The following is a 144179-nucleotide window of genomic DNA, read 5'->3' on the forward strand; positions in this document are numbered from 1 at the left end:
GGAAACACATCCAGCCATTCGAAATGAACGGCCGCCGATTGAATGAGTGCCCACCGGTGGCGTTTTTGCAGCAATGCAGCTACCATTGGAAATACATCCAGTCATTCGAAATGAACGCCCGCTGATTTAGTGAGTGCCCTCCGGTGGCGTTTTTGGGGCAATGCATCTACCATTGGAAATATGTCGAGCCGTTGGAAATGAGCGGCTGACGATTTAATTAGTGCCCTTCGGTTGCGTTTTTTTTGGCAATGCAGCTACCATTGGAAATACACACAGCCGTTCGAAATGAACCGCCGCCGATTTAATGAGTGCCCTCCCGGGCCGTTCTTGCGGCAATGCAGCTGGAAATGAACAGGAGCCGATTTAATGTGTGGCTCCAGTGGCGTTTTTTTAGCAATGCCGCTACCATTGGAAATACAATGAGCCGTTCGAAATGAACAACCACCGATTAAATGAGTGCCCTCGTGTGGCGTTTTTGCGGCAATGCAGCTACCATTGATAATACATCCAGCTGTTGGGAATGAACGGCCGCCGATTTAATGAGTTCCCTCCGGTGGCTTTTTTGGGGCAATGCAGCTACCATTGAAAATACATTGAGACGTTTTGAAATGAACGGCTGCCGATTTAACAAGTGCCCTCCGGTTTCTTTTTTGGGGCAATGCAGCTACCATTGAAAATACATTGAGACGTTTTGAAATGAACGCCCGCCGATTTAGTGAGTTCCCTCCGGTGGTGTTTTTGCGGCAATGCAGCTACCATTGGAAATACATCCAGCCATTCGAAATGAACGGCTGCTGATTTAATAAGTGCCCTCCGGTTTCTTTTTTGCGGCAATGCAGCTACCATTGGAATAAAATCGAGCCGTTGGAAATGAACGGCTGCTGATTTAAAAAGTGCCCTTTGGTGGCGTTTTTACGGCAATGTAGCTACCATTGGAAATACATCCAGCAGTTGGAAATGAACGGCCGCCGATTTAATGTGAGCCCCCCCGGAGGCTTTTTGCTGCAATGCAGCTACCATTGGAAATACATCGAGCCGTTGGAAATGAACGGCCGCCGATTTAATGAGTGCCCTCCGGTGGCGTTTTTGCGGTAATGACGCTACCTTCGGAAATACGTCCAGCCGTTCGAAATGAACAGCCGCCGATTAAATGAGTTCCCTCCGGTGGCGTTTTTGCAGCAATGCAGCTAACATTGGAAATACATCCAGTCATCCGAAATGGACGGCCGCCGATTAAATGAGTGCCCTCCGTTGGCGTTTTTGCAGCAATGCAGCTACCATTGGAAATACATCCAGTCATCTGAAATGAACGGCCGCCGATTTAATGAGTGCCCTTCCGGTGGCGTTTTTGGAACAATGCAGCTACCATTGGAAATACATCCAGCCGTTGGAAATGAACGGCAGCCGATTTAATGAGTGTCTCCGGTAGCGTTTTTGCAGCAATGCAGCTACCATTGGAAATACATCCAGCCGTTCGAAATGAACGGCTGCCAATTTAATGAGTGCCCTCCAGTGGCAATCTTGCGGCAATGCAGCTGAAAATGAACGGCCGCCGATTTAATGAGTTCCTTCTGGTGGCATTTTTGGGGCAATGCAGCTACCATTGAAAATACATTGAGACGTTGGAAATGAACGCCCGCCGATTTAGTGAGTTACCTCAGGTGGCGTTTTTGCGGCAATGCAGCTACCATTGGAAATACAATGAGCTGTTCGAAATGAACGGCCGCCGATTAAAAGAGTGCCCTCAGGTGGCATTTTTGCGGCAATGCAGCTACCATTGGAAATACATCCAGCCGTTCGAAATGAACGGCGCCGATTTATTTAGTTCTCTCCGGTGGCGTTTTTGCAGCAATGCAGCTACCATTGGAAATACATCCAGCCGTTCGAAATGAACGGCTGCCAATTTAATGAGTGCCCTCCAGTGGCAATTTTGCGGCAATGCAGCTGAAAATGAACGGCAGCCGATTTAATGCGTTTCTCTGGTGGCGTTTTTGCAGCAATGCGGCTACCATTGGAAATACAATGAGCTGTTCGAAATGAACGGCCGCCGATTAAAAGAGTGCCCTCAGGTGGCATTTTTGTGGCAATGCAGCTACCATTGGAAATACATCCAGCCGTTCGAAATGAACGGCGCCGATTTATTTAGTTCTCTCCGGTGGCGTTTTTGCGGAAATGCAGCTACCATTGGAAATACATGCAGCCGTTCAAAATGAACTGCCGCCGATTTAATGAGTGCCCTCCGGTGGCGTTCTTGCGGCAATTCAGCTGGAAATGAACGGCAGCCGATTTAATGCGTGTCCCCGGTGGCGTTTTTGCGGCAATGCAGCTACCAATGGAAATATATCCAGCCGTTCGAAATGAACGGCCGCCGATTTAATGAGTTCCTTCTGGTGGCATTTTTGGGGCAATGCAGCTACCATTGAAAATACATTGAGACGTTGGAAATGAACGCCCGCCGATTTAGTGAGTTACCCCAGGTGGCGTTTTTGCGGCAATGCAGCTACAATTGGAAATACATTGAGCCGTTGGAAAAGAACTCCCGCTAGTTTAGTGAGTTCCCTTCGGTGGTGTTTTTGCGGCAATGCAGCTACCATTTGAAATTCATCCAGCCATTCGAAATGAACGGCCGCCGATTTAATAAGAGCCCTCCGGTGGCCTTTTTGCGGCAATGCAGCTACCATTGGAAATACATCGAGCAGTTGTAAATGAACGGCCGCCGATTGAATGAGTGCCCTCCGGTGGCGTTTTTGGGGCAATGCAGCTACCAATGGAAATACATCCAGTCGTTGGAAATGAACGGCAGCCGATTTAATGAGTGTCCCCGGTGGCGTTTTTGCACCAATGCAGCTACCATTGGAAATACATCCAGCCGTTCGAAAAGAACGGCCGCCAATTTATTGAGTGCCCTGCAGTGGTGTTTTTGGGGCAATGCAGCTACCATTGGAAATACGTCGAGCCGATTGAAATGAACGGCCGCCGATTTAATAAGTGCCCTCCGGTGGCGTTTTTGCGGCAATGCAGCTACCATTGGAAATACATCGAGCAGTTGGAAATGAACGGCCGCCGATTGAATGAGTTCCCTCCGGTGGCTTTTTTGGGGCAATGCAGCTACCATTGAAAATACATTGAGACGTTTTGAAATGAACGGCTGCCGATTTAACAAGTGCCCTCCGGTTTCTTTTTTGGGGCAATGCAGCTACCATTGGAAATACGTCGAGCCGATTGAAATGAACGGCCGCCGATTTAATAAGTGCCCTCCGGTGGCGTTTTTGCGGCAATGCAGCTACCATTGGAAATACATCGAGCAGTTGGAAATGAACGGCCGCCGATTGAATGAGTTCCCTCCGGTGGCTTTTTTGGGGCAATGCAGCTACCATTGAAAATACATTGAGACGTTTTGAAATGAACGGCTGCCGATTTAACAAGTGCCCTCCGGTTTCTTTTTTGGGGCAATGCAGCTACCATTGAAAATACATTGAGACGTTTTGAAATGAACGCCCGCCGATTTAGTGAGTTCCCTCCGGTGGTGTTTTTGCGGCAATGCAGCTACCATTGGAAATACATCCAGCCATTCGAAATGAACGGCTGCCAATTTAATGAGTGCCCTCCAGTGGCAATCTTGCGGCAATGCAGCTGAAAATGAACGGCAGCCGATTTAATGCGTTTCTCCGGTGGCGTTTTTGCAGCAATGCGGCTACCATTGGAAATACAATGAGCTGTTCGAAATGAACGGCCGCCGATTAAAAGAGTGCCCTCAGGTGGCATTTTTGCGGCAATGCAGCTACCATTGGAAATACATCCAGCCGTTCGAAATGAACGGCGCCGATTTATTTAGTTCTCTCCGGTGGCGTTTTTGCAGCAATGCAGCTACCATTGGAAATACATCCAGCCGTTCGAAATGAACGGCTGCCAATTTAATGAGTGCCCTCCAGTGGCAATCTTGCGGCAATGCAGCTGAAAATGAACGGCAGCCGATTTAATGCGTTTCTCCGGTGGCGTTTTTGCAGCAATGCGGCTACCATTGGAAATACAATGAGCTGTTCGAAATGAACGGCCGCCGATTAAAAGAGTGCCCTCAGGTGGCATTTTTGCGGCAATGCAGCTACCATTGGAAATACATCCAGCCGTTCGAAATGAACGGCGCCGATTTATTTAGTTCTCTCCGGTGGCGTTTTTGCGGAAATGCAGCTACCATTGGAAATACATGCAGCCGTTCAAAATGAACTGCCGCCGATTTAATGAGTGCCCTCCGGTGGCGTTCTTGCGGCAATTCAGCTGGAAATGAACGGCAGCCGATTTAATGCGTGTCCCCGGTGGCGTTTTTGCGGCATCGCAGCTACCAATGGAAATATATCCAGCCGTTCGAAATGAACGGCCGCCGATTTAGTGAGTTCCCTCAGGTGGCGTTTTTGCGGCAATGCAGCTACAATTGGAAATACATTGAGCCGTTGGAAAAGAACTCCCGCTAGTTTAGTGAGTTCCCTTCGGTGGTGTTTTTGCGGCAATGCAGCTACCATTTGAAATTCATCCAGCCATTCGAAATGAACAGCCGCCGATTTAATAAGAGCCCTCCGGTGGCGTTTTTGCGGCAATGCAGCTACCATTGGAAATACATCGAGCAGTTGTAAATGAACGGCCGCCGATTGAATGAGTGCCCTCCGGTGGCGTTTTTGGGGCAATGCAGCTACCAATGGAAATACATCCAGTCGTTGGAAATGAACGGCAGCCGATTTAATGAGTGTCCCCGGTGGCGTTTTTGCACCAATGCAGCTACCATTGGAAATACATCCAGCCGTTCGAAAAGAACGGCCGCCAATTTATTGAGTGCCCTGCAGTGGTGTTTTTGGGGCAATGCAGCTACCATTGGAAATACGTCGAGCCGATTGAAATGAACGGCCGCCGATTTAATAAGTGCCCTCCGGTGGCGTTTTTGCGGCAATGCAGCTACCATTGGAAATACATCGAGCAGTTGGAAATGAACGGCCGCCGATTGAATGAGTGCCCTCCGGTGGCGTTTTTGCAGCAATGCAGTTACCATTGGAAATCCATCCAGTCGTCCGAAATGAACGCCCGCCGATTTAGTGAGTGCCCTCCGGTGGCGTTTTTGCGGCAATGAAGCTACCATTGGAAATACAATGAGCCGTTGCAAATGAACGGCTGCCGATTTAATGAGTGCCTTCTGGTGACGTTTTTGGGCAATGCAGCTACCATTGGAAATCCACCAGCCGTTGGAAATTAACGGCAGCCGATTTAATGAGTGTCTCTGGTGGCGTTTTTGCAGCAATGCAGCTACCATTGGAAATACATCCAGCCGTTGGAAATGAACGGCCGCCGATTTAATGAGTTCCCTTCGGTGGCGTTTTTGGGGCAATGCAGCTACCATTGAAAATACATTGAGACGTTGGAAATGAACGCCCGCCGATTTAGTGAGTTCCCTCCGGTGGCGTTTTTGCGGCAATGCAGCTACCAATGGAAATACATCCAGCCGTTCGAAATGAACGCCTGCCAATTTAGTGAGTTCCGTCCGGTGGCGTTTTTGCGGCAATGCAGCTACCATTGGAAATGCATCCAGCCGTTCGAAATGAACGGCCGCCGGTTTAATAAGTGCCCTCCGGTTTTGTTTTTGCGGCAATGCAGCTACCATTGGAATTACTTTGAGCCGTTGGAAATGAACGGCTGCCGATTTAATGAGTGCCCTCGGGTGGCGTTTTTGCGGCAATGCAGCTACCTTTGGAAATACATCCAGTCATCCGAAATGGACGGCCGCCGATTAAATGAGTTCCCTCAGGTGGCGTTTTTGCGGCAATGCAGCTACCATTGGAAATACATCGAGCAGTTGGAAATGAACGGCCGCCGATTGAATGAGTGCCCTCAGGTGGCGTTTTTGGGGCAATGCAGCTACCAACTGAAATACATCCAGTCGTTGGAAATGAACGGCAGCCGATTAATGAGTGTCTCCGGTGGCGTTTTTGCAGCAATGCAGCTACCATTGGATATACATCCAGCCGTTCGAAAAGAACGGCCGCCAATTTATTGAGTGCCCTCCAGTGGCGTTTTTGGGGCAATGCAGCTACCATTGAAATACGTCAAGCCGATTGAAATGAACGGCCGCCAATTTAATAAGTGCCCTCCGGTGGTGTTTTTGCGGCAATGCAGCTACCATTGGAAATACATCGAGCAGTTGGAAATGAACGGTCGCCGAATGAATGAGTGCCCTCCGGTGGCGTTTTTGCAGCAATGCAGTTACCATTGGAAATACATCCAGTCGTCCGAAATGAATGCCCGCCGATTTAGTGAGTGCCCTCCGGTGGCGTTTTTGCGGCAATGCAGCTACCATTGGAAATACAATGAGCCGTTGCAAATGAACGGCTGCCGATTTAATGAGTGCCCTCTGGTGACGTTTTTGGGGCAATGCAGCTACCATTGGAAATACATCCAGCCGTTGGAAATTAACGGCAGCCGATTTAATGAGTTCCCTCCGGTGGTGTTTTTGGAGCAATGCAGCTACTATTGAAAATACATTGAGACGTTGGAAATGAACGCCCGCCGATTGAATGAGTGCCCTCCGGTTTTGTTTTAGCGGCAATGCAGCTACCATTTGTAGCTGACCAATGGAGATACATCCAGCCATTCAAAATGAACGCCCGCCGATTGAATGAGTTCCCTCCGGTGGCGTTTTTGCGGCAATGCAGCTAACTTTGGAACTACATCCAACCTTTCGAAATGAACGGCCGCCGATTAAATGAGTGCCCTCCGGTGGCGTTTTTGCGGCAATGCAGCTACCATTGGAATTAAACGAGACGTTGGAAATGAACGGCCGCCGATTTAATGAGTTCCCTCCGGTGGCGTTTTTGGGGCAATGCAGCTAACATTGAAAATACATTGAGAAGTTGGAAATGAACGGCCGCCGATTTAATGAGTGCCCTCCGGTGGTGTTTTTGCAGCAATGCAGCTACCATTGGAAATACATCCAGTCATCCAAAATGGACGTCCGCCGATTAAATGAGTGCCCTCAGGTGGCGTTTTTTCGGCAATGCAGATACCATTGGAAATACATCCAGTCATCTGAAATGAACGGCTGCCGATTTAATGAGTGCCCCCCGGTGGCGTTTTTGGGGCAATGCAACTACCATTGGAAATACATCGAGCTGTTGGAAATGAACATCTGCCGATTTAATGACTGCCCTCCGGTGGTGTTTTTGGGGCAATACAGCTACCATTGGAAATACATCCAGCCGTCGGAAATGAACGGCAGCCGATTTAATGAGTATCTCCGGTGGTGTTTTTGCAGCAATGCAGCTACCATTGGAAATACATCCAGCTGTTCGAAAAGAACGGCCGCCAATTTATTGAGTGCACTCCAGTGGCGTTTTTGGGGCAATGCAGCTACCATTGGAAATACGTCGAGCCGATTGAAATGAACGGCCGACGGTTAATTAGTGCCCTTCGGTCGCCTTTTTTCGGCAATGCAGCTACCATTGGAAATACACACAGCCGTTCGAAATGAACGGCTGCCAATTTAATGAGTGCCCTCCAGTGGCAATCTTGCGGCAATGCAGCTGAAAATGAACGGCAGCCGATTTAATGCGTTTCTCCGGTGGCGTTTTTGCAGCAATGCGGCTACCATTGGAAATACAATGAGCTGTTCGAAATGAACGGCCGCCGATTAAAAGAGTGCCCTCAGGTGGCATTTTTGCGGCAATGCAGCTACCATTGGAAATACATCCAGCCGTTCGAAATGAACGGCGCCGATTTATTTAGTTCTCTCCGGTGGCGTTTTTGCGGAAATGCAGCTACCATTGGAAATACATGCAGCCGTTCGAAATGAACCGCCGCCGATTTAATGAGTGCCCTCCGGTGGCGTTCTTGCGGCAATTCAGCTGGAAATGAACGGCAGCCGATTTAATGCGTGTCCCCGGTGGCGTTTTTGCGGCAATGCAGCTACCAATGGAAATATATCCAGCCGTTCGAAATGAACGGCCGCCGATTTAATGAGTTCCTTCTGGTGGCATTTTTGGGGCAATGCAGCTACCATTGAAAATACATTGAGACGTTGGAAATGAACGCCCGCCGATTTAGTGAGTTCCCTCAGGTGGCGTTTTTGCGGCAATGCAGCTACAATTGGAAATACATTGAGCCGTTGGAAAAGAACGCCCGCTAGTTTAGTGAGTTCCCTTCGGTGGCGTTTTTGCGGCAATGCAGCTACCATTTGAAATTCATCCAGCCATTCGAAATGAACGGCCGCCGATTTAATAAGAGCCCTCCGGTGGCGTTTTTGCGGCAATGCAGCTACCATTGGAAATACATCGAGCAGTTGGAAATGAACGGCCGCCGATTGAATGAGTGCCCTCCGGTGGCGTTTTTGGGGCAATGCAGCTACCAATGGAAATACATCCAGTCGTTGGAAATGAACGGCAGCCGATTTAATGAGTGTCTCCGGTGGCGTTTTTGCACCAATGCAGCTACCATTGGAAATACATCCAGCCGTTCGAAAAGAACGGCCGCCAATTTGTTGAGTGCCCTGCAGTGGCGTTTTTGGGGCAATGCAGCTACCATTGGAAATACGTCGAGCCGATTGAAATGAACGGCAGCCGATTTAATAAGTGCCCTCCGGTGGCGTTTTTGCGGCAATGCAGCTACCATTGGAAATACATCGAGCAGTTGGAAATGAACGGCCGCCGATTGAATGAGTGCCCTCCGGTGGCGTTTTTGCAGCAATGCAGTTACCATTGGAAATCCATCCAGTCGTCCGAAATGAACGCCCGCCGATTTAGTGAGTGCCCTCCGGTGGTGTTTTTGCGGCAATGAAGCTACCATTGGAAATACAATGAGCCGTTGCAAATGAACGGCTGCCGATTTAATGAGTGCCCTCTGGTGACGTTTTTGGGGCAATGCAGCTACCATTGGAAATGGATTCTCAGTTTCGCCGAGAGTCTCACCTTTTAATGCCTTTGGATCAATCTTGGCAGGGTATTCATCCCGTAATGCTCTCCACACCACTGCACGGTAGGCGTTAAATTCCGTTCCATCCGCCATCACATCGATCATCCATCCATTGTTGCTGTGACGCAAAATATTCTGCATCGTTGAAGCACCTACACATTGTGCCAATACTGACTTGACATTGCCGATGGCTAACAGCTTGCCAATAGTCTCTTCTTCAAACCGTCAAATCCACTTTCCAGCACCTTCATGTATGTCTGGCAATCGGGAAATAAGACCCGTAAGGTCGAGCGTCTGCCAAGGGATGTACTGACCTTTGTTTCCTTGATCAGAATTGGAAACTGACCAGGGTCTGTATACCTCTCTGGCGGCCGGATATTAGGCCTATACCTTAGGTCGTAATTTCCAGTCGCAATCGTTGACGGTCCAGGTCTTTCACCGTCCCCTCTTTCCTCAGCTCTTGCGTGAAGACTGTCTATTTCTTCTTCCAATTCTCTGATGGTCGCTTGGACCGTACACTGTTGTTCTTGTTCCATGTTCCGGCTTGTTTGACGGACACCTCCGGCTCCCATGTCGACCCAAAACGATTTACCTGACTTTCCCTTAACCGTCTCATTTCTTTCTGCATAGCAGTCGAGCGGTTCCCTGCATTCCACTGTGTCGAACTTTCTCTCCGTGCTACAATGTTTGGGATAGGAGGATGTTGTGGACTTGTTGGTGCGTTGCCCAGGTTTCTTGTTGGCAATCTCATCTCGTCTCCTTCTTCTTCATCATACTTGAAATCCCCATTTATTTTCATTGTTCCGACCAAAGTTGGATACAACCCAGCTGATCCATTTGTCTTTTCAGCACTCAATGATTTATCTTTTAGTCGAATCAGTCCTTCCCTAATTTTCTCTCTGTAATGCACACCTTCAGTCTTAAACAGCTTCAAAATCTCCTTTTCTGTGTTCCTCTTCTCTTGTCGTTTCTTGTTATTTTTGCCAGATTTGTAGTCCATAATCCTGACTTCCATGACATCACAAGAGTATGTATCGAACGTACCACCTTTCGGCCATGCAGGTTGAAGATCCTTCGTCCTCTTCTCCCACTTTTGTGACACCTTTTCAATCTGCTTGGCCTTGTCCGGATGACGCAATCCCAAAAGCTTCACTGGCACAAGAATGTTCATAATTTTTCAATTAATGTTACTGACCTTGCTTTTGCAAACTCAGGCTGATTCGGTTGAGTGTTGCTGATTTTCCCAAACGGGGTGGGCTGAGTAGGCTCAGAATGGTGGGGGCCCTCTCTTCTGCTCGCACGTCCGCTTCTGCTCAGACACAAACAGTTCATTCCAGCTCAACCCCTTTCATGAATATTCATCTTCGGGCGGACCCAGCTCCTCCCACTTGAGTGGCCCTTGTCGCACAGGAGTCTTTATCCTCAAAGCGCCGCAATGTTCCACGGAAACAGATCTCAAATTCACAAGCCACATGCAGACGAAGCGCTTGATGAACCGTTCACCCTAATTTATTTCCCAGTATCGTAAGTTTCTCATATCTATCTCATACACCAATCGCACAGTACTTTTACATCCTGTTTTCACTCACTAATAAACCCACTCTGCGCTTTTAAGTTCCTCTATCATGACTACGTCCTCGCGGGCGAGGAAAAGTAATCACTCCACTTTACATTTATTTTCCAAGACCCCCTCCGTAACTTAAACAACTCAAACATAAAGTTACATAAAGTAAAGGAGAGAAAGACGGACAGGGGTGGGGGCGGGGGTGAGCATGGGGGTGAGCGTAGCTGCAATACACAGACAAGCAAGACACTCAACCGCACATACCAGACCGTAAAATGTAAAAGAACACACCTGTTAGCGCAAGCCTGACTCATGTCCACACACATTCTTTGTATCGCTTGTTCTATGCGATTATATCTTATTAATACAACATCTGATTAACTGCTCATTTTTCTAACGTCGGTATAACCTATCAGATTGTAGAAAATGGCGAGGTTCCATGCACCACACTTTTTCTTAAGTGCAAGGTTACATGTCCGACTCCCAATCATCAATCGACTAGGGAAACACATAAAACATGCCCCGTATTAACCATATATAGATCGTCCACTCTCGAACTGTCACTTCAGCAAATGACGACGTCTTATCACCGCTTTTACACAGAACTCAAGACAATTATAAATATACAAATACCGACGCCGCTGCACCTTTTATCCAGGTAAATTATTCTTTTTTCTTTTTCAAGCAGCCATGTCCCACAACAAGCAGGATTCTCTGAGCACAGAATTCCTGTCGGACAAAAATCTCAACTCAGTCTATATATCTCATCCGTCCGAACTTGGGCCTGACTATAGACGGAAAATCCACGTGCACGACTTTTCAAAATTTAGCTCCCACGTCACAGGCTCCTGCCCTCCAACTAACCTCGACAAGCAAACCGAAATAAGGAGAGAAAAAACTTTCCTTACCTCAATTGCTCATTCGAGACAGTTCCACTGAAAAGTTTCCTCCCTTTTCTTTTTTATTTAATTAGTGCCAATTCACGTTGGGGGCCATTGAAATGTTAGGGAAATTGCAGGTTCGATAATCGAGAGAAAAGTCTTCTCATATGTGGATAAGGAAAATGGACAGAAGCCAGCTTCGTAGGAGGGAGATACAACTTTATTGATGCGTCAATAAAGGTCTCAGAGAGCTCGGGACATGACAATGTTTTTAAAGCTTCAATTGAGTACACCCCAAAAGGCGGTCCGGTATCACGTATCCAGTTAGGAATTTTGTTTTTCTCGTTCGTCTCCCTACAAGGAGATGGCTCCTCCAAACAACCTGAGGTCAGTTTTTACAGAGACTCCCGTTCCTTGCACTCTATCTTCAAGGAAACTTATTGTCTGCCAAGAATTTCCCGAACTGATGTCAACACGACCTTTTCTCACAACTGTAAGCAAGTCTTTCTAAATTTCTAAATTTATGCAAATCTATTCTACAAATGCAAGTGTATTTACCACAACAGCAGCAATGCAGCTACCATTGGAAATATATCCAGTCATCCGAAATGGACGGCCGCCGATTTAATGAGTGCCCTCCGGTGGCATTTTTGCGGCAATGTAGCTACCATTGGAAATACATCCAGTCATCTGAAATGGACGGCCGCCGATTTAATGAGTGCCCTCCGGTGGCGTTATTGTGACAATGCAGCTACCATTGCAAATACAATGAGCCGTTGGAAATGAACGGCTGCCGATTTAATGAGAACCCTCCGGTTGCGTTTATGGGGGAATGCAACTACCATTGGAAATACATCGAGCTGTTGGAAATGAACATCTGCCGATTTAATGACTGCCTTCCGGTGGCGTTTTTGGGGCAATGCAGCTACCATTGGAAATACATGCAGCCATTCGAAACGAATTGCCGCCGATTTAATGAGTGCCCTCCGGTGGCGTTATTGCGGCAATTTAGCTGGAAATGAACGGCAGCCGATTTAATGCGTTTCTCCGGTGGCATTTTTTCAGCAATGCGGCTACCATTGGAAATACAATGAGCCCTTCGAAATGAACGGCCGCCGATTAAATGAGTGCCCTCGGGTGGTGTTTTTGCGGCAATGCAGCTACCAATGGAAATAAAACCAGCCGTTCAAAATGAACGGCCGCCGATTTAATGAGTTTCCTCCGGTGGCGTTTTTGGGGCAATGCAGCTACAATTGGAAATACAATGAGCCGTTGGAAATGAACAGCCACCGATTTAATGAGTTCCCTCCGGTGGTGTTTTTGGGGCAATGCAACTACCATTGGAAATACTTCGTGCCGTTGGAAATGAACAGCCGCCGAATAAATGAGTGTCCTCGGTGGCGTTTTTGCGGCAATGCAGCTACCATTGAAAATACATCCAGCCGTTTGAAATGAACAGCCACCGATTTAATGAGAGCCCTCCGGTGGCGTTGTTGCGGTAATGCATTTACCATTGGAAATACATTGATTCGTTGGAAATGAATGGTCGCCGATTTAGTGAGTTCCCTCCGTTGGCGTTTTTGCGGCAATGCAGCAACCATTGGAAATACATCCAGCCGTTCGAATAAACGGCCACCGATTTAATGAGTGCCCTCCGGTGGCGTTTTTGCGGCAATGCAGCTACCATTGAAAAAAATTGATTCGTTCGAAATGAACTGCTGCCGATTTGATGAGTGCCCTCCTGTGGCGTTTTTGCGGCAATGCAGCTACAATACATCCAGCCGTTGGAAATGAACAGTAGCAGATTTAATGAGTGCCCTCCGGTGGCGTTTTTGGGGCAATGCAGCTACCATTGAAAATACATCCAGCCGTTTGAAATGAACAGCCACCGATTTAATGAGAGCCCTCCGGTGGCGTTGTTGCGGTAATGCATTTACCATTGGAAATACATTGATTCGTTGGAAATGAATGGTCGCCGATTTAGTGAGTTCCCTCCGTTGGCGTTTTTGCGGCAATGCAGCAACCATTGGAAATACATCCAGCCGTTCGAATAGAACGGCCACCGATTTAATGAGTGCCCTCCGGTGGCGTTTTTGCGGCAATGCAGCTACCATTGAAAAAAATTGATTCGTTCGAAATGAACTGCTGCCGATTTGATGAGTGCCCTCCTGTGGCGTTTTTGCGGCAATGCAGCTACAATACATCCAGCCGTTGGAAATGAACAGTAGCAGATTTAATGAGTGCCCTCCGGTGGCGTTTTTGGGGCAATGCAGCTACCAATGGAAATACTTCAAGCCTTTGGAAATAAATGGTCGCCGATTAAATGAGTGCCCTCGGTGGCGTTTTTGTGGCAATGCAGCTACCATTAAAAATACATCCAGCTGTTTGAAATGAACGCCCCCTGATTTAATGAGTGCCCTCCGGTGAAGTTTTTGCGGCAATGCAGCTACCATTGGACATACATCCAGCAGATTTAATGAGCGGCCGCCGATTTAATGAGTTTACTCCGTTGGCGTTTTGGGGGCAATGCAGCTACCATTGAAAATACATTGAGCCGTTAGAAATTAACGGCTGCCAATTTAATGAGTGTCCTCCGGTGGCGTTTTTGCGGCGATGCAGCTACCATTGGAAATACATCCAGCCGTTGGAAATGAACGGCCGCCGATTTAATGAGTGCTCTCCGGGGGCGTTTTTTGGACAATGCAGCTACCATTGGAAATACATCCAGCCGTTGGAAATGAAAGGCAGCCGTTTTAATCAGAGCCCCCAGGTGGCGTTTTTGCGGGAATGCAGCTACCATTGGAAATACATTGAGCTGTTGGAAATGAACGCCGGCCGATTTAATCAGTGCCCTCCGGTGGCGTTTTTGCGGCAATGCAGCTACTTTTGGAAATTCATCCAGCCGTTGTAATGAATGGCCGCCGATTTAATGAGTGCCCTCCGCTGGCGTTTTTGGGGCGACGCAGCTACCATTGAAAATAAATTGATTAGTTGGAAATGAACAGCCGCCGATTTAGTTAGTTCCCTCCGGTGGCGTTTTTGAGGCAATGCAGCTACCATTGGAAATACATCCAGCCATTCAAAATGAACGCCCGCCGATTTAATGTGGTGTGGTTCTGTAGGTGTGTAAAAACTCAGTGAACAAGGCTTTCAGTGGTTTACCTTCGATGTTGGCTGTTTGTAGACAGTCCTTGAAGACTCTGTTGAAACGCTCAATTTCACTGTTGGCCTGTGGGTAGTACACAGAGCTGCGACGGTGTGTGATGTTCCTGTCACTAAGGAATGCTTCAAACTCGGCTGACACGAACTGAGGGCCATTGTCAGTAACAATTTCCTGTGGTTTAGCTTCCCTGCAGAACACAATCGTAAGAAAAGTCATAACAGAGGCAGAAGTAACATTTGAGCAGAGGGCAATCTCAGGCCATCGGCTGTAATAGTCAATGAAGGTGATGGCGAAGCGGCAATCAGCAGGCGCAGAGTGAATAGGACCAACAATGTCCACAGCAACCTTTTCCCAGGCAGCAGTTGGGGTAGGCACAGGCTGTGATGGGGTTGCATAATGAACTGCAGCCAAGCCTTGGTGGTTGCGGTTTTGTCATGCTGCAAGCAGGTGGTGCATGATTTGATGGCGAGTTCAACGTGAGAATCCATTCCAGGCCACCAGTACAAGTCTTTCAGTCTTTGTTTTGTGCGGACGATCCCTTGGTGTGTAGCATGAGCAAGTTGGATATTTTTTTCCTGTAGCTGTTGTGGTATCACAACACGATGAGTGCCACGCACAATGACACTGTTCTGCAAGGCAAGCTTATTTCGCACACGGGAGTATGGCACGATGAGGGGGTCAAGGCTTTTTGCAGTACAAGGCCATCCCTTCTGCATGTAGTGTCACACCTTCTGTAGCACTGGACATTCCTCACACGCACTGGAGAGCTCATCAGCAGTGACTGCAGCAAAGTCAGGAGACACAGCAGCCACCATCTCCAACTCCATCTCCTTGTGGTCGTCTGTGATGGGAAGAGGCAAACGTGACAAGCAATCTGCTTTTGTATTCGTTTCCAGTTTCGTCAGCTCCTCCGACACCTTGTCACGCTCGGCATATGGGAGTCGGAGCAACGCCTAAAACATTTGTAGTGTTGACAGTGTGACTCATCTCCGATGCGGCAGGTGTTGCAATCTGCCCATCTTGTATGTGAAGGCGAAGTGCAGTGAACAGGTCCATTCCCAGTAGTGGAGTACCGTGAGCAACTATGTAGAAATCAGTATGTGCACTCTGGTTGCAGTATGTAGCAGTAATTTGAAGACAGCCCAACACTGGAATTGGCTTCTTCATGTAGGTCACCAGACGTACAGTAGGCTTTGAGAGAGGCACGTGCATGAATGAATGTCTGTAAATTCTCTCTGGCAGAATTGAGACTGCTGAACCAGTGTCCACAAGCAGGTCAGTAGTAATGGACTGTTCATCATTCGCATGGAAAGCAACTGTACACGTAAGGCGCTTTGGGACTGCAGCTGTAGGGGCTACATGACACACAATAAGGTCTGGGACAGTAACTTCTCTCACTGATCGAGTAGGAATTGCGCTGCGGCACACTTTACTAAAATGTCCAATTCTTTCACATTGGTTGCATTTTGCATTTTTAGCAGGGCATTTGGGATCATTTGCTAGATGAGAGTTGGAGCCACAACAGTAGCAGGTTTTGTGTTGATTCCTTTTATCCCTCGAGCGCTGTGTATGCGTTTTGCACGAGATTCACAGGGGCGTCGGGCACGTGCACAGGAGCAATAGCATTAGCTTCTGTCACAGCGGATTCGATTTGTGTAGCAATAGTGATCGCTTTGTCAAGTTCTAAGTCAGTTTCCAACAGCAAGCGTTCTCTGATCCTCGAAGAGGACATCTTCTCAATGGTTTGATCCCTAATCATATCATCAGCAAACGTGCCAAAGTCACAGTTAGCAATTAATTCCCTCAATGCGGCAATGAACTGAGCAGTGGTCTTGCCCGGTCTCTGAGCACGCCGACGGAACTTGCTAGCTCAGCCACGACATTCATCTTCGGTACAAAGAAAGTTTTTAGCACATCACAGGCGGATCTGTAAGAAGTGCCAGTGTCGGGACGGGAAAGAAAAATTCTCTGCCCTTCTGTGCCTAAACAGTGCAGCAGTAGTGCGCATTTTCGTTTGTCCGGCATGTCGTTTGCAGTCAATGCTAGCAGGTAATTTTCGAAAATCTGAATCCACGTGGTATACAACATCGTAGGCTCACCCAGGGTTTCAAGCAAAGCAGGGGGTTGTGAGATTCCGATCCAAGGCATCCTCGTCGCCAATATGTTGTGTATGTAGTAGGGTTGTAGTAGGATTCAGAGACAGGCACGGACGGTACATTCATAGAGTGTTTACTTAACTTCTTCCTCGGTAGTTCTCAAGCACAAGTACAAGGCTGCACATTAGTATACAGCGACACCGCAGGAAGGGGAGTGTATTACACGACACCACAGTATTGAGTCTCCAAACTATCCCAGGAGCTAATAAAGCAGGGAAAAACGTTTACAAATGGTGACGACATGAAGAGCCATTCAAGTCATGTTTATTTGTACAACCCTTTATCACAAGGAGTCTCAAAGGGCTGTATAGACCAAAAAAATGCAGATTTCTTTTTAAATTCGAAAATTGTCTGAAAAATTGCAATTAAGTTTTTTTTCCAAAATCGTACAGCCCTTGCCCATTCATTCATTTGGAATTGAAATAAAACTGTTTTTATAAAAACAAAGACAAAAATAATATGCAAAGATCTGTAAAACACTTTGACTTTAGTCAGTTCCAAGTAGAGGATCAGTTTCTTTGTTGTAATTGATGTGAACACTTTAGGCAATTAGACATGGTACTCCAATTTAAACATTTAATAAAAGACTTGGAGGACATCATAATTAAGTCAAGTCAAGTCAAGTCATTTTTATTTGTACAGCCCTTAATCACAAAGAGTCTCAAAGGGCTTCACAGGTTATTACACATAAGCAGTTTAGGTTATTCATATGCTATAGAGTAGAAGTGAGTTTTAAGCTTAGATTTAAACATTTCCACTGAGGTTGCAGATCGGATCTCAGGGGAAGAGCATTCCACAACACCGGTGCCCGGATGGAGAACGCTCTCGAACCAGCGGAACACTTCTTGGCTCTTGGGATCACCAGAAGACCGGCGCTCTCAGAATGAAGGCTTCGGGCCGGAACATAGGGGGAAATCAGATCTGAAAGATATGAGGGCGAAAGTCCATGTATGATTTTGTATAATAAAAAGAGAACCTTGAAATCACATCTTAGGCTAACAGAGAGCCAATGCAGGTTAGCCAAAATCGGCATGATGTGGTCAAACTTTTTGGTCCTAGTTAAAATCCTCGCTGCAGCATTTTGTACCAGCTGAAGACTCTTGATTCAGGACTTCGGGAGACCGGAGAGTAGTGCATTATAGTAATCGAGACAGGGGTAACCAACGCGTGAATTATAATCCCCGCATCCGACTGAGACAGTATAGGACGAATTTTAGCAATGCTACGAAGATGGAAGAAAGCGGTTCTAGTGATTTTCTTCACATGTGTTTGAAAGGACAGATCGGGGTCAAATATGACACCTAATTTTGTAAGTGCGTCACTCTGTGTGATGTGACATTTGTCAATGTTCACAGCAGTTTTAGAGAATAAGTCGCGGCATTTAGATGGACCAATAACTAACATTTCGGTCTTTTCAGAGTTAAGACGCAAGAAATTGAGTGACATCCACTCTTTTATCTCAGTACGGCAGGCCTCCAAATTTGCACAGTTTAGTGTGGCAGATTCCTCCATCGGGAGATATAGTTGAGTGTCATCTGTGTAGCAATGGAAACTGATATTATACTTGTGAATGATACTACCTAATGGAAGCATGTAAATTTGAGACTGGGAGGTCGCTGGTTCGCGCCTCGACCGAGACATACCTAATTGGTATAATGGCGGCGCCCTCTGGCTGCGGCTGCATCGACTAGCTACAACGGGTCAGATGTATCGACATTTCGTTCTGTGTACATTGTTACAAAAAATGACAATACAAAGGAAATTATTATTATTATTATTATTATTATTATTAAATGCTGAAGAGAAGGGGGCCAAGCACTGAACCCTGCGGAACACCACCGGTAACACTAAAGGGCTCAGATGTCATTTCGCCATATTTAACACAGTGCGTCCTATCTGAGAGGTAGGATCTAAACCATAAGAGGACATTTCCTTAGAGACCAATCCATTTTTCCAACCGTTCTAGTAAGATATTATGGTCCACTGTGTCAAAAGCAGCACTAAGGTCCAGCAGCAGCAAAAGTGATGAAGCGCCAGAGTCCATTGCCCGTAGGAGATCATTGGTTGCCTTAATCAGAGCTGACTCAGTAGAGTGGTTTGCCCTGAATCCTGATTGCATTGATTCAAAAAGATTGTTCTCGGATATGAAATCATTCAGCTGCTGTGCCACTACTTTTTCAAGTACTTTAGAAGGAAACGGTAGGTTTGACACAGGTCTATAATTACATAAGCTTTCTGGATCAAGATTGGGTCGTTTCAGTGTAGGTTTAACAACGGCGGACTTAAAAGCTGCTGGAACTACACCTGAGGAGAGTGATATGTTTATAATATTTAGGACTGAAGGTGCAAGGACGCCAAAAAGACCTTTAAAAAGTGAACCTGGAAGCGGGTCGAACTGGCAAGTCGTCGGTTTGGCCGTATTCACTATCTGTTTAAGATTATTGAGTGACAGTTCACTAAAACGGGACAAATTCCCTGGACAGCCACCATGTCGTGCATCTATAGATTTCAGCGCTTTAGTATGTGTTGTATTAATGCTGTCTTTAGCAATTTCTTCCTGTATGCATTGAATCTTCTTGGTAAAGAAGACCATTAAGTCATGGGCTGAATGGGCGGAGCTATCTGGGATAGCCTGTTGCCTTGTAATAATAATAATAATAATGCATTATATTTAAAAGCGCCTTTCAAGCCACCCAGGGACACTGTACAGACAATGAGAAAATTGTTAGCGAAATATTAAATAAAAACAAGACATAAAATCAAAAAAAAACATAGGAAATGGAGACGATATGTGTTGTAGGCAGTCCTGAACAGGTGTGTTTTTAGACGGGACTTAAAAGTGGAGAGAGGTGTGCAGTTTTGGAGGTCCGTAGGTGGATTGTTCCAAAGCTTTGGAGCAGCGCGACTGAAGGCTCTGGCTCCCATGGTGCTCAGGTGGGCAGGGGGCACTGACAGTCGGAGGGAGGACGAGGATCTGAGAGAGCGAGTGGGGACGTGCTCCGGGAGAAGGTCAGACAGGTAAGGAGGGGCCAGGTTGTGAATGGCCATATATGTATATAGGATCAGTTTGTAGCTGATGCGATGTTGAACAGGAAGCCAGTGTAGCTGTTGGAGAACGGGGGTGATGTGCTGCTGGGAAGATGTTTTTGTGATGATGCGAGCAGAGGCGTTTTGAACCAGCTGAATTTTATGGAAGGACTTTTGAGGAAGGCCGAAGAGGAGATCATTGCAGTAGTCAAGGCGGGATGTGACAAGACTGTGGACGAGCAGGGGTGCGGGGGGTGAGAGAAGGGCGGAGTCTGGTAATATTGCGGAGGTGGAAATAAGCAGTGCGGGTGATGCTGGTGATTTGTGAGTGGAAGGTAAGCATGCTATCCAGGATGACACCCAGACTCTTGACCTGGGGGAGGGCGACACTAAGGAGCTGTCGATGTTGAGAGAGAAATTGTTTACTTTGGATAAAGTGCATTTGGTGCCAAGAAGGAGGATTTCTGTTTTATTGGCATTTAATTTAAGAAAGTTTGTTGAGAACCATGTTTTGAGTTTGGAAAGGCAAGAGGTGAGGGAGGGAGGTGAGAGTATGGAGTTTGGTTTGCAGGAAAGGTAGAGTTGGGTGTCATCAGCAAAGCAGTGAAAGTGAATATTACATTTGCGGAGGATAAGACCAAGAGGCAAGAGGTAGACGATGAAGAGAAGAGGACCTAAGACAGGGTACACCTGTGGTGACTAGGGAGGGCTTTGAGGTGAAGGATTTCAGCTGGACAAACTGAGTGTGGCCAGTGAGGTAGGAGTGGAACCAACTGAGTGGAGTATGGGTGAGACCAATGGAGGAGAGTCTATTGAGGAGGATAGGGTGAGAGATTGTGTCTAAGGCGGCGCTCAAGTCTAGGAGGATGAGGATGGAGACTAAACCGTAGTCAGATGCTATGAGGAAATCATTTACAATACGGATTAGGGCAGTCTCTGTGCTGTGGCGGGGCGGAAACCAGACTGAAAGGGCTCATAGAGAGAGTGGAGGGACAGGTGCGAGTGGAGTTGAGCAGCAACAGTTTTTTCAAGGATTTTCGAAATAAATGGAAGGTTGGAAATGGGGCGGAGGTTGTCAAAGTTGTTGGGGTCAGCACCATGTTTTTTCAGTGTTCGGGTAACAGCAGCGGTTTTTAAAAGTCATGGGACAATACCAGAAGAGAGTGAGGAGTGGAAAATGGCAGATATGAGAGGAAGCATGGAAGGGCGGCAGGATTTAACAAGGAATGAAGGGAGGGGATCGAGCTGGCAAGTGGTGGGCTTGGATTTGAGTATGCGGTTGTATAATTCAGCAGTCGTGGTTGGAGCAAAACTGGAGAAGAAGTGACAAGGAGAAGGGAATTCAGATGGGGAGGGAGCAGACAGGATTTGATGGAGTTGGTGATGAATCTTAAGGATTTTTTGATTGAAGTACTCCATTATGGAGTTGCAGGTTGTTGTGGAGTACAGGTGGAGGGGGAGAGAATTTGGTGGCTGGAGGATTTTGTTCATGACAGAGAAGAGAGTTCTTGAATTTCCTTTGTTGGAAAGGATGAGGCCGGAGTAGTAACTGGATTTGGTTTGTGCAATTTGGTCCTTGTATTAGCAATATGGGTAATGTACATGTCCTTATGGATGGTGAGGCCGGTTTTCTTATAGAGTCGCTCAAGTTGGCGTTTTTTTGATTTCATTGACCAAAGAGAGGGTGTAAATTAGGGGGAGATGTGGAGAATGAGGCAGTCCTGGTCTTCAGGGGGGCAAGAGAATTAAGAATATTTGTGAGGCAGGCATTGTAGTGAGCGGTGAGGTCATCCGGGTTTGAAAGAGCGTCTGGGGGCGGGGAGCGGTCAATAATGGAGCAGAGGGTGTCAATGTTGATATTTTTGGTATTACGAAAAGAAATGAGACGGGAGGTTTTGACAGTAGATAGACAGAGTACGATGTTAAAAGTGAGGAGGACATGATCGGATTCAGGAAAAACCTCAGCAGTGGGCTTGGAGGGGGAGAGGCCAGAGCAGCAAACCAAGTCCAATGTGTGGCCTTTAATGTGGGTGGGGAGGTCAATAAGACTGTGTATCCCGAGGCTCTCCAGGCAGGATGTGAAGTCTCTGGTGAGTGGCAGGTTGGGGTTGTCCATGTGAATATTGAAATCTCCCAATAAAATTAAATTTGGCGAGAGAGTGGATAAGTGTGTAATTAAGCTGGAGAAATCATTGATAAAATCACTGTGTGGCTTCGGGGGGGCGATAAATTGTAGCAATGATGGTTGGCGAGGGTCCAGGGAGCTCAAACACCAGGCATTCAAAAGAGCTTGATGCAGGGACAGAGACAGGCAAGACGGTGGATTACCGCGAGGCCTCCTCCACGGCCACTGCCACGGGAACGGCAGATGTAAACAAAGTCGGGAGGAGTGGAGTCATTCAGAGCAGCTAAGTCGTTTGTTTGTTGCCAGGTTTCTGTTAAAATGACGAAGTCAAGTTTGCGTTCGGCGAGGACGTCGTGGATGAGGTGGCCCTTGTTCCTGAGTGAGCGGATGTTCAGTAATCCAAAGTTGACGGCGGATGTGTCATGTTTGACAGCGGCAGTGCTGTTAGCTGACCTAGCCAGGCGGGCTAATGCATGACAGTTAGCGTTGCGGCCGCAGTTTGTGGGAGGGCGTCGAGATGTGGACCAGGTCGAGTTGATTGAGCCAGGGTTTTTATACTCGACGTGTCTGCGCGACCCGCGGTGAATGTAGCGGCATCGAGGCAGGCGAGCAATGTCAGGAAGATGGTGCAGCTGGTGGCGGAGGCTCCAGTGCAATCCACCGGATCCGGAGAAGATCCGCGACAGAATAGTGGCGCAATCCTGTCGCTGGATGATGGCAGAACGTCAGGAGTATCAGGAATAATCCAAAGGCGGCAAGGTTTTGGCACGCCATGACGAAGGAGAGAGGCCGGTGCGGTGACAGCTGGTAAGTTTAAGCTACCGGCGTTAGCCCGTGGACTAAGTTATGATTGGGGTTTGATTGGTCAGGTGAGACAATGGTTCAGGTTACATCAACCGCAGTACCCACAGTCCAAAATAGAAGGGCAAGAGAAAGATCAGAAAGAATATCTGAGCTTCGAAAAGTTTGGAAAAGTTTGGAGTGAGAAGCGGCGACATACACGCCAGCGTCCTCAGCGTAAGCGATGTTACAGTGTCGAAAAGGACTTTGGAATTGTTCTTTTGTGACGCAATCACCTTCGAAAGGTCGGCTTATTTTGCAGAGGCAAGGGCCGCTTTACACTTCAACAAACTGTCACACCAGGTTTGATAGAAAACCTCAAGCTCGGTAGCGCGCCTTTTTCTTTCAGATTTCCTGCATTCTTGTTTAAGGGATCTAGTTTCATCATTAAACCAAGGCGTGCGTCTTTTGGGTCGTGATTTAAGCCTTATGGGGGCTACTGAATCCAGGACACTAGCCAGGGTAGCATTAAACTCATTCATGAGTGAGTCGATAGAGCCTTTGTATAGAAGAAAGGACGCAACTGCTCCTGGAAGAAGATCAGAGAGTTCAGAAAATGTGCCACTGCTTATATTGCGTCCACTAAATCCTTCAGCTTTTTTAGTACTACATTTAGCTAGCACCTTGAATGTAACTAAATAATGATCCAAGATAACTGTAGTACACGTTGACACCGTCATAATTATAATTTTGTCTGCATAGGTTACTAGTTCAGACAAAAGTTTAGCGAATTCGTCCAACAAAGCTGTGTATGGCCCTGGTGTGTGATAAATAGTTACTACATAAATTGACAATAGAGAGGACCGCATAACAAGAGCCTCGAACGCCTTGTAATTATTGGAGTTACGAGGAGTAAATTTGAGCAATTTTTCAGAAATTAGCGCGACACCGCCACCATTCTTCAACGTGCGTGCTACATGGCTACTCACGTAGTCTTGGGGAGAAGCGTGATTTAGCCGTAAAAACTCAGCGAGCAAATTGTCTGTCCCTGTGTGCCCTGCGACTGGCTGGCAACCAGTTCAGGGTGTCCCCTGCCCACTGCCCGAAGATGGCTGGGATGGGCTCCAGCACCCCCGCGACCCTCCTGAGGATAAGTAGTGCAGATCATGGATGGATGGATAGTCTAGAGAAAATAGTTTTAAATGATATTATTCAATTCAGAATTTCTCTTTCCTCCATAACACTGGTGCTCTTGTTTGTTTACTTTGTTCATCGATTTGATTTTATTGATTTGTAAATAAACCATAGTTGATAGAATCGAACCAAAAACATTATGTATTTTTGTTACGCAATTTCCTTTTGGAGTGATCCATGTCATCTGTGATTATAAAATTTAGGTGAGGTTACTAACATTGGCTAAATGATAAAGGAGAATACCAAAAAACAAAGCTAACATTTGTAAATTGACATTCTTTTACTGAGACCAGAAAATCTCAAATAAGCTGAGTTTAACATCCCTTCTGTAAATCAAGAAAATGGGAGATTATTTAGATAGATAGATAGATAGATAGATAGATAGATAGATAGATAGATAGATAGATAGATAGATAGATAGATAGATAGATAGATAGATAGATAGATAGATAGATAGATAGATAGATAGATAGATAGATAGATAGATAGATAGATAGATAGATAGATAGATAGATAGATAGATAGATAGATAGATAGATAGATAGATAGATAGATAGATAGATAGATAGATAGATAGATAGATAGATAGATAGATAGATAGATAGATAGATAGATAGATAGATAGATAGATAGATAGATAGATAGATAGATAGATAGATAGATACTTTATTCATCCCCGCAGGGAAATTCATATGTATGGTTGGTTACTCTGGGTGCCATTCAGTAATTCGTTTTAATTGTGTGCCGGGAAGATTTCTTTGGAATAGTTTACTTGTATTCATTCAGGCTTGGGCCATTTGGATGGCTTTGTAGTTTGTATAGATGTTTGTAGATTTTTTTCATGTTAATCTCTGGGGACTTCAATCACGTGACTCTTGATACAACACTGTCCTCTTTTGTCCAGTATGTGGACTGCAAAACCAGGGGAAATAGGACTATTGACCTGCTGTATGCAAACATTAAGGACGCATACAGTGCTACGCCACTGCCTGCCCTTGGGAAAGGAGACCACAGACTCAATCTGCTTAAACTTCATTACAAACCAAAAGTGAGGAGGCTACCAACAACTACATGTTCATTCAGGAAATGGTCTACTGAGGCAGAGCAGGCTCCGAGAGACTGCTTTGGACGTACAGACTGGGATGTCCTGTTAGGGTCCAGCAGTGGGGACATTGAGGAGGTGGCAAACTGCACTACTGACTACATTAACTTCTGTATGGACAATGATGTTCATGTAAAAACTATACGCTGCTATGCCAACAACAAGCCCTGGATCACGAGCGACATCAAGTGCCTTACGAACCAAAAAAAGAGCCTTTAAAGATGGTGATCAGCAGGAGCTAAAACGAGTACAGAGGGAGCTCAGAGTCCAGCTCCGGGAAGCGAAGGAGCAGTACAGGAGGAAGTTGGAGAAAAAGCTGCAGAACAACAGCATGAAGGAGGTTTGGAAAGGGATGAAAACCATTACCGGCTGCAGCACCAAGCAGGGTGTGGCCGTGGACGTAGATGTGGGGAGAGTCAACCAGTTAAACAACTTTTTCAACAGGTTTGACCACCCCAACTTGTCTTCACCCCAGAGTACTGCAGCTGTCCCTCCCCCTCTGGACACCAGCATGGAGGAAGACATCCCCCCATTCAAGATAACTGCAGCCCAGGTGTGTGGAGAGCTGAGGAGGCTGCGAACCAGCAAGGCAGCTGGTCCAGATGGAGTATCCCCCCCGACTGCTGAAGGCCTGTGTTTGTTGGAGCTGGGAGACCCTCGACAGCGCATCTTCAACCTGAGCCTGTGGAAAACATCCTGCATTATCCCAGTCCCAAAGAAATCAAGACCTGAGGAACTCAACGACTTCAGGCCGGTCGCCCTGACATCACATGTGATGAAAACCATGGAGCGGTTGCTGCTGCAATACAGTTACTTGTATTTTTGTTAAATTGATACTTTTTTGGTTTGACTCTCTTGGATTTTGTTCTGAAACGGTTGTAATAGTAATACTTCTTTGTATGTTTTTTTTTGTTATTTATAAGTTTGTAATGTAGCCATTATAAAAAAGAAACACTTTTAGTGCTTAAACCTTTGTGCTGTGTTCATCAAAATTGTAAATTAAATCAAGGGGGAAGGGTTTAATTATTCATTGATCATGACATATCTAAGCAAAATGTATCGATCGGTATAGCTCTATATGACCTTGTTTTAACTTGGATCAGATCAATACTAATGTTTTCATTGTTGTGCTTCCAGTGAAAAGCCAGAAGAGCTCGTACAAATCAACAATAAACAATGCAAGGTTTATTATTATTATTATATTTTATTTTAAGAAGCATACAATTATGTAAATATCAGTAAAACACATGATCAACTGTGTTATATTTTTATGATCTAGTCTGCGTTTTCTGCCATAAATCTACAATTCATTCCTTCCTGTTAGTATTTTCCTTTAATTTCCTTTTAACCTACCCCCAGAATAAGGACAGACCAATGCCATGTAATCGAAGTGGACAAAATGACTCTTAAAGCCGGCTCTGAGAAATTACGGAAGGGAGCTGGCTTCCCACCGATCAACAGCTGGCTCTCTCCGAGATGCCTTTTTTTCTCTTATAAATGGTCAATATACGCGTTTTGAGGAATTATGTGTTGTTGACTTTAAATTTGTTGACCATAAAACAAGGTTGATCGTTTTTTATTTTACCTTTTTTTGTAGATGTATAAATATTTTAACTATTTGCTGTGCTTTTCTGTTTTTATGTAATTTTATAAAAATGTAATTTTTGTCCTTTTGTCCTTTTTTGTTGTTGTCTTATTTTGCTTGTTTTTTTCCCATTCTCCCAAACAACCTAAATATTAGTTCAACACCTGAAAAATCAGGCTCTTTTTATTTAGCCAAGTCGGAAAAATGGTTCTCCAGAAATAGCCGAAATTGCGATCTCTCCAAGTAAACTCCGGTCAAAGACGTCACTGCGGGTTGTTATATTTGTTTAGTAAATTTCAAATTATTTGACATACATCTTATTCTTAAAGTAACTAAAATAGTTACTTTCCCTAAAGACTAGTTTCTTTTACTATACAGTATTTCGTCACTTACCTTAGTCAGTATTGAGTTAATATGAAAAATTCCTGTTTTAAAGTGATGTGCCAAACAGAATTTCCTCAACACAATTATGTATTTATATTTTTTGTATGGCCATATTTTTGTCATATTTTTTAAACATAGACCATGAAGATGCAATTGTTAACGAGTCACTGACATTTATTCTGTCCGCCCAGTGTCTATTACCATCCTATCTTACTCAATACACTATATTCCGGCTTCCCCGAGGGCATAGTATGCCATCTGCTGTGACACATGTATGTTCTCGCACACTCACACACACATGCACAGTTTTTGTTTTTCTATTCTTGTTAATAAATTACATTGACAATGCATTTCTTACCAACTTTCTCTGACCTTAGATATTAAAATGTATTGCATCAAGAAAATTAGAGCATCCGCTATATAATAATTTGCATTGCTGCTCATGGTGGTATGGGCGGATTTAGAACGAGCATGTCGTAAGTTGGTTGTTAGTTGTATTTATTTCGAGTTTGTTAAACGTGCTAAAATTAAGCGGCTATTCAGGACAAGGAAAAAGATGAGCTGCAAGTGCAATGAAATATGTCAATGAAAAGAACAATACAGGCAGGCTTCACAGGTGATACTCACGCCACAACCACAACCCTCTGTGCGCCCACAATATGTGCATCGAATTTTAAGAAATCCCCCCACAGGATGGCCAAGCTTGAATGGAGGTTGGATGGGCACTAATATAATAAAACAGTGCTCCTCAATTCTTTTCTGTGACGCCCCCGGAAGAATAAATCCTCCTACGCCCACTCAAAATTCTCTTTCTTTTCATTTTTCTTTCAAGTGCTCACTTAATATTGATGGGGACAAAACAAAGTTTGTTAAATATTAGTGGTAACATGTCAAAATCTACGCATTTTAGCACATTTTTGCTGAAAAAAACCTGAGGCTCTTATCAGCTTAATTGGGTTGTGACGTTTTTAGTTGACAGCTTGATTCATTTGGCTTTGTGTTGTCCCCTACCAACATTTTTAACATAGGGCGATAAGCTGCGTGCTTTCTATGTGGTCGCAATGAAGTACTATGTTCTCTTCAACGAACATCTCCATCTTAGCTTTCGGGAGGCGGTTTTAGCGATCTTCCAGATTGTCTTGTTCGTAAGTAAGGCAGCGTCTGTATACATGTTTCTGTATTCTGAAGTTTTTTCCAGGTCAAACATCAACACCTGGTGTTGTTAATATTATGTATTCTGTTCTATAAATACAATAGAACTCATTGTCTATTTGATAGTTTCTCTATGTGTGCAAGTGATGACTTGTTTCCAAAAGATTGCAAGCTCCAATTTTTTTTTTTAGCACATTCATATCACGGTTGGGGAAACCCAGCCCACGGGCCACATGTGGTCCGACAGGCTTTTTCATCGGGTCTGCTAAACAAAAATTGTTCAAATATTATGAAAATGTTTACAATGAGTAAAGTAGTTTTAACAAAAAGGTTATTTATAGTGCCAGCTTTTTAAACTGTTTTCCTTTGTGTTTATTACAAAAATAATAAAAAAAAATCCTACAGAATTACTACAATAGTGAATAAAGTATCTATCTATCTATCTATCTATCTATCTATCTACAAAACTAAATATAGAATGTAGTCCTTGAAAAACGTGACTTATTGCTTTCTTTGTGGAAAGAAGGAAATACCAGTAAAACACAAACTAAACACTACTATGAAAACACTTCAAAAATACTTATGCAGAATTACCACTACAGTAATACTAATACTGAAAAGTAACGACAGAAATACAACAAATATACTTCTATAGAAATATTTCGACACAAAAACTTCCAAAATACAACTACATTGATACATAAATTCTACAGATAGAATACAAACATATTATGATGGAGATGCTATAGAAATACTATTCCATGAATCATGAATATTACAACAGAAAAACAACAAAAATACTACTACGCGTATGCTACAAATACTACTGTAATACCCCAAAAATCTGACTGCTAAACAATGTTCCCTCTAATTTTCCACGGGTCTGAGCGTTCACACAAAGTCTTTGAGCAACGCTTGAAACAACAGTGAGCAACAGCAATCCCAAGTGTGGCAACTAAATCATTATCAAACATGTCCAAAACTTGACATCAAGTTACATTTTGCTGATTTTCCGGCGATGCAAAATTATTTTTCACTTTTGAATGAATTGACTAATGTACTATTGCAAAGGTTGTAGGGCCTACAAACGTCATTTATTTTAACAATTCTTTCACAAGATTTCCATTTCTTTTTTTTCCTGGTATCTTTTGTCGCTTAATGCTAACATTTTTGGGGGGCTTATTTAGTCAGTTGCACGATACAGAACTGTATTTGATCACATTTTGTAGTGAAAGTACAATGCTGGCAACAAGATTGACTTGATAGAATTGGAAATTATTTGAATGCAACACAAACTTTATTTTATTTGTACCTGTTTTTTTCTCCTTTTTTAAATTCCTCTAAAAAAAATCTCATTGTGTTTTTTTCCCCTAACTGTTACTTTTTCTTGCTTTTTTTGTTCACTATTACCTTTTTCCCTTTATTTGTTTATTTCTTTTTTTCTGGCTTTTGTTCTGAATTTTTCCTGCTCTTTTTTTCCCCTCTCCTTTTGTTTCTTCTCAGGTTTTCACTACTTTTTCATTTTGGTATTTTTTTTTTTTTGCTCTTTTTCCCCCTCTTTGTCATTTTTTGCATAATTTTTACATATTATTTGGTCATGTAGGGATTAAATAAGCAAAAACAACCTAAAGAGCCGTTTCGGACACAAAAGAGCCGGTCCTTTTTAGTGAGCCGAGCTGAAGAAGCCGGTTCTCAAAAAACTCTACTGACTTTGCTCAACTTTGACATTGACTTCAAAATACCGCATTTAGAACGCAGCGTCCAGGCAACCCGTGTATTTTTACCTGCTTGCACCGTAACTTTGACTTAATTTTCTTCTTTATTAGCAATTTTGAGCCGTGGCCGAAGATTTTCTTGAGCACAGAAAAGCTCTGGGTAGTGCGCAATTGCGCACACACGCAGCTTAGAGGGAACATTGCTGCTAAATAGTACAAAAATACTAAAAAAAAACATACAACTAAACTGATACTACAAACCTAAATATTAAACATATTGCTCAAAATAGGGACCAAATTTTTCTTTTCATTCTTTAATCATGAATGTTTCAAAACTAATTTGATGTAACTTATCGATTTAAAAACAAATATAAATAAATATACTGTAGATGTTTGTATGTATATGCATTTATCAATAAAAATGTTTGTATCTGTCAACAGGATGGGCGCCTTGGCCACGTTTTTTTGACCCCATGTGGCCTCCAACTCAAAATAGTTGCCTACCACTAATATGTACCACTGTTTACACAAATTCTTATGAAAATTGTTGAACTACAAGCATTCCAGTGAATTGGCAAAAAGGCGAAGACGTGGCAGATGTCTGTTCAGTCACTAAACAGAGCAGATGCTGAAGCTTTATTGCCCCTGGCATTCTGCACACTTGTGAGCGTACACAGAAGAAAGAAGCAGAAGCATTGTGTACTTGCCATTTCTAATTGTGATCATCAGTGTGCATGTGTGTGTTCTATGCGTATGCTCGTGGCTGTAACTCTATATTCTCACTTTTTTAAAGTATTATTTAAAAAATCATATTTAAATGTCAGGGTTTTACAGGTGCCTGAAATATGTGAAAATGCTTGAATTGTTGCATTGTTATTATATTGTATTTTCAAGGTCAGGAAAATGCTTGAATTTTAGTTTTGTGTCAGTTCTGTTTTTTGAATGTACACATTAGTTTGTGTGTAACACTTAGCTAGCGTCAGGCTAAGCTAGCGCTACGCTATGCCAACATTAAGCTAATATTGAGATTTTTTGTGTAGCCTATCGTCTTTGTCAGATTGGAAAGGGGCTACTTTGTCAAGTCAAGTCAAGTCAAGTCATTTTTATTTGTATAGCCCTTAATCACAATTAGTCTCTAAGGGCTTCACAAGTTATTACATATAAGATTAGGTTACTCGTATGCTATAGAGTAGAAGTGAGTTTTAAGCCTAGATTTAAACATTTCCACCGAGGTTGCAGATCGGATCTCAGGGGGAAGAGTGTTCCACAACACCGGTGCCCGGATGGAGAACGCTCTCGAACCAGCGGAACACTTCTTGGCTCTTGGGATCACCAGGAGACCGGCGCTCTCGGAACGAAGGCTTCGGGCCGGGACATAGGGGGAGATCAGATCTGAAAGATATGAGGGGGAAAGTCCATGTATGATTTTGTATAGTAGTAGGAGAACCTTAAAATCGCATCTTAGGCTAACAGGGAGCCAATGCAGGTTAGCCAAAATTGGGGTGATGTGATCGTACTTTTTTGTCCTTGTTAAAAGCCTTGCTGCAGCATTTTGTACCAGCTGAAGACTCTTGAGTCTGGTCATCGGAAGACCGGAAAGTAGTGCATTACAGTAGTCGAGACGGGAGGTAACAAACGCATGAATTATGATTTCCGCATCCGACTGAGAAAGTATAGGACGAATTTTAGCAATGTTACGGAGATGGAAGAAAGCGGTTCTAGTAATTTTCTTCACATGTGTTTGAAAGGACAGATCAGGGTCGAAAATGACACCTAAATTTTTAAGTGAGTCACTCTGTGTGATGTGGCAATTGTCCAAGTTCACTGCGGTTTTATTGAATAAGTCACGGGACTTAGAAGGACCAATAACTAACATTTCAGTCTTTTCAGGGTTAAGACGCAGGAAATTGAGTGACATCCACTCTTTTATCTCAGTGAGGCAGGCCTCCAAAGTTCCACAGTTTAGTGTGGCAGATTCCTCCATCGGGAGATAGAGTTGAGTGTCATCTGCGTAGCAATGGAAACTGATATTATACTTACGAATAATATCACCTAGTGGAAGCATATAAATGCTGAAGAGAAGGGGGCCAAGCACTGAACCCTGCGGAACACCACAAGTAACACTAAATGGCTCAGATGTCAATTCGCCATATTTAACGCAGTGTGTCCTATCTGAGAGGTAGGATCTGAACCATAATAGGACGCTTCCTGAGAGACCAATCCATTTTTCCAACCGTTCTAGCAAGATAATATGGTCCACTGTGTCAAATGCAGCACTAAGGTCCAGCAGCAGCAAAAGTGATGATGTGCCCGAGTCCATTGCCCGTAGGAGATCATTGGTTACCTTAATCAGAGCTGTCTCAGTAGAGTGGTTAGCCCTGAATCCTGATTGCATTGATTCAAAGAGATTGTTCTCGGACATGAAATCATTCAGCTGCTGTGCCACTACTTTTTCAAGTATTTTAGAAAGAAACGGTAGGTTTGACACAGGTCTATAATTACATAAGTTTTCTGGATCTAGGTTGGGTCGTTTCAGTGTGGGTTTAATGACAGCGGACTTAAAAGCAGCTGGAACTACACCTGAGGCGAGTGATATGTTTAAAATATTTAGAACTGAAGGTGCAAGAACGCCAAAGAGACCTTTGATAAGTGAACCTGGAAGTGGGTCGAACTGGCAAGTCGTCGGTTTGGCCGTATTCACCATCTGTTTAAGATTTTCGAGTGACAGTTCACTAAAACGGGACAAAATACCTAGACAGCCACCATGTCGTGCATCTAGAGATTTGAGTGCTTTAGTATGTGTTGAATTAATACTGTCTTTGGCAATTTCTTCCTGTATGCTTTGGATTTTCTTAGTAAAGAAGACCATTATGTCGTGGGCAGAATGGGTGGAGCTATCTGGGATAGTCTGTTGCCTTGTTAGCGATGCTACAGTGTCGAAAAGGACCTTGGGATTGTGACGCAATCACTTTCGAAAGGTAGGCTGATATTGCAGAGGCCAGGGCCGCTTTATACTTCAACAAACTATCACACCAGATTTGATGGAAAACTTCAAGCTTGGTAGCGCGCCATTTTCTTTCAGATTTCCTGCATTCTCGTTTAAGGGATCTAGTTTCATCATTAAACCAAGGTGTGCGTCTTTGTGTTTTTTTTAATATGTTTACTACTTGCAAGGGCGCAGGGCTGCTAAGCAGCGATGACTTAATGGCAACGCTAAGCTAATGTTAAGATACTGCTGAGGTATTCTGAGAAGAAAATTGTTCTGATAAGTATAGAAAACATGTATGTTATTTTTTATTTATTCAATTGTCTGTAAATAAGCACGGTGGCGCAATGGTTAGCGCTTGTGCGGCACAGTTCATGTCATGGGAACCTGTCGTGGGTTCAAATCCAGCTCCAGACTTCCTGTGCGGAGTTTGTATGTTCTCCCCGTGCTGTCGTGGGTTTCCTCCGGGCACTCCGGTTTCCTCCCACGTTCCAAAAACATGCATTTCAGGTGAATTGGCCGGTCCAAATTGTCCCTAGGTGTGAATGAGCGAATGAGTTGTCTGTCCCTGTGTGCCCTGCGATTGGCTGGCAACCAGTTCAGGGTGTTCCCTGCCCACTGCCCGGAGATGGCTGGGATGGGCTCCAGCCCCCCCGCGACCCTAATGAGGATAAGCGGTACGGCTGATGAGATGAGATGAGAATTGTCTGTAAATATGGTTACATTTTGTGTAGTGTTAGTTTGTGTTATTTTTGTGTTTGATGTACATATAGTCAGATTGGGAGGATTCTCCTGCTACTGGTATCCATGTAAACCAATATAATCTGTTTCATGTAGGGGAGCAAACCCCAACCCAAAAAACAGTTTGGAGGGGAATAGGTGCGGCCAGGCTGTACTTGCGCAAGACACACTACATGATGGATAACAATTAACTCACTCTTGATACCGGCTCGGTATTCAAGATTCAAAGTGTTTTTTGTATCATGCACAGTAAAGAACTACGATTCCTTGCACAATAAAATTCTTACTTTGCTGTCCACACAGTTGCCAGCGTAATAAAACTAATAAACTATGTCCATGTATACAGTAAATACTATTAGGAATATTAAAAAGATAAAATTACAACATTAACTCAAGTTGAGTTAAGGCAATAAGACAAAAATAAGATAAAACACAGTTGAAAGTGACTGTAGTGCAAGAATAGTCCAAGTATGGTCCAGTTTAAACTGTCTGTAGTGTAATAAAGTGTCCGTAGTCTGTAGTGTGGTGAACATGTCTGCGGTGTATTGTTCGATCAGCAGCCGTTTAAAAGTCTGATGGCAGAAGGGTGAAAGGAGTTTGTTAGACGGGTTGTCCTGCATTTAACACTCCTGTACCTCTGTCCCGAGAGTAAAAGCCAAACAGTTCTTGTTGTGGGGCTGAGAACCCATCCCTGCGGTGTTCCTATGCTGGTGGTGATGCTGGCTGATGTCCTATTTCCAATTCTGACAGACTAGAGCAGGGGTGGCTAACCCGGTTGTTAGAGCTATATATTATATAAACTCTTTGTTGGCAGAATTATTCAGATTAAATCACTCATTGAGTTTTAAAATCTCCCTCGCGAAGAAGCCAGCACTGCCGAGCTCCCATCTTGCTTAAATCTCTCGACAGAACTGAACTACCTCCGGTCAGGTGGTGTGGTTTATTTTAATTGACACATAAACAGGAAAAGGAAAACACATGAGCGCGACTTCACAATAAAAGGATATAAGATTGAAAAACGTATAAAAGATGAAATTAGACTGATGTTTGAAACGTGACTATATGTGTGTGTGAGAGAGACTTTTTTTATATTTAGGAATATAAAAACAGGTTAATTTCATTGTATTGAATTCTGAGAAATGCACATATCTCAAAACAGCCAACTTTACCGGTCCTGGTGAGCCGCACGTCCTGCATGTTTTGGAGGTTTCTCTTCTCCAACACAGGTGACGCCAATTTTCAGCTTGTTAGCAGGCTTTGTGAGAGCTTGATAATGATCCAGGTGATTGGAATGACCTGTATTGGAGCAGAGAAACCTCCAAAACAGGCAGGACATGCGTCTCTTTAGGACCGGGTTAGCCACCCCTGCTCTAGTCTGTGCTCCCGCTTGTCTAAGGTTGCATACGTATGTTTAAGACTTGTACTAGTAACCTGTATTGTTTTGGAACTAAAAAATAAAAGTTTAATAACAAAATATGCTCTATAACATTACAAAGCAGGTTGAATGATAAAGCATAGTACTGAAAAACACATTAGGCGTTAACATTCTGTGGTCTTTGAGACTTCTGTCATTAAGGGCTATACAAAGAAAAACAAGACTTGACTAAAAAATGTATAAAGTTAATTTAACTGACTTTTGGAAGAGTTAGGCGACTTCCTCCTCCGTGGTAAATAGTGGACGAAAAAAAAGAGATCCAAACATTTTCTCAACCGCAATCAAGCTTTCTTAGTCCACTTTCATTTCAAAAGAAACGGCTCGCCTATTCTTTACTATTTAAACCAACCATATTAATTGGATGCACAAGATATTAAACAATAAAAATGTCAAAGTTCTTAGCGTGCTATAGATACAGTGCAGTGTTTTACATTACACACGACCTAGGAAGTAGAAGCCGGATTTCTTCGGGGTGGATGCTCGGTGACCTCTCACGGTGCCACGCGGCAGAAAGAAGCACTGCAGCTCTGTCCTCTATTCGGAAAAAGGTGCACACAATATAAAATCTAATTTACGGATATTTTTCGCAGGCAGAAATTTTGGGGGGAAGTTTTTCAACCCAATGCGGCCCCTGACTCCGAATAGCTGCCCAGCCCCGGTTCTACAATGTCCCACACATCCAGTTTGGTGGTTTAATTTGCTGTTTGTGACTGGGAGAGAGAGTGTAATGGGTGCTTTGTCACCGGGAGCTAGCCATGACATTTACAGGCCTTGTCTCAAGCCTTTCTATTCTTTCCTCCGGTGTCCCTCCAATCTCTGTCCTCCTCTTGTAATTGGGATGACTGTCATGGCCATAACCTCACCCATCTCCAATTGCCTTGTTGAATCCTGATAGAATGGCACCTTGGCCCTAATACCAAGAAGGCCATCAACCATATGATCTGATGCATCCCCACTTGCTTTGAGGTGATCACAAAGGTTACAGCTTTAATTGCCAACTTGCCTGTTGAGCCCAAATGAAGGCCCGATCAGACATCCTACCACAGTCCCACTGCTCACTCGTGCATGGGGTTTGTATGGGTGCTTGAAATCCTTGAAAATGTTTGAATTTTATTCTTGTGTTTTAAGTTCAGGAAAATGCTTTTGGGTGAAGTGCTTGAAATTGCTTTAAATTGTTGCCATTGCCATATTTTTGGACTGTCTGATTTTATAGACCACGCAAAAAATGATTAAAAATAAAAAGTGCGTGAAAATGATGACATCACTCCTGCTATGGTGGCTTGTCATTATGCGTTGTCATGTCACCGCCCCCTATTGGTCACACCCAGGAGAAAAGTTCTATTTAGAAAAGCCATAATGAACTCAATTATAGAGTCCTTTTTGCGTTTGTAAACAAGTGTGATGTAGCCAAGCTACGCATGCATTATTAAAGCAGAAGGGAATTATTCATGTCAGTTTATTGAAGCCCATTGACACAAAAAGATTGTAGATCATAGATTAGAACAGCTCAAAATAGCACAAAGTATGTGCTAACAGCAAGATAGCGATTTTATTTTAGTCAGTGAAAAAAGAGAAACTAAAACATATTATGATCTGCACTGGATTCCTTTCTTTGAAGGTACCAGAAAAATTGAAAACCTGGCCTTAAATGCCTAAAAAGTGTTCGAATTTGGCCATGAGAATGTGTATGAACCCTGGTTTTAACATCAAGGCAATCTCAATGTTGATTAAAAAAACTTGATAAATGATTGGGAAAAACCCAAGCAAAGTGAATCGTTTTGTTGGGGGGGGTTTCTCTCTCTCTCTCTCAGTATATATATGGATATATTTCTATATATATATATATGTGTATATATATATATATATATATATATATATATATATATATATATATATATATATATATATATATATATATATATATATATATATATATATATATATATATATATATACATATATATATGTATATATATATATATATGTATGTATGTATCTATATGTATGTATATGTATGTATATATATATATATATATAATCTCCAGCCGCCCCCTTTTTTTTCTCTCCATCAATAATTCTCTGTTAATTAATTGTGTGTGTGCTATTTCAATCAGTCTGGTTCATTGATTCCATTTTCTTAGGATTAGTTATTCATTTCAGAACTCAAAGAACTCCAGTAATTACATAATTTAATTTGATCAGTGTAGGAAACCCTAACATCCTTCAGAGAAAAAAGACTAATGGTGGAGCACCAGCAACACTTAGAGGCAAATTGGTTTACTGATTGCAATAATGAATAATTCGTTTCAATCCTAACAATTTTCTAAATTAAAGCTAGAAAAATCCCTTCATGTTCATTCATCATCCGTTAATTCATTCATTCATTCATTCATTCATTCATTCATTCATTCATTCATTAATTCATGTATTTGTTCATTGGTGCTTTCATGCATTCATTGAATGTCGTACATTTTCCAACTTCCTTACTTTTTTCTTTTTTTAAATGGAAATGCTTTTTTTAACACTTATATCACAACCGAATTTTGCAGAGGCACAGCCTTTGTAAAGCAATACCTCATGACTATGTTTTCATGTTGCGCGTGTTTATGTTGTACGTGCGTGTCTGTGCGCCTTTTTATGCAAGCATGCATGCGTGTGATAAAATCGCATTCGGGCAGCAGGCCAGGTGTCAGGCATTTAGGCTTATGTCAGTCACATATCACAGTTAGACAGTTATTAATTAGGATCAGATTACTGTATTAGAAGAAAATGTCACTACACATGTGGACAGACAGAAACAGACACAGGGAACCTTTAAACACTTTGATGTACTCAGTTGATTATATGGCCAGTGAATTAAAAAAAGGTCAAGATGTTCCAACTTTTTCAGTGTTGGGCTCTTTTGCACTTTAAATTCTGACTAAAATAATTTCAATTAGAATGTGCGGGGGTGGGCAAACGTCGGTCTGGGGGTCACATGCTGGCGCTTAAGGATTTTGATTGCTGGTATTGTGTTTAAGGGCTATACAAATAAATTGGACTTGACTTGACTTGAAAATATTGACCCAAATATGTTCCCAAAATCAGATGTAAGAGATTTAAGTGATAATTCTAATTTGTTAGTTAGAATTCCGAGCTTAAAAAGAGAATTCTGTCTTCTTTATCAGAATTCACACACTAAGTGAGAGTCCTGACTTCAAATTTTTAATGTAGAAGTCAGCATTATGCCAGCACGGTAACGCAGTGGTTAGCGCAGTTCTGAGGTCATGAGATCGAACCTCCTGTCTGGAGTTTGCATGTTCTCCCTGTGCTTGCGTGGGTTTCCTCTGGGCACTACGGTTTCCTCCCACATTCCAAAAACATGCATGCTAGGTTAATTGGTTGGTCTGAATTGTCCCTGGGTGTGAATGAGCGAGCAAATTGTCTGTCCCCGTGTGCCCTGCGGCTGGCTGGCAAGCAGTTCAGGGTGTCCCCTGCCCACTGCCCGAAAATAGCTGGGATGGGCTCTAGCACCCCCGCGACCCTACTGAGGATAAGCGGTGCAGATAATGGATGGATGGAAGCCAGCATTATCACATTAAAGTAAGAAAACTGGAAAAATTGCAGAGATGCAGTAGCAGTAGCATTGACGAAGCACAAGAATCTATGGTTGTCTAAGTAGAGTGATTTGCTCTGAATGCTGGCTGGACAGATTCAAAGAGATTATTTTCAGACATAAAGTGGTTCAGCTGCTCTTCAACAACCTTTTCAACAAATAATTACATAAGCTTCTGGGTCAAGGTTAGGTCACTTAAGCATAGGTTTAATGACGGCAGACATGAAGGCTAATGGAACAATATGGATATATTGATAATATTTAGATCTGAAGGTCCTAAGATTCCAAACAGATCTTTCACCTGCAAAGCCAGAAACGGGTCGAGCAGGCAAGTAGTTTTTTTTGCCCTAATTTCCATGTGTGTAAGACTACCAAGGTACAAATCACTAAAACTGTAAAACATTTCTGAACAGCCACCTAAACGGACGTGACCCAAAACCTCTGCACCTTTAAGGGAGGACGAGGTTGCGTGGTGATTATCTAAATTTTCATTCCGGATGAGTTGAATTTTTAGATTAAAAATACCGTAAAGTCATAAGCAGAACACTGTATGTAGAACTATTAGGGTTAAGATGCTGTTTAGTATGTGTTACCATTGTATCAAACAACAATTTCTGATTATTTTAATGTACAACATTAATCTTAGAGAAAAAGGATGCTTTAGCTTAGGCAAGAGCTACTTTATATTTCAGCAAGCTGTCACACCAGGCCCAATATACGAAGGGAAGGTCGCAGTTGCCACAGGTAATAGTTCCATTAAAGCTCATGCCGATGCAGGCCATATATTGTGGCTACTAAAACCTACATTTTCCTCAACACATAAAACAGCACCTCACAGACTTACCAAGGTAGTGATCAGCGATAGCATTGGTATACGATAAGACTAAAACATTTGAGGCTACCACGCCCCGAGTCAAGGTCTAGAATATTCCCATCTTTATGGGTGGGCCCATCAACTATTTCAGGGATGTCAAACTCAATTGCACAAGGGGCCAAATCTCAAAACACACTTAAGGTCGCGGGCCAACCAGGATAAACATTTATTGAACACACTTAAACAGAATGTTTTTGGAACATAAATGTGAATAAAAACAGAGAGGAATATTAAATTTAAACCTTTAATCACTTATACAGTATTTATTATTTTGCTGTAAATAAAAATATCTTGTTAAATTATACAACTTAGAACTTAACTTAAACAACTGAACATTAAAATAACATTCAAATTCCTTGGCTCCTATGTCAATGAATATATTTTAAAAAAAAACGTAAAAATACCAAAATATTTTGCTCTCCTTAATATATCTCCTGTCAAAAGTAGAAATATGAAAATGCTACACAAATTATTTTGTAAAAACGTCACTACATTCTCAGACCAAGGAGCCTGATGTGCTTACCTTTTGTGCAGATGGCGAAGGGCGAGAGATGGGAGGGAGTGCTTGCACTTTTTGCATAGCTCCTCCCACTCACCCAATCAAATAACTTTAAGTTCTCTTCCGGTGTTTTGGCGTATTTACAATTTGTTCCGTGGATTCATCAAAAATTATCTAAACACTGAACACAGATTTTATAGTGAGCTTTTATTTAAAGTATTCTTTAGCGTTGCACAGCCAAAACGAGTTTTTTTTGTGTGACCCCTTGACTGTAAATTGTAGCGAAAACGTGCCCTATATATTCTGAAAAGTACTGCTTTATATTTCAGCCTTGGTATGGCTTTGAGTGTATCTTAACAGAATCCATGGCTCAAGTTTTGAACGAGATGGAGAAAATTTGCATGCAATTAAATTTGTCACTGAGTCATGGGTACTCGTAGAAAGAGCCATATCTGGCTCGCGAGCCATGGGTTCCCTGGTATATAGTATAGTATACGTCATATATGAAGGAATAGGTACAGTGACTAAAACGTCAGAATGTGCTGTCCGGGATGAGACGGTGTTGTTCATATTGACGGGCCATCAATAATAATAATGTAAAATGGTCTTGCGGGCCAGATATGATTACACGGCGGGCCACATCTGGCCCGCGGGCCGGGAGTCTGACACATGTGAACTATTTGATTAAAACCAAATGTATCGATCAATGATTCTAAAACAATCTTAAGTGGATTAAATGGAGAGTTTATGTGAACTTTAAAATCACCAATACTTATAACTCTGTCCGCATAAGTTACTAAGTCAGTTAACAGTTCCGAAAATTCATCCCAAAAATTTGAATTTGGTCCAGGTAGGTGATACACAACAAATACATAAATTGGGGGTGACATAGAGGACCTCATAACAAATGCTTCTAACATTTTCAAAAGAGTAGATATGCCGAGAGTAAATTTCAGTGTACTTTCAGATATAAGACCAACACAACCGCCTTTTTTTTGCATAGTCATGCTAAATGCGAACTCACAAAGTTGTTAGGAGGATGAGCCTTATTTAGCGATTCAAACTCATTTATTTTTAACCAGGTCCCACAGAGGCCAATTAGGTTCAGATTGCGATCACTAAAAAGGTCATTGACAAGTAAAGCCATGGAAGCAAGTGATCTAATATTCAGAAGACCAAGCTTCAGCGCTGTGGACCGAGGTGAACCCTTTACCGAATGTTGAACCTCAGTGGTTACCTCAGTGGTAACCTCCACAAGATTTTGCTGCCTGTCAGGGATCTTGTGTCCTGCATGGTGGCAGGTGTGGCCTGTATTCCATACCACAGGAATATTGTAGACAGGTGGAGTGTGATTTGTTCTTCCTTATCACCTAACAAGGGAGAATCTGAGGTTAGGAACACAGAAAAGGTTGGTATCACTTTACTGGTATTTGTGTAGTACTTCTTTCATAATATTTTTGTAGAAGTATTGTAAGTATGTATTGTTTCTGTTCTTATATTTATGTAGCAGTATTTTTTATGATCGTGTTACCGAAGTGATGTTTTTTGTAGTATTCTAAAGTGTTTATATTGTAGTACATTTCTAGTACACCTGAACTCAACCGTCCCTGAGACTCAACACGCCCGAACGGTGACATCTTGTGACAACCTCTACAAAGACTTCAGCTAAGTTCAAAGATTCAGCAAAGCTAAAATTTGGTCTTTTAAATATTAGATCACTTGCTCCTAAGGCCCTACTTGTTGATAACATTATTCGTGATTACAAACTTAACCTGATTGGTCTGTGTGAAACATGGTTGAGACTGGATGAGTTTTTACAGTTAAATGAGGCTTCTCCTCAAGACTACGTGAGCTGTCATGTCGCACACTCTTTGAAGAAGGGTGGCAGTGTTGCACTCATTTCTGAAAAAAATACTCAAACGTACTCCCCGTACCTCTAATAATTATAAGGCGTTCGAGGATCTTGTTATGCGGTCATCCTTAATGACAATTTATATAATAACTATTTACCGCGCACCCGGACCATACGCAGTTTTCTTAGATGAATTATCTGAACTGTTGTCTGACCTAGTAACCTATGCAGACAAAATAATAATTATGGGGGACTTAAACATTCATATGAACTCCACACTCAGTTCACTTACTGTTGCGTTTCGGTCTCTAATTGATACAATTGGTTTTAATCAACTGGTTGATTTGCCAACTCATAAAATGGAAACAAGCTAGACTTGGTTCTGACTCGAGGAGTTTCAACCTCAAATGTGACGTTGTTACCGTGTACTACTGTTATTTCTGATCATTATTTAGTTACATTTGAGGTGCTGGCTAAATGTAGTATTTAAAAAAAATGAAGGATTCAGCGGCCGCAATATAAGCACTGCCATAGTTTCTAAGCTCGCTGACCTTCTTCCAGGAGTAGTTGCGTCGTTTCCTTTATATAAAGGCTCTATCAACTCACTCATTAATGAGTTTAATGCTACCCTGGCTAGTGTCCTGGTTTCAGTAGCGCCTATACGGCTCAAATGACAACCTAAAAGACGCACGCCTTGGTTTACTGAATGAAACTAGATTGCTTGAACAAGAATGCAGAAAATCTGAAAGAAAATGGCGCACTAACAAGCTTGAGGTTTTCCATTAAACCTGGTGTGCCAACTTGTTAAAGTATAAAGCAGCCCTTGCCTCTGCAAAATCAGCCTATTTTCGAAGGTGATTGCGGCACAAAAGAATTATCCCAAACTCCTTTTCGACACTGTAACATCACTATGAGGCAACAGATTATTCCAGATAGTTCTACCCATTCAGCCCATGACTCTATGGTCTTCTTTAATAAGAATATTCAATGCATACAGGAAGAAATTTCTAAAGACAGTGTTAATACATCACATATTAAAGGGCTGAAATCTATGGATGCGAGACATGGTGGCAGTCCAGGGAATTTTTCCCGATTTAGTGATCTGTCACTCGATAACCTTAAACAGGTGGTGAATACGGCCAAATCGACGACTTACCTGTTTGACCCGCTTCCGGGTTCGCTTATTAAAGGTCTTTTTGGGGTCCTTGGACCTTCAGTTCGAAATATTATAAACATATCACTCTCCTCAGGTGTAGTTCCAGCAGCTTTTAAGTCCACTTTTATTAAACCTACACTGAAACGACCCAACCTTGATCCAGAAAGCGTATGTAGTTATAGACCTGTGTCAAACCTACTGTTTCTTTCTATAATACTTGAAAAAGTGGTGGCACAGCAGCTGAATGATTTTATATCTGAGAACAATCTTTTTGAATCAATGCAATCAGGATTCAGGGCTAACCATCTACTGAGACAGCCCTGATTAAGGTAAGCAATGATCTTCTACTGGCAATGGTCTCCGGCGCTTCATCACTTTTGCTGCTGCTGGACCTTAGTGCTGCTTTTGACACTGTCGACCATAATATCTTACTAGAATGGTTGGAAAAATGGATTGGTCTCTCAGGAAACGTCCTCTTATGGTTCAGATCCTACCTCTCAGATAGGACGCAACTGTATTAAATATGGCGAAATGACATCTGAGCCCGCTACCTGTGGTGTTTTGCAGGGTTCAGTACTTGCCCCCCCCCCCCGATCCGTCCTTTCAAACACACGTGAAGAAAAGGACTAGAACAGCTTTCTTCCATCTTCGTAACATTGCTAAAATTTGTCCTATGCTTTGTCAGGGATTGACATTATTAAGACTATTTAGTGGCTATATTTGCACAGATAAAATACATGTATATAGTTTAATTATACATGATGGTGGCAGAAAAGAACTTACGTCCGTTCTGGATGTAGTCCAAAAAGAGAGAGGGAGTGGTTTATTTTGCGTCAGAGAAATCAGTACACACAAGAACATAACTTCAAAATAAAAGAATACAAGATTGATAAACGTACAAGTGATATAATTACGCTCATTGTTGAAACATCACTTTATTTGTGTGTTTGTATGAGAAACATTGTTTTTATATTTAGTAATATAAAAACAAGTTAATTACCTTGAGACAGAAATTCAAGAGATTTACATTGAAAACCTGACATTTCCCCCCCCTGTTGTTAATCTCGAAGAATTAAAAAAAAAGATTGGTAATTACACAGAGAGGCAAAAAACCTTCAAAAAAGGAAAAAAACTTTTTCTCCTCCAAGGAATGTCTCTTGCTGGAAAAACAGGATAAAACAAAAACGGACAAAAACATACAAAAATTGGACAACTAAAACGAACACAGACAAAAAGGTGAAAAAGTTCAAAAGTGAAGAAAAATCTCCAGTTAAGCAATCGTTACTTCTAAGGTCATTGATGGAGACTGCGAGAATTAAGATAAACAGAGAGAAAAGATCCCCAAAATCCTTTTCGAAACTGTAGCATCACTAGTTAGGCAAGAGGTTAGAATGCATGGTGCCAATTTATCAAAAAATTGTATGCATAAACAAACCTCCAAAACCCTTTTTCATTAAGAAAAATATGGAATTTTAAATTCTAGCAAATATGACAACCGGCATCGATAAGATATGTGGATGTCTTACTATAGGAATAAAACCAAAAATCAAAAACATTATAATATCGCCTGTTACCCTTATTGTTCCTTCATTAAGAGACCTAATGTTGAAACGCATCAGAAAAACCTTGATAAGATGTATTTTCTTGTCATAATACGTTCATTCTATGATCTGATTCATGTGAAAAAAAAAACCTTTTTCTCTTATGTTAGCTCAATTGTCAAGTTTTTTGACCTAGCAAGTATTTGTTAGAGAATAAACAAAAATTTAAATCAAAGAATCAATCAATTAATCAGTGTTGATTTTGATTTTGACCCAGTAACTATGTTTATAGTTGTGGGGTCCGATGTGTAAGTATGTGAGACTTGTGGAATATCTGGTTATTATCAATGAAATCGTGTGATGTGTGGTAGCTGATACTAATGTAGCAAAGCAGTCCGCAAAGTCCAAAGTTTTCAACAAAACAATAGCAGAAATTGAACAAAACTCATTTCTTCCCACTGTTTTTTGGAGTCTTATTTTGGTACTTTTATGACCACCATTTCTCTAGATATCATTGTGGAGTTTGACACCTATTCTTTCGGGAGAATAGATTAGGGCATTATTGGCGGCTTTGATGTTGTTTTTGACGAGCATGGCAACCGTTAAGATCCCCACGCCCCCTGGCGTGATGTTGGAAATTCGTGTGGCAGCTGAAATGACAACGGCCTCGATGCGGACGTGTGTAGGAGACACAGTTGATGGCGTGAGGACTGACTGAACTACGTCTCTGGTCAGCAGGGGTCACTATCTCCTGTGTGGATGAGAGAAGCATAAATGAATACCATAGAACTGAATATTCAGGGAAAGCTATAGATGGAAAAAAGGATAGAGGGACTTTTTTTTTTTAATAGTTTATGCTATCCCTATACTTTCCCCCCTGTTGAGACACTTTCGTGGCTCAAATTAAATTAAAAAAACAACAAATTCATTTATAGATTTGTATATTTTCTTAAGTTGTCTTTATATTTATTATAAGTGAAAATCAAAATCCCCACTATAAGTTGCCATATCCATCTTGAGCATTATATCCCAAAACTCCAACTCGAAAATAAACAATTTATTTTTTAAATTTTTAGTTCAAAATTTCAAATTTTACTTTTTCACTAAATCCAGTCACTGAATCAGTTTAACCATTATCTTGTCAGAATCATTCACCCTGATTGCGTGTTTTCTCTTATGTGGATTGATCATGCTTGAAAAAAAAATGTATGCACTTTTTATTTGCATTTTCTTTTGATTTTCAATGTGTTATCTTGCTGTTGGCTATTCCCCTCGAGGCAGATGACCAGGGTATATTGTTAATTTATCAATTTAGCACAAGAAAACACGTTTTTATTGTTATGATTTACTCTTTGTTTTGCCTTTTGTAAAAATCATAACCGATGTATTATCTTTTCAGTAAGTAAATTTGTTAAAAATAACAGTATTTTGCAAAGAAAGCGAGTAATTCACGCTCAAAGTGAATAACTTTGCCAAAAATGAAAAATACCATTCAAAAATGTTCTCAATGTGGGCATAATCTAATGGTGAATGGTTATTCTAATTGATTATTGTTAATCAATTTGACAAACATTGTAATTTTGTTATATTAAAACATTTCTTTTGTGTAATATTTTTCTATCCGTCCAAATTTTGTAATTTGCAGGGATCAGAATTTTCCGCGGATCCGCGGATTTCCGCTGTTTTTGAACCCCAAAGGCATTCCGACTTTTTCACTTTTTCTCTTGCGTAGCAAACAAATTCAAAATCCGACTGTCTCACTCTTTCCTTTATTGCTCTGGCGCACCCTGGCGGCCGTTAGAAAAATTGGCCGCATTGTTTAGGGGGGGCTCCGCCCTGCTTTATTCCTGGACCCTGGCTATTTCAGCTGAAAATGAAAATCTCCATTCTGATCCCTGAATTTGAATCTCAAAAAACAGTTATATGGAGAGCTTATTCAGAAGACAATTTTTCATCAATTGCGGACAAAACAAGGTTTTAACTTTTATTTTACTGAATGTCTCAAACCTCCCTCCTGAGTTAAAACCTAAGTTCACTATCTATGAATACGAGTGAAATAAGACAGCATTTATAAATTTGCAAGATGAATTTATCAATCTTCCTCGCGTACATTTACACTTTGTATTAACAAGACTCTATATAACTTCAAGACTTCAGACGTATTCTTGAATGTTGTTGTCTTTGTTTCTACGCAATGGTCTTTGTTTCTACGCAATAGTCTTCGTTCCATGCAACCCTTGTGATTAAGGCTATACAAATCAACACGATCTGGTCCGACTATTAATACTTGTTTCTTTTTTCTTTTCTGTTTAAAAGAAACATTTCATTCAGTGACTGAAATAGCTTCAGCTACGTTATTAATGATTTCTAGTCTCGAATTTTCTTTTCTGTGTTAATTTGTCGTCATTTTCAAATATCTTTCAAAATGTTCATTATTTGAGATGGTTTAAATGACCTGCATTATGTTATTGAGAGTAATCTATTATTGAATATGAGAACAACTAAGGAAATAATCTTTTTACGTATTACGCCTTTTTTGAATTTGTCCATTTACAAACGAGAAGATGGACACTAAAATTATGGACGGTTTCCAGTCATCTTCATTGCTCTACTCGTCCTTGCTTTATCAGGAGCAAAACTACACGTCTTAAAGTTATTACCCTTTTGCTATTCGCATATTCAACAAGAAATGATTAGTTTGGTTACTCAAATATTCTTTCTTTTTAAACAATTCTGTATAATTATCTTGTATTATACACTCAGTGTTTTCATTTCCCCACGTACCTGTGTCCTAGACGCATCATTTATGCTGGGGACGCAACTTTTTTTCCCTTTAAATTGTCATTATCACATAGTTACTCTTTAACAAAGATGTAACGCATTACAAGTCTTATCGTTATTTTGGTTTTGTTGTATGAGTTTTTATTTTTCTGCACGCCGATCTTAGCTAATGAGATCCCGTCGCTTCGAGATTATGTCATTGTTGGTAGTAATTGTTGTCGAGCGAAAGTTAAGTCAGTCTTTTTTTATTAGACAAGCGGCCTTTTTTCCCCTTGTTCAATTCATCAAAGAGCGCTTGCTTTTAAACGGCTCATTTGCTTTGATGATTGATATCACGAATTATGTTGTACTAAGATGTTAAAGAAAGAAGGAAGTACAGAAAGTAGAAAAATGGAAAAAGACAAGCCATTACCATTAACAATTAAATGCAGGAAATAAATTAATAATTCGATGATCAAAACTGAATGAATACGCAGATATCTACTATATTTGTCACCGATTCATAACTTCGATCTTTGTATCACTAAATTTTAGGGGTTCATAGACCTCTGCCTAGATCTATAAAACTTTTAGCAAGCTAGTACATGGAAAACAAAATCCCTTCGGGGCAAAATAAACTCCGTACACTACAATATCTCTATTAATCTTTTCTTTTACATCTATCACATTATCATTATTGATAGTTCAGATTTAAAATTATTTCATATATATATTATATGTGTGTGCAGCACGGTGGCGCAGTGGCCAGCACGTGTGCGGCATAGTACCAAGGACCTGGGAACCTCCTGTGTGGGTTCAAATCCAGTCACCGGGCTTCCTGTGCGGAGCCTGCATGTTCTTCCTGTGCTTATGTTGGTTTCCGGCTATGCGGTTTACTCCCACATTCCAAAAACATGCATTTCAGGTGGACTGGCTGGTCCAAATTGTCCCTAAGTGTGAATGAGCTAGTGAATTGTCTATCTTTGTGTGCCCTGCAATTGGCTGTTACCCAGTTCAGGGTGTCCTGCAAACGCTGCTCGATGATCGCTGTGATGGACTCCAGCATTCCTGCCACCCCACTGAGGACAAGCGGTGCAGCTGATGAGATGAGATATACCTATCATGGTTATGGTTCATACCGGCCGCATATGAAAACAAAACATTTCTGGTTCTCACCTGTAACGCCCTTAGTGTTTACATACTCCTTTAATATCATCAAAATTGTTATTTCACTTACCATTGTTCATTCCATGTAATATCTTCATCATTGTTATTAGTGCTACCTTTCCTAATATTTCCATTTACCCATTTTCTCCTCAGCGGGCCATGGGGGTTGTTGAGTCCAAATGAGACAAGAACCAAAATTCTAAAACTCAAAAACATCGTTAGTGCAACACTTTTACTGTAAAATCAAACTTTACCTTAGTTCCTTTGTAGTGTTTTCACGATATTTCCCTAATAATATTTATACAGTATGTTATGTCTATGTTCATTTGCCTTCAATTAGATTTTCATCCTTTAAATAATTTTCGTTTATTTTTATAGCTATAAAAGTACTGTTATATGTTTTGCACAATGCTGACATTTTTTTTCTCACTACGATGACTATTTTTTACCAAATGCACATTACACAAACCTCAACTGTATGTAACATCTTACACGCAAATATTTTTGTGTAAATATTGTATTAATTATAACTATAACCTTATCTTCTCTGTTCCTTTACCTCACTCTGAAGATGGAGTGTTATGCCAAATTTCATTGTCAGTCACAATGTGTTAACCCATTTTGTAACTATGTCAGTAAAGGTATATTCTAATCTATTATAAATGCTTTGCATTTATACAGTGCTTTTCAAGACCATGAGTAACTCCAAAAACATCACATAATGTGTTGTTTTTCACTTTTTTCGCAAGTTTTCCATACCCAATCACCAGCGAATTATTTTATTTAAGTAACTTTTTCCTTTTACATTCTTCTACTAACTCTCATCTGTCTGCATTTGTAACTTTTCTACCTTCTGCACCCTCTAACACTAGCTTTTTAGCTTACTAATTTAATGGGAAATTGACGTATAACCATCTCACTTAATTTTAGCTTTTTTTTCTTCAAACCAATTAAATGTACTATTTTAGCTTCACCTATTTAATGTGAAAATGACGTGTATTGATCTACAACGAGTCATTCTATTCATTTGTATTCCACTCAAAATAAATTATTATTCTCTCTTTTTCAATAATTTTGTACAAAAATGCTTTTCTCTCAAATCAATCTCTTCCAATTCACTCAATTGGATTTTTTCTCATGTTTACAGTCCTTAATTTTCGAATTTTGAACTGAAAACCGAAATATTCTATCTTTAGTTTTGTTATTGTATCTTTTCCAAGTGTTATTCTGGCATTAACTTCATTTAATGCATCTAAAATAACTCAAACATAAGTTTTCATTATTTGCACACCGTTCGCGTGAAACGCCGACTTTCCAAAAAACGAACGTTTTTGATTCCTTACGAGATGTGCTCTCGGTTCCACCCAAAAATAACATATTTTAAACGGTTTTACTCTTAAAAAAAAGGTTTCTCTTGTTTCAATGTGCACTTCATTTGCGTCGCTTTTTCCTTTTTTTTTCTTTTTCAAGTTGAGGCGCAGTCTCCCGTTTGCGGCGATTTTGCTTTGATTCTTTCCTATTTTTTTTTTCCTTTTCAGTTACGTGGGTCGATTAGAAGCCAGCGCAAGACAAACATTAGACAAGAAGAAAGAGAATATAGGACAGATGCAAACGACATTTCACAACATTGAACAAACATGTACAGACAGAGGACCCACAAAATTCACTTAATTTAGATAGTTTTAGATGGTGCACCTTGAAGCCATGTAGTTTATTTAATATATTTTGTTATCTTTTCATTTTAAAACGATTTCAAATCGGGGACTCTACTGACTGCAGAGATTTAATATATTCACAATAGCGGACAACTTTAAGCCTGTCTTCTCTCGCCCTATGTTTTACGAGGCTAATTCCTCTAGTAATATCACAGACTGCTGTTTCCTTTTCGGTTACCGGCTACTGAAATGAGGCCCATGCCTTCGAATTTCGTTGGGATGAGACTAGTACTCAACCCTACAGGCTACCGATCCCGTTAACGGTGAAGCTAAACCCTCGAACCCGGAAACCGGCTCGTAAATATATGTATCACACATATATATATATATATATATATATATATATATATATATATATATATATATATATAAAGTTTTATAGATCTAGGCAGAGGTCTATGAACCCCTAAAATTTAGTGATACATAGTGAAGCACACCCTCGAACCAATTTGATGATTCGCTATGACGGCCCTATTGATCAACATCTTCTTTCATTTTATGGCTTTTCTTAAAATTATTCCAAATTTGTATTTAAATACATGCATTTTACCTTAGCAAGTACACCACTCTGGTTCGTTGAAGCCCGTTCCTACTCGATTCCAAAGCATTTTGGATGCTAACCTCGGTATGCTAACCGTGTGGTCCCATGTGCTCTTTCATCTCAATCCAGTAGAATCGACCAAAAAAACGCGGTTCAAACCGGTAATGGGCACCATTTTGTCAGAGATTGACATCATTAAGACTATTTAGTGGCTATATTTGCACAGATAAAATACATGTATATAGTTTAATTCTCAAGATGGTGGCAGAAAAGAACTTATGTCCGTTCTGGATGTCGTCCAAACAGGGAGAGGGAGTGGTTTATTAAGCGTCAGAGAAATCAGTACACACAAGAACATGACTTCAAAATAAAAGAATACAAGATTGATAAATGTACAAGAGATATAATTACACTCATTGTTGAAACGTTACTTTATTTGTGTGTATGTATGAGAAACATTGTTTTTATATTTAGTAATATAAAAACAAGCTAATTACCTTGAGACAGAAATTCAAGAGATTTACATTGAAAACCTGACATGCTGTCTCCGTCGGATGCGGAGATTATAATTTACGCATTTGTTACTTCCCGTTTCGATTACTGTAATGCACTACTCTCCGGTCCAAAATCAAGAGTCTTCAGCTAGTACAAAATGCTGCAGCAAGGCTTTTAACTAAGACAAGAAAGTTTGATCACATTACCCCGATTTTAGCTAACCTGCATTGGCTCCCTGTTAGCTTAAGATGTGATTTTAAGGTTCTCTTGGTATTATACAAAATCATGCATGGACTTGCTCCCTCATGTCTTTCAGATTTAATTTGCCGCTATGTTCCGGCCCGGAGCCTTCGTTCTGAAAGCGCTGGTCTACTGGTGATCCCAAGAGCCAAGAAGAGTTCCGCAGGTTCAAGAGCGTTCTCCATCTGTTCACCGGTGCTGGGGAATGCTCTTCCTCCTGACATCCGATATTTTGATATTACTGTGGTTGTTATTTTTTGTATTTATTTTCTAATATTTATGTAATATAATGTTTTATCATAGTTTTACTGTTGTGGTATTTTGTAGTGTTTTTGTAGTTAACAGAATGAAGACAAAATAATGACTTAAGTCCTTGTTTTAAAGAACTAAATTTGATACTTAGTATTGTAGATTTTTTTTGTATTTTTTTAGTATTTTTGTTGCAGATACACAAAAAGGCCTTGGGGAAAAAGTTGGAACACAAAAAAAGATTTTCATTTCTAGTACTTTATTTACTTTTATACATGTCTTCATTAGATTTTGACCATTTTTGTTTGGCGAGCTGAATGAAAAAGCATTAGTTTTCCAACCCCTGTCCTGGGTGCTCAGCACCCCAAAAGCACTGCATCTAAATCACCCCTACAAATGACTATTCGTGTCATTATTAAATCGTTAGTCATGCTCCACATGCCCTCTTCTGTGTTTGTGCAAGTATATATATGCGTAGGCTGTCTACTGAGGATGTGACCAAGTGACCTCACCGAAAGTCTTTTAAAGCCTCTAAAATATCTGATGCACACACAATAATGAAGACTGACACACCCACCCAAAAAACAGACCAAACACTGTCTGAGTGAGCAGTCATGCAACTGAGGTCAGATGAACATAAGGGTCTGATTTTAAATAGGTCAGTTTACGATATGCCTGCCCATGCATTGCCACCATGAATAAAGCACTAAAAAGACCATGAGTTTGTTCGAATCTAAATGCACTTCTTGGATGTTTAGACTGGTTCATACCTATGCTAAGTTCAGGACATTTGTTAATTGTGCAGCACAAAAGTTTGGAAACCTTAAAGGCCTCATACTCAATGAAAGCACCGAATATATCTTGTTAGCTTAGTGCATTCTTTTGACCATGCATCAAAGTAGGGATGGGAACCTTTTTGACCCAAAGAGCCATAATAGCAAAATATTTCGATTTTTTTTTTAAAAGAGCAAGAATGGTCTTATAATATATGGACATTTTAAGACAAATCTCAACAATACCACCAAACCCGCTCTCCAGACATAATTTAATTCTACAGCGCATTTTATTTCACTGTATGATGTTAGATCGGGGATGAATAAAGTATCTATCTATCTATCTATCTAGATTATTTGAGAACCTTTATGATTTAATAATAATGCTAGAGCATGTGTCCCATATAAAAAAATAAACTACTTTAAACTTGTCTCCCTCGCACGATTACTTAAGATTGTTGAGGCTCATTTTGACTTTGGTTTTTTTCCATAAATAATGGTTTTAAAACAAGGTGCAAGCAAAGTTATTTTGTAAAAATGTCACAAAATACTGCAAACGAGAATACTGATGTGCAGCCGTTACTGGACAAAGAGAAGTGTGCTGTGTGCATAGTGCTGCCCACCCTTACTGCTCACACAATCAAATTCCTCTGTGTGTTTGGCTGGCGTTTCTGGCGTTTGCAGTTTTTCTGTGGGGTTTCATCACAAAGTGTCTCAACAGTAAACAGAAAATGTTTAATTAGCTTCCATATCAAGGATTTCTCAGTGACGTACAGCCAAAACAGGGTCTCTTGGTGAGACACCATGACTGTAAACTGTAGCGGGGATTACACCTTTTATTTACTGGACCAAACCATTCATACTATCAGCGCTACGTCAGCTACTTTAACTCAAACTACATAATGAACAAAACAAAAAATTAGAAGTGGTGCATTTAAAGAGAGGATTTTGAACTTTTATTTCCAGTCTTCTGAATTTAAAACTAAAATGCTGACTTCTAAATTGAGAAGTCTAAGTCAAAACTCTCACTTAGTGTGGGAATTCTGATAAAGACGACAGCATTCTCTTTTCAAGCTTAGAATTTGAACATACAAATTAGAATTATTACATGAATCTCTTGCATGTGATTCTTGGGTCATATTTGCGTCAAAATTTTGAAATACACATTAAAATGAGAATTCTGAGGTCGAATTCTGAATTTAGCAATTAAGATATTAACTTAAATCTCAGAATTTGGACTTTCATTTGACTGTAGAAATATATATATATATCAGAAATTAAAGTGATCTTTATCCTATAATTATTGCTTTGTTTTTTCTATGAATTTATACATTATTCTAAAAATTCAGACTTTTTCCTTCAGAATTTTTTATCTCAGAATTCTATGTTTGATGTAATAATTTTGACTTTGAATTCATCTTAACTTCATATGCAGCCCCTTCTCAAAGTTTCTTTATGAATAGAATACAATAGAATTTACTTTTATTGTCATTCTTTGTAACCATGCACACAGAACGAAATGTCGATACACCTGACCCGTACAGTTAAACTGTAACGATCTGATGCAGCTGCAGCCAAACAGGGCTCCGCCATTTTAGACCCAACTGCTGTGTTGGCAGTCATTAGGTGACCAAACCCCCCAATTCCAACCCTTAATGCTGAGCGCCAAGCAGGGAGGCAATGAGTACCAATGTTGTAAGTCTTAGGGGCCGGTCACACAGATATTTGCGGCTGAATCACGGCTAAAATTTTGCGTTTTTTTTTTTGCCCGTGGTTGCCCGCGATGGAAAATGCGCAAAATTGGCCAACCCGCTGTTCATCGGTGGTATGCCCGCAAAACACGCCGGCGACTGTTACGCTTCCTCATCGCGTCATTTCTGCGTCATTTTCTCGTGTGGACCATGGGTATAAAAGCTCCCGGTGTTAAGCCCAAATCCGTCTCCTACACAACTTCCTTCCGACTTCCTTTGATTAAGGTCGTTACAGATAAACATAACTTACCAATCACACATCATCAGTGACAACTGTGCGGGAGATCACGAGTGTGAAGTTAGTCAAGTCACATATACCGTATTTTCCACACTATAAGGCGCACCTAAAAGTCTTTATTTTTTCAAAAGCTGACCATGCGCCTTATAATACAGTGCGCTTTATATATGGATCAATATTAAGTCGCAAAGTCTTGCAACTAAGGCAAGCAGCCGCCGACTAGATTTTCCCCCGAAGGCGAAGTAGTCCGCTGTGTATGCTGGGATTTATATACCGGCGTTTCATTTCCTGGTACCTGTATAGCCCTTATTCACAAAATATCTCAAAAAGGTGCACATGACACAATTACACCATCCCCTGTTCTTCAGATCAGCCGTCAGGTCTTTTTTCATGTTTTTGCTTTAATTTAATTTGCAGGTTAGGCTAAATACATTTAATGTAGCCACGGTAGATAAAATAAAAATATAAACAATTAAAACTTTCAGTTACACTCCATTGGAGATTTGATGGCACCCTGGATAAAAACATTTTGGCATGCACAGCTTTCATTAGTGTCTCACCTTTGCAATAATTATGTGCCTCCCCACGTCAGTCAGTGTGCATTCTAATACTACTAGCTACAAACAACTAGTAAGCATCCAGACTTTTATACGTGTTTAGATCAGTACCAGTGTATGGGGATGATCAATTTACAATTGAGTGGTACAGAAGGTGTGGACAGAAGTCAGGCAAACGGGACCATTTTGCTAAATGTGTGAATATGTCAGGAGGAAGATTGTATCGGACAGTATTTAGCATTGCTAATGCTATTCCGACAAGGTGAACCACTTCACTGACAGCTGCACAATATTCATTTTTTCACTAATCATTGCCAATGGTGTTGAATAGTATAACTTCTGTTGTTGTTGTCTACTGTTTATTCCTTCAGCCACTATTTACTACAGTTTACTACCGTCAGTCATTGTTTTGCTACGTGGTTTTTCAGTTGCACTGCGCATTACAGAACCATTAATGGTCAAATAATAGTCAAGTCAAGTCATGTTAGTTTGTATAGCCCCCACTAACAAGGAGTCCAAAAGGGCTGCACAGAGCACCAGTACACTATCCCCTGATCTAAAACCTACATGAGGGCAAGGAAAAACTCAAAAACCTCAACAAGAAGAAAATGAAGTAACCTTGAGAAGGGACCACACACGAGGCAATCCCCCCTCCAGGACGACCAGGCCCCAATGGATGTTGCAATAACTAATAATACACAGACATTGTCAACATGAAATATAGGTCATTCATATGCTATAGAATATAAGTGTGTTTTAAGCCTAGATTTAAACAGTTCCACTAAGATTGCAGATCTACTCTCAGGGGGAAGAGCATTCCACAGCACCGGGGCCTGAATGGAGAACACTTTTGAACCTGCGGTTCTCTTCTCGGCTCTCCGTATCACGAGTAGACCAGCATATTCAGAGCAAAGGCTCCGGACTGGAACATAGGGGGAAATTAAATCAGAAAGATATGAGGGAGCAAGTCCATGCATGATTTTGTATCATACCAACAGAACCTTAAAATCACATCTTAGGCTAACCAGGAGCCAATGCAGGTTGGTTAAAATCAGGGTAATGTGATCAAACTTTCTTGTCTTGATTTTGGACTTTTCGGTGAGTGGTGCATTACAGTAATCGAGACGGGAAGCAACAAACGCATGAATTATGACCTCAGCATCCGACTGAGAAAAGAATTTTAGCAATGTTGCAAATATGGAAAAAAAGCTGTTCTAGTAATCTTCTTAACGTGTGTTTGAAAGGACAGATTGTGGTCAAATATGACATCAATGTACGTGATGTTACATTTGTCAATGTTCAGAGCAGTTTGTGAGAACAAGTCAAGGCATTTAGATTGAGCAATAACTAACATTTCGGTCTTTTCAGAGTTAAGGCGCGAGAAGTTGAGTGACATCCCTTCTTTTATCTCAGTGAGGCAGGCCTCCAAATTTTCATAGTTTAGTGTGGCAGATTCCCCCATCGGAAGATATAGTTGAGTGTCATCTGCGTAGCAACCGAAATGGATATTATACTTGCGAATAATATCACCTAATGGAAGCATCTAAATGGTGAAATGAAGGGGGCCAAGTACAAAACCCTGCGGAACACCACAGGTAACACTAAAGAGCCCAGAAGTCATTTCACCATATTTAAACACAGTGTGTTCTATCTGAGAGGTAGGATCTGAACCATAAGACGGTTCCTGAGAGACCAATCTATTTTTCCAACCATTCTAGTAAGATATTATGGTCGACAGTGTCAAAGGCAGCACTCAGGTCCAGCAGCAGCATGAGTGATGAGCTGCCAGAGTCCATTTCCAGTAGAAGATCATTGCTTACCTTAATCAGGGCTGTCTCAGTAGAGTGATTAGCCCTGAATCCTGATTGGATTCAAAAAGATTGTTCTCGGATATGAAATAATTCAGCTGTTGTGCCACAACTTTTTGACACAGGTCTATAATTAAATAAGCTTTCTGGATCAAGGTTGGGTCGTTTCAGTGTAGGTTTAATAACAGCGGACTTAAAAGCCGCTGGAACTACACCTGAGGAGAGTGATATGTTTATAATATTTAGAGCTGAAGGTCCTAGAACCCCCAAAAGACTTTTAATCAGGTCAAACAGGCAAGTAGTTGGTTCGCCCGTATTCCCCACCTGTTTAAGATCATCAAGTGACAGATCTCTAAATTGGATAAAAATCCCTGGACAGACATCATGTCGCGCATCTATAATCTTCAGACCTTTAATATTTGATGCATTTACATGATCTTTAGAAATCTATTTCCGTATGCGTTGAATCTTCTTATTAAAGGAGACCATACAGTCATAAACTGAATGGGTAGAACTATCTGGAATAATATGTTGCCTTGTTCGCGATGCTAGTGTCGAAAAGGATTTTTGAGTTATTCTTTTGTGCCTCAATCAACTTCGTAAAATAGGCTGCTTTTGCAGACTCAAGGGCTGCTCTATACTTTAACAAGCTGTCACATCAGGTTGGACGGAAAACCTCAAGCTTGGTATCGCATACTCACATACATTTTTTAATGAAATTCAAAATTCTTCACTTCAGTGGCTTTGACTTTTTCTGTGGTGTGAAATGGTGGTTGTCAATTCCCATTTACAGGACATTATCGCCATCTACTGTTAAGGTTGTAGTTGAGCCTTGGTTATGTTTTTCTACGTCAAGTCATGTTTTTTTGTTTAGCCCTTAATCACCGAAGTCTCAAAGGGCATTTGCCAATGCCAAGGAGCACAACCTACAACGGGTATGCGACCCCTTTTGAGTCACAACCCACCAGTTGAGAAACACTGTGCTAGAGTGCTTATAGATAGGAAGAAACAAAACAAGGACTGCAACCTAGTGGATCAGCTATAGTTTCCTATCTAAACACCTATCTAATATATTTCTTCTAGATTAGTTTACATGTGCATATGATTCAAGTTGAGCACTTGTGTGTGAATCATATCAAATGACACGATCTTCTAAATATGAAAAAAAAAACATTAACTAAATTGGCTTGCAGCTACCTTAAGATTAGTGACTATACACTTACATGAAGGCAGTAGTACGAAAGGAAATGATCTACTGACAGCATTCTGACAACATGAAGTCAAGTAAAGACACACAAAAATGCAACTGAGGTCTTAGTCTGACTGCGAGTACAGACGCCCCCCTACTTACGACCATTCGACTTACAGAAAATGGTAGATACGAAGGTTTTTTTTCGGGATATCAAAAGATATCCGGACATTGCTGTAAATTAGATTTTGTGTTGTGTACAGGACATTACTGAAGTGCTTATTTCCGCCGCAACCGGCGTGTGGTGGCGCTGTGAGAGGTCACCCAGCATCCACCTCGAAGAAGAAATCCGCTTCCTCTTCCTAGTTCGTGTGTAAACATTCTATACTCTTTCTCCAGCATGCTAAGAACTTTGACATTTTTATTGTTTGATATTTTGTGCATCCATTCAATATGGTTGGTGTTAAGTGTAAAGAAGAGGCGAGCCGTTCCATTTGAAATGAAAGTGGAATATGAAAGCTTGATGCTGTTGAAAAACTGGTCTGATCGCTTTTTTTCGGCCACTTATTACCACAAAGGAAGAAGTCGCCTAACTGTTGAAGCTCATCTTGAAAAAGGTAAACTTAACTTTATTTATCTTTATAAATTATATTCTTTTATAAAATGTTTATTTTTGAGTACAAAACAATACAGTTTACTTATACAAGCCTTACACATACTTATGAAAACCTTAAACATATCATAATATAGCACAGAAGCAACTTATGAATAAATTAAACCTACGAACAATCATCTGGCATCTATTTTGTTCGTAGGTGGGGCAGCGTCTGTTTTCTTATTGTAATGGTTTAGTTGTCATTTCTTTTTTAGATTATTTGTGCGTTTTAACGCATTCGAGTAATTTGATTCCTTTTTCAGACGTGCAGTTCTTCCATCTTTTTTTTTGCTGCGGTGCACTCTAGATTGAAGTAGAGACCAATTGATACACAAAAACTCCAGCTGACTCGCTGAAAAGCCTCATTTGTATTGGTGAAAAGTTCTGCAGTCATATATAGTGGATGCCACAGTTGTTTCCATCCATAAATATTGTTAATCTTTGCTTTTGGAAGGCAACATACTACCACACCATGTAAACCATTGGTTCCCAAAGTGTAAAGATAATCAGAATATGTAACAGAAGAACACTTTAAAATTAACATTATTATAAATCTATTTATAATATTCATTGCATGTATATGACTTCGCTGATTCCCATCTGCCGTTAGTATGTAACTGTATTTACTCATCTTCATTCATGCAATGTTTGCATTGCCTTCATCTACTACAAGCCACATCAACTCCTCTTTCCGTGATGCTTTTAATGTACTTTTACGTTTTGTAGCGTCATAAATTTTGTTAGCTTATTTTGAATATTTCTTCTGGGGCTGAGGTTTTGGCTTGATTCCAAACCACATCTCCATTTTTCTTGTGTTCTCTGTGCGTTTACTTTGCAAAATTATGCAAAGGCACAACCTTATAACGCTCAGGAGAGTCCGGAAGCACAAAGTTATCCGGTGCAGACTTCTGATTGGCTGCTGAGTATGCAAAATGCCAAACGAACCGAAATTCCGAAATTTTGAAACCAAACGAAGATTTCAAAAACAGAATAAAGCCAACATTTGTTTTGGCTTTATTCTGAGATTTTTTTCTTTTTCTCGAAAAAGTTGTCGGCCACCCGGGTGGAGATGTTTTGTAAGTTGTATGCCCGATGTAAAAGATGCACACCGCGGGCGTCCGGGCAGGCGTTATTTCAGACACTGCTATTAGATGTGAAGACAAATAAAATTGTCTAGAAGCTAATCATTATATGAGAATTGCCCTTTTCATTGATAAACCCCATTTTGAACTATTGTGCAAAACTAAAAAGCAACAGCACCTGATCCACCAAAATGTAATATTTCTTTGTACTAGAATGGCATAGCTCTGTCCAGCACTACATTATTGATGAAAGGGTCCAGGCTCAGGTTGACTTTTAGAAAAACTGCTATAAACAGGCAGGAATCTTTTGGATCACACAGGAAACGAGTGTAGTACTTTGATGAATTTAGTGAGTGGCATAAATGAAATCAAACATTAAGTGTTTAAATGTCGTTTTGCGCAATTACCTTGCTTTGTCTTTGTCATTGTACTACTTGCAAACCACACGTGGACAGGGTTATTCTTTCGTCTTTTGGCATGCTAGCTATTCATTCAGATTGCTCATGAATCTAAACCCAAGCGACTATTTCCTGCACGTAAACGTAGAGGTATTTTATCCGTTTTCCTGATTAAAGACTCCAAAAGGTGGGTGAAACTCTATCCATTAAACTGTTTATTTCAAATCAATTTATCAATAATTATGTATTCACCGAGGGCAGCATGGCAGCGCAGTGATTAGCGCAGGTGCGGCAGGCACAGTTTTGAGGTCATGGGATCAGACCTTTTGCATGTTCTCCCCATGCATGCGTGGGTTTCCTCTGGGCACTCAGGTTTCCTCCAAAAACATGCATGTCAGGTTAATTTGCCTGTCCAAATCTTCCCTGGGGGTGAATGATCGAACGAGTGAGTTGTCTGTCTCTGAGTGCCACGTGACATGCAACCGGTTCAGGGTGTCCCCTGCCCACTGTCCGAAGATAGCTGAAATGGGCTCCAGCACCCCCGCGACCCTACTGAGGATAAGCAGTGCAGATAATGGATGGATATGTATTCACCCTTATTTTTGCAACACCTTGCATAGGAACATGTCTCTAACAGCTGTTAAATCCTTTTTGTAGCAGGACTGTGACTTCCAAATAGTCCTGACAGATGAGCTCTACCACCCAGATCATGAGACACGTGAAAAAGCTCTTCTTTTGCTCACCTTAGGATTTTTTTCCCTTCCCTTGCATGTGCAGAGTATTTTTCTTATTGTTTAGTTAAGTTCAAATGTCAGAACATTTTATTGTCATAACACACTATAAACCTTTTTTTTTTTTGCTTTGGTCTGTATTTTACTTATCAGGCTGTCAGTTTTCCTTTGTCTTCTCAGTGTCCAGGTGAATCAGGCCACTTTTTTTCTGCATATATGATAAGTAAAACATTTTCAAAACACTTGATGCCAACGTTTTGTTGTTTTTCCTGGTATTATGCCACATTGACAGATACTGTATATCAGTGTCACTTATCTATCATGCATCCATTTGGAAGAAAACATTTACTGATTTGGTTTTGGTCAGGTATTTCGGTTTTAGAACAAAAACAGTGGAGGGCTTGTCTCTGTAAATATGACCTCCAGCAAAATAGTTGCTTTTTTTAAGGTGGGGATGACTCCATTTTTCTTTTTCAGGGTTCCATCAAGGTCTTAAAAAATTTGAAAAGGCTTAGGCATTGAAGATGTCTTAAATTTTGTCTACAAGTCTTAAAATTAGCTCTCAAATGTCTTAATTTTTCCTTTATCTTATAACTGTATGAGTAAACTAACAAGTATGGAAAGTTGTGTGGTAAACTATTTGTCATTTTGTCCGATTTTATCGATCTCGCATCGATAAATGCAATGTGTCATTTTAAAATCGAAAATGTGTTGGAGCTTTAATAGTCGCCTGACTAACCCGCTGCCATCATCGGAGTGAATTTCGGATGGGAAAGTGTTTAACATGTTGTGGTTGAGTGATTTCAAGTATAATGGGTTCTAGCTGTACCAGAGAATGAGTTGGAGGGGTCGGCCAGCTAACGGCGAAACCCTTTGTGGCGGGTGCGATGTGGATAAAGGAGGCAGGGGCGGACCTCCATCATGGAGTTGCCCAGCTGATGTGCTGAACCTGTTGTGGCAGCATGCCGCTCCGCCACTGTACTGGTCTGGTTCGCCCCCACACAGCCACCAGGTCAATCCGTACCCGTAGTCTTACTCACGGCTGCCTCGGTCCCACTCTTAGTCCAGGCCTAGTCGAGGCAGAGTTGGTGGCCAGTGCCCCCTTGGTCCCAGCATGGTCCTGCTGCTCTTGCAAGCCAAGCCCTAGCGTCCGGGTATGCAATACCTTTCAATTTGGACCGGCCAATTCACCTGACATGCATGTTTTTGGAATGTGGGAGGAAACCGGAGTGCTGTCAGAGTTTATAAACATATAAACTCGTTGCTGGTGGAATTATTCAGGTAAAAGCACTTATTGAGTTTTGATCTACTCCGTGAATGAAGCGAGCACGGCCCAGTCGCCATCTTGCCAGGTTGCCCGGGCCGTACTGACAACATCCAGTCAGTAGGCGTGGTTTATTGACGTCACACATAAGCAGGAAATGGAGTCACACATGAGTCTCATTTTACATTACAATACAAATTTGACTGAAACGTATTACAAATAATGGAATTAGACTGAATAGAAATAGACTGATCTTTGAAACGTGACTATTTGTGTGTGTGATGATTACTTGAATATTAGGAATAAAAAAACAGGTGAATTTCATAGCATGGGAGTCTGAGAAATACACAACTAAAAATAGCTAACTTTACAGTGCCCATAGGAAACCCACGCAAGCACAGAGAGAACATGCAAACTCCACACAGGAGGTTCGATCTCATGAACTCAGAACTGTGCCGCACACGCGCAAACCACTGCGCTGTCGTGCTGCCTGATTCCAAACCAATTCGATTAAATTGATTATAGACATGAGAAAAGAAAGGAAAAGGAATACAAAATGTACTTGCAGATGGTTCCATGTTTGTTTTTTTCATAAATTCATATCGTCCCTGCAATTCTTGACATACTTATGTCCAATGTTTTAATTTTTTAATTTTTGTTTGAATGGATTATGCAAAAATAAAATTATATATATTTTTACATATAAAAAAAATATATTTTTTTTTTAATGGCCCAAAAATGAATAGGCCTACATCATCTTTTTCTCTCATGTATTTCCAAGGTATCGGATCTGATACTGTATCGGTTAATACAACACAAAAAAATTTGACCCCATGTGTCAGCTGTCGTTGCTCAGGATGTAAAGCGGTGGTCTTTGGCCCCAAATAGATTGCAGATTCAATGTTGAAGTGCCCTTGGGTACTCATACCTGTCAACCCGTAAAGTAGGTTTTTTTTTGCATTTTAAGACGAGTACGACGTACAAGGAAATCTGTAAGGGAAAACGCAAATTTGTCAATGATGGGTACCATCCGGTAAACACTGACTATCACAAAACGGCAAATCAATCAATCAAAGGAGTTTGCCGCGGAAGCCTCTATCTCGGTATCGTTTTTTCCGTTGCAAACGAAGCGAGCGGTTTGATGCTACTGTGCGCATGCGTCTGCCGCCTCGGGATTTCCCATGCATCATTCTGAAAAAAAAAAAATATATATATATATATATATATATATATATATATATATATGGTGTACCATTTTTTGTATTTTGTATGGGAAAATATGACAGTTTGTACGGGCATGGAGCCATGGAGGTTGACAAGTATGGGTACTGAACCCCTAATGCCCCCAATATGCAGGTGGGAGCCTTGAATGCTACCTCCGGTATTGATGTGTGACTGCGTGTGAATGGGTAAAGTGTGAAGTTCATTAGAAAGCGCTTTGAAGGTACCAAGTGACAGGTTAAAGTTATATATAAATGCCATTCCCATTTAGCATTGCCTATGTTGCCTGCGACTCAAAAGGTTTGGTCTGGGGATTTGTTGTTCACTTTACATAAGTGAGAAAAAGTATTGCTGAATAATAGTTACACAATATAACTATTATGCAAAAAAGTAATGTGTAATTGGGAGAGGTGATTGCAATCACCAAACACCTGTTCCTAATTATCCTTAATTTTTCACCATCCACTGCACTTTCTAACAGTCATTGTTTTTTTGTGTGTGTTTTCTTGTTTGAGCTGTTTAAGCTAGCATTGCTCATTCCACAATCATGTACATTTGCACGACTCAGAACTTTTGATTACAAAGGTACCATATGCACTTTATGACCTATGTATCCACGCTGTCTACGTATGTTTCGCAATGTCTACTTCGTGTCTTAGTGTAGTGTTCCTAGTATTGTGTTTTTGTTTCTTCTAGACACTGAGGGCTGAGAGAAATGTGCCATCAATTCTCTCTTTATGGTGCAAAAATGACAATAAAACTGACTTTGACTTAGTTGTTCATTGACTATTTGTTTGTAATGTTGTCAATTTATTTTATAATCAAATACCATCCTTTCTGAGCACTTTGCAATGCTTTCTGCTTACTGAGTTTGGCTCCACCACAAATCATAACAATGTGTTCTGCAATGTACAGGAATTCTACATGAGTTGTGACACAAACGTTGGCACACAATCCAAGTCATATTTTAGATACATGTAAGTACTTATGTATTCATTTATTATTTGATCTTTTGGAGAAGTATCTCCTAATGTAATTTAGGCTAAACAATAACAGTTAGCTGAAGCAAGAAAATAAACAATATACTTTGCCAATATAATTTGTAATATGGACTCAATAGCAACAATTAAATATGTTTAATTTATTTTACCTGATATGAGGTGTGCGCTGCAAATTTGAGGAGTTTTTGATGAGTGCCTCAGACCAATTTTCTTGTTTTGTTGCATTTAACCACAACTATCTTCTTCATCTTTGATCACTAGCGTTTTTTTTTCCTTTTTTCTGGAACCCAAACACACAACAACAGCTTGATTTACTCAGTCTTTTGACCAGTGCGGTGTCTTGTTTTGCTCCCACCTTCGGCTGTAACATCACATTGAAATCAATGTCAAAGACATTAATTTTGATGATACAAAGTTTTAGCAAGTACGCTTGTTGACATATGATTTGGCCCTGCTTTGTCCTCCAAGCTAAGCCACGCCCACCGGATATGTTACAATGTCTAGAAACAAATAAAAAGGCAAATGGAAGTAGGGTTGAATAGACTAAGTCAACAACTGAAAAAAAAAGGAATAGAAAATCACGATAACCCAGCACTGGTAAGCGATTTTCATAACCGGTCCGTGGGCTACTCAGCTGTCCTTAGGGTACCTGCACCATGTTTTTTAACATCTCAATAGTTTTTCTTCTACACTGCAGACCAAGGCTAGGTCAATTAGACCCACATGGGCATATGCACACTTTAAAATTAGTGTGATTAAAAATGTGTGTTTGTGTGTGCATGTGCCTTTGTGTATGTGTCTTCCCCCATTTCTGTAATGAGGTTAATCCCGTGTGGAGCTAAAACCTCTGTCTTTATCTCTGTTGCATGGTCACAGGATTATTCGTGTCATTTTTAACTCTTTCGAACCATTAGAGACATGCCAGGACTTCATAGTTTTACGCCTCAAATTTAAACCCTGACCAATGTGAATCTGTTTTACTTGACAAACAAATCAATGTAGTTATTTTGGATTTACCAATTTGTTTCAAGGATGCATATATCCCCGTTATCATTCACAGCCACCCAAATGCGCAAGTGTCTATTTTTCTGCTTGTTTCACCGATTGTTAACACCCTCCCCCACATGGCCCTTGTTCACTTCACACATGACGTGGCCCACCTTTTTATCCATCTGTCATAACAGTTCTTTATGACTGTGTCCGTGCACATCGTAGGCTTTCATGCAAAGCCTGAGCGGTGTTGATCAACCAGCCAAGCCAATGGCATATGGCTATGCCCTGGGGTACTCTCGCATGTTGGAATGCAAGAAGACAAAATGAATTGAGAGTATTGTCTGCACAACCTTTCATAGGGAAATTATTTTTTCACGTATTAAAGATTATTAGCTTATGCACTATTGAAAAGATTGCATTGCTCACAAATGTTTTTACAACAACTTTTACATTAGATTTACGTTTTTGAAAAATTATTTTTTTTTTTACATAGTACTGACATCCAATGGATTTATTGAGTTGGTTGCACAGAACAAAACTGTATTTGGTCATTTTTTTGTGGAAGTACAAAGCCGGCAAACGATTGACTGTTGCATTTAAATAATTTACAAATTGTTTAAATGTACAAGAGCGATCAAAGTGACCCTAAGAAAAATGTATTTTTCTTTCTACCAAAAGGTAGACGGACAGAAACACTTCAAGCACTGCATGTTAGACTCCATGCCATTTTTTTTGCACTATGATGACTTTTGCACCAAATGCAATATTGCACAACCCTTACGATACCAACGGTATCACAATAACACTGTATGTAACATCCCACATGCCGACATTTCTTGTGTAAATACCATGTAAATTATAACTATAGCCGTATCCCCCTTGTTTTATAACCTTATCTTCTCTGTTCCTTTATCTTCTTGGCTCATACCTCACTGTGAATGTGTAAAACTGGAGTGTCATGCCCAATTTCGTTGTCACAAAATATGTTAACCCATTTTGTAACAATGACATTAAGGTATATTCTATTCTATTCTATTCTATTAAACTTTAATTTGTTATAAAGGGTGTACATTTCCTGCAGAATAAAGATTTGGTGCATAAATTGTTAAACAAGTTAATGTTGTTGCCTTTTTTGTTTTTTCTCGTTTCATCTCAGAAAAGGTGACATTTAATTCAAAAGTCCACAGTACAATTAAAGTGAAAACGGAAGAAAGGGTCTGAAAGGAAAACGCCATCTTGCTCCTGCACATCTGTGAAATTGGGTGGTCTGGTCTGGAGAGGCATTGTTGGCCATTTTGTCTTTAGATACATTGATCCTGAGGATGTCAGCTCTGTGTCATCACTTGTGGAAAAAAACACTGGACCGTGTGTACAGTAAGATCAAACATCTAGTTGGATTCGCCCATCTCTGGCTGTCCCTATTTTTTCAGTGTCTAAATTGTTCCACATTTTAATTCCATTGCAAGTATTTTTCAAAAGTTTTTCTCACTCTTTTCTTTATTAAAATGCTAGTTTCTCATGTTTAATATCTTGATTGTTTTTTTTGTTTTGTTTTTTTAGCAAGTGCCATTGTACGTTCTCTGATGAACTGCAAATTGCAGCTTTATATGTCACCTATACTGTTTGATATTTGATCAAGTCGTCTGGCTGAGTTTGGCTTCAATGAAAATGTTGTGTGTGTGTGTGTGTGCTCTGTGATTGGTTTTAAATATTGCTCTTGTTTTTTTTCCCGTTGTCATAGTAATAAATACCCCTAGCAAAAATATGGAATCTCAAGTTTTGGGCAAACTCAGACATTGTATTCTGTAGAAAAACCTCGACAATCGTAAGATCATTCCAAAGTGCAGCATATTGTAATGATTACTGATATGACTCAGCTGTGCCCGCTCATTTGGTACCACACGCAGCGGGTTCTGATTGGCTCCCTGTCAATATTTGAACTCAGTCCTGTCAATCCCCTGTGGTCAGTCCGTCTGCAAATCTCCATAAATACAAGGCAAGCCTTTTTCGACCCTGACTCACGCCTGTCCCGTTTTTTGCTCCTGTTTGTCTCCCACTATGACCTGTTTTGATTCCAACCACATCTGCTCTCCGGTCCCGAATTACGATCCGTTTTTGATCCTGACCATGTTTGCTCTTCCGTCCCGGCTTATGACTCGTTTCCGACCCCGACCATGTCTTTCTCTCCCAGTCCCGGCTACCGACCAGTTTTCCGCCCCTGACACCCCATTGCTCGAGCATGAGATCAAACACTGGATTGTGGGCGCACCCCTTCCTCGTTCCTTCAATAAAATTTGTGGTAAACGTTACGCAAGCAGGCCTTGTTTCCCTTCTGGTCCTGACACCTATTGGCATTCAGAAACACTAAATTAAATTAAGACTAGACAATTCCCGCGGCAATTGTAAGAGTTGTGATTGATCTGGAAGATGATCCCATCATGTATGTATAACCCCGGTTGTTAGCATTATGAGTTAGCATAAAATTTTGAACCCAGAGTGATGTTTCTGTCATTTTTTTACTTGGTTCTGTGGGGGGACTCTGTGACCAAAACATAGTAATAACACTGTGATTACACTTTAAAAACTTTTAAAATATACATGTTCAAATAGAATGGGCCGTTCGATTTGAGTTGGCCCATCCGGAATCAATTGAGCCCATTCATTTTGCTAATTCGTTAGCATGTGGCCATTAGCATATTTTTTTTAGCATGAAGCAGTTAGCATTTAGCCATTAGCATCACTTTTAAGCATGTATCTGTTAGCATAACTCATCAACATGAGGCCATTAGCATAAATTGTAAATATGATTTCGTCAAAATATAGCCATTACAAATTTTTTTAGCATGAAAACGTTAGCATTTAGCCCTTAGCATCACTTTTTAGCATGCAACTGTTAGCATAACCCATTAACATGAAGCCATTAGCATACTATGTAGATATGAAGTCGTTAAAATATAGGCATTACCAAAAAATTTTAGCATGAAGTTAGCATTGCCCGCAGTGTTTACAGCTAGCTTGCGCTAATATTTGGGCTGGCTATGCAAGCCCAACACTTTGATATTGGCGCACATAGCTGTTAGCATCCTATCGCTAGCATAAACTCTTTGGAATTCACCATTTACCCATGTTAAAAGTAATGTGGGGTTGGGCCCCCTCAAGCCACCCTGGACAGTCCCTCGTTCCTATGACTACCCTTGGGAAAAGCCTTGTTTACCATGGCTCCCCATTATATTGAAAGGGCCCATGTATTCCGGGTGGGAGACTCTCAAAATACATTATAGCGGATGGGGACTTTTTTTCGTCTCTGGGGCCCCGGTGACTCGTATCGCTGTCAAAAGACAACCCACAAGAGTCCCGGTCGGGCCGGAATTTTTGGTACATGAATCGTTTGGTTACTCCAAAAGCTCTGGGAGGAGATACCTGTTAAATTTCGGCTGAAGAAGATAGATACAACCAGACAATTCCCGCGGCAATTGTAAGAGTTGTGATTGATCTGGAAGATGATCCCGGTATGTATATATAGCCCCAGTTGTTAGCATTAGGAGTTAGCAAAAAGTTTTTAGCTCAGAGAGATGTTTCTGTCATTTTTTACTTGGTTCTGTGGGGGGACTCTACCACCCCGGTACTGGCAAGTTCATTTGAGATGGGCCCACAACCATTAGCAACAAGGATATGCCTTGTGGAGGTCTAAAAAACACATTCATGGTAATAACGTATTAATAATACTGTTTTTACATGTTAGCATCAGTTTCTAGCATGTATCCGTTATCATAACTCATCAACATGAGGCCATTAGCATAATTTGTAAATATGAAGTCGTTAAAATCTTGCCACTATCAAATAATTTTAGCATGAAGAAATTAGCATTTAGCGGTTAGCATCACTTTTTAGAATGTATCTGTTAGCATAACTCATCAACATGTTCCCATTAGCATAGTTTGTAAATATGAAGTTGTTAAAATATAGCCATTACCAAAATTTTTTATTATGAAGAAGTTAGCATTGCCGACAGTGTTTACAGCTAGCTTGCGCTAATACTTGGGCTGGCTGTGCCAGCCCAACCCATTGCTGACAGTGTTTACAGCTAGCTTTAGCGAAAACTTGGGCTGCCTTCGCCAGCCCGACTTGTCACCAACAGTTTTTACTGCTAGCATGAGTAAGCATAGCATCAACCTCTCATCGCTAATACTTGGGCTGGCTAAGCCACATAGCTGTTAGTATCCTCTCGTTAGCATCCACTCTTTGGAATTCACCATTTACCCATTGTTAATACAATCCCCGAGATATTATTATTATTATTATTATTAGTTGTGATTGCTTCAGCAAGGCACGATTACATTGCCAAGTGTTGTAAGCACAGGGCAATGTAGTTGTGCAACTATTATAATCCCCCGAGATATTATTATTATTATTATTAGTTGTGAGTGCTTCAGCAAGGCACAACTACATTGCCCTGTGCTTACAGGAAAAAAAATATGGAATCACTCAATTCTGACGAAAAAAAAAAATTGAATCAGTGCATTTTGAGGGGAAAATAAATACTCACCCACTCATTTTTCTTTTCTCAATTGGGCACCAGACTTAGATTAACTCTGCTTGATAGTTAGCAGTTAAAAAAAGTACATGTATCACACCTTGGAGTGCTCCTGGACTAAGTGGATTGGCAAGAATAATGGGTGCAACAAGAGAGATTTCTCTTGAGACTAAAGACAGGATCGTCAAACTTCTTGAAGAAGGAAACTATTCATGTGGTGGCCAAAGATGTAGGCTGTTCGCAGTCAGCTGTATCAAAGATGTGGACCAAGTACAAACAGCATGGGAAGATACCTAAAGTCAAGCATACTGGTAGGCCAAGGAAGCCATGTAGCGGTCAAGACAAACAACTAAAGGCCAAATGCACAACTATACAAATGAAGAGGATCTGGGAGGAAGTTGGAGTCAATGTATGTGGCACAACTGCAAAGTGATGAACTCATTTTCCAATATGACAATGTATCATGCCACAGAGCAAAAATGTAAAAGCATTCCTTGGAGAAAGACGCTTCATGGCCTGCAAATAGCCCAGATCTCTCCCCAATATCCATACTTAGGTATGGATAGTTGTGGGGTAGACATTTCACCAGTTGGCAGGTAAAGCAATAATGTGGTCTTTATCTGCTTTTCCAGATTAGGTTTCTTATGAGGTTTCACTGAGGGCATTGCCTATCTTTAGAAACTAAGAGAAACGTGAATGACATTAGTAGAGGCAGATTGTTAACAACAAACACCAGTATCTATCACCTAAGTCAGAGATGGACAGCCCAATCACCAGGAATTTTAACAAGCTCCTCCTGGCTTGCTAAAAACCTGATAATTTGTATCACCTGAGTTGAAAAAAAGAAACCTCCAAAAACGTGCAGGTCACGCATCCCTTAAAGACTGGGTTGCCCACTTCTGTTTTAAGAGGGGATTATTCTCCTGAGCCATGGTAGATGCTGGTGTAGTGGAAGAGCCAAACATGCAAAAATCCAATATCAAAAGAGTGTAGGGCCCAGCAGGGCGGCATAAACCTTGGACCTAACCAAGGAGGGAGAGAGAGAGAGACTTGTATATCTGTCCATCACAGGGCATAGAAAGACAGGTGTAGCTCTGTCTTTTTGATATCTTGTCTGTAGCGTGCGTTGTTACTGCAATAATCCTAGGGGCCTGAGTCCTTCTGTTGGGCCTAATGTTTGTGGCTGGAGAGGTTTGGGGTGTCCGTAGGCCCAAGGATCAAGAAGGCATCACCCTAAATTAAGTATGGGAAATGTTTATTGCCCTTATATTTTGATGCACTTACAACTTAGGCCAGTTCATATGCACAACCTTGTAAATATTGCCTAAGTATCTCAATATTCTATGTCATGTTATTTTTTTTCATCATATTTTTAACCTGGAGTGCCATATCTAATATTGATATGAGTGATGTACACTACGTAGTAATAAATGACATACTATACAATTTTATTCCATAAACACAAGTACCTCACACAAAAATAAAATTATCAAATAGCACAAACATCAAAATTATTTTGAGAATGTCACGGCCAAAATTCTAAAAAATAATCTTTTAGTCTAGTCTTTTTTGCGCTAATAATCAGGACGGTTGACAGATGATAACAATGTCCGCGGATATGAAACCTGCATTTGGCTAAGGAAAAATCCCAAAAAGCCAGCATCCAAACACCTTGAGAAAGGACATCACATGCAGTTCACATGCAGTATCCCTCTTCCAGGACAACCAGACTCCTAAGGATAGTTATTGGGTCCCAATCAACAATATATGAAAAACATAAACAAATGACTTTGTTCAGAAGTCCGACATAGTGGAAACTGACGGATGGTGTCAATCTAACTCGTAAAAGCCACAAGACATTAAAAAACTTTTTACAACACTGACATCAACCTATTCTCATTGGCATGACAGCCCATCGGTGGGCCGTCAAAACGTTGATAAAGTCATGTCTTCACGATGTCACTTGTCACTGAAATCAGTCATGCCACACATCATTGGAAAACTCTGGGGATTTAATACATAATGCCCATATAAAATAATACTAATCATTGTAACAACACAATCAGTCTGAAACAAGATTACAGATAACTATAAAAACGGGATAGCTCAAATAAAAACACATGGAACTTCTACTCATGACACGATTCCCCGCATATACGGGGTGGTTACATTTACAAATGTTCAGCTAATCCAACCATGTAAAATACTTGCTCCAAAACACACGATAATGCCGCAAATAAGAAACAATCTGCCAAAAAGTATTCCTGCATTGTTTGAAGATCTTTGTTGAAATCCATCTGCTTGGCTTCATTACTCCCTTTTATAAATAAACATACTCATCAGATATTTTTACCTCCATTAGCCTCTGACCTTTTGATTGACTTTTGGAATATTTTTCCTTATGGTACTTAGTCTGTTATAACCTATGAAGGCCTGTTTAAAAAAAAAAAAAAAGATAGATAAATGCTTTATTCATCCCCGTAGGGAAATTCACACTTCCAGCAGTATCCTTGTGTTGAAAAATAAAATAATAAAATACAGATATAGAATACAAAAATATCCAATATAAAGTTTTGCTATAGAGTATTTAAATAGTGCTACGGAAAATACACACTGTAAAAAAAAATAGGGTAATATGCAAATGTGGGGGTGGGGCTTTTACTCCCCCGTTTGGAGTTAAAGAGCTTCATGACATGTGGAAGAAATTATCTCCCCAGTCTGTCCGTGGAACAAGACTGTGACAGCAGTCAGTCACTGAAGCTGCTCTTATTTTTGTAGATGATGCTGTGTAGTGGATGTAATGAACTGTCCATGATTGATCGCAGCTTTTTCAGTGCCTGTCTCTCAGCCACAGTTGTCAGGCTGTCCAGCCCACAACAGAGCCCGCCGTCCTCACCAGTTTATTAAGACGAGAGGCATACCTGCCTCCCCAAAACACTGCCGCATAGAAGGCGCTTGCCTCAACAGTCTCATAGAACATTTGCAGGAGCTTTTTGCAGATATTAAAGGACACCAGCCTTCCGAGGAAGTACAGTCGGCTTTGTCCTTTCCTGCACAGAGCTTCTGTGTTGCAGTCCAGTCCAGTTTATTGTCCAGCTTCTTACCCAGGTATTTGTAGGTCTGGACAAACTTTACATATTCTCCTTTGATAGTTAGAATAGAATATAATTCACCTTTTGGTCATTCTTTGTACCATGCACACAAAATGAAATGTCGATACACCTGACCCGTACAGTTAAATTGTAGCAAGCCGATACAGCCGCAGCCAAACAGGTCTGTCTCCCAACTGCTGTGTTGGGAGTCATTAGGTGACCAAACCCCCCAATTCCAACCCTTACAGGTTCCGGGTGAGGTCTAGTCTTCCTGAAGTCCACCACCATCTCCCTGGTCTTGGTGGTGTTCAGGTGCAGGTGGTTAGCGTCGCTCCATTGGACAAAGTTCTGGATCAATTTCCTGTACTCCTCCTCCTGCCCACTTATGATACATCCCACGATAGCAGTGTCATCAACAAACTTCTGCACGTGACAGGACTCAGAGTTGTACTGAAAGTCTGACGTATACAGGGTGAATAGGACCGGAGAGAGAATATTGGACTTTAATTGATTTAATTAATTAAGAGAATGTTATAACCAATTTAGCTTCAAATATCTTAAGCCAATAGTGACCAATTCAAATGCAAATTGACAGATTGGTTAGCCAATGACAAATCCAAGGTAAATATGTACACATGTATGGTTCGTATTAAAATCAGAGCCGAAAGTAAACATGTCCAAAGCCAATCGTGAACTATTTTTTACGCACCATTGTTTTGCACAAGTGTGCCCAATCATGGATTCACTTCTAGAAAGAGAAGAAAATAATTTACAACTCGTTCACAATGTTTAAAATTTGGATGGACACGAAAAGCCACAAGAGCGGCAGCTTTTGAAGATTTCGACAAAGACTACAAAGAGTTCAGCTAAGTCAAATGATTCAGCAAAGCTGAAATTTGGTCTGTTAAATATTAGATCGCTTGCTCCAAAAGCTTTACTTGTTGATAACATTATTCGTGATTATAAACTTAACTGTATGGGTCTGTGTGAAACTTGGTTACGCCCGGATGAGTACTTAGCGCTAAATTATGCTTCTCCCCCAGACTACGAGAGTAGCCATATAGCACGCACGTTGAAAAGGGGTGGTGGTGTTGCGCTAATTTCTGAAAAATCGCTCAAATTTAATCCACGTTCCTCTAATAATTACAAGGCGTTTGAGGCTCTTGTGATGCGGTCCTCTCTATTGTCAATTTATGTAATAACTATCTATCGTGCACCTGGGCCATACACAACTTTCTTAGACGAATTTGCGGAACTTTTGTCTGAACTAGTAACCTATGCAGACAAAATTATAATTATGGGAGACTTTAACATTCATATGAACTCCCCACTCAATTCACTTACTATTGCGTTTAGGTCTCTAATTGATGCATTTGGCTTTAATCAACTGGTTGATTTGCCAACCCATAAAAATGGGAACACGCTAGATTTGATTCTGACTCGAGGAGTTTTAACCTCAAACATTATGGTGTTACCGTGTACTACCGTTATCTCGGATCATTATTTAGTTACATTTGAGGTGCTAGCTAAGAGTAGTGTTAAAAAAGCTGAAGTATTTAGCGGACGCAACATAAGCACTGGCACAGTTTCTGAGCTCTTTGAACTCCTTCCTGGAGCAGTTGCGTCCTTTCCTACATACATTGGCTCGATTGACTCACTCATGAATGAGTTCAATACCACCCTGACTAGTGTGCTGGATTCAATAGCGCCCATAAAACTAAAATCACGTCCTAAAAGACGCACGCCTTGGTTTACTAAAGAAACTAGAACCCTTAAACAAGAATGCAGGAAATTGGAAAGAAAATGGCGCGCTACCAAGCTTGAGGTTTTCCATCAAACCTGGTGTGACAGCTTGTTAAAGTATAAAGCGGCCCTTGCCTCTGCAAAATCGGCCTACCTTTCGAAGGTGATTGCGTCTCAAAAGAACAACCCCAAAGCCCTTTTTGACACTGTAGCATCGCTTACAAGGCAACAGACTATCGCAGATAGTTCGACACACTCTGCTCAGGACTTAATGGTCTTCTTTACTAAGAAGATTCAATGCATACAGGAAGAAATTGCTAAAGAAATTATTAATACCACACATATTAAAGGACTGAAATTTACAGATGCACGACAGGGTGGCTGCCTTGGGAAAATGGCCGGTTTTAGTGAACTGTCACTTGATGATCTCAAACAGGTGGTAAATGCGGCCAAACCGACAACTTGCCAGTTCGACCCGCTCCCAGGTTCACTTATTAAAAGTCTTTTTGGCGTCCTTGGACCTTCAGTTCTAAATATTATAAACATATCACTCTCCTCAGGTGTAGTTCCAGCAGCTTTTAAGTCCGCCGTTATTAAACCCACACTGAAACGACCCAACCTTGATCCAGAAATATTAAGTAATTACAGACCTGTGTCAAACCTACCTTTCCTCTCTAAAGTACTCGAAAAAGTAGTGGCACAGCAGCTGAATGCTTTCATATCCGAGAATAACCTTTTTGAATCCATGCAATCAGGATTCAGGGCTAACCACTCTACTGAGACAGTTCTGATCAAGGTAACAAATGATCTCCTAATGTCAATGGATTCTGGCGCTTCATCACTTTTGCTGCTGCTGGATCTTAGTGCTACTTTTGACACAGTGCACCACAATATCCTACTAGAACGGTTGGAAAAATGGATTGGTCTCTCAGGAACCGTCCTCTCGTGGTTCAGATCCTACCTCTCAGATAGGACGCACTGTGTTAAATATGGTGAAATGACATCTGAGCCCTTTAATGTTACCTGCGGTGTTCCGCAGGGTTCAGTGCTTGGCCCCCTTCTTTTCAACATTTACATGCTTCCATTAGGTGACATTATTCGCAAGTACAATATCAGCTTCCACTGCTATGCAGACGACACTCAACTCTATCTTCCGTTGGAGGAATCTTCCACACTAAACTGTGGAAATTTGGAGGCCTGCCTCACTGAGATAAAAGAGTGGATGTCACTCAATTTCTTGCGTCTTAACTCTGAAAAGACCGAAATGTTAGTCATTGGTCCATCTAAATGCCGTGACTTATTCTCAAAAACTGCTGTGAACATTGACAAATGTCACATCACACAGAGTGACTTAGTTAAAAATTTAGGTGTCATATTTGACCCTGATCTAACATTTGAGATGCATGTAAAGAAAATTACTAGAACCGCTTTCTTCCATCTTCGTAACATTGCGAAAATCCGTTCAATACTGTCTCAGTCGGATGCGGAAACTATAATTCATGCATTTGTTACCTCCCGTCTCGATTACTGTAATGCACTACTCTCCGGTCTCTCGAAGTCCAGAATCAAGTCTCTTCAGCTAGTACAAAATGCCGCAGCGAGGCTTTTAACTAGGACAAAAAAGTACGATCACATAACACCGATTTTGGCTAACTTGCACTGGCTCCCAGTTAGCCAAAGATGTGACTTCAAAGTTCTCTTAGTATTGTACAAAATCATACATGGACTTGCTCCCTCTTATCTTTCAGATCTGATCCGCCCCTATGTCCCGGTCCGAAGCCTACGATCTGAGAGTGCCGGTCTTCTGGTGATCCCGAGAGCAAAGAAGTGTTCTGCTGGTTCGAGAGCGTCTTCCATTCGGGCACCGGTGCTGTGGAATGCTCTTCCCCCTGAGATCCGATCTGCAACCTCAGTGGAAATGTTTAAATCTAAACTTAAAACTCACTTCTACTCCATTGCTTATGAATAATAACCTACTCTTCTTGTCGACTGAAAAATAGTCTGTGCAACATAGTATACTAATCTGTGAAGCCCTTAGAGACTTATTGTGATTAAGGGCTATACAAATAAAAATGACTTGACTTGACTTGACTAAAATTGGCCAAAGTAAAATACACAAATGCAAAGTTTTAAATACAGTATTTAGTTTTTCAGATTGTGATCGTATTTTACAAGGAACTATATAAGACTTATAGCTATTGTCTCACTTGTTATCGAGCTGGGGTACCCATGCTTCACTCTATTGTAGGCTTTTGATTGCAAAAAAAATTTAGGTGAAAATAAAAACTTTGTATTTTTGTGTTTTCCAACTCAATGTTTATAGCACTTGCAGTGATCATTTGAGTTTGGGACAAAACTTATTACCTTTTGAAAGAGATCAAAACTGTCCATATTGTTTAACCGGGTCAAGAACAGCATTCAATTTACTTTGGGTATGTGTTGGATTGGGATTTTAGGCGAATGTTACAGGCACGGTAAGAGGTTAACACTTCATATAAGGGTTTACTTGTAATAATTTCACTTAGCAGTGTGCAAACCTAAATAAACAATATATAACCGTAAGCAATAAAGGTACTGTAAAAGTAAACGTATGAGTGCATCCCTTGACAAATATAACTAAGATGATTTAGTGCTGCTCAAAAGGTTTGTGACCGGAAGTAACACATGAGTACAGTACAAAAATCCACAGTGCGGCGTGCACCATAAATGCATCTTCAAGATGCAACTCATTTTGTGGACTTTAATTGTAATTGCTAAATATTTGTCATTTGTAAACTACCTGTTTTTCCTTTGTCTGTCTCCTACAAGTTATTCTTGAACGTGAACTCACACTTCCATATGTTCAGTATGGATCCATCCATCCATCCATTATTTGCACCGCTTATCCTCAGTAGCGGGTGCTGCAGCCCATCCCAGTTATCTTTGGGCAGTGGGCAGGGGACACCCTGAACTGGTTGCCAGCCGGTCGCAGGCCACACAGAGAGACACACAAGTCACTCGCTCACTCACGCCTAGAGACAATTTGGACCGGCAAATTAACCTGACATGTATGTTTTTGGAATGTGGGAGGAAACCGGAGTGCCCGGAGGAAACCCACGCAAGCACGGGGAGAACATGCAAACTCCACACAGGAGGTTTGATCTCACGACCTCAGAACTGTGCCACACACGCACTAACCACTGCCCCGCCGTGCTGCCCCAGTATGGATCAACTTTCAGTTATTTGTTTTGCTACATACTTATCCTGTTCATCTTCCTTCTCTTGTATTGCTGTCGGTCACCCCTCTCGAGGGATATGACCAGGGTAGATAGATAGATAGATCTTCCTTCTATGCACTCTCTCTCCTTTTTCTTACTCCACAATCATTGTTTGTCATTGAAGTGAGAGAATAGGTCAAGAGGATGAGCAAACTTGTGCAGACTTTCACAGGAGCTCTGACCCTGCCATGTGCACAAAATGTGGAGAAACAGGGAACAACGACCCAATGGCAGATGGACGAAACCAAATAAAGTACCTGAATGTACTTCGGTGCCAAAGAAAATCTGATATTACTTTTCACATTGCAGAGTATGCAAAAAAAAACATATAACAGGCGTAATCGACATTGACTCTCCCCGGGAGCAGACACAAAAACAGATGAATAAAATATTCACTTACAATGTGGAGAATATAATGACTTGCAACATCCGGTGTGTCAGGCACATTTGGTTGTGGCACATCTGTGTCTCCCTGCGCCATCACCCCACTCACGAGGGATTCCCCAATGATACCTGCCAGCTTTTCCTCCGAGGGGGTGAGCTTCGGAGTTTTTCCCATCTGTTGCACACACACTCCTGCGGTGTAGAGCGATCCGCTTTATGGCCTCCACTTTAATGTTGGACCACTTCTTCTTTATTTCTGCTACAGTTAAAGCAAAGTAATATAAGGTTTACTTTCTGTATTACTGGGTTTCTCACACAAAGAACCTCAATTATGTATGATACTTCGGGAATCTTGTGAGATTCAAAGGAGGGTCACATGCAAAATATTCAAAGTATGTTGTATGTGAAATGTGTGTTTATCTCCAGTCTTCTCTGATCGAAAGGATGTGCATAGTTGATTCAATTGATCAATCATTTCAAACCTAACAGCGCCGACAAAACCCTATCACAGATGGGGAGAACATGCTAACTCTACACTCCTAGAAGAAATTGAGGATGATCGTCAAAATTCTAACTCCACCACTGGCTTAAAGCCAAAGATGTAGAAGGTGGGATAAACCTTAAGCAACGCCAGAAGCCTGACTTGCAATGCTGCTGGGTTGACCACACGCTTTGGCAGGGTTGGGTAGGGTTACTTTAACTTGATTACTTTCAATTACTTTTGGATTACTCCAATAACAAATATGCTAATAAAAGACAAAATAAACTAAATGTGAATAAAAGTATGACTCACAACACGTGGTAAGCTTTCTCTCCTGGCTCTGATCTCTTTGATCTCCAGCAAAACTAACATAAAATGCGACAGAAACAAAATGGAAATAAATCCAAACAGCTTGCTAACATCATTTTTGCCGTTCCATGTATTCCGTTACTCCCCAAGCCTGCACAAAATTTAGTAAAAAAATTTGTAAAAAATGTTCATCAATTATACCAGGGTCTTCTTGTCTAATTGCTGAGTTGTTATCTGGTTATGTGCTAGAACAGGGGTTGTGAACTTTTTTGACTCAAAATGCCATAAACAAAACATTCTAATTTTTTGGGGGGGTTTGGGATAAGGCCCACGCAATAAATTTTGAGACAAATTTCAACGAAGCGCTGAACCCGCTCTCCAAGAAAAGAGTTAGTCTACAGCACATTAGTAAAAACGTCACAATATTCTGCAAACGAGGATACCGATGTATTTACCTTTTGAAACAGGAGTAAATGCTTGTGCTCTTTGCATAGCTCCACCTATCCCTACCGCTCACCTAATCAAATTGCTATGGGTGCTTTTCTGGCATTCTGAAGTATTTGCATATTGTTCTGTGGATGTTCACCATAAGATGTCTCAACAGTGAACATGGATTATTGAACCAACTTCCATTTAAAGGATAACAACCAAATGTACAGCCAAAACATTTTTTTGTGACACTTTGACAACTGTAGTTAAAAACTGCCCTATGTATACTGGACTCTCAGAATTGTCGTTAGTTCGGCAAAACAATAGGCTTTACTCACGCAAATTTGTCACAGCATGGAGAAAATTTGTATCCTATCTATTTTGTTCCTGTGACATACGTACTCAAGCCATAGGTTCCCAACACCTTGCTAGAGGCTCCCTCAGTGTGGTGGTGCTATCACAAACACTGAGGGTGAACGCAGAATTTCTCCTCAAAAATAGTTATTTCTAGAGTAACATAATACTTTTTGGTGTGAGTAGTCTAAAGGGCTTAACTACTTTTTAAATGTGGTAATTTTAACTGATTACTTTGTTTCAGTAACGCGCCAAACACTGATTGTTATTGTTACGATTACTATCGGTCTGATTACCGTGTATCCCTAGTGGCAATTCATATGAGTCTGAATAAAAAGGGCAAAATTGTATGTATTTCTTCCTAGTATTGCGTCTAAAAGCTTGCTTTGAAATTCAGGCGTTTTTGGCTGCAGGCTGCTGGCCTCACCTACCGGATCCCTAACCTACTAAATGTTGCATGATTCGTGGACATCTCATGCATAGTGCATTTGCACAAACACGAAATTGAATGATATACATACTGCATTGGCACCTGGATTCGCCTTCACTCACAAACTGATAATTTATTTTTTATAAGCATTTGCTGTGGGATGCTCCACAAAAACTGTCTTCACTTGAATGTTTTTCATTATTTTGAGTCTAGATATGTCTTTAGCAGAAGTCAATGGAAGGAGACCAAGAGGAAGGCCGCGATTGACTTTGATGGATGGTGTTATGAGTGCACTGCAGGAAAGAGGTCTAAATATAATGGAATCTAGAGCTCTTGTTGGTGATAGAAAGGAGTGGAGATGGGTTAGGAAAGGATAGTGGGATTGTGTTCGCATTCTTAAGGATGAAATGAAAATGAAATGAAATGATCTGCATTTATATAGCGTTTTTCAAGTCAATGACTTTCCAAAGCGCTTTACAATGTGCTCCACATTTCCCAATAGCGGCCTTGCAGCCATGTAAGGCGCTAACCTGCTTATTGAGGGTATAAGGGGTTCAGTGTCTTACCCAAGGACACTTCGACATGTAACACGGACGAGCCGGGATTCGAACTGGGATCCCTTGATCCCAAGACGAGCGCTCTACCTCCTGAGCTACTGCTGCCCAGGATGGGCTGGGCACCCGTATGATGCGGCAGGGGTAAACCAGTGAAAGCTGTCGGGCCCTGCTGTTGAACAAAAGAGTGTGTTGTGTCACCCTGACCCGAGTGACATGGCCGCTTTCTGGTGTCCTGTTTCATCTGGAGGTATAAAAGCATGACCAACTTTGGTGCCGGGGTGCTAACTTGTTTGGGTGTTTGGGCGATTGGGTTGGCCATGGTCCAAAAATTTTTGTTTGTGTTTCTTTGCTATTTTTTTCCCTTTTATTTTCTTTTTATTGTATGTGTTGTCTTGCTGTCGGTCACCCCTATTGAGGGATATGACCAAGGTAGATAGATAGATATGTCTTCCTATTGTCTCCATCTTGGCCAAATTTTGTGTTTCATCCATTTGTAATTTGTATGTTTTTTTCTTGACTATGCTACCTTTTTTCTGGCTTACCTCTTCCTATATTTCAAAATTCCATTGGGTTGCACAGCCATATTGCGATGTTTTGACAAATATTCTGAGTGTAGTCATTTTAAGTCATTGAAACGAATGAGTGGCATCTTTTGATATGGGAATCTAGCATGTTTGACTCCTCCACCACACCAGCACCTCCCAAAATTTGGGAGAATAATGACCCCAAGATCATGATAGATACAGTGGTACCTCGTTATTTGAGCACCTCTAAACAATAGAATAGTTTTATTGTAACACAAATCTTTATAGCTAATATTAATTGATCATAAAATGTACAAAAACAACACTGCACCTACTCACAGCGAGACAGACTATGTAGAATACTGCAACATTATTATCATTCTAGGATGATATTGTCATCTGCTACCAATGACTAAGACAAAACAAATTAGAGCACAATGGGGCAAAACGATATTGGTCTTTTTTTTTTTTAATTCTGGGCAAAAATTGCTTTACGGCTTATACAAAATGAAACTATCCCAAAAATGTTTGCAATCTGGGAAAACCTATAAGTAGACAGGCATGCGATAACTGTGACTCCTCCTTGTAACCGCCCTAACTCCGCACCTTGCGCACTCATTTGATATGGCATTCATAAAAAAACCCGCATTTATTTCGTTGATATAATCATATTTGTTTTATTACTGCATTTTTTTAAGTTTAATTATTATTTGACTGTTTTTTAGTGATGAGAAAGATGTTTTATAGCGAGTTCACTTGTATGCATGTATGAAAAGAAAATAATCTGGCAGGCCAAGCTTGCCTGACCCATGACCTCATTTTGCAGAACATTATGGGTGGGACTTTTTGCTTAGTGTAAAACTTGAGTAACACTCGTTAGTGCAGTGTCATGTAAAATAATAACGTTTTTCAAAGTAAAATTACGTCTGTTGATAATGTACACCCTTGGCCCTACCGTTTTCCTCTTAAGAGTGCCCTCCTACAACAGCCGCCAAAGGCATCTATGTCCAAAGTCCGGCTCGTGATCACCTTTTTACAGGCCTGCAGCCTGTGTCATAAAAATAATAATATGTGGCCCACCTATGACATTGATGATTACAAAAAATAAAATAAAATTACAATTTCACCAGATGGTGGCAGTAGCGACTAGCAGCAGCCCTTTCGCCAACTTGGCCTTGGCCTTCCGCGCCAATTTAAGACCACCCCATTGTCGATACGGTGACTGTAAATAAAAGGAGAAAAATTGATTCTGAACGCTGCCGTTTTCAGGAGAAGTGGAAATTGGATTATGTTTTCACAGAAATTCGAAACAACTGCGTCTGCCAAATTTGCCAAGAACCTGTGTCTGTTTTTAAAGAATATAAAATCAAGAGGCACTACGAGACGAAACACGCTGACTACGGCAAGCTAATTGGAAGCAAACACGGTGAGAAGGTGGATTTGAAGGTGTTTTTTTCCGGCACGGCAGTATTTCCTCCCCAAAACCTGTGATTCTAACGAGAATCCTACAAAGGCCAGCTACAAGGTCCCAACCCTGGTCGCCAAGCACTACAAACCGTTCATGGAGGGAAAATTTATTAAAGACTGGGTCATTAAGGTAGTGGAGAAATATGTCCAGCGAAGAAGTAGGAGTGTGGCAATATTTGCTTTGCTCGTAACCTTCGTCCTGCTGCGTTCTCTGTGGATCCAGAGAACCTGCAGCTGAAGCTCTGAAATGCAGTGTGACGCGGAGTGTTGCAGTTGTCAACAAGAGGTCCCCCTCGTCAATCTTTACCGCCAAATGAATGAAGGCAAGTTAAAAAAAATGCAAACATTTGCTAAAAGTAATGCTTAGTCTGTTTTGCTCCACATCTTTGTGCGAGAAGACATTTTCCTTTATGAGCATTAACAAGAGCCATGTGAGGGCAAGACTAAGTGACTCTCACTTGCGTGATGTATTGCGCAACAAAACACCGGTTCTTGAGCCAGACCTGGATTACATACTGCAGTCAAGGTCTCAGTGTCACCCTTCAATAGTGTAGCAACCCTCTTTCATGCACGACACAAGGTTTCACAGTCACTGGGTTTATTGCCTGCATTCAGTAACAAAAACAATACAAAAATCAGGGCATCTGTTCACGACTGCAATTATCTTCAGCTCGGTACAAAATGGCTGAAACTCCGGCAAGCAGACAACATGCGAGCACAATAATAGTGAGACTTCAGTAATAACAATGTACATAACTTTCCCACGTACCTGCATTCAGTAAACAAAACAATACAAAAATCAGGGCATCTGTTCACGACTGCGGTTTTGTCATGCTGCAAGCAGGTGGTGCATGATTTGATGGCGAGCTCAACGTTAGAATCCTTTCCAGGCCACCAGTATAAGTCTCTCAGTCTGTGTTTTGTGCGAACGATCCCTTGGTGTGTAGCATGAGCAAGTTGGATCATTTTTTCCTGTAGCTGTTGTGGTATCACAACACGATGAGTGCCACGCACAATGACACTGTTCTGTACGGCAAGCTCATTTTGTACACGGAAGTATGGCACGATGAGGGGGTCAAGGCCTTTTGCAGTACGAGGCCATCCCTTCTGCATGTAGTGTCGCACCTTCTGTAGCACCAGACATTCCTCACACGCACTGGAGAGCAGTGACTGCAGCAAAATCAGGAGACACAGCAGCCACCATCTCCAACTCCATCTCCTCGTGGTCGTCTGTGATGGGGAGAGGTAAACGTGACAAGCAATCTGCAGTAACATTCTCATGTCCCGGTTTGTATTCGATTGTGTAGTTGAAACACAGCAGGCGAGCAGACCAGCGAGCTCTTCTCATGCGGCAGTAGCTCAGGAGGTAGAGCGATCGTTTAAGGATTAAGGGATCCCAGTTCGAATCCCGGCTTGTCCGTGTTACATGTCGAAGTGTCCTTGGGTAAGACATTGAACCCCCAATTACCCCCAATAAGCAGGTTAGCACCTTACATGGCTGCACAGATCACGGCCGCTATTGGGAAATGTGAAGCACAATGTAAAGCGCTTTGGGAAGTCATTCACTTGAAAAGCGCTATATAAATGCAGATCATTTCATTTCATTTCATTTCATGCCTGCACGTCCAAGGCCTTTGGTGGTGAGTAGAGTGGTCAAAGGGCTATGATCAGTCAGTAAAGTAAAGTGACGGCACCAGAGATAAGTACGCCACTTTTCAGTCGCCCAGACGCATGCCAAAGCCTCTTTTTCAACTGTTGAGTAATTTTGCTTGCATGCAGTCAGCGTCCTCGAAGCAAATGCAATGGTCTGTTCTGTCACCTTTCATTTGTGTCAACGCAGCACCGATGCCATAGTCTGACGCATCTGTTGTCACGACTGTTGGCAGGGAAGGGTCGAACAAGGCGAGTGCAGAGCTAGTACTGATGATCTCCTTCACTTTGGAGAACTTCGCTTGCGCCTCTTCAGACCAGTGGAATGTAGCAGACTGTCTGAGTAGAGCACGGAGAGGTTCCACATGCTTGTGGCGTAGTTGGGGATGAACTTTGAGTACCACGCAGTCAGGCCTAGGAAAGATCGCAGAGATTGAGCGTCGTGTGGAGGGGGAGCTTCAACCACAGCCCGTACATGGCCAGGATCTGGATGTAGACCAAAGGCAGAGATGAGATGCCCAGGGAAGGACAACTCTGTTTTTCTGAAGTGGCATTTTGCAGCATTGAGCTTCAGCCCACTCTCCTGTAAACGATTGAGAACGGCGTTCAATCTGGCGTAATGTATTTCAGGCGTCTCCCCACTGACAATGATGTCGTCCAAATAGCACTGCACACCCTTTTGACTAGCCATGATCTGAGACATCATGCGTTGAAAGGCACTGGGTGCTGATGCCAGGCCGAAAGGCACTCGTGTGAAACGAAACAGTCCATCTTGTGTTATAAACGCTGTAAGATCTCTGCTGCTTGGATGTAGCTGCACTTGGTGGTATGCATTTTGTAGGTCAATCGTGGAAAACATTGTAGCACCACGGAGCTCAGTGAACACCTCCTCAATGTGTGGCAGCGGGTGACTGTCGATCACCACAGCCTTGTTTGGTTCACGTAAGTCCACACACACACGAAGGCCACCTGTTTTCTTGCTCACGACCACCAGAGGCAACACCCAGGCAGACGCGTCCACTCTCTCGATGATGCCATCAGTTTCCAGTTTCGTCAGCTCCTCCGACACCTTGTCACGCATGGCATATGGGAGTCTGCACAGCTTTTGCTGGACTGGAGGCACGTAAGCACGCACTTTAACTTTGTGTATAAAACCTGTAGCAACGCCTAAAGCATTTGTAGTGTTGACAGTGTGACTCATCTCTGATGCGGCAGGTGTTGCAATCTGCCCATCTTGTATGTGAAGGCGAAGTGCAGTGAACAGGTCCATTCCCAGTAGTGGAGTACCGTCAGGAACTATGTAGAAATCAGTACGTGCACTCTGGTTGCAGTATGTAGCAGTAAGTTGAAGACAGCCCAACACTGGAATTGGCTTCTTCATGTAGGTCACCAGGCGTACAGTAGGCTTTGAGAGAGGCACGTGCATGAATGAATGTCTGTAAATTCTCTCTGGCAGAATTGAGACTGCTGAACCAGTGTCCACAAGCAGGTCAGTAGTAATTGACTGTTCATCATTCACATGGAGAGCAACTGTACACGTAAGGCGCTTTGGGACTGCAGCTGTAGGGCCTACACAAAATGTCCCATTTTTCCACATTGGTTGCATTTTGCATTTTTAGCAGGGCATTTAAGTTCATTTGCTAGATGAGAGTTGGAGCCACAACGGTAGCAGGTTTTCTGTTGAGAAGAGCGCTGTGTATGTGTGCTGCTCCGATTCCTTTTATCTCTTTGTTGCACAAGCTTCACAGGAGCTTAGGGCACGTGCACAGGAGCAATAGCCTTAGCTTCTGTCATAGCGGATTCAATTTGTGTAGCAATAGTGATCGCTTTGTCAAGTTTTAAGTCCGTTTCCAACAGCAAGCGTTTTCTGATCCTCGAAGAGGACGTCTTCTCAAAGAATTGTTCCCTAATCATATCATCAGCAAATGTGCCAAAGTCACAGTCAGTAATTAAGTCCCTCAATGCGGCAATGAACTGAGCAGTGGTCTCGCCCGGTCTCTGAGCAAGCTGACTGGACTTGCTACGCTCAGCCACGACATTCATCTTCGGTACAAAGAACGTTTTTAGCGCATCACAGGCGAATTTGTAAGAAGGGCCAGTGAAAGAAAGAAAAGAAAAATTCTCTGCCCTTCTGTGCCTAAACAGTGCAGCAGTAGTGCGCGTTTTCGTTTGTTCGGCATTTCGTTTGCAGTCAATGCTAGCAGGTAATTTTCGAACATCTGAATCCACGTGGTGTACAACATCGTAGGCTCACCCGGGGTTTCAAGCAAAGCAGGGGGTTGTGAGATTCCGATACAAGTCATCCTCGTCGCCAATATGTTGTGTATGTAGTAGGGTTGTAGTAGATTCAAGGCAGGCACGGACGGTACATTCATAGAGTGTTTACTTAATTTCTTCCTTGGTAGTTCTCAAGCACAAGTACAAGGCTGCACATTAGTATACAGCGACACCGCAGGAAGGGGAGTGTGTTACACGACACCACAAGCAGGTTACGGTGAACAACCTTCTCATTCCCTGTGATGGTGTCTTGAATTTTGTATGTGTGTGTTTGAGGGTTCATCTCAATAACAGTGTAGATGGTAGACTCCCACCTATCAGCCAATTTTCGCTTGCCCCTCTCATGTTCGCCACAAGGACTCTATCTCCAACTCCAATTGATGGCTCTTTTGCTGCCCTGTTAAATAGTCGAGTCTGTCTGCCCTGTTCCTTTTTTGCATGTTCCTGAGCAATTGACATAGCCTCCCTCAGGTCTTCAGACAGTTTTGCAACATATCTGCCGTAAGTGGTAATGTCAGGGTCAGACAAAATGTTCCCAAACAGAGTGTCGACATCAAGTAAAATGGTGCATATCCAGTAGTTTCCTGAGCAGTGCAATTATACATGAATGTGAGTGTTTGTAAACGTCTTGGTCAGTCCTGCTTTTATTCTGGGGGCAGAGCTCTGATTGCCCAAACTACGATTAAAACGCTCAACACTTCCATTTCCCATCAGATGGTACGGGGTAGTATGTACCTACGCACCCAAGATAATTGTAGAAGTTCTCCGACCAAATTGCTCTCGAAGCTTGGGCCTTGATCACTGTGGATCCTCTCAGGAAAGCCATAAACACAAAAATATTTTTCCCATAGAACTTTAGCTACTTGCCTGGCTGACTGGTCTCTACAGGGAAAAGCTTGGGCTAATCTGGTGAAATGGTCTGTTATCACTAATACGTCAACAGATTTGTTGTGTGAATCTTTAGCGGACCAGAAATCAATACAAACAAGTTGCAATGGGCGAGAAGTGGCAATGCTTTCCAGAGGGGTCTTCCCTGCAGGCTGAGTGACTTTGCTGACTATGCAACGCTGACATTGACGAACATGCATCCTCACATCTCTGTCCATATGCAACCAAGAGAATCTGTCTGACGATGCTCAGGGTTCTTGACTGGCCCTGATGGCCCGCACTGTCGTGCACCCCTTTTAAAACTTCGGCCTTCAGGCAATCAGGGACCACTAACTGATGGCGTTTTGCATTTGAAATCTGATTACGGGATACTCTGTGCAAAACATCATCACTCAGAACAAACTTCTCCCAGTGCTTCAGGAGGCCCAGGACTTGACTTATCTCGTGTGCCCCTTCACGTCTAGACGGTCTTCCAGACCGTTCCACATAAAACCGAAGACGAGACAAAACTCTGTCCCAGGACTGAGCCTCCCGCAGGTCATCCATAGAGAAGGCAGGCAGACTGGGTAGTGTTTCTGGAATAAGCTGGGGCAGGTGACTTATCACTTGAGCTGCACGAGTTCTCGCACCGGAGGCCCATTCAGTGTGTGACTGGACAACAGCAGCAACTTCTTCATTGGATACAGTCTGGGCCGACACGAGTAATGACTAGGCATTTGTGGCTATAAAATGGGACAGCTCCTCTACCATGACAGGGTGATCTGTAGAGTCTCTGAGAGTCTGTTGGACGGCTGTATCAGACAAAACCGCAGCTTCCGCGGTGAGATCATGAAGAGGTTCACTGACTAGTCTGTGGCCAACATTCTGACAAAAAGGGACACGGCTGAGAGCGTCAGCAACCGTGTTTTTGGGACCAGGCACATATTTGATTTCAAAATTGTAACTGGCCAGCTTTGACACCCAACAGTCCAATTTGGGTTTAGTCATAATGTGTGTAAGTGGATTATTGTCAGTCCAGACGGTAAACTAATGGCCTTTCAACCAATGGCTAAACTTCTCACACACAGCCCACTTCAGTGCAAGAAATTCCAAACGGTGAGCTGGGTAGTTCTTCTGTGACCGGGTCAAAGACTTGCTAGCGAACGCAATTGGCCTAGCCACTGTGTCACCTTCACGTACCTGGGACAAAACGGCTCCAAGGCCATCCAGTGAGGCTTCAGTCTACAGCAAAAATGGACGACTAAAGTCTGGATGAGCCAAAACCGCAGAATGGATAAGAGCCTTTTTGAGGTCTGTAAATGCCTAATCGTGGTCAGCAGTTCAGTCACCTGATTTCAGTTTGCGGCCCACTACAGTGCATTTGGGCTTTCTGCATTTCTTCTGTTTCTGGCCAGCCAGCAGAGAAAACAATGGCTTTGCGAGTGTTGAATACCCCGGAATGAAGTGTTGATAAAAATGTAACCTGCCCAAGAAAGACCGTACACGTTTCTCTGAAGGTGTTGCTCCATCCAACTCCATCAAGTCAGTCATTTTGCTTATACTTTCAACTTTTTCTGGATCGGTTGACACTCCATGTTCATCAATAATGTGGCCCAGGAATTTTATAGATTTCCTTAAAAAGTGACATTTCCTGGGGGCCAGTTTCAGATTGTGGGCACGGAGTATGCTGAACACCATTTCAAGATGCCTGAGTGCAGAACTTTCATCAGGGACAAAAACTAAAATGTCGTCCAAGTGGCATAGCAAACTTAAATAGTTTTGGTCCCCGAAAATAGAACTCATCCTCCTCATGAAACTCCCTGGGCTATTACAGAGCCCCCTGTGGCAACCTGTTGTACTCATAAAGCCCCATAGGCGTAGTGAACGCTGAGTACTTCTTCGTGTAAAGGCATGTTGTAAAACCCAGACGTCAAGTCCATTGTGCTGAAGGAGTTGCCACCAAGTGCTGCTAAGCAATCGGTCTGATGTGTCAGAGGATGAGCGTCTTTCAGAGTCCTCTTGTTCAACCATCTTAAAGTCAGTGCACACACGCATATCACATTCTTCTTCCAGATGAGAACTAAAGGTGAAGCATATTCACTTGTCGACTTTCGAATGATCTCTTTCTCTTCCATTTCATTCAAGACTTGGTGTAAATTTTGATACTGACTCGGTGGCACACGTCTGAAAGGGAGTCTGAACGGATTTTGGTCAACTAGATGGATTCTGTGAACAAAGTCCTCCGCCTTCCCGCAGTCAAGGTGATTACGCGAGAAGATATCTTGGTAGCAAATGATCAGCTCTGACAACTCGTCTTTACTCTCAGACGATGCATCACAACAGCCAACATCTAGTTCACCCAGGCCAATAGACTGTACCTCACAGCATTACTTACATCGGAGCAGACAGGGGGCAATTGCAGAACGGAAGTACTCTGATGGCCACTGACCAGGTCTAGATCCTCCAAGGCAACACAAGGCACCAAGTCAGCCAGCTTTGCATTGCGTCTCAAAAACAGCGGATATATGTGACATTCATGACCTTCAGTGGAACCCATCCATCTGCCCACAGAGGTGTGACGATTCTGGCGACCATTAGACCCTTGGGGGCAGATCATGCCGACGTAGGTTCTGTCATCGCTGCGCTTCCAGGAGATACTTGTGCAGTTTTTGACAGCTTCCCCCACAAGAGGTACTCACGGCCAGGCTCAAGGCATGTGGCTGAATTGCAGAGCACTGTGCCCATCTTCTCGGGCATTTCACCACCACTCCATCTATGCAAGCCAGCTAGCATTGAAAGAAATTGCTCTGTTTCAGCATTAGTGGATGATGGAGCAGAGATTGCTGTCCAGTACGTACTAAACTTCTTTGACTCATGTAATATGTTTCTGATAACATTAGTCCCAATCATTTTACAGTTATTGAATTCCATATGGATGTTGAAAGCTGACTTTGGGCATACTCGTCGACCCCCAACACCAATGAGTGTCACGTTGGTGGAAAATTTGTCTTCTGTACGTACTGCTCCAACAGAGAGCAGCTTACGCAGAGCAGTCTCACTCACTGTACAGGCCATGGAGCCACTATCCAACATCCCCCCCAAAGTCATACTGCTCCCCACTCTAACTGGTACATAAAACAAACTGTCGCTGCCCCCTACAGTATGTGTGTTTTGATAAACAATATTAGACAACTGAGATTGTGTAAATGTGTCAGAATTAAAAACTTAATTGAAATTGAGATCGAATGGGTGGGAGAATTAATTTTGACCTGTACGGCCTCCCTCTGAATAGAGGCCAGCTAGTTTCCCGAAACTGAACTGAGTTGGGGAGGAACTTTGTCGGGGCAATGCTGCTTAGAGTTACAAGGGGCTAGGCACTTGAAACACAGATTATTCAATTTGCAATGATATAGGGTGGAGTGATCAGCGCCGCCACACACCTTACATGGAGGGGAGTTGAAAGGACTTGGGCGCCTCTGAATACGCTCAGGATTGCGTGGCTCCACTCTGGGGCGGCAGTAGCTCAGGAGGTAGAGCGCTCGTCTTGGGATCAAGGGATCCCAGTTCGAATCCCGGCTCTTCTGTGTTACATGTCGAAGTGTCCTTGGGTAAGACACTGAACCCCTAATACCCCCAATAAGCAGGTTAGCGCCTTACATGGCTGCAAGGCCGCTATTGGGAAATGTGGAGCACATTGTAAAGCGCTTTGAGAAGTCATTGACTTGAAAAGCGCTATATAAAATGCAGATCATTTCATTTCATTTCATTTCTCTAGCCAAAATTCTCTCTAGCATGCTCATAATTCGGCCAAGGACATCACCGTCATTTTTCTGAACAGGCTGTGGGACATGCTGTGGTGGGACATGCTGTGATGGGACACGGACAGGTGGTGAGACATGCTGTGGGCGCTGGGCATGCTGTCGAACACACGAAAAATCTGTACATGGATCGGGGTTAACATGGTGAGGACAAGTGGACTGGAGACCCGTCTCTAAAGAGCCAGAGTAGGAACAACAAGAAGATTCACTGTCAAGCACTGCAGTCGGGTAATTATTCAGTGTAGGGACACTGCAAGACCTGGTTGACGCCCCTGATTCCCTTTGATATTCATCTATCCTGAGTTGAACGTGCTTAGAGGTCCACTCATTGTCAGGTTTGCATCTGAAAATGTTCGATAGCTGTAGATCGGGACAGTACTTTCCAAACATTTGTGCCACTTACCCGCCAAGGTTTTCCATTTTCCTGCCCAGGTGACGCAAACCCTCATCAGCAGTGTCTGCTGCTTTGTTTAGTCTGATCCAGTAGTCAACTGGATTTTCCTTTGGCGTGGGTAGCGTGGTGTAAAAATCTTGCAATGGGAGAGACGATGAGGACTGACTAAAATATCGCATTAGAATGTCATAAATGATATCTGGGTCCTGCCTCACATCAAGTGCCTCATCACTCCTGAGAGCTATTCTGACAACATCTCTTGCCCTCCCTAAAATCCTGCTCAGTATTTCATCTGCTTTTTCAGCTGTTGTATAAGACTGTTTCCGAAGCTGGGCTTTAGTCATGGTGATCCATTCTTGAATTGAACACTTGTCGGAACCATTTCCCCTAAAAATCACAATTTCACGTTCAGTCCTGACATGGACAATTACTGTTGTACTGTTTCCCTGTGTTGTATTATGTGGTCTAGGGTCGTCTTTAGTCATAACAGTCGCTGCTTTGTCAGTCATTGGTGTGTCATGTGCATGTTTGCGATCAATGAAACCAGAAGAGAGCAGACCAGCTAATACTGAGTTGCCTATCTGCTCTCTAATTCGGCCTGCCATGTCAGTCAGGTGTTGCAGGGCGATGTTATCACTCATTGGGGTTGAAGACTGTGCACTCTCCCTCAAGAACTGTTCACTTGGAGACCAGCTTGGGCTCATACCACGCCCCCTGTCCCTCCCATCACTAACATGTTCTTGTAGACCACCTACAACTTCACTTCCATACCCACTAGTAAGTGTGTTTGCATTCAAACCATTAAATTGGACACCCCTGCCACTGCAAATAGAAAAGCCCTTAAAATCATCATTCTGACTGTTATATCATTCAGCCATTATACTTTCAGTAGTACAAAGAATAAGAAATAAAACGGGAAAAAAACAAAAAACAAAAATTAACTTATAATTTACGTGTTGATAGCAAATGCACAGTGGCGCCAATACATGAAACAAAATCAAAGCACCAATGCAGTGCAACAATACCCTCTAGTGGACGCAAGAAGAATATGCAGCAACGCCAGGGATCTGCTCAGAGGCTGATCAAAATGGTCCAGTTGTAGTCACGGCACCAGTGAAGCGACCCTCTTTCATGCACGACACAAGGTTTCACAGTCACTGGGTTTATTACCTGCATTCAGTAAACAAAACAATACAAAAATCAGGGCATCTGTTCACGACTGCAATTATCTTCAGCTCGGTACAAAATGGCTGAACCTCGGCAAGCAGACAACATGCGAGCACATTAACAGTGAGACTTCAGTAATAACAATGTACATAACTTTCCCACGTACCTGCATTCAGTAAACAAAACAATACAAAAATCAGGGCATATGTTCACGACTGCAATTATCTAAAACATTAAAGATACAAAAAACGGGTCATCACTCAACAGGCCGCAACTCGTGGCGTGTTTGCATCAAAACATGTTGCATCATCGTTTCAAGCTGTATTACTTTACTTCTTATTTAGTGCTTTTTTAATATACATCATTTAGCACAACTTATATATCTTTATATACAAAAATAATTTGCCAAAGCAGCTCATATATCTAGCAAAATATGCATTTTTTTATCCAACTGATATTGGGCACATCTTACCTTCAGCTCGGTACAAAATGGCTGAAGCTACAGCAAGCGCTGAAGCCCATAAAGTGCCAAACTAAAAAGAAGGTCGCAGACGCCCATGACTTAACAATTGAATGAGGTACCGGAATATTAACACTAATACAACAAAAACACAGAATTTGTGAGAATTCAAAAAAACATTCAAAACAATCAAATTTCAACTCTGTTACAATAGCACAGGCAAAACTTTTCTTTATTCTTGAGTTGAATTACTATTGAGTAAAATATTGCTTTCCCAGACAGAAATTTGGTTTATTTTTAATGGTCTGTGATTTAGGTAAAACCTTTAAAAAAAGTAAGCCCACCATTTGCAATGCATTTTTTTATTTGTTAATTTTCTTTACCCATTCATTCCTGAGTTGAATGCATGGGTAAAACTAATATTGTTTCCCCAGACAGACCTTTTGTACATTTTCTAATGGCATGTATTTTGATAAAACCTATAAAAAATAAAGTCTTCCATTTGCAATAAGTGTATTTATTTATTTATTTTCTTTTAACCCTTTTGAATAAATAATGAGCAAAATATTGTTATTCCAGACAAACATTTTATTCATTTTCAAATGGTCTATGATTTTGCTAAACTTATAAACAAAAGATTGCCGTTTGCAATAAATGTAGTCATTCATTTTATTTATTTACCCATTCATTCCTGAGTTGAGTAAAATAGTGAAATAAATACTGTTTTCCCCAGACAGGCTTTATCTTCATTCTACAATGATCTATGATTTTGTTGAAACTTAAAAAAAATGTCTGCCATTTGCAATAGACATATTTACTCATTCATTTTTTTTACCCGTTTATTCATCAGCATAGGGCCGCGTGGTCTGCCGCTTGCATTCTTTGGACAAAGGCGGGTAACTCCCTGGGTGAGCCGCGAGTTTACCACAGGGCCACAGAGACAACTATTCACTCTCATATTTACACCTACGGACAATCTATAGTGTCTAATTGGCTTCTCATGCATGTTTTGTGTGTTAATGTTCATTTTATTCGTTCAAAAAATGCCATGCTGAATAGTCGGCCCGCACACATTTTCAGATTGCCAAATCTGGCCCGCCTTCTAAAAAGTTTGGACATCCTTGGCCAAATGCAAAATCCTGATTGCCATTGGGGATGCTAGTGAAACCAGTAGTGGGTTTTCCATGCCTGATAGGGGTTTTTACCACACTTCTCATTAGCCTGGTCATTCTGGAAGGGGGATTACCACATGTGCGGTCCCTTCTCAAGGTTTTTTCATTTTCCACATGTTGAGGTTTTTGAGTTTTTCCTTGCCTTCATGTAGGTTTTAGACCAGAGGATGGTGTAATTATAGTCTGTAGTAATAGTCTGTGGTTTGCAATAACCTGTGCAGCCCTTTGAGACTATTTGTGATTAAGGGCTATCCAAATAAAAATGACTTGACACACTTCTAATAGTCCTTGAATGATCCACATGACACGGTGGGTAATTGCAATTAGTCAATAACTGGGCACCATATCAGATGCTTTTGCCTCCTTAATTGTGTGGAAGAGAGCGAGGAGTGGCAGCTGCAGGACAGTCTCAAGAACGTGCTGAATCTTTCCGTAATACTTAATTGAATTATTTGTCCACCAATTTAGAATTTAAACTATTGCTTTACCTAGACTTCTGTCTTGCATGCCAGATTAACTGGTGAGTTTGAATTATTATTATTAGCCATTGTAGGGTAAATTAAACGATAAATGTGTCTTTTTATGTTATCAATTCAGATTTGCTGTGGGTGATGTCACCTTGTATTCAACCCAAAAGAACAATGTACGGTCTCCCTGACCTGCTGCTGCTAAAACCCATGTCCCAAACATCCTGCTGTCTTCAAAGATTGCCTTTCTAGTTAAAGTTTCATCAAGATAGCACAACAGCATCCGATCATCTGTACTTGAGTTTAAATGAGCTGGGTTGTACTCAAAAATATATATCCTGTTTCGCACGGTGTGTGAATGTCACCATTGTTCAATGTGTTTAAACTCATGATTCAGCTGTCTTCAATGACTGATTTTCTAGTTAAAGTTTCAAGTCATATCCTGTTTCGCACTCCCACGACTGGAATTACATAAAAAGGCAAAACAAATGGAGACAACTACACATTCGGCAGGCTGAACTCCTTCAGGTGTCCTTGCAAGAAGCTAAATCAAGTGTCACTCCAAACCAAAGTCAGATTTATTTTCTTTTTATTTCACATGTGGGCGGACTGAACCAAAGTAGTTGACACTAAAATGAGTTAATCTTGGGCCTCAAGGTTTCCTCATGCTGAGGATTTGAGTTTTTTCTTGCCCTTGTGTAGGTTTTAACTCAGGGGATAGTGTAATAATATACTGTCTGTACAGCCATCTGAGTGGTTTTATAGTATTGCTGTACAATTATTTCTAAGTATTTTGTAGTATTTCTAAAGTAGTATTTTTGGATGATTAGTACAGTACAATTTTTGTTGTATATGTGTATTATTTTTGTAGTGTTACCCTAGTGTATTGTTGAAGTATTTTTGTCATAATATTTATGTAGCAGCATTTTTGTATTTTGTATTTTTGTGTTATTATATCGTGTTTCTGTAGTGGTATTTTCGTAGTATTTCCATTCTAGTGCCGTTGTAGTATTTCTTTAGTATTTTTATATAACTGTGGTCGTATATTTGTCGTATTTCTGCTGTAATATTTCTGTAAAAGCATTTTCGTATCATAGTATTAATGCAGTTGTGTGCAGTATTTTATAGTATTCTTTTCTTATCAAAATAAAGACAAAATAATGTGTTAAGTCCTTGTTTTTAGGAACTCAATTTTAATATTTAGTTTTGTCGTAATATTGTAGTATTTTGTAGTGTTTTGTACTGTTTTTGTGTTAGTGACACCAAGGGACTATGGGGACAAATTTGGGACATTTTTTTTATTACTAGTACCATATTTATAATTATGAATATATACTAATTATATTTTGACCATTTTTGTCTGGCGGGCTGGATGAACAAGCCTGACATGTTCCCCGCAGGCTGTAATTTGAACACCCCTGAACTGGGTGCTTAGTTCCTGTGACATCCAAACTCGGATTTTTTTTCTTTTTATTTCACATGTGGGCGGACTGAACCAAAGTACTTGAGGATTAGATCCCACAGCCATAATGCTAACTAACTTTTGACTCTAAAATGAGTTATTCTTGGGCCTCAAGGTTTCCTCATGCTGAGGATTTGAGTTTTTTCTTGCCCTCATGTAGGTTTTAGCTCAGGGGATAGTGTAATAATACGTATACTGTCTGTACAGCCATCTGAGACTTCTCATGATTAAGAGCTGTACAAATAAACTTGAATTGATTTGACTTTACAATTCCTAAAAAAAAAAATCAGAAATAAATCAACTACTTTTTTTAATTTAAACAAGTGCTTCTCGCAGCATTGTGGTCTTGCCCTATTGATGTGACTTTTTGTCAGGAGAAATTGTGATGCTGCGGCTCAAAGAGGAATGACGGGATACAAGCGAAGGAACCGATTTCCCTCTCATCTCATAGTTACATGGAAACACCCGGAGTTTAAATGTAATATTTATTTTACAAATGTTTTCATCCTTGGAAACTGTTAGTTTGTATCACGTGTTTCTCTTCCTTCAAAACCATATACAAAGAAAGATATGTATACAATTTGTAAACACCTATGGCAAAGAGCCAAATAAACACTCCACAGAGCATACGGCTCCATAGCTTTGCATTGCCGACTCCAGGTCTAGGTTTATCAGTAAAGCAGGCCATTAACTGATACTATGTCACTGTACAAACCCTGTCCATTCAGGGTACTTGTCTAAGCAGAGTGTATGTGATGTGTCCACAAAGCATTAACATCTTGCTAATTGGGATTAGCTGCCTCAGGGACACATTATGAATCCATTCCACCTGCTGAGAATGAACATGCTAAAAATAGATTGCTTTTATTTCAACATTCAGCATAATAAATAGGACCGCGAACAATGTATTGATTGCATGCACATTCAAGTCAACTGAAGGATCAAGTGATCACAAGTCAAGACGTTCTTTAAAAACATTCTCTAATTCAGAAGCAATTTTAGGGGCCGGTCACACAGCCGTTTGCGGCTGAATCACGGCTAAAATTTTGCGGGTTTTTTTTGCCCGTGGTTGCCCGGGATGGAAAATGCGCAAATTTGGCCAACCCGCTGTTCATCTGTGGTATGGCCGGAAAAAAGACGCCGGCGACTGTTCCGCTTCCTCATCGCGTCATTTCTGCGTCATTTTCTCGTGTGGACCACGGGTATAAAAGCTCCCGAGCCGGTGTTGTGCCCAAATCCGACTCCTACGCAACAGGCTCACCCCCCCACCCCCTCGCGTGAACGCGCATTCTGCTGCGATCGCTTTTGACTTTTTCATCCGCGTTAACAAACGCATTTTGTAGAATACGATCGCACTTTATTGTTTAAATTAACGCGTTATATAGACTAGGATCTCCCACTTGTTATAATTATCTCGCTTTATAGTTGTAATAAGCGTTTTATATAGAATACGATCGCTTTCGTTGGAAGCGCAGCAGAATGCGCGTTCACGCGATGGGGGGGAGGATTTTATATACGGTGTGCATTACTGTTCGATTACGTTCACAACAAAAGCAAAGACGGAGTGGATTAAGTTGTATTACATTTCCAACAAATGCAAGACGATGTGGTTTTAGTTATATGTACGCCATTACCTTACTTAAAAGTGAGATAAAACGAGGTAAATGTGGTTGTATTAGCGAGGGGATGCAAATCACGGCACCGGGCTGTAGCAATCTTAACCGCACAAGATACAGTACCGTAAAGATCAAGATTTCAAGCTGTGGCACCAATTTTAATTTGTTATCCTGAGAAGAAATGCCAAGAATTAAATATGGATTATGGCGAGTAGACTACGTTGACGGGGGTTAGGGGAGATTGTCCTATCTTCTTTATTCATTATTCTTTATCGATCAGTTCATAATACGCTACAAAGCTCAGGAGCCGGAACTCCCACTCTCAACCAAAAGGCTAAGCTAAGGTCCCAGATTTAAAGTTATGCTGCGAATGCACCGAAAGATTTATTCGAAATGAAGAGAAACTACGCTGACGGGGATCCATGTTCACCCCCTTGACGTCACGAGCACAAATGACGTGTGCTCGGCATTCGCGCTCTTTATACGCGGAGAAAGGCGTTTGACTGTCACACGCGTAACACGCTAATTTCACGTAATAACACCGCGATACAGGCGCAGAACATGCTATTACCATGCTCCACCCACGATTACCCGCTGAAATTTCCCATCCTACCCATGTGTAAGCACGCCCTGGGCGCGGCCAGAGCACGTCGTTCCGCGTCATTTCTGCGTCATTACCTCGTGTTGACCACGTGTGCGGCACACGGTTTAACACGTGCTCAAACTTTTGAGCAGCTCAAAAGTTTTGAACGCGGCCAACCACGTGAAAATTTCCGACCGCGAGTAAAGCACTGCTCTATCTCGTCTATATGGCGGTCTCAAAACGTCCAACTGCGCTCAACAGCAGCTGCTTCACGGCTAGAAATTTCTGGCCGTGGTTCAGCCTCAGTGCGCTCGTGAAAGGCTGTGTGCCCGCGCTCTGAAGATCTGAGCAGCGCCAAATAATTTCGCGCTGCCACCCGCGCGCGAATTTCCGACTGCGTGTAAAGCACCGCTGTATCTCGTCCGAATGGCGATCTTAATGCGTCCAATGGCGTCCGCCTCAAAGGCAGAAATTTCTGGCCGTGAATCAGCCGCAAATGTCTGTGTGACCGGCCCCTTAGGTTCAGAGTGATCACACCCAGATGAGGTGTGGGTAAACTATGGGCCACATGGCGGCCCTTCAAAACGTCATGAAGTTACAGTATATATGATAGGATGTATAGTACTAGTAATAAAAAACTATTTTTCTGCCATCTTTGTCCCATTACTACAAAATACTACATAGTTACTACAAAAGTGAATATCAAATTTAGTGTTTAAAACAGGGTTTGAAACAGAGTGTTTTAAAAATCCTTTATTTTGGGGGGGTGGGGGGGGGTTGGGTTGAATTTGGGGTAGCTTGAAATGAAATGAAATGAAATTTATATAGCGCTTTTCAAGTCAATGACTTCCCAAAGCGCTTTACAATGTTCTCCACATTTCCCAATAGCGGCCTTGCAGCCATGTAAGGCGCTAACCTGCTTATTGGAGGTATTAGGGGTTCAGTGTCTTACCCAAGGACACTTCGACATGTAACACGGACGAGCCGGGATTTGAACTGGGATCCCTTGATCCCAAGACAAGTGCTGTACCTCCTGAGCTACTGCCGCCCCTTGAGCGGCCTTCCAAAACAGGCTGGTTACGCCTATGCACTTGATTCATATCCTTTGTCAAATCATGTATGTCACAATGCTAATAGACTAGCTGGTCTAAAGACAATGACTTGGGCAAACGTTTTTCATTCTACATTTTCATGGTGGGATTTTCCTCAGGTATTAGATCCATGAACTGGTAATGCTATATTGAATATTTCAGTGACTGTATGCTTGCCCCTTGCTAACCTGCCTGGCATGCTCAAGTTCCCGGCTGGCTGGAGATGCCACGTCGCTTACATCAAGCCAGCCACCCGTGAGGCTCTCTTGCATTTCCTGTGAATAAACTTACACACAATGGGGGAGAAAGACAGGCCAGGACACAGGGGCATGAGAAGGAGAAAATACAAGCAGACGCATAGAACCTCGTATTCTTTGATAAGAACCACGCCTCCACAACCTTTGGTGTAGTAGGAACCATGGGCAAAAAGAGGCTGTTTTCGGGGTTGCTTAAGCAGCGCGTTATAGTATTTCTGCAGTAGTATTTTTGTAATATATCTATAGTTGAATTTTTGTACTATATCCGTAGTACTGACAGTATACTGAACGGTACTAGTATTTCTGCAGTACTTATGTAGTGATAATGTTGTTGTATTGCTGTTATATTACTGTAATTTTGTTTTTTCAATATTTTTTTATCGTTTTTTAGTGGTTATATTTTTGGGGGGTTTTCCAAAACAGAATATTTGTGGTATTTTTGCAGTATTACTTTATTATTATATTTTTGTGGTATATTTGTAGTATGTCTTCAGTCAATTTTTTGGAGTATTTCGATAGTGGTTTTATAGTATTGCTGTACAATTATTTATAAGTATTTTGTAGTATTTCTAAAGTAGTATTTTTGGATTATTAGCACAGTACAATTTTTGTTGTATATGTGTATTATTTTTGTAATGTTACCCTAGTGTATTGTTGAAGTATTTTTGTCATATTTTTGTACATTCAAGGAAACTGTGCGGGTCAGATGTATCGATATTTCGTTCTATACACGTGTACTAGAATGACAATAAAGTAGATCTGAATCTGAATCTGAATAATATTTATGTAGCAGCATTTTTGTATTTTTTAATTTTGTGTTATTATATAGTGTTACTGTAGTGGTATTTTTGTAGTATTTCCATTCTAGTGCCATTGTAGTATTTCTAGTTTAGTTTTGTCGTAATATTGTAGTATTTTGTAGTGTTTTGTAGTGTTTTTGTGTCAGTGACACCAAGGGACAATGGGGACAAATTTGGGACGTTTTTTTATTACGTTTTTTTATTACTAGTACCATATTTGTAATTATGAATATATACTAATTATATTTTGACCACTTTTGTCTGGCGGGCTGCATGAACAAGCCTGACATGTTGCCCGCAGGCTGTAATTTGACCACCTCTGATCTGGGTGCTTAGTATCCCCAAAGTTCTGAAACTAAAATCACCCCTGCTATGAACACTCTTTTTATCAAGTGAAGTCACATTTATTTGTATAGCCCTTCATCACAAAAATGTCGCAAAGGACTGCACGGGATTAAAATGACACCATCGCCTGATCTTAAACCAACATGCGGGCAAGGAGAAAGCGTGAGGAAAAATGAAACCTTAAGAAGGGGCCTCAGAAGTGGTAATCCCCCTTCCAGGATGACGAGGGTGGAATAGATTTTGCATTGGTTTACAGTACACAAATATAGTAAACATCAATAAAAGAACGATAGGTAACATGTTAAAATGTGTCCGGAAAGTGCATGACAGCAATGACGCCTCAAGCCTGTAACATAGTCGAACAAGTCCATAACAGCAACGACGCAGCTTACCACATCTGCCGGCTGGTCGATGCAGGCGTTGACATGCTTCCGGTCCAGACGCTGGTCTGCTGACTCATCTTGAAACCGTCCTTCTCCCTCGTATCACCACCAGTCAGGCAGTCGGAAAAAGACAGGACAATACAAAATATGAGGTGGGCATCAATGATAAGCTATTGAATAGAACTGTGTCTTAAGTCTAAATTTAAAAACTTCCACTGAGGTTGCAGATCGGAGGCAGTGCATTCCACAGCACCCGGGCCCGGATGGAGAAAGCTCTCAAGCCTGCAGACTTCTTGTTGGCTCTCGGAGTCACAAATAAACCGGCATTTTCAGAGCGGAGGCTCCATGCAGGAAAATAGGGGTAAACCAAATCTCAGAGATAAGAGGGCGCAAGTCCATGCAAACATCTTAGGTGGACTGGGAGCCAGTGCAAGTTGGCCAATACAGAAGTAATATGCTCAAACCTCTTTGTCTTAGTCAAGCGTCTCTCTGCCGCATTCTGAACCAACAGCAAACTTTTGATGCTAGACATCGGGAGACTAGAAAGCAATACATAACAGTAATCAAGCCAAGAAGTAATAAACGCATGAATTACAACCTTTGTATCTGATTGGGACAGCATCGAACAAATCTTCGCAACATTACGGAGGTGGAAGAAGGCTAGTCTAGTAATATTTTTCATGTGTAACTGAAATGGCAGATTTGCATCAAATGTAACACCTACATTTTTGACCGACCACTATGGGTGATCATACATTTGTCTAGGTTTATGAAGAATAGTCTCACCAAAATGTTTTTAAAAAGGTTACATTCATTCAGTCATCATCTGCTCCGCTTATCCTCTGTAGGGTCGCGGGCGTGCTTGGACGCCATCCCAGCTATCTTCAGGCAGTGGGCAGGGGAAAACGCTTACAATTAAAGCAAAATAATATATTACGTTTTTGTATTCCTGTATAATTTTTGTAGTATTAATGTAGTAATTTAATTGTATTTTTGTAGTTTTTCGATAGTAGTACTGCATTTTTGTAGTATTTTCTTACCAGTATTTTGAAGTATTTCTGTAGTATTCTCATGGTATAAATTTATAGCATATTTGTACTTTTGTAGTATTACTGTGTACTATTTCTGTTGAACATTTCTGTAGTATTTTTTTGTATAACTGAAATGATATTGTTCAAGTACTTCTTCAGTAGTATATTTGTTTTTTTCCCATATTTTTATTTTGTAATAATTCTGTAGTCTTTTTTGGAGTTTTTCCATCATTGAATTGTGTGGTATATCTTTGTTTTTGTTTTTTGTAGTAATATATTTATTGTATTTCTGTCATATTGTTTGTGTAAAGTATATTTGTCGTTATTTATGTATTAGTACTACATTATTACTGTAGTCTTATCTTTGTAGTATTTTGTGTTACTTTACCAGTATTTTGAAGTATTTCATTTTCAATATTTTTTAGTGTTTCTGTAGTATTTTTGTAGTATTTTGTCTGCCTAAAAGTGTTTCTGTTCTCTTTTCCATTTCTAGCATGCTACGTCAGATTAGCCTCAGGAAATGGAAATGACTCTTTTTCGTTTGTTGGAGCAGCGCGGCTTGACACCTGGGGCCGTGCCCAGGGAGGAGTTTTAATCGTTATGTTAATATATTTTCACGCGTTAAATTGAAAATTAAAATGCCAATTGTTAACGAGACATTTTTTGCAGCCCGAATATATGGTAATTATTTTTCACCATTTTTGTTGGGTGGGCTTGATCAAAAAGCCTGTTGGTCCGCATGTGGCTTGGGGGCCTACCCCTGCCTTAAAGAATAATTGTAATGCTTTACTTTATGTTTTATTGATGTCTTACTTTACTTAACCAGGCATGTTATAAAGAATGATAAACTTATCAGACACTTCAAAAATGCAAGTACTAGAGCAGGTTCTTTTACAGTTTAAATATTCATTAACTGAAAATGAATCAATACAGCCCTGCAAAACCAACAAAAACAAAACAAAACATATAAACAAAAATGAAAAAAAACTCCCATTTGCTAATGAGGCAATTCTGACTCCTTGTACGAATATCCCTATTTGTCATGATTGCTAAAATGAAGACACCTTGGGCAATCGTTTGGCGCGCAGGAGCGCGCTCTCTGATTGGCTGGCACTCCCCTCTTAAGCTATCAGCACCCAGAGGGGAGTGTCAGACCGTACTTGTGTTACCAGTACCAAATACTTCTCCTGCTTGATTCCTGCCTGCCTCCTGTTTCAACCTGTTTTTGTCCCACGTTTACGATCTACTCTCCTGCCCTGGCTACCGACCTGTCTGCTAAACTGTACCGATTCTGCCTACCTGTCACGGAACTGCCATTCCGTCCGACGCTGCTGATGACCGACAAACACCGGCGTCCAAAGCAAGCTCTGACAACTCATTCCAATAAAGATTCCTTTAGAAAAAACGCAATTGGGTCAGAGATTCCGTCCTGGTTCCAGACAGAACGGTCAGACGAGAGAATGGACCCAGCGAACATTTCTCTCCCCACCAGAGAATGCGGAAATGCTAATCAGCCATCCGCGTTACAGCGCCTACTCCTGACCGAAGGTGTGGTACAGCAAATCGCCAATGACATCACCACCCTGGTTCAACAAGTGCAACAACACCAGCACTTGTTCGAGCAACAACAGCAGCGTTGGGCGAGTTTATCCGACATGCTGTCAAAACGAACGACGTCATCGGTGCCGAACCCTGGCAATACTTCCCAAGAACACGGCCGCGCACTCCGGCTCCACCCCTTCCAGATCAGCTCGGCGCCGGGTTCGCTGAGCCGCGAGTGGGCGCGCCGGAGAAGTTCTGTGGGGATCCCACCCGGATCCGCCCCTTCTTAGTAAACTCCCGTCTGATTTTCTACCTCCAGCCCCGCAACTTCGCAACCTAAGGGGCCGGTCACACAGACATTTACGGCTGAATCACGGCCAGAAATTTCTGCCTTTGAGGCGGACGTTATTGGACGCATTGAGTTCGCCATTAAGACGAGATACAGCGGTGTTCAACACGAGTTCGGAAACTCGCGCGCGGGTGGCAGCGCGAAAAAGTTTTACCCTACTAAATTCTTCAGAGCGCGGGTACACAGCCTTTCACGAGCGTGTTGAGGATGAACCACGACCAGAAATTTCTGGCCGTGAAGCAGATGCCGTTGGGCGCTGTTAGTCGTTTTGAGACCGCCATACAGACGAGATAGAGCTGTGCTTTACTCGCGGTCGGAAATTTTCACGTGGTCGGCCGCGTTCAAAACTTTTGAGTTGCTCAAAAGTTTGAGAACGTGTTAAACCGCGTGCCGCACACGTGGTCAACACGAGGCAATGACGCGAAAATGACGTGCTATGGCCGCGGCCAGGGCGTGGTTACGACGCTATAAATAGCAGCGGGTAATCACGAGCACGGTCACAGCGCAATTTGCGGAGCACACGTTCACAGTCAAGATTTGAAAATGGATCCCCGTCACCGTAGTGACCTCGTCTTAATCCATTTTTATTTCTTGACAATACATTTCATAACAAGATAATAAATTAAAAATGATAAACTATTACAATAATAACATATTGGCTAATTTCAAATGACAATAACTAAACATTCAATTTAGACATAAATCTTAATCTAAGTATTATTTCTTGTTTTTTGAGGTTTACTATTTTATTACTGTAATATTTTTTCACATTTTTATTGCACACAATTCACACACTTCCTTTTATTCACCAAGGAAACACAAACAATTGTTAACAATTTAACAACAACTTTATTATTATATCAAAATTATCAAAAGTAATGAAGTAAACAGCAAAGTAAACAGCAAGGCATAACATAGCCCATCTTCCACAGCTGAAAAACACAGTAACAGAAAAATATCAAACATCATACGCTACTCCGTAGCATCCTCCTGGTGCTGCTGCTGCTGCTGCTGCTGCTGCTGGGGAGCCTGCTGCTGCTGCTGGGGAGCCTGCTGCTGCTGCTGGGGAGCCTGCTGCTGCAGAAAAACACCACCATACTGCCACTGGCTGTACTGGTCATAGTTGGGCTGGGGCAGGTAATACTGGCTGTTACTGAAGTAGGGCTGTGAGGAGGCTGTGCAGCCTGGTGGTGCAGACGCTGAGGTCTGGCCCACGATGAAGAAGGCCCTTGAGTGTCACGCCTGCTGTAATGTTGACTCTGTCCTCCATCACGCATAATATCCGTGAAGAGATCTTTCATGGCAGAGAACTGCTCCTGGGGAGCAGTGCAGAGCGTGTCAGCAACAAAGCGGATGAAGGCCTCTCGGTCTGACTGAGCCTGACACTTCTCCTCCACCAGCTTCTCCAGCAGTGCTTGGTTGGCCCTCATGGTGGAATTTAGTTCCTGGATCCAGGCCTCCTCATCCAGGCTCTCCTCATCCCTCCTTCTGGTCTTGCGCCGGCGACTACACGTGGTCGAGCCCTCTTGCGCTGCTGCAAATTCCATCTCTTCCAGGATGTTGGACTGGCTTGCCATGGAGTCAGGAGTTTCCAGTGATGGCAGCGCATGGCAGCAGGCACGTGGCAGATTGATGAGGGTGTCTGGAGCCTCAGTGTGGATTGAACCTGAAACAAGTTAAAAATTTGTTTAATATAATGGCATATTGACATATTGCATTAAAACATGTTAAGACATTGCATACATTTAATCACCTTAACAATTTCTTAGAATATACCTTTTGAATATAGTTTTGCAATTTAGTTTTGGAATAAAGTTAAATGAACTTTAATAAACTGTATTATCATGAAGTTTACTGAAGCGTACAAATATATTGAATGTCTTTACAAAAAAAACAAAAACAAATTGAGCGGAATTTGTCAGAAATTCATACAATAAAATTACTATATTTAACTATTTTAGTGACATTTCAAAACTTTACAATTAAATGTGATAGCATGTACTTACTTTTGTAGAAGGCAATGTTCTTCAGCACCCACTTATCCCTATCCGTCAATTGCTTTTTTGCCTGGCCACTCGTCTTCTTGGATAGCTTTACGAACCAATCTTTGACGTTCTTCCACCAGTTATGCAGATGCGTGTACGAGACCCCGATCTCCTGTGCTTTCATCCCCCGCGCTGACTTTTTCTTGTGGTAGTCCTTGGTGCTTCGGTGCCATAGTTTGCTATTTTTAGCTTCGCGGGACTTCGCTGTTATGATTGCTCGGCAGTATTTATACACGTGGTCTAAACACGGAAATGACGCGCAAATGACGCAATGAGAGGAAGCGGAACAGTCGTCTTTTTTCCGGCCATACCACAGACGAACGGCGGGTTGTCAAATTTTGCGCATTTTCTTTCCCGGGCAACCACGGGCAAAAAAAAAACGCAAAATTTTAGCCGTGATTCAGCCGTAAATGTCTGTGTGACCGGCCCCTAAGTGGCGAAAGTGGCATTCGTAATAAATCACCTATCTGGACAAGCTCGTCTCTGGGGAACGGCCGCATATGAGCGGGGCGCGACGGCGTGCACTTCATTTATTCTCCTGGCCCAAGAAATGACTAAAGTGTTCGATTCTGGTTCCTCGTCGGCCGACGCCTCTCGTTCGCTCATGAACATTCGCCAGGGGAGACGCACAATCGCCGATTACACTATCGACTTCCGGACTCTAGCGCCCTAAAGCAACTGGAATGAAGGGGCGCTGGTAGACGCCTACCTCTACAGTTTAGCGAGCTACCTCAAGGACGAATTGGTGTCCCACGTTCCCCCGGCAACGCTCAACGAAGCGATTGATTTAACCACCCGGATCGACCGTCAGGTTCAGGCGAGACGCCGGGAACGGGGAAGTCCCAGCCGTTTCGTTACCAGTCTGGCTCAAGAAGTGGGCAACGTTCCGAACCCCAGGCCCACGATCACCACCGCCTATGAGAAGATGGAGGTGGATCGTACATCCCTCTCAGCCGAGGAACACCAGCAAAGGCGTTCCGAGCAATTATGTTTATACTGCGGCGGCAAGGGACTTCGGGTGGCCAATTGACCGTTAAAAGCCAACGCTCGTCGGACATAAGAGGCGTCCGATTGAGCTCAGCTTTAGTTTCGTTCCCCAAAAATGCTAGACCAGTTCTCAAGGCCCATCTCCTTCTCTCCGGTTCCCCTCAGACGTTGCCTGCCCTGATCGATTCTGGCGCTGAGGCTAACATCCTTGATCTGTCCCTCACACGCAAGCTGGGGATACCCGTGAACCCCTTTCTAAACCCGGTATCAGCCCGAGCATTAGATGGACACCTGTTGGGCACCATGTCTCAAATAACGTCGCCCATCGAATTGAGACTATCTGGAAATCACCAAGAGAGGATCCGGTTCCATCTACTCCATTCCCTGTTCTGGGCCATCCATGGTTGGTCCAACACAACCCCCACTTTGACTGGCGTACTGGGTCGATACTGGAATGGGGCATGGACTGTCACCAAGCCTGTCTGCGAGCCGCCTCTCACCCTGACCGTCCCACTTCCCCGAAGGCACCACCCGATTTTTCCAAAGTTCCAGCTTGCTACCACCACCTACGGGAAGTGATCAGCAAGGCAAAGGCCTCTTCCCTGCCGCCTCATAGACCCTACGTCTGAGCGACTGACCTTCTGCCAGGATCCACTCCTCCTCGGGGTTGCCTCTACTCCCCGTCAGTTCCCGAGAGAGAGGCAATGGAGGAGTACATTTCTGATGCCTGGCAGCCGGCATCATTCGACCCTGCTCATCGCCAGCGGGGGCGGGGTTTTTCTTTGTCGGAAAGGACGGGTCACTCCGGCCCTGCATAGACTATCGAGGGCTCAATGAAATTACGGTGAAGAATCATTACCCTTTGCCGCTGCTCGCCTCTGCTTTCGTATTACTACAGGGGGCCACGATCTTCACCAAGCTAGATCTACGAAATGCCTACCATTTGGTCCGAATCCGGGAGGGAGATGAATGGAAGACGGCGTTCAACACACCCACCGGCCACTACGAGTATCTGGTAATCCCATTTGGGTTAACCAACGCCCCCACTGTCTTCCAATCATTAATTAATGATGTATTACGAGATGTGCTTAACCGCTTCGTATTTGCTTACCTGGATGATATTCTGATTTTTTCAAAGTCCCTCGAGGAGCACCAAAAACATGTCCAGCTCGTTCTCTGTCGTCTCCTGGAGAACTCTCTATTTGTGAAGGCAAAAAAATGCGAGTTCCATGCCGAGACAGTTTCGTTCCCGGGCTACATTGTGGCCGAGGGGAGTCTTCAGATGGACCCTGCCAAGGTATCAGCCTGTCCCGGATTCTCGCAAAAAGTTCCAACAGTTCCTATGGTTCGCCAACCTCTACCGGAGGTTCATCAGGAACTACAGCTCGGTGGCGGCTCCTCTCACGGCCCTCACCAGTCCTCAAGAGCTGTTCCGGTGGTCCTCCGCGGCCAATGAGGCCTTCAATACCTTAAAAAACTATTTTTCAACGGCTCCTATCCTCCAGGTACCAGACCCCGTGCGTCAACTCGTGGTTGAGGTGGATGGCTCAGATGTGGGAGTTGGGGCCGTCCTGTCCCAGAGATCGACCAAGGACCAGAAGATGCACCAACGCAATTACAATGTGGGGGATCGTGAGTTGTTGGCCGTCAAGCTAGCGCTGGAGGAGTGGCGGCACTGGCTGGAAGGGGTGACGGTGCCGTTCTTAGTCTGGACAGATCATAGAAATCTAGATTACATTAGATCGGCAAAGATTCAGATACAGATTCAGATCTACTTTATTGTCATTCTAGTACACGTGTATACAGAACGAAATGTCAATACATCTGACCCGCAGTTTCCTTGAATGTACAGATATAAGTAAAAGTTGTATTGTATTATGGCTACGTATAGTATTTTACCATAGTGCCGATAGTGCAAGAGGAGTAGCTAACCAGATGTGCAAAATGGGCAGTCAGGTTAACAAGTCAGGTAAACAGTAACATTAACACTGTAACAATAACGCTGTAAGTACAATAGTGCAGAGAGCAAATGTGCAAGGAGTGGCAAGCTATAAAGAACTGCCAGTAGTGCAAAAAGTCAGATTAGCAGCCGTTTAGATTTAGGTTAACTATATGTTAGATTGACCATTTAACAGTCTAATGGCCAGGGGGACTAGACTACTGCGGAACCTGGTGGTCCTGCACCGCACACTGCAGTACAGCAGGCGTGGAGCCAGGGGAGGAGGCGTCTCGGGTGCCAACGGGCTCTGGCTGACGGGCTTCATCCGGGAAACATGGGGTGTACCTTCATTGATCTCGGCAGGCGGAGACGGACCGCTGAGGGGTTGATGATCTTCTCTACGGGGAACGGGCCCAGAAATCGGGGGGCCAGTTTCCTCGACTAAACCCTCAGCGGCAGATCAGCCAAACTCTTTGGCCCACCTGGTGATTCGGAGCGGGAATCCTCCGTCAATTAGCTCCGGCTGAATGGGACTTGCCAGCCCGGAATAGTGCGGCCCGGGCTCGTGCCCATGTTCGTCACCAAGACGGGCAGGAGGCTTCCCCTTCCTGGCTAGGGAACAGAGGTGGTTGATAGCCGTATACAAACTGGAAGGGGGACATTCCCGTAGAGGAGCTGACCAGGGAGTTGTGGGCGTACTCCACCCATACCAATTGCCGAGCCCAAGACAACGGTTCTCGAGAAACCATACAGCGGAGCGCTGTCTCCAGGTCCTGGTTAACTCGCTTTGACTGGCCGTTGGACTGTAGGTGGAACCCCGATGAGAGGCTGACCAAGGCCCCCAAAAACCGGACGAGAACTGGGGACCCCGGTCTGAAACAATGTCCTGAGGGATGCCATGGAGGCGGAATACGTGTTGCTGAACCGCCAGCGCAGTTTCTTTGGCGGAGGGGAGCTTGGGTAGTGCCACGAAATGGACCATTTTGCTGAACCGGTCCACAATTGTAAGGACGGTTGTCTTACCCTCCGATTCCGGCAATCCTGTCACAAAGTCCATGGCAATATGGGACCGTCGGGGAACCGGCAGAGGATGTAGTAGGCCGGCCGGGCGCTGGTGAGAGGACTTGTTCTGGGCACATACTTGACAGGCCAGGATGTATCCTTGTATATCTTTGGCCATGGAAGGCCACCAGAAACGCCGAGACAAGAAACTGTGGGTCCGAGCTGACCCGGGTGGCAAGAAAGGCAAGTATTGTGCCCCCACTGAATGACCTCTGAGCGTAGGGATTCTGGGACGAATAGTCGACCCTCGGGACAGGTGCTTGATCTGGTAGTGCCTCTCTGGCTCGGTTTTCAATGTCCCAGGAAACAGCCGCAACCATGCGTGATGCTGGGAGAACCGTTGCTGGGCCTTGAGGTTGCTCGTCTGGTTTCTGGAATTGTCGGGAGAGGGCGTCGGGCTTCACGTAGGACAGGGTAAAATTAAAACGGGTAAAGAACAGGGACCAACGCGACTGACGTGGGTTTAGTCGCTAAATACAAAATGGCGGCGCCCTGTATGGCTGCGGCTGCATCTGCTCCCGACAGCTTCTCACATTCTGGTCAAAAACCCCAATCTTCGACTCAGTTTATGAGGGCGAACAAAGACAACTCTAACTGCAGATTAATATACGATCACAGTTTTTTGCTGGATATGCGAACATCCAGAAATCCAGCGCAAATTTCTACGATCACTCTGGAGTGTTTACTTAGCCTCGGAGTGCTACGTCAACAGAACACAGCGGCCTACAAAGCAGCGAGTAAAAGTGGCAAGCGGAAGCGATGTGACCAGGGAAGGAAACGAGGTTGTCGGGCCGGGCTAACGGCTCGGATGAAGGCCAAACCCTTCAAAACGCCTCTACCATCCATTTTCCTATCCAACGTCCGCTCCCTGGACAACAAACTGGACCATTTACAAGTGGAATTCACATCGAACCGCGAGTTGACGAACTGTTGTGCTTTAATTCTGACGGAGACATGGCTAAACTCATCTATCCCGAATGACGCTGTTAGCATTGTGGGGCTAACTGCTTTCCGCGCTGATAGAAGCGGCGAGCTCACCGGCAAGAGCAGGGGTGGCGGTCTATGCATTTACAACAACTGGTGTAGAAATGCGAAGATAACTCGAATCACTGCTCACGAGACATCGAACTTTTGACGGTGATCTGCAGACCCTTCTACCTACCGAGGGAGTTTAGCGCGACCATCATTACTGCCGTGTACGTGCCCCCCAGCGCTAATATGAAGGAGGCAATGGACGTTCTCTACCGAACTGTGAGTGAACTGCAGCATGCTTACACCGAGTGCATTTTTATTGCGGCGGGGGACTTTAACCAGGCCAATATGAAAACAGTTCTCCCGCATTTCCATCAGCATGTAAACTTTGCTACAAGAGGTAGGAACACATTAGACCTGGCCTACACAAACATCAAAGGTGCATATAAAGCAGCCCCCCACCCCCACCTTGGCTCATCAGATCACCTTTCTGTTATGCTAATTCCAGCATACAAGCCCCTGCTGACCAGAGAAAAACCTACAGTGACGCAAGTGAGGGTGTGGTCTGAGGGGGCAATGGAGGCACTACAGGACTGCTTTGATTGCACTGATTGGGACATGTTTAAATTGGCTGCCACTTACAACAACAAAATAAATATAGATGAGTACGCCATTTCTGTGTCAGCCTACATCAGTAAATGCGCAGAAGACGTCAGCAATACCAAAACTATATGCACCCGTGCCAATCAGAAGCCCTGGATGACTGCTGAGATACGCAAACAACTAAAAGTACGGAACCTTGCCTTTAAATCTGGTGACAAGGAGGCGCTGAGATCAGCGAGGGCTAACCTGAACCGTGCTATCAGACTAGCAAAGCGAACGCACAGTCAAAAAATCCAGGAACGTTTCCTTAGTACAACCAACACCAGGGATATGTGGAAAGGCATTCAGGCCATCACCAAATACAAGCCAACCACCGCCCCAGTGCAGGACACTAGCATGGACTTTCTGAACGACCTCAACAAATTCTTTGGAAGGTTCGAGGCACAAAACGGCACCCCTGCAGCGAAAGCGGTTCCAAATCAGGACGAAAGAGCACTCCACCTGGACTCAACTGACGTGAGAAAGACCCTGAGAGGGGTCAACACAAGGAAGGCTCCAGGCCCGGACAACCCTGCTTCGCTCCCGACTCAGAGGTAAGGAACTCCAGCACTTAGTCGACTGGGAGGGATACGGTCCGGAGGAGAGGTCATGAGTTCCCACTCGGCAGTTCCACCGCCTACACCTGGACCAACCAGCACCGCGCCGTGGTCGTCCCCGAGGGTCCGGTACTACAACCGATCCACCTTCGGACCCACCCTCTGACGCCCCTTCGGATGCTGACGATGGGACCTCCGTCCACTCAGAGGAATTCTGAGAGTTACTGTACTGTTTTGTATACATTTAGCTTTTACCTGTGAATTTTTCTGTACTTACCGGTGGATTGTTTATCCTTTCCAGGGGATCGTCGGTGACATGCCTGAGGACGATCTGTGACTCGCCTGGGGACTGCCTGTGACGCACCTTGGGATTATCGGTGACGTATTTTAAGAATTACTTGTGACTTGCCTGTGTTTACCTGTGACTTTTCCTTGGATTACCTGTGATGACCTGTGACCTACCCTTGGATTACTTGTGACGAGACTTGGATTATTTTTTTTGTTTTGGGACTTCTGCAGCCGACGGGGCGGCGGGGGTGGGGGGTGTTCTGTTATGATTGCCAAACTGAAGACACCTGGGGCAATCGTTTGGCACGCAGGAGCGCGCTCTCTGATTGGCTGGCACTCCCCTCTTAAACTGTCAGCAATCAGAGGGCAGTGTCAGACCGTACTTGTGTCTCTCTGTGTGTTTCGCCAGATTACCAGTACCAAAGACTTCTCGTGCTTGATTCCTGCCTGCCTCCTGTTTTGACCTGTTTCTGTCCCACGTTTACGATCTACTCTCCTGCCCTGGCCACCGACCTGCCCGCTAAGATGTATCGATTTTGCTTCCCTGTCACGGAACTGCCATTCTGTCCGAGGCTGCTGATGACCGACAAACACCGGCGTCCAAAGCAAGCTCAGACAACTCATTCCAATAAAGATTCCTTTAAAACGAACGCAATTGGGTCCGAGATTACGTCCTGGTTCCTGACACTATTTTAGAAAAAAAATAAAATCAAACTAATCCCAAAAATAAAGAAATTATAATTTTTAGTGATTTTACATGGGAAAGACTATACCTCAAAGGACAGTGTGTACTATTTAACCACTAGATGTCGCTGCATTGTGAAGTACAACTGAAAACTAGCTGTAATCGTAGTCTGTAGTCTGTAGTCTGTACAGGTTTTTGAGACTTCTTGTGATTAAAGGTGTCACATGAACATGACTTGACTTGACTTAATACATCGATTTAAACTCTGAGATTTAATTTTTAGTAATGCCAATAACTAATCATGTAAAGAATTATACGGTTTATTTATTAATTGTATGATTATATTATCATAATCATTCATTTTATACTGAGGGAATGAGGAACACGAAATGAAATATCTAAGTAAAAAGTTCCTGATTGTTGGCAGTAGCCCCTGTTCATCTGAGGTGTAAATTTGAGAAACAGGAAAAATAAGAGGCCACTGTTTACCTCAAAGGGACACAGTGTAATATATGACCACAAAATTTCACTGTATGTGTGTTGCAAAAGCTTAAAAGCACAAGGAAGATTGAAAAACTACGGGGACTCAAAGTGACCAAAACTACATGGTTTTACAGACTAGCCTTTTGCAAGCTATTTTTTTTTTCCGACTGTCTGTAGCAGCAAGATGGCAAACAAATGAGCTAGGTGAGGCTCATGTTATGTAAAATAAATGCAGTTCTCCCAAAGAAAGGTATATTTATATGCTACTTCAAGTGTTTTTTTAATAAGTTTTTTTTTTTACAACTTGGAGGCGCTAAATTATACACACTGTCTCGATAACCGTGGTTTGCTTTCAACTACTGGTGATTCCACTAATAAGCTTTTTTACCTGTCGTTTGAGTGTACTTAATTCAACCTGAAACCAAACAGTGGCAATGGTTAAACTGTTTGGACCTGAAGTGTCCATCTGTGGTAGTCTTGAATTAGTAGTCACGGAATAGGTAAAATTACTAATTATTAAATGAGTTTGAAAACAGTGCTAATCAAAAACTGTCACATCCCCACTCAGAAAAAATCTTAATCGCCAGCTTTTGGGAGGAGACTAAAGTTGGTCTCTTTACCCCATTTATCTTCGCCTGTCCCCGCATCTATGTTATATATTTTTTCACGGGGTCACTTGTGGGTCTACTTCACTTCGTGTTTACATTTCATACTCAATGCTTGTACTCTGTGCTCAATGCCATTGTAGAACTGAATAAAATGATTTCAGGTATTGTAGATTGATCAATTAAGTAAGTTAATACACTTGAATAAAATCATAATGTGCTGATCCTGATGGAGTTTTGTCTTGTTTGTACAAGCGTTGGTGTATATTTTATATTGTATATTTCACATTTTTCTTTTTACTGGTCACATTGTTGACAAAGAAAATTTGCAGCAGATGTACTGTCAACAGAAAATATTTTGGATTGTCTGGAGCTGTCAACTGGACATTCTACCATTAACTATACTTCATGTTGTTGATATCTGTCTATTTCCTGCTAAGACTTTTAGTGATCAAGGGCTATACCCACATCATTTTCTCCAGTCAGATTTTTGTACTATTTCTGAAGTATATTTTGTAGTATTTCCATAGCTATTTTTTTAGTATTTTTGTTGTATTTTATAGTACTTTCATAGTACTATTTTTATAGCATTATTTTAGTTTTTTTGTCATATTACTGAAAATATATTTCATGGTATTTCTGTTGTAATAGAAAGTATTAGCAGTATTTTTGTATTATATTAGTGCTTTAGTATTTATATCATGACATAATACAGTATGCGGAAAATTATTTTTGTAGTATAGTAATACAATAGCATTGTTGGTGTGTTTCCATATTACTATTTTGTACCATTTTTGAAATATTTGTTATTAAAGAATTGCTGTAGTAATATTTTTGTAGTGGTTCTACGGTGTTTTTTTTCCAAGAATGACAGCAAAATGATATTTTAGGTCTCTGTTCTTAAGGACTATACAGGACTGTCTCAGAAAATTAGAATATTGTGATAAAGTACTTTATTTTCTGTAATGCAATTAAAAAAACAAAAATGTCATACATTCTGGATTCATTACACATCAACTGAACTATTTCAAGCCTTTTATTATTTGAATATTGCTGATTTTGGCTTACAGCTGAAAAAAACTCAAAAATCCTATCTCAAAATATTAGAATACTTCCTCAGACCAAGTAAAAAAATAATTTTATAACAGCAAAACTAAATCAAACATTTGAAAATGTCCATTGATGCACTCAGTACTTGGTTGGGAATCCTTTTGCACGGATTACTGCATCAATCCGGCGTGGCATGGAGGCAATCAGCCTGTGGCATTACTGAGGTGTTATTGATGCCCAGGATGCTTCGATAGCGGCCTTCAGCTCATTTGCATTTGTAGGTCTGGTGTCTTTCATCTTCTTCTTAACTATACCCCACAAATTCTCGATGGGGTTCAGGTCAGGGGAATTAGCAGGCCAATCAAGGACAGTGATGCCATGGTCAGTGCACCAGTTACTGGTGGTTTTGGCACTGTGGGCAGGTGCCAGATCATGCTGGAAAATGAAATCCTCATCTTCATAGAGCTTTTCAGAAGATGGAAGCATGTAGTGCTCTAAAATCTCTTGGTACACAGTTGCATTTACTCTGGACTTGATGAAACACAGTGGACCAACACCAGCAGCTGACATGGCTCCCCAAACCATCGCTGACTGTGGGAACTTCACACTGGATTTCAAGCAACTTGGATTTTGCTCCTCTCCAGCCTTTCTCCAGACTCTGGCGCCTTGACTTCCAAATGAAATGCAAAACTTGCTTTCGTCTGAAAAGAGGACTTTGGACCACTCTGCAACTGTCCAGTGCTTCTTCTCCATAGCCCAAGTCAGACGCTTCTTCCGTTGTCTTGAGTTCAGAAGTGGCTTGGCCATGGGAATACGGCTATTGTAGCCCATTTCCCGGACACGTCTGTGAACTGTGGCTTTTGATACCTGGACTCCAGCTTCAGCCCACTGTCTTTGAAGCTCCCCCAAATACTGGAAGCGGCTCTTCTTCACAATTTTGTTAAGGCTGCGGTCATCTCTCTTGGTTGTGCAGCGTTTCCGGCCACATTTTTCCCTTCCAACAGACTTTTTGTGGATATGCTTTGAAACTGCACTCTGTGAACAGCCTGCTCTTTGAGAAATTTCTTTTTGTGTCTTACCCTCCTGATGGAGGGTATCAATGATGGTCTTCTGGACAGCAGTCAGATCAGCAGTCTTCCCCATACTTGTGATTTAGTTTACTGAGCCAAGCTGAGTGTTTTTAAGGCTCAGGAAACCCTCGCAAGGTGTTTCGAGTTAATTAGATGATTCAGGTGATTAGTTGAATAGCCTACTTGTATACTTTTTCATGATATTCTAATATTTTGAGATAGGATTTTTGAGTTTTCTTAAGCTGTAAGCCAAATTCAGCAATATTAAAATAATAAAAGGCTTGAAATAGTTCAGTTGATGTGTAATGAATCCAGAATGTATGACATTTTTGTTTTTTAATTGCATTACAGAAAATAAAGAACTTTATCACAATATTCTAATTTTCTGAGACAGTCCTGTATTTGATCATTAGTTTTGCAGTCGTTTTGTCGTATTTCTGTAGTAGTATTTTGCATTATGTAATATTTTGACAGTGGGGACAAATTTAACACGGAAAACTTTAGTTTAAATTAGTAGTACAGTGGAACCTCGGTTCTCGACCATAATCCGTTCCAGAACCCTGATCGAAAACCGATTTGTTCGCTCACCGAAATCATTTTTCCCATTAGAAATAATGTAAATCGTTTTAATCCGTTCCAACACCCTGAATGTTTACCTTGAATGTTTAACGTAAACATAAAGCTAACCCAGGCTAATCGTACATTCGCGTTATAGTAATCTTCCGTACGAAAGATTACGCTAACATGAACGTGTAAAAATAAAAAAATCTGGTCGTTTACAAGTCATTTAGCACCCGGGTCTCCACAACAAGTGGTGAGCGGTTCATTGGAAAGGGGGCTCCATTCCAACACCCTCAATGGGCTCCGTTCCAACACCCTGAATGTTTACCTTGAATGTTTCATGTAAACTTAAAGCTAACCCAGGCTAATTGTACGTTCGCGTTATCGTAATCTTCCGTACGAAAGATTACACTAACATGAACGTGAAAAAATAAAAAAGGGATAAAGAAAAGAATTATGAATATGATTTCTTACCTTTGTGGTGGTCAGCAGAAGGCGCAGGCAATATCAGACACTCGCACACCTCCTTCATATTTTGCTATTATTTGTGTCTTAAATGCAATAGTTGTACGCACTACTTTTTTTTTCACCTGTAGCAACTTTGCTGCTTCCATTGACTTTCTTCGGATGCATAATTAGGGGCTAAAACACTTTGTACACCTATATTAAAATCAAAAGCAAAACGAAGCACGTCCGCACGCGATAACAGTTGGTCACGAAAAGAGCGATCTACACCCGTACGCCGCTCAGCATCGCACCCTAGTGTACGCTCTCACGCATTACCGGCGTTCAAACTCGGTTTTTTGGACCAAACAGCGAAGCAAGAAATTCTCGAAATATTTGGTCGGACTCCGATTTGTTCGAACTAAGAGGCGTTCGAAAACCGAGGTCGCACTGTACGTTATTTACTATTATAGTTAACTGTCGAAGTGTCCTTGGCCAAGACACTGAACCCCCAATACCCGCAATATGCTGTAAGGCGCCTTGCATTGCTGACTATGCTATCGGTGGTTGAGTGTGCGTGTGTGTGAATTGGTAAAGTTTGAAGTGCATTGTAAAGGGTTTTGAACGGTCCTCAGTATACTGGTCTAAGTGCTTTATAAATGCAGTCCAATTATCATTATATTTTGACCATTTTCATTTGGGGGGCTGGATGAAAAAGCCTGACGGGCCGCATCTGTCCCGCAGGTCTTAGTTTACCCACCTCTGGTTTAGTGAATAATGCACTCCTACAAATAATCACCCCCAGCCGACAACCTTCTGTCAGCAGCTCATTATGAGCATCTTGGATTCCTAATGTGTTAAAACTCAGTCGGGTGGAAAATGTATGCTAACGGACTTTAGATCCCTAACGGTTTTAACTTATTCATGTAAGTGTAGGCCTCTCCCAAGGAAACCAGTGCCTTGGGAAGAATGTCCCCAAATAAGGGTCACTTTGAGGTCATTTAAGTTAGTGGAAACATCACTCACAATTTATTCTCTATTTACAGGTATATAACTTCTCTGTGAAACATTGCAGTTTATATTGCAACCACAGGGGTCACCCAATGTCTTAAAAACTTAAAAAAGTCTTAAATTTGTTAACTGTAAAATTAAGGCATTGAAAAGTTCTTAAATTATTTCTACAAGTCTTAGATTTAACTCTCAAATTTCTTTTTTTTATCCGTGTGTTATAGCTTATACCTCTATAAGTTAACAAAAGTATGGTATGTTGTGTCATAAATTACTTTTCATTTTCTCCAACTTTCTTTCTCTCTGACCGATAAATGCAATATGTCAGTCAAAAACTGTTTATTTCCATGTTTTTGAAAATGCAGTGTTACGTTGGAGCGTTATGTTCAGTCAGTCTCTTGGCCTGCTATCGTTGGAGCAAGTTTGCGATGGAAAAATGTAGGTTTAACCCATTGTTGTTTTTGTGATTTAAATATGTAATTGAACTGGGCGGCATGGCGGCTGGGTGGTTAGCGCGCAGCCCTGAGGTGCATTGGTCCAGGGTTCGATTCTAGCAACCGTAAGCTCCCCGAGTTCGCATGTTCTCCTAGTGCCGGTCCGAATTGTCCCTAGGTGTGAATGAGCAAGTCAGTTGTCTGTCTCTGTGTGCCCTGCAACTGCCTGGCAACCAGTAAAGGGTATTTACTGCCCACGGCCCGAAGATGGCTGGGATGGGCTAGTGAGGATAAGTGATGCAGAAAATGGCTGGATGATACAGACGCTGCCCGATCTACGAACGAGATAGTTTCCGGTTGATCGTTTGTAAGTTAAATTTGTTAGTAAGTTGCTTCAGGGCTATATTCTTTATGTTTAAGGCTTGTATAAGAAACCTGTATTGTTTCGTAATAAAAAAAGTCATGAAATAATATGCTCTATAGAATAGAATAGAATTTACTTTATTATCATTCTTTGAAACCATGCACACAGAACGAAGTGTCAATACACCTGACCTGTACAGTTAAATTGTAGCGAGTCGATGCAGCCGCAGCCGAACAAGGCGCCGCCATTTTAGACCCAACTGCTGTGTTGGGAGTCATTAGGTGACCAAACCCCCCAATTCCAACCCTTAATGCCGAGCGCTAAGCAGGGAGGCAATGAGTACCAATGTTGTGAGTCGGCCGAGGCTTGAACCAGCGACCTCCCAGTCTCAGAGCGGACGCCCTACCATCTAGGCTACTGAGCTGGTATACAGACAAAGTGGGGTTTAACTTACCTTTGGGAGATGCGCACCTAGAAGTCCTCCTACGTGGTAAAACGTGGCATAAAAAAAAAAAAATGTTCCGAACGTTTTCTCAACCGCATCAAGCTTTCTTTTTCCACTTTCGTTCCTCTTCTCGTCAGCTCCAGAGCAGGGGAATGTATAATAATAGTCTGCAAATTCGTCTGTGTAATATAGTGTAATAACCTGTGAAGCCCTTTGAGACTCTTTGTGATTAAGGGCTATCAAATGAAAATGTTGACCTCACTTGAAAAGAAACGGCTCGCCTTTTCTTTAAACTTCACACCAACCATATTGAATGGATGCACGAGATATTAAACGATAAAAACATCAAAGTTCTTAGCGCGCTAGCAATACAGTACACGTTGTTATGATTACATACAAACTAGGAAGTAGAAGCCGGATTTCTTCTTGGGTGTGGATGCTGGGTGACCTCTTACACCGCCACGCAGCGGAAAGAAGCACGACAATACTGTCCTCTGCTTGGAAAAAGGTGTTTACAATACAAAATCTAACTTACGGCAATGTCCGGATATTTTTCAACATCCCGAAAAAAATGTTCATATCTACCGTTTTGCGTAAGTCCAATGGTCGTAAGTAGGGGAGCGCCTGTAGTTGGTTTGGGCTATACCAGGAAATAAGGGGCAGAGGTCGCTGAACTGACGCCTAAACCCTTTGCAGTGGCTGCGCGGCAGTTGGGTGCGGACCTCCCGGACTGTTATGGTTCACAATAATATTTATGTAAAAGATTCAGATTCAGATATACTTTATTGTCATTCTTGTACACGTGTATACAGAAATGCGAAATGTCGATACATCTGACCCGCACAGATTCCTTGAATGTACAGATATAAACTATGACACAAAGTAACATTTTCCAATGCTGTAAAAATTTGTGTCGTAATTGTGAGGGTCAAACAGAGTTCCCGAATGTTTAAATGATAAAAGGATCCGCCCCTTGACCTCCGAATAACTTTAGCCAATAGTGATCGATTCAACTGATGATTGACACATCTTTTTCGGCCAATTGCAGGCTTTGTTTTACAGTTTAAGCCAATGCCAGCCTGTAAATGATAAAAAGGATCCGCCCCTTGACCTCCGAATAACTTTAGCCAATAGTGATCGATTTAAATGATGATTGACACATTGGTTAGCCAATAAAACGCCGGTAAACAAATCCCAGCATACACCACGGACTACTTGGCGTTCGGGGGAAAATCTAGTCGGCGGCTGCAAGTTAGTTTGACGAGTTTGCGATTTAATATTGATCCATAAATAAGGCGCACTGTATTATAAGGCGCATGGTCAGCTTTTGAAAAAAATTAAGACTTTTAGGTGCGCCTTATAGTGCGGAAAATACGGTAATTCCATATGATTCGGCGGTAAAAATTGCTAAATCCCAGGAACTGCTGGAGCTTCTTGCAGAAATCGGGGACAGGCCAGGAAGTGACCGCCGATACCTTCGCGGGGTCCATTTGCACCCTCCCCTCCGCCACAATGTATCCCAGGAAGTGGCGTGGAATTCACACTTCTCCGCCTTCACGAAGAGGGAGTTTTTTAGGAGGCGACGAAGGACGACCTGGACGTGCTGCGTGAGTTCTCCAGGTTCTTGGAGAAAATCAGGATGTCATCCAGGTAGACAAACACGAACCGGTTGAGTACACCACGCAGCACGTCATTAATGAGGGACTGGAAGACGGCGAGGGTGTTGGTTAGTCCGAAGGGCATGACCAGGTATTCGTAGTGCCCCGTGAAGGTGTTAGAAGCCGTCCTCCATTCGTGGCCCTCCCGGATACGGATCAGATGGTAAGCATTGCGGAAATCAAGTTTTGTGAAAACCGTGGCCCTCTGAAGCAGTTCGAAGGCGGAGGAGAGCAGAGGTAAGGGGTACCGGTTCTTTACCGTGATCTCATTAAGTCCCTGGTAATCGATGCATGGCCGCAAGGAACCGTCCTTCTTTTCCACGAAGAAAAACCCGGCCCCTGCCGGTCACGATGACGGTCGTATTATGCCGGCCGCCAAGGCATCTGATATGTACCCTGTCTCTCGGGTGCTGAAAGGGAGTAGAGCCGGCCCTGAGGAGGAGTAGAACCCAGTAGGAGGTCAACGGCGCAGTCATAAGGCCGATGGGGAGGCAAAGAGGTTGCCTTGGCATTACTGAACACTTCATGTAAGTGGTGGTAGCAGGCGGGAACTTTGGACAGGTCTGGTGGAGTCTTCGAGGAAGCGGGCCAGTCAGGATGAGAGGCGGCGCGCAGACAGGTCCGGCAATTGACGACCCATTCCAGCACCGCGCCCGTGCGCCAATTGAGGTGGGGATTGCGCTGCACCAACCACGGGTGTCCTGGAGAGACCGGGGGATGAAAGCAGGTGGAAACGGATACGCTCCTGATGGTTGCCGGACAATTTAATTTCACCGGCTCAACGTTCGGAAGTCAATTGAATAATCGATCATGCGTCTTCCCCGGCGAATCTTCATTAGGGACCGGGATGCATCTGCAGGAGAAGATCCTGTGTCAAAAACTTTTAGGGTCTCCTGGGCTAGGAGATTGAATGAGGAACATGCCGCTGAACCTCGCTCGAATTTGGCCGTTCTCCAAAGTCGGGCTCTCCCAGACAGATTGTTGATAGGGAAAGCCACTTTGGCTGCTACGGACGCGAAGTTGCGGGGTTGCATATAAAAAAAATTGTATTATTATATATGTTTAACTGTGGTTTCAGTTTACTTTTTTGGGGGGGCTCATTATTCAGCCTTTTTTTTTGTCGATTTCTGTTTTTAGGTTTGTATTTTTAGTCATTTTTGTGATTTTTTTTTTTTTCTATTCATTTTGATACGTTTGAGTACTTTCTACATATTTTTAAGCACTTTTTTTCATGATTGCTAACTCAAGTCACCTGGAGCAATCACGTGGACTCCCTCTGATTGGCTTATTTTCCCTTTTTAAGCACGCTACGCCCAGACCTCTTCGTCTGAGGATTACGTTTGTACCCTGTATGACTCTCCTGATTACCTATTCCGTCTTTATCTGTTTACCTGATTCTGCCTGCCTCCGATCCGACCTGCTTCCGTCCCACGCTACGATCTTCTCTCCAGTCCCAGTAAACTTGACTAGCCTTTCGCACTCCGATTGGCTATGTGTTCCGAAGCTACTTTCCTGGCTACGCTGCTGACGTCCGACATCCACCGCGTCTCCCGCTAGCCCTGTACGCTTCCCTAACTAAAGAACTGTAACGAATGCTTTGGGGTTTTCCTGTTCTGTTCTGGTCCTTCTGACAGAATCCTCAGACCAGAATGGACCCCGCATTCGTACATGTGCCCCCTGACGACTACGAAAGCCGGAACCAGCAGCGCAATCCCCCTTCCGAATGTGCAGTTCGGCAAGTCCCTTCCGATGTGGCAAATCTGGCTCAGCAAGTGAGTCAGCAACGGCTCGAGCTGGATCTGTTGGGTCAGGACCGGTCCTATCTCTCCCAAATAATGGTCCGACAAGCCACTTCATCGGGGCCCAAGCTAAAACAGCACTCCTTCGAGCAGGCAAGTCCCATTCAACTGGGGCTAACCGACGTGGAAGGCCCGCTCCGGAATATCAGGTGGGCCAATGGGTTTGGCTCTCCTCCACCGACCTACCGCTGAGGGTGGAATCCAAGAAGCTGGCGTCTCGATTCCTTGGTCCATTCACTGTGGAGAAGATCATCAACTCCTCAGCAGTCCATCTCCGCCTGCCAAGATCAATGAGGGTTCATCCCACCTTTCATGTTTCCCAGATTAAGCCCGTCCGCCAGAGCCCATTGGCACCTGAGACTCCTCCTCCGGCCCCACGCATGCTGGATGGGGACCCAGTCTACACTGTTCGACGCCTGCTCCGCTCCCAACGCAGAGGACGTGGACTCCAATACCTGGTCGACTGGGAGGGATATGGCCCGTAAGAGAGGTCGTGGATCCCCACCCGGCAGATCCTGGACCGTTCCCTTGTGAGAGAGTTCCACCAACGACACCCGGATCAACCAGCGCCGCGCCGTGGCCGTCCCGGGGGACTTCTGCACGGTCACCTCCGGACTCGCCCTCTGCCGCCCCTTCGGATGCTGATGAGGGGGCTTCTGTCCATTCGGAGGAATTTTAGGTACTGTATTGTTTTGACTCTCTGTTTTTTGTTGTGTTTTGTTTTTTCAGTTGCCTTGTGTCCCGTCACTGATCGTTGGATTGTTTATTCCTTTTTTTGGGTTGTTGGAGACGTGCCTGTGGATTCAGTGACTGCCAAGGACTTCGGTGACTTGCCTTGGTTCCCTCTGGGTGACGTATTGGAATATTTTGTTTGCCTGTTTGGATTACTTTTGACTTCTGGTTTTTGCCCTTGGAATACCGGCATTTTTTTTTCTGCTTTTCCGTTTTTCTGGAGTACCTGTCGGCCTGCCCGTGGATTACTTTTTAATTTTGGGACTTCTGGAGCCGTCCCTTGAGGGGAGGGTTCTGTCGTGATTGCTAACTCGAGTCACCTGGAGCAATCACGTGGACGCCCTCTGATTGGCTTATTTTCCCTTTTTAAGCACACTACCCCCAGACCTCTTCGTCCGAGGATTGCGTTTGTACCCTGTATGACTCTCCTGATTACCTGTTCCGTCTTGATCTGTTTACCTGACTCTGCTTGCCTCCGATCCGACCTGCTTCCAGTCCCGGTAAACTTGACCTGCTAGACTTCCGCACTCCGATTGGCTACGTGTTCCGAAGCTACTTTCCCGGCTCCGCTGCTGACGTCCGACAGCCATCGCGTCTCCCGCTAGCCCTGTACGCTTCCCTAAATAAAGAACTGTAACGAACGCTCTAGGGTTTCCTGTTCTGTTCTGGTCCTTCTGACACTTTTTAATTGTTTTAAGTACTAAAGCACATTATTATTGTAGTTATGTGTAAGTACAATTTGTCACTTGTCCCCAGATTGTGTACTCTTTCCATACTTTTCAGTACTTATTCAGTTATTTTTAATACTTTTAAGTAAATTTTTACATTTTTTTTATATTTCAGGGTATTTTTGGGTACTTTATGTTTTTTTTTATTATTTTCTGTTTGTTTTTGGATTCTTTTTCAGGAATTTTTCTGGTCGATTCCCATTCTAAGGTTCCTGTTTTAGGTCATTTTTCTGTCATTTTGTTGTTTTATGTTGTTGTTGTTGTTGTTGTCAATTTTCTAGTTTTAAGAGGGGGGCAAGAGAAGCCATCATCAGAACAGTTCATATACATTGTTCCATAAATGTTTACAAAGTTAAAAGTTTTGAAAACATGATATTGAACAGCCAATTTTTTTAAATCTCTCCTCCCTTTACTATAACAATGTGGTTCAAGAGAGTACGATCGTCATTGTTTTAAATCGCTAATATTTTTCAATTCAGCAACAAATCAGAGAGTTAAAATTGTCACTGTGTGTAGTTGCATGTTTAGGATTGCTGTGTATGTGCAAGAGAGTGTAAAAGGGATCAGCTATTAAATGTGTTTAGAGGCTTGGAGTAGTGAACATCAGGTGATGGAGAAAGCGTTAACAGCAAAGCTCTCTCACCCAAACTTCGAGCTGCTCTGCTCTCCTGCCCATGAAAGTTTGATGTTAATATTAGGTTGTTGATTCATCTTGCACCTTTATGCTCATAGTATTGACAGGCTGCCAGTGGAATGCTTGGTGAGCCAGAATAGCCACAGAGTATAAAAGACTCTCACTTTTTTCTCTCTCTTTTTTTTTATTATCCTTTTGCTCTCACAGCCACCTACAGCACTAGAAATGTTTTAACAGCGCTTTAATGGCCTCTGCCCCAAACCTCACCTCCAGCATGCACTCAGCAAAACATACACACATACACACACGCACACCATTGGATAGAAATAGCTTGCTGGTAGTGAAATCTAGTTTTCAACTGAAAAAAAAGAGGTGCTTGTTGCACCTTAGATTGCATAGGCCCACTGACCTAAGAGCGGAATGACTTATTTTCACACTCTTTTTTTTTTTGCATTTTTTACTATATTACAGATCAGATTTTGTTTTTTCAATGCCTTGTTGACCCTTGCATTCCATTTTAGTATTCAACGTGGAGGATTTTGTTTTTTATTAGTTGAATGTTTTTACCTTCACACTTAAATAATCAAGTTATATCTCTATTATCTGTTCGTCACCCAAAAAAAAAGAAACGCGCAAGAGCAAACTGGAGATGCAAACATGACAATGGTATTTTTACTTCATTTGGTGTTGGTTTTTGAGACAATGAAAAAATAACCTTTTCAAAAAGATTCAATGGGAGGTGTACGGAACTTTTTTACTCATGGCTGCCACCTCTGCCCAGATTATCCTTGAAACTTCTGTTATGCTTGTTCTTGATGCACGTGCAAACACATGAATGTTGACAGATTCAAGCCCAATCAAAAAATTAAAATAAAACTGGGACGTTGTACAGGGATGCGAGGTCACCAAAGAGACACATTCAATGCAATTGTGTCATAATAAATGTAACATGGATGCTGGATTGCCAAGAAAAAAGTGCATTGATTAGGTAAATTAAAAAAGGGCTACCTCACGAAATGTTGTATGATTTTGGATCCATTCCGGCAAATAGCAGGATTGTTAGTTACTGAGTAACAAGGCCAGTTGAAACTAAGCTCGGGCATTAATGGATGTCTCTATTCAAACAAATAAGGTACTTGTTATTCTTGTCAGTTTTGCTCTCTGCCATTGGTGTATGCTCTGAAAATGATTGCAAATGCATTATCAATCAATCAATCCAACAACTAATCAACAAATATACATTTTGAAAGCACTTTTCAGTAAGTGATTGGCCGCTCAACATGCTATAAAAAACATTCAGTATACAATAAAATAATTTTATTTTTCCCACCCAACCACTCTGAAAAAACAAACAGATACGCTAAATGGTTTATATAGAATAAAAGCAACAACAAAAAATAAATACAAATAAAATTTATGAAATAAAGACAATGATGGCAAGGAACAAACTAAGCATGTGAGAAAAAGGACCTGAGTAGGGGTCCACACTGACAGGGATGGCAGCATGGACTTAGGAAATTATTTTTAGGATATAAAACCACACCCTACTAGTGTGGTGAATCATCCAACATACACTTACGAATAGAAATAAAATAGGACGCGAAAACAAGCGTGATGTTGCCTTTGAAAAGGGTGGAACGGTTAACTTCAACGACCTTTATTGAGGATTAACATTGGCAAAAGTTAAGAATGAATACACAAGTTAAGTATAGATAATGCAAGTGACAGATGCATGTTAAAATTATTTTTCTCATCCATCCAAACCAAACTCCACCTTGGCCCTTCCGGAAAACTCCCGTACTTCCCGATTAGCTATTACAGCATTTCTCTTGTCACATATTTTCTCTGCTTTTCCTCTCTTCCTCACAAACTTCATGTTGAACTAGTTGCCTTTTATCTCTCTCTTGGGATTTGTTTCTTCTGTTTTCACACATTTATCTTTCTTTACATGAATGTAAAAAATGAATGATAAAAATACACAGCTACAAAATAGTTAAAGAGACACTGTGTAATAGCTCACTGCTATTTATTCATGGATGCACCGTGTGTGTGTGTGTTTGTGTGTGTGTGTGTGTGTGTGTGTGTGTGTGTGTGTGTGTGTGTGTGTGTGTGTGTGTGTGTGTGTGTGTGTGTGTGTGTGTGTGTGTGTGTGTGTGTGTGTGTGTGTGTGTGTGTGTGTGTGTGTGTGTGTATGTGTGCACGTGTTTGTGTGTTCATGATGTTCAGTGCATACAGAGAGTATTCAGATGCCATGATATTTTTCACTCTCATTGCCACCATTTGGCAAAATCAAAATACTGTTACGTTTCCTACTAAGCGCCCTTAGTGCATCGTAGGTGGAAAAATATTCCTTTCTTTAAAAATTGCCCGGCATGTACATTTTGCACTATAGATATATGGCCGTCTGCAGTAAACGATGCGCGAACATCAGAAAACACGACACAAATCACAGCATACACACAGGGCACAAATCCTAGAATTCAATCAATTAAAATCTCTGATTGGCTTCCCATTATCAGCCATTGCAAATATAAAATCTCTTACAAAGCGTGACCACATTCTACTTTTTGGGCAGTGCTGCTTTGTTTTTTTATCACGGTTTTCTTAAATAGTGCTTATGACGCCATTGAAAATGGGTCATAAACATCCATTGATTATCTATCGAAAAGGAAAGTTACGAACATAACTATGGTTCTAGGAGTCCCAAACGACTAAAGATAGGATATCTAACGATGAGGATAATATGGGATTTATTTTTTCATATAATACTCCGTCATTATAATTTGGTTTTCTGAGTGCATTATTGTGAAAGTGTCTAGACTCGGACGTGATTAAGATGAGGCCTAGCTGCTTCCAATCAACTAGAGGTAAGATCAGCCCTAAAAAAAAAATCGAGCCTTAAGAAAGGCCCTCTCAACCGGAGCTGGAACAATTAACTTTATTTGAGGGACCAAGCCTGAAGAAAACCTGAATTTTCATATATTATTTGAAAAAAAAAAAAAAAATATATATATATATATATATATATATATACTGTATATATATATATATATATTTATATATAATGTATATATACACAGGGTTGGGTAGGGTTACTTTAACTTGATAATTTTCAATTATTTTTGGATTTTTCCAATACCAAATATGCTAATAAAATACAAAAGTGGTAAGGTTTCTCTCCTGGCTTTGATCTCTTTGATCTCCAGCAAAACTAACATAAAATGCGACAGAAACAAAATGAAAATAAATCCAAACAGCTCATTTTTGCCGTTCCATGTATTCCGTGACTCCCCAAGCCTGCACAAGATTGAGTAATTTTTTTCATATTTAGTTTATTTTGTCTTTTATTAGCATATTTGGTATTGGAGTAATCCAAAAGTAATTGAAAGTAATCAAGTTAATGTAACGGGCAGCTTGGTGGCGCAGTGGTTAGCGCGTGTGCGGCACAGTTCTAAGGTCTTGGGAACCTCCTGTTTGGATTCAAATCCTGCTACCGGACTTCCTGTGCGGAGTTTGTATGTTCTCTCCGTGCTTGCGCAGGTTTCCTCCGGGCACTCCGGTTTCCTCCCACATTCCAAAGACATGCATTTCAGGTGGATTGGCTGGTCCAAATTGTCCCTAGGTGTGAATGAGCGAGTGCTGTACCCGTGTGCCCTGCGATTGGCTGGCAACCAGTTCAGGGTGTCCCCTGCCCACTGCCCGATGATTGCTGGGATGGGCACCCCTGCGACCCTACCGAGGATAAGCGATGCAGCTAATGAGATGAGATGAGAAGTTAAAGTAATCCTACCCAACATTCAACATTCTGTGAAGAGCACTATGGCAAGCGACCCTACTGAGGATAAGCGGTGCAGCTAATGAGATGAGATGAGAAGTTTAAGTAACCCTACCCAACATTCAACATTCTGTGAAGAGCACTATGGCAAGTGTCACAGTAGTGTCACTGCCCAATGATTGCTGGGATGGGAACCCCCGCGACCCTACTGAGGATAAGACTTCTTTTAATTTGAATTATCCACCAGTCGCTGTTCATTGTTTCATATTGCCGGGCATTGGAGGATCTGTGTGATGGGTTCAGTTTTTTAATGGATTTGCAGGAGGGCGCGCCGCCGGGCACCTGGCCAGCCACCCATTGGTCAGAAAGTAAAGATATATTTACAGCAAATTAGTCTCTATTTTAATTTATATGTGTCTATTTACATATGTTCGAATATTATTTTCGAAAAACTCCAGTGTAATCTCATAGACTTTAGAGCAATCTTAACAAAGAAATGTATTGTAATTGTAATTGTATCCTTCTCAGTTCTCTTCATTACTCTGCAAGACTAGAAGGGGGAAGGGCAAAAAAAGCTATGGAGCCGGGAGACTTAAGTATTTCCTAGGAAAGTGTCATGATTACTGATGTAACTCAGCTGTGCCCGCTCATTTGGCGGCACCCGCCGCGGGTTCTGATTGGCTCCCTGTCAGAATTTGAACCCAGGCCTGTCTGTCACCTGTTGTCAGTTCGTCTGCAAACTTCTGTTTTTCAAGGCAAGTCTTTTTTCGACCCCTTACTTCCGCCTGTCCTGTTTTTGCTCCTGTTTGTTTCCGGCTACAACCCGTTTTAATCCCGACCACGTCTGCTCTCCCTTTCTGGCTTACGACCTGTTTCTGTCCCTGACACCGCCAAATCACGCTACAGAAGATCCACTACCGTATTCGGATCATGATCCAATTGCGAGAGCGACTGGCTTCCCGCATCTAGCGAGTATCGGATCGTGGGTGCAGCCCTTTCTCTTTCATCCAATAAAACTTGTGAGAAACGTAACACAAGTGGGTCCTGTTTCCGTTCTGGTCCTGACAAGAAAGACTTGATACGAGGTATCCTAAGAAGCTGGGCGATGGGGGCAATTTCTTAACTTATTCATCTACGTCTAAATTGAGACAATTGTCGGCTTTGGACAAAATTGTGCGTCAACCACAGCACTAACTGCATCTGTTTGAAGGTAGTCAACATAGTATTTGAGGCAACATATTGTTAATTTTCTGGAGAGAAAACTAGCTAATGATATCTCTGGCTGTGTTATACATAGTGTTTGTTTACTGGGAGTTCAGTGGAGTTATTTTCTTGTTTTTGTACGTTAGTGATTGTTAGCTGTTGTCCAACGGGCTCTACTCAACATTGAATTTCACACAAAAAAAGTTGGAATTAAGCATTAAGCTCTGCAGTAGTATGGTGTGGTTCAACATGCTAGCCTTTTGAGCTTAGCTTCTTTAATTTACCTGCAAATAACTAGGATTCAAAATGTTGGCAATGTTATGCTGAATGATTGAACGTAAATACTGGTGCACCAAACTAACAGATTCACTCCTGGTTGCCCACAGATGTCCTGTGCAAATATGCAACTTAGACTTATCTAAGCTTTTCAAAAACCAGCTTAACAATAAATCCATTATTATAACTCTCCAATGCATAGTTCAAGCCCTATTGGTGACCTGGAGATGAAATGTGATCTTTCTGGGCTCAGAAAGCATCAATTGCCTCCTGTGAAAGGTCTCCTACTGTGACACTTGCCATAGTGCTCTTCACAGAATGTTGAATGTTTGATCAAGTGAGTATAGGGGGCGGGGCTTAGCCATAAATCAATTGGGTTTGGATTAAGGCCTTTTCTTTTTTTTCCTGTCAAGAATGGGTGCTGAAAGCAGTAGAGTGGATGACTGGTTAGCCTCGCAGTTCCCGGGTTTGAATACTCTTGTGTTTGAACATTTACACTTGCGTGCAAACACCATTAGAAAATAATAAAAAAATTACATGTTCAATTAGCTGCCCTCCATTAAGGCTTATGTGTGTCTCAACTGGATACACACCCCAGAAACACTGGCATGTAAGTGCAGTAGAAGTTTTTATCTACAGTATATCTCATATATCGTACATGCAGGTAAAAACAATCTTTCTCTCGCTCCATGTATATATATATATATACCGTAAATTCCGGACTATAGAGCGCACCTGATTATAAGCCGCACCCACCACATTTTAGGAGGAAAGACGATTTTGTACACACACAAGCCGCACCTGTATGTAAGCCGCATGCGCCCACATTTAAAAATGTAACACAAACACAAAATTAACCCAAACCTGACTTCAAGTCCCGCGATTAAAACTAAATGTTTTTCATTAAAGTCCACAGTCCATAAATCACGCTGGCAAAATGAACGGAAAATGATACCGGTACTTGGGTTTTGATGCAGACCTGCAGAGTCCGGGTCCCATTGAAAGTAATCCAAGGAAAAAAGTGTATATTTCCAAAGGTAAGGGTGGGAAAAATATGTCAGATGAAAACATTCACTCACGCAACTCCTTTTTCTTTAACCAACTTTTTACCCCCTCTTCTTTCCTTGTCTGTCCCTCACCTTTAGCGGTCTCCACTTAAACTCGGCAACCCGCGTTTGTTCCGCCCCTCCTTTTTCATTCAGCCGTGCAAAACATATTAGAATAAGTGTCTAAAATAAATACAAATAAATACATTACAAAAATATACAGTTGCAAATACATATTATACATGGGTTACACATATTTACAAAGAAAGACGGTACACCGAGAGAGTTTTCAAAGCTTTAATGATAAAAATATAACTTTCATCCCAAACGGTGCCTGTGACAGGGCAGTTAATGGTAGCAACCCTCGAGCGCTGCTGGCGGCCGTTAGAAAAATTACATAAATTGGCCGCATCACTGAATAAGCCGCAGGGTTGAAAGTTAGGGAAAAAAGTAGCGGCTTATAGTCCGGAATTTACGGTATATGCCTGTATCTAGCTAAGTTTTGTTTCAACGCACCCCAAATGAATACCAACTGTCTATGGAGCCGCATTAGGCTCTTTGGCACTTTCGATTGGCAACCTATCTCTTTTTCAACAAACCTCCTAGACTCGTCCGGCATAAATTTTGACCAAAACAAGCCTATGCCATGGTTTACTGAGAAAAACGGGCCACTCAAACAAGGTTGCAGGTAACTTGAACAAAAATAGCCAACTAAAAAGCTTGAGGTTTTGGACAAGCCTGGTATGACAGCTTGCTGAATCATAAAGTAAGTCTTGCTTAAACTAAAGCATCAAAATTCTCTAAGATTATTGCTGTTTGTAAAAAAATAAATAAATCTGTTTGACACAAGAAAGCCTATGTGATTATAGAACCATGTAGATTCTACCACTTTTTGCAAAACTACTTGAAATAGTTGTCGGACAATAGCTGTATGATTTCATGCCTGAAAATAATTGAATTTGTCCAGGCAGCATACAGGTAAAATCACTCTACTGAGACAGCCCTGTTTAAAGTAACCAATGATCTCCCTTCAGCAGTAGATTCTGCCACCTAGTCACATCTGCTGCTGCTGGATCTCAGTGCTGCTTTTAATACTGTGGACCATAACATATTACTTGATCATATGGAAAAATTGATTAGTATCTAAGGAACTGTACTCTGATGGTTTAGGCACTACATTTCAGACAGGCGTTAACTAAGGCAATATGAGCTCTGAACATTTTGATGGCACGCACTCAATTCAAACATGCTGCCAGCAACATGACTCACTGCTTGTTAGGTCAATCCTCCAGTAGCAGTGCCCTACAGCGCAGCTTGAGTGGCTCCTCTTCGCCTTTATTCTTCCAATGATTGTGGAGTGGCAGGGGTTTCTTTTGGGTGCTGTCCTTGGGGGATCGCTGCTGTATTGGGGCCCATCGCCCAGGAAGGAGGTCGATTATTAAATGTTCATGACATTTCCAAGCAAAAACTATCGTTAAAGTGTCAGTAAAAAACGATGCTACCTTGTATTCACTTGGAGCAACCAAAATTCTTAGTATCTCCCACTGCCAATAATTAGTTACTTTTTGAACACAATAGTTGTGGTTGGATTTTCTTATTTAAGGGAATGTGTTATATACTTTATAACTAATAATTTGTGATGTTGACAGTCTAAATTACACTTCAAACATTTTTTTTAAATATAACAGGACCTCATATTGTAGTGTATTCTTTATTGAACAACAACAAGCCCTGGATCACGAGCGACATCAAGTGCCTTCCGAACCAAAAAAGAGGGCCTTGCTTACCAGGAGAAGGTGGGAGTGGAGGATGCTATAGTCTACATGCTACACCGATCCCTCTCTCAACTGGATAGGGCTAAGGGGGCTGTGAGGATTACATTTTTGGACTTCTCCAGTGCCTTCAATACCATACAGCCTCTGCTTCTGAGTAGGAAACTGACAGAGATGGGAGTTAGCTCACATCTTGTAGAATGGATTACGGACTACCTGACAGGCAGACCCCAGTATGTGAAACAAGGGGGCTGTACATCGGACACTGTGGTTAGCAGCACAGGATCTCCGCAGAAGACCGTGCTCTCTCTCTGTTCCTATTCACTCTGTATACATCGGACTTTCAGTACAACTCTGAGTCCTGCCACGTGCAAATGTTTGCTGATGACACTGCGATCGTGGGATGTATCGCAAGTGGACAGGAGGAGGAGTACAGGAAACTGATTCAGGACTTTGTCCAATGGAGCGACGCAAACCACCTGCACCTGAACACCATCAAGACCAGGGAGATGGTGGTGGACTTCAGGAGAACTAAAACTCACCCGGTTCCTGTAACCATCAAAGGAGAAGGTGTAGAATTGGTCCAGACCTACAAATACCTGGGTGTGCAGCTTGACAACAAACTGGACTGGACTGCCAACACAGAAGCTCTATGTAGGAAAGGTCAAAGCCGACCTTACTTCCTCAGAAGGCAAAAAGCTCCTGAAAATATTCTATGAGACAGTTGTGGCAAGCGCCCTCTTCTATGCGGCAGCATGTTGGGGAGGCAGCGTCAAGAAGAAGGATGCCTCTTGTCTCAATAAACTGGCGAGGAAAGCGAGCTCTGTTGTGGGCACAGTGCTCGACAGCCTGACAACAGTAACTGAGAGACGGGCACTGAAAAAGCTGCGGTCAATCATGGACAATTCATCACATCCACTACACAGCATTATATCCAGACAGAAGAGCACCTTCAGTGACAGACTGCTGTCACTGTCTTGTACCACGGACAGACTGATGAGATCTTTTCTTCCTCATGCCATGAGGCTCTTTAACTCCACCCGGCGGATTAAAGGCCCACATTACACCACACCCCCTACATTGCATATTACCGTTCTTTTATTGCAGTGTGTATTTGGTGTAGCACTATTTAAATACTCTATACAACACGCTACAGTGGGTATTAGCACGTCACATTGGGTATTTGTATATTGTATTTCTTTTGCTTTATTATTGTATTGTTCTCAGTGAAGGGATCCTGCTGGAAATGTGAATTTCCCTGCGGGGATGAATAAAGTATCTATATATCTATCCATCTATCTTGTCTGCTTGCAGCATATGGTGAGAGCAGATAATGGGATTTGGTACACTACAATAACACCAGTGATGGTACAGAGATAATCTAAAAACACACTTTTAATGGGTGTTCAAATGCTCAAAACAGTGCTAGGGCTGAGCTGTGAACCCATACTGACATCCTCTAAGTTGTGTGTCTTATAAGAGTGTGTGGAGGAAAGCATTCTGAGTGTCCCTGAGACTCTGATATCCTCTAGGGCAAACTGAGAGTGCTAGCTGAATGGCAAAAGCGTTTGTGGCATGTCTAGTGTTAATGGAGAAGCAAACTCACGGGGATTGCACCTTCTTTATATTTCTGTGTGTGTGTGTGTGTGTGTGTGTGTGTGTGTGCATGCCTGCGTGTTTGTGTGTGTGGGTGTATGCATGCAGATTTGACAGATATTCCCTTTCATTCATTACACTCGGGCAAATGCTTGTAAATCATTTACCCTTTGCAAAACTTAATGGGAATGACCCGCTGTTAACATCCATCCATCCATTATCTGCACCACTTATCCTCAGTAGGGTCGCGGGATTGCTGAAGCCCATCCCAGCCATCTTCGGGCAGTGGGCAGGGGACACCCTAAACTGGTTGCCAGCCAGTTGCAGGGCACACGGGGACAGACAATTCGCTCGCTCATTCACAGCTAGGGACAAATTGGATCGGCCAACTAACCTAACATGCACGTTTTTGGAATGTGGGAGGAAACCGGAGTGCCTGGAGGAAACCCACGCAAGCACGGGGAGACCATGCAAACTCCACACAAGAGGTTCGATCTCATGACCTCAGAACTGTGCCTCACATGCGCTAACCACTGCGGCGCCGTGCTGCCTCCGCTGTTAACAAACTCCATTAATACGTTTGTGGCTTCAGGCTTTTTTTTCCTCACGCCGATTATCACAGTGACAACTGTACATGCACAGACATACAGCTGTATAAATTGTGTATCAAATGGAAATTTTAATAAAATGTTTCAGAACAAACAGAAGTAAAAGTGTCTGACTGGAATCCGTCATGCTTGCTGGATGAGTATTTTTGTGTTAATTGCATATCGTTGTCTTCTCCCACACCACAAAAAAAAGGGTTAGCATTCGGACATATCTCCTATCACCAAAGGACCCCAGCATGGGTTTGATCTAAGCACAGGTGTGTCCAGTTATCACACAATTACTCATTAAACTTAAATGTTTAACATTACACTGGGTTGGGTCATTGCGATTTTTCATTTTGTCTGCCATCGTCATCGTGGTTCATTGTAATTTTCACTTTCACCGTCATTGCCAGGTTTTTTTGTGTTTGCTTCTGGTTTCTTGTAACTTTACTCGGTGCATTTTCAAGTTGCAGTCTCATTTTTTTAGGTTTTGTTTTGTTTGAACATTTGCTTGTTTTGTGAACCCATGCTTATTTGTCACTTTGTGCCTCATTTTGTTTTTAAATGCATTCCTTCTTTTTGAGCACCCCTGCCTTAGTTCCTGCTTCCCCCAAATAGGTTAATCGTAGGTGGAGAAAAAATACGGCTAGGATTAAAAACCTGAATACACATTTACAGGGGCAATGGAAAAGTCATTGAGATTTATCAATACTTTTCATTTGAGCATTGACTGTACAACGTTTTCTCAATCATTGTCCGTACACCCATTCCTGGTGGAGTATATTTTTAATTGTAATTTCTGATGACCGTTGGTGTTTCATCCACACAAAAAACAGTCGAGAAGAGTAGTGTACAAATAATTTAAATAATTAATCAACCCCAAAATTTGCTGATTATAATTAGAATTCTGCCTATGTGAGGCTCTCTTAAGTTTTGCATTTTTGTTAGAACACACAAAACTCAGTGCAGACTTGTCTCTCTTAGGGAGCAATTCAGCCATTTGTTTAACAACAATATTTCAGAGCAATTGCGACACAAAGCATCAGACATGTTGAATCTTTGGTATTCTTTAACACTAGGACATTAAAATATAAAGAGAAAACACATTGAGTCTCGTTCATTATCGGAATTAACCAGACAAATCCCTCCACCAACTACGAACGGCATGGACCACCACCCACGGTATCGAGAAAGAGCCTTCAATCCGTCCATCCTTTCCGTGTCCGGGCCGAGTGAGGTTCGGGATGAGGTTTCCCGTGTTGAAAACGTGGCGGCGCGTATGGACGTTGCGGCTAGTTGCTGTCCAGCTAACCTTCTATTTACTACCGTTCTCTTATCTTTTTTGCTTTCTTTTTTGGACACATGCGTGGCCAATAAGACTTATAGTCGGGGGGAACTTATTCAATTGGGTGGGCATCTAAATTTCGACTTTTCGGGCACTTTTTACACTGCCTATGATATCCCGAACGAGCTACAAAGGCATCTGGCATCTCCGTGGTCAGCCACTCCACCTATGAAACGACGGAGGCGCCGTAAAGATAGAAAGCAGAAGCGGGGTTGTCGTGCGGGAATGTGTGTGAAGCGTGCGAAGTCGAAGGAGCAAGAAGGACACGAAGATGTGACCAATTCCACCATTATTTCTTAACCGGTCTTGCCGGTCAACGGACGTCTGAAACTCAACGCAGCCGAACGGCGACATCTGGTGACGATCTCTACAAAGACTTTAGCTAAGTTAAACGATTCAACAAAGCTAAAATTTGGTCTTTTAAATATTAGATCGCTTGCTCCTAAAGCTTTACTTGTTGATAATATTATTCAAACTTAACTTGATTGGTCTATGTGAAACTTGGTTGAGACCGGATGAGTTTTTACCGTTAAATGAGGTTTCTCCTCAAGACTACGTGAGCAGCCATATAGCATGCCCTTTGAAGAAAGGTGGCGGTGTTGTGCTAATTTCCGAAAAAACGCTCAAATTTACTCCTCGTACCCCTGATAATTACAAGGCGTTTGAGGCTCTTGTTATGCGGTCCTCTCTATTGTCAATTTATGTAGTAACTATTAATCGCGCACCAGGGCCATATACAGCTTTCTTGGACGAATTCGCTAAACTTTTGTCGGAACTAGTAACCTATGCAGACAAAATTATAATTATGGGGGACCTTAACATTCATATGAACTCCCCACTCAATTCACTTACTGTTGCGTTTCCGTCTCTAAGTGATGCATTTGGTTTTAATCAACTGGTTGATTTGCCAACTCATAAAGATGGAAACACGCTAGATTTGGTTCTGACTCAAGGACTTTTAACCTCAAACATGACGGTGCTACCGTGTACTACCGTTATCTCGGATCATTATTTAGTTACATTCGAGGTGTTATCTAAATGTAGTACTAAAAAGCTGAAAGATTTAGCGGACGCAATATGAGCACTGGCACAGTTTCTGAGCTCTCCAATCTTCTTTCAGGAGCAGTTGCGTCCTTTCCTTCATACAAAGGCTCTATCGACTCACACATGAATGAGTTTAATGCTACCCTGACTAGTGTCCTGGATTCAGTAGTGCCCATACGGCTTAAATCACGACATAAAAGACGCACGCCTTGGTTTACCGATGAAACTAGATCCCTTAAACAAGAATGCAGGAAATCTGAAAGAAAATGGCGCGCTACCAAGCTTGAGGTTTTTCATCAAACCTGGTGTGACAGCTTGTTAAAGTACAGAGCGGCCATGGCCTCAGCAAAATCAGCATACCTTTCGAAGGTGATTGCATCACAAAAGAACAATCCCAAAGTCCTTTTTGACACTGTAGCATCGCTTACAAGGCAACAGATTATCCCAGATAGTTCCACCCATTCAGTCGATGACTTAAGGTCTTTTTTAATAAGAAGATTCAATGCATACTAGATCTGGTTCTTTGGCCAGAAGTGCTGCCTATCCCGAGCCAAGAACATCATTAGGGACCCCTCTCACCCCCATCATGGACTGTTCAATCTGTTGTGGAAAATAGACTTGCATTTGTAGAATAGAGTTGCATACATTTAGAAATGTAGAAAGACTTGCTTACATTGCTTACAGTAGTGAGGGAATGTTGACATCATTCGAGAAGATCCTTGGCAAGACAGTTGAGTTTCCCTAAAAGGGCATGAGACCTGCAAGGCCCTTCTTCAAAGACTCTCTGAGCAAACTGAGGCGAACAACATGTCCTAATAAGGGTACGACAGCATCTTCCTTTTTGATTACTGAGGACTAGGGCCGCCTTTTGGGTTGTACTCAAACTGAAGCTATAAAAGCATTTTTATGTCTGGAGTTCTCTGAGTTCTTTTGGGATAACGAAATAAAAGGCTCCCCCTCATGGCAGGTTTCCGATGTACTTAATTCAATCACGAAAGAAGACTTAAAAGATTATCGAACCTACATTTTCTCCTACACTAGCCTCTGGGAAGAGGTACTGCAGTGTGCGGTGCAGGACCACCAGGTTCTGCAATAGTTTTGTCCCCCTGGCCATTAGACTGTTAAATGGTCAATCACACACATAGTAAGTCTACACTGCTGCTAATCTGTACATCTGTTTATCTGTTGTTTTTTTTTTTTGCACTACTAGGAGTTCTCCATACCTAGCCACTCCTTTGCACATCTGTTCTCCTCTGCACTATCGTACTACAGTGTTATTGTTACTGTACAGTGACTTGTTTACCTGACTGCCCATTTTGCACATCTTGTTAGCTGCTACTCTTGCACTCTTTGCACTATTGTATAATACTATACATAGCCATAACTATTTAGTATATTATTAGTACTTCAATACTCCAACTCAATACAACATTTCATTTATATTTGTACATTCAAGGAAACTGTGCGGGTCAGATGTATCGACATTTCATTCTGTATACACGTGTACTAAAATGACAATAAAGTATATCTGAATCTAAATCTGAAAATTGCTAAAGACAGTATCAATACAACACATAGTAAAAGGCTGAAATCTATAGATGCACGACATGGTGGCTTTCCAGGGAATTTGTCCCGATTTAGTGAACTGTCACTCGATAATCTTAAACATGTGGTGAATACGGCCAAACCGACGACTTGTCAGTTCGACCCGCTTCCAGGTTCGCTTATTAAAGGTGTTTTTGGGGTCCTTGGACCTTCAGTTCTAAAAATTATAAACATCACTCTCCTCAGGTGTAGTTCCAGCGGCTTTTAAGTCCGCTGTTATTAAACCTACACTGAAACGACCCAACCTTGAACCAGAAAGCTTATGTAATTACAGACCTGTGTCAAATCTACCGTTTCTTTCTTAAGTACTTGAAAAAGTAGTGGCACACATGGTTGGGTAGGGTTACTTTAACTGGATTACTTTCAATTACTTTTGGATTACTCCAATACCAAATATGCTAATAAAAGACAAAAGAAACTAAATATGAATAAAATTATGACTCACAACACGTGGTAAGCTTTCTCTCCTTGCTTTGATCTCTTTGATCTCCGGCAAAACTAACATAAAATGCGACAGAAACAAAATGAAAATAAATCCAAACAGCTTGCCAACATCATTTTTGCAGTTCCATGTATTCCGTTACTCCCCAAGCCTGCACAAAATTTAGTAATTTTGTTCATATTTAGTTTTTTTTTGTCTTTTATTAGCATATTTGGTATTGGAGTAATTCAAAAGTAATTGAAAGTAATCCAGTTAAAGTAACCCTACCCGACCCTTGTGGCACAGCAGCTGAATGATTTTATATCCGAGAACAATCTTTTTGAATCAATGCAATCAGGATTCAGGGCTAACCTCTCTACTGAGACAGCTCTGATTAAGGTAACCAATGATCTCCTACTGGCAATGGACTCTGGAACTTCATCACTTTTGCTGCTGCTGGACTTTAGTGCTGCTTTTGACACAGTGGACCATAATATCTTAATAGAACGGTTGGAAAAATGGATTGGTCTCTCAGGAGCCGTCTTCTCATGGTTCAGATCCTACCTCTCAGATAGGACGCACTGTGTTAAATATGGCGAAATGCCTGCCTCACTGAGATAAAACAGTGCATGTCACTCAATGTCTTGCGTCTTAACTCTGAAAAGGCCGAAATGTTATTTATTGGTCCATCTAAATGCCGCGACTTATTCTCAAAAACTGCTGTGAACATTGACAAATGTCACATCACACAGTGACTCAGTTAAGAATTTAGGTGGCATATTTGACCCCGATCTGTCCTTTCAAACACATGTGAAGAAAATGACTAAAACTGCTTTCTTCCATTTTTGTAACATTACTAAAATTCGTCCTATACTGTCTCAGTCGGATGCGGAGATTATAATTCACGCATTTGTTACCTCCCGTCTCGATTAATGTAAGGCACTACTCTCCTGTCTCCCAAAGTCCAGAATCAAGAGTCTTCAGCTGGTACAAAATGCCCCAGCGAGGCTTTTAACTAGGACAAAAAAGTCCGATCACATCACGGTGATTTTGGCTAACCTGCATTGGCTCCCTGTTAGCCTAAGATGTGATTTCAAGGTTCTCTTAGTCTCATCTCATCTCATCAGCCGTACCGCTTATCCTCATTAGGGTCGCGGGGGGCTGGAGCCCATCCCAGCCATCTCCGGGCAGTGGGCAGGGGACACCCTGAACTGGTTGCCAGCCAATTGCAGGGCACATAGGGACAGACAACTCATTCGCTCATTCACACCTAGGGACAATTTGGACCGGCCAATTCACCTGAAATGCATGTTTTTGGAACGTGGGAGGAAACCGGAGTGCCCGGAGGAAACCCACGCAAGCACGGGGAGAACATACAAACTCCGCACAGGAAGTCTGGAGCTGGATTTGAACCCACGACAGGTTCCCATGACATGAACTGTGCCGCACAAGCGCTAACCACTGCGCCGCCGTGCTGCCTTGGTTCTCTTAGTATTATACAAAATCATACATGGACTTGCTCCCTCATATCTTTCAGATCTGATTTCCCCCTATGTTCCGGTCCGAAGCCTTCGTTCTGAGAGCGCCGGTCTTCTGGTGATCCCAAGAGCCAAGAAGTGTTCCGCTGGTTCGAGAGCGTTCTCTATCCGGGCACCGGTGCTGTGGAATGCTCTTCCTCCTGAGATTCGATCTACAACCTCAGTGGAAATGTTTAAATCTAAGCTTAAGACTCGATTCTACGCTATAATAGATGAATAACCTATACTTTTCGTGGACAATATCTCTGTATTATTTGTGATTGCAACATCCCTTGCTGTCTGGTAATCCTGGAAGGGGGATACCACATGTGCGGTCCCTTCTCAAGGTTTCTTCATTTTCCTCATGTTGAGGTTTTTTGAGTTTTTCCTTGCCCTCATGTCGGTTCCAGATCAGGGGATGGTGTAATAATAGTCTGAAAAAAATAGTCTGTGTAATAACCCGTGAAGCCCTTTGAGACTCTTTGTGATTAAGGGCTATACAAATAAAATGACTTGACTTGACTTGACAAAAATCGCCAGGACAGTTAGTCCAAAAAAAAAAACATGAAAAAGAAACGAAGAACAAAGTTAAATAAAGAATAAAAAAACATGTATACAAGTTGAAACATTATAAAGAAAAATAAATGGGAAAAAAATGAAAAAAAGAAACAAAAAAAAAAGAAGAAAGGAAAAAAAGCAGGAAAAAGAAAGGGCCGGAGTCCTCCTCGAAGCAGAGGCCGGGGGGCTGAAGTGGTTGTTCAGTCTCCTTGCAGCCAGGGCAAAGAACCAAAGCATTTGGACACACTCCTCACAGCCGAGGCACAGGGTGCTTCCTGCTGGGTCTTTTCATGGTCGGGTGATTATATTGTCATTGTGCGGTGGACCTGAATGCAGGAAGTAGACAGAAGAGGCAAAGGTGCTCGATAAAGGATCACATTTGATAACTAAACACAGGAATAAAGTAACAAATAGTCGAAAACAAAAATAAAAGTGTCACAAACAAAAACACAAACCTCACAAAGCAGGGTTTACTGAAAATGATGATGGCAATATTGAATGTGGAAAAGAAAATCGCCTGACACTGGGTGCTGTCCAAAATATTATTATTAAGGGTCAGTCAGGTGTTGGGTGATTAGACACATCTGTCCCAATTATAAACCGATTAGGTGCCCGCTGGTGGACAGAGGCGCGCCTTAACCTCACACTGGTTTCACAACTCGCCACTAAACTTAGCCAGCAACCACATTAGGGAGTCTGCTTTGTTTTTTTCAATAAGCAAGAAGAGGAAGAGGGTGGTGCAGAGGAACGGCATTTCTTCTTCCACATATTCGTTTGTATTATTAATTTTATCTTTTTTATTGGATTTTCGGTCACAAGGTTTAAGACACCTTTTTCATGGCAAAATTTAATCACTTTTTATGCACTTTCAAGGCCATTTTTTCAATATCTCTAGTACCAGTAAAAGCAAACATCTGTTGTTAATAAACCCATAGCTCTGTTTTTTGAGGTGACTGGGTGCTGCCTTTAGCAATAATAACCAGAAATGATGATGATTCCCAAGGCCAATATTTAACCAAAAGCTGAATGGTGCACAGAAAATGAATCTGTGACCCATTTCACTCGGTACCCACGTCTCTCCCACCCTAACCCTGAACACTGGCTCCCCCCAAGGTTATGCACTGAGCCCCCTGCTTTTCACCCTCTACAGCTCCGACTGCTCACCGACCCACCCCACAAACACTATCATTAAGTTCGCTGACGATACCACCTTGATCGGCCTCATCTCTGAAGGGGACGAGGCGGCATACAGGGATGAGGTTGAGTCACTTTCAACGTGGTGTTCGGAAAACCACCTCATATTGAACACCACAAAAACAAAAGAACTGATTCTGGATTTCAGAAGGAATGGCAGGAATCCAGCACCACTCATCATAAAAGGAGACTGTGTAGAGAGAGTCCACTCGTTCAAATTCCTGGGCGTGCACATCTCCGACGACCTCTCCTGGTCTGCAAACACCAGAGCGGTGGTAGGGAAGGCCCAGCAGCGACTGCACTTCCTGAGATTGCTCAAGAAAAATAACCTAAAACAGCAGCTGCAGGTGTCCTTCTACAAAGCCACAGTGGAGAGCATCCTAACATACTGCATCACGGTGTGGTATGCTGGGTGCACAGCAGCAGACAGGAAAAAGCTCCAGAGGATCATCAAAACAGCCCAGAGAATCGTCGG

The 144179-nt window shown here is 42.1% G+C and overlaps 1 pseudogene; it reads left to right on the forward strand.

Moving 5' to 3' along the window:
- Positions 1–41117: 41117 nt before the first annotated feature.
- On the forward strand, positions 41118–42127 carry LOC148357427 (uncharacterized; annotated as a pseudogene).
- Positions 42128–144179: the final 102052 nt, after the last annotated feature.

The sequence above is a fragment of the Urocampus carinirostris genome, chromosome 10, assembly GCF_059441175.1.
Source record: "Urocampus carinirostris isolate Australia breed hairy pipefish chromosome 10, RoL_Ucar_1.0, whole genome shotgun sequence".
Classification (NCBI taxonomy): domain Eukaryota; kingdom Metazoa; phylum Chordata; class Actinopteri; order Syngnathiformes; family Syngnathidae; genus Urocampus; species Urocampus carinirostris.